This window comes from Lithobates pipiens, unplaced genomic scaffold (assembly GCF_037356315.1).
Source record: "Lithobates pipiens isolate NorthernLeopardFrog02 unplaced genomic scaffold, aLitPip1_a1.2 Scaffold_8, whole genome shotgun sequence".
In the NCBI taxonomy this organism is placed as follows: domain Eukaryota; kingdom Metazoa; phylum Chordata; class Amphibia; order Anura; family Ranidae; genus Lithobates; species Lithobates pipiens.
In genome coordinates, this window is record NW_027507903.1 from 513,025,102 (window position 1) to 513,132,243 (window position 107,142).

General features: G+C 45.3%; 2 protein-coding genes and 1 pseudogene across 2 annotated transcripts; 1 reads left to right on the forward strand and 2 right to left on the reverse strand.

Moving 5' to 3' along the window:
- Positions 1-12,897: 12,897 nt before the first annotated feature.
- Positions 12,898-57,670, reverse strand: SAMM50 (SAMM50 sorting and assembly machinery component). The gene is made up of 15 exons (XM_077469388.1): positions 57,506-57,670; positions 50,455-50,565; positions 40,887-40,988; positions 40,082-40,169; positions 38,845-38,951; positions 38,525-38,655; positions 26,876-26,963; positions 22,770-22,898; positions 19,537-19,608; positions 18,049-18,135; positions 15,487-15,557; positions 15,331-15,398; positions 15,054-15,200; positions 13,722-13,863; positions 12,898-13,103 (listed from the first exon to the last, which is right to left on the reverse strand). The coding sequence occupies exons 1-15, from the start codon at positions 57,524-57,526 to the stop codon at positions 13,058-13,060; spliced, it is 1,410 nt and encodes a 469-aa protein (XP_077325514.1). The 5' UTR covers positions 57,527-57,670; the 3' UTR covers positions 12,898-13,057.
- A 6,792-nt stretch (positions 57,671-64,462) lies between these two features.
- On the reverse strand, positions 64,463-100,807 carry LOC143960617 (patatin-like phospholipase domain-containing protein 2). Its single transcript, XM_077469387.1, has 9 exons — positions 100,542-100,807; positions 82,276-82,508; positions 78,146-78,211; positions 75,646-75,855; positions 74,547-74,607; positions 71,560-71,772; positions 70,125-70,257; positions 68,968-69,069; positions 64,463-67,597 (listed from the first exon to the last, which is right to left on the reverse strand). Exons 1-9 carry the CDS (start codon positions 100,726-100,728, stop codon positions 67,324-67,326), a joined length of 1,479 nt encoding a protein of 492 aa, XP_077325513.1. The 5' UTR covers positions 100,729-100,807; the 3' UTR covers positions 64,463-67,323.
- LOC143964602 (U2 spliceosomal RNA) lies at positions 87,652-87,733 on the forward strand (annotated as a pseudogene).
- Positions 100,808-107,142: the final 6,335 nt, after the last annotated feature.

Genomic DNA, 107,142 nt, shown 5'->3' on the forward strand with positions numbered 1-107,142 from the left:
AGTGTAGGAGGTTGTTCCGCCACCACGGCTTCAAAATGCTACTACTGGTTGTGACACACCTCTCTCCTCCACCCCCTCCTCTTCTTCTTCCTCCATGGCCTCTTTCAGTGCTTTGTCCTTAGAACCAGCGGTGCTCCATAGGTGTTCAAGGGGCTAGGCAAGTACGCAGGCAAAAAGATGCCATGTCGTGCTTGCGCTGGTTTGTTTGGGGGACAGGGCACAATGGGGCAGATATTTTGTCAGCTCTGCAGGGGCAGGCCGAGAGGTGGTTGACACCACGCCAGCTTAAGCCAGGAATGGTGGTTTGCGACAATGGCACCAACCTCCTCTCCGCCCTCCGACAGGGACAACTGACCCATGTGCCCTGTGTGGCTCACGTCCTTAACCTGGTTGTGCAGCGGTTCTTGGGCAGGTACCCGGGCTTACAGGATGTCCTTAGGCAGGCCAGGAAAGTCTGTGTGGATTTCTGCAGATCATTTAATGCCAGTGCTCGGCTAGCTGAGCTCCAAAAGAAGTTGAACCTGCCCAAGAACCGCCTTATAGGTGGAACTCAACGTTGGCCATGCTGCAGCAGCTGCACACGCAGCAGAGGGCCATCAATGAGTACCTGTGTGACTACGGCACCAGGACAGGGTCAGGGGAGCTCGTTTTTTTTCACCACGTCAGTGGGGCATGATCAGGGATGCATGCACTGTCCTGTCACCATTTGAGGAGGCCAAGAGGATGGTAAGCAGTGACAGTGCATGCATCAGTGACACTGTACCTCTTGTCTACCTGTTGGAGCATACACTGCGTGGAATAATGGACAGGGCACCAGAGGCAGGAAGAGGAGGATTTCCTTGCCTCTCAAGGCCCCCTTTATCCAGTCAGTGTTCCTGCTGTCCAACTCATCACACAGGAGGAGGAGGCTTTTGTCAGCATGGAGGTGGAGCCTGGCACTCAGCAGCAGCAATCTTTTAGGGATGATTTACAGTCCCAAGAAACCCGTGGACTTCTACGTGGCTGGGAGGAGGTGGCTGCGGATCATGTTGTCCTTAGTGACTCAGAGGACTCCAGACCGAATGCCTCAGCTAACCTACGCTGCATGGCCTCCCTGATTCTGCAAAGCCTGCGGAAGGATCCTCGTATTCTTCAGATCAAGGAGAGGGACCATTACTGGCTGGCCACTCTCCTTGATCCACGGTACAAGGGTAAGGTTGTGGACCTTATCTTGCCGTCGCAGAGGATGAGACATCTTCGGGAGGCCTTGCAGAAAGGTCTGTGCAACGCGTTCCCAGAGACTCGGAGGTTACAAACTCCTGATCCTGGACAACGTGTTGCTGCGGCTTCGGTCAGTCACAGAAGGAGCGGTGGAGAAGGTGGCCGTCTGACCAATGCGTTCAGACAATTTTTTAGTCCGCAGCCCCAAGGTATGATCGGTTCCAGCAACCATCGCCAGCGTCTGATTTACATGGTGCAGAAATACCTAGGGGCAAGGTCAGACTTGGACACCTTTCCCACTGAAAATCCTCTGGCTTCCTGGGTCTTGAGGATGGATCACTGGCCAGAGCTTGCACGGTATGCAATTGAGCTACTGGCCTATCCTGCATCCAGCGTTCTTTTGGAACGCACCTTCATTGCTGCTGGAGGCTTTGTAACTGATCACAGGGTGCGCCTGTCCACTGACTCGGTTGATTGACTGACCTTCATAAAGATGAATCAGTCTTGGATCCCCACCAGCTACCAAGCACCTGAAGCTGATGTAACCAATTATTTTTTTTTGAAATGTCACATCCCTTCAAGACTGCCTATGCTGATGCTGAGTGACTGTTCTGTTATGTTGACTGACTATCCTCTTCCTCTTCAATGATCCTGCTGATAGCTTGGAAGAAAATGTTTGGTTCTGGGTGACGCCAACAGCCCAATTTTTCAGCTCCTGTTTAACAGGGGCGTGTAATTACAATTTTTGATGCAATGCTTTGCAGCAGGGCTCATTCCTGCACTCCAACTAGAGTATATGGCAGAGCTTGCAGTGTCGTGGCACCAGTGCCTAAGGCCCAATTTTTCAGCCCCTGTTTAACAGGCATGTAATACAATTTTTGGTGCAATGCTTTGCAGCAGGGCTCATTCCTGCACTCCGACTAGAGTATCTGGGAGAGGTTGCAGTATCATAGCACCAGTGCCTAATGTTCAATTTTTCAGCACCTGTTTAACCTCCCTGGTGGTATCCCCAAGCGTGACTCGGGTTTGTTTTTTTCTTGTATTATCGGTAACCCCGAGTCACACTCGGGGTAACATTGCAGAGCGGCGAGCGGAGATCTTACCTTCTCCTGGCGCTTCAGCTATGTTCTCCACTGTCCTCCGTGTCCTCCCCTGTGATCGCCGGCGAGATCACGGCATCCTGACTTCCTGGTTCCGTTCTCTGCGAGCAGCAGCGGCGCACGGGAGCAGAACTGGGCGGGAATTTCAAAAAGTGAACACAAACACATAAATAGAGGTGATACATTGTAATCTGAGAGGATTACACTGTATCATCTCTATCTGACTGATAAATGATACAGTGCCCCTTGCCTCCAATAAAATAAAATATAACATGGCATCAAAAAAGCGCCACTTCGCTACAAAATCGCCATTGGACCAGCTGAGTGACAGCGGTAGCGACACAGAGTTGCTCGCAGAAATTAGCGATAGCGAGTCGTGGGGAGATTTGTCGTCTGACACTGACACGGATCTGACAAGTGACAGCAGTGATGGTCCTGCACCTGACCTCAGCGATGTGCGCAATTGGTGCCCTATCGACTGCGATACAGACCAGGTAGCGCTGCCAAGATTCCCCTTCACTGGATCACCTGGGATGAAGGTAGATGTCAAACGTGACAATCCTCTGGCATACCTGCAATTATTTCTCACTGAGGATGTAATTGAAAAAATTGTCACAGAGACAAACCGCTACCAGGTACAGCAATCTGCTACGCTGCATGCCAGGTTTTCCCGTAACAGAAAGTGGGAACCAGTGACCAAAGAGGACATCTGACAGTTCCTGGGACTCATTATTCCTCAGGGGGTGGTGGGGAAACCGCTCCAGAAATGGTACTGGACCACCAATAAATTACTGGTCACTCCGTTTTTTGGCGCCGTGATGTCCGAATACCGTTTCTCCCTCATCATTTTTCCAACTTGCCGGAAAATGCTCCGATCGGACATACTCCGATCATGTGTAGAGAATTCCGATCGGACAAAGTGCCATGCATGCTCAGATCAAATTCCTACATCAAAGCTATTGACTACTAGCCTGAACGTAGTCCCATCGTAACGAAATTACGTCATCACGTTCTGAAAGATCGGATTTTCCGACAACTTTGTCCGACCGTGTGTATGCAACAGTTTCAAACAAGATCCGTCGGACAAAATCCGACGGATTTGGTTGTCGGAATCTCCGACCGTGTGTACAAGGGCTTACAGTGTTGTGGCAACACCAACACCTTAGGCCCCCATTTCTGCAGAGCATATAGAGCAGGCCCCTACTTTCTAACATCCAACTTACAAATGTCTCCTACTTTCAAACGGAAGGAGACAACAGGAAGCGAGATGAAAAAAGACGGACGGCCAAAAAAATTATACAGGGGTTATAACCCTTCCCTATGTTTTTCAAAAAGCTTAAAAATAGATTTTTTGATTGGAGCTACACTTTAAAAATGTACCAGTTCAAAATTACAAACAGATTCTACTTAACACAACAAACCTACACAGTCCCTGTCTTGTTTGCACCGCCTGTATACTGCTGTTCTGAGTATATAGGGCCTGGGGGCCCCGCGCCTTTCCTTTTCTTAATTTAGGTACGGGGTTCCCCTTAATATCCATACAAGATCCAAAGGGGCTGGTAATGGGCAGGGGCGGCTACCCATGCCATTTTTTTCTCAATGATTTTCATCCGTATTGCCAGAACCAGACATGACATTAAAACTGCAAGCAGTTTTAAATTACTTTTTTTCTGTTAAATGTCATTTTGTGCAGAGACTGTTCTAAACATGGGAAAGACGTGTCACTTCACAGGCATAATATAGACACCCCCGGCACGATATTTAAAGGAATATTTAACTTTTTTTTTCCCACTTTAATCATCATTAAAATCAGTGCTCCCGAAAAAACGTTTGTTTTAAAAAAAAATTTGGCCATTGACCCATGTCCCCTGGGGCAGGAGACGGGTCCCCAAACCCTTTTTAGGACAATATCTTGCATATTAGCCATTAAAATTAGTACTTTTTATTTGGAACGTTCGAGTCCCATAGACTTCAATGGGGTTCTAAAGTTTGCACGAATTTTCGGTCCGTTCGAAAGTTCTGGTGCGAACCGAACTGGGAGGTGTTCGCTCATCCCTAATCCCGGCCAAGATGGCGCCTTACCTCAGCGCTCATCCAAAGAGAAATACAAGGAGGCGGCCCAGAGTCTCCTCTTCGGAGGAAAGGCTCCCAAAGACCAGCAGCCTTCTTCATCCATGCAGGAAGAAGCTACGGGGGGTCAGTCTGAGACGGATGATACGGTCCCGCTAGAGCAGGCATGTCCAAAGTCCGGCCCGCGGTTTTGAACGGCCCGCCTGGTAATCTAAACATATATATCTTTTGTGGCCCCCGACGATCTCCCAGCGCCGGGGCCACAAAAGAAGAGTCTGGCTGCATTGGAGATAGGAGGCTGTACGAGCGCTGTGCACACAGGAGTATTTCCTGTTTACACGGCAGCCTCTGTAATAGGAAGTCCCATCTCCGCCATTGGACGACTGTTCTGTCCATTAAAGAAGGCGGGACTTTCTCTTAAAGAGGCCGCTGTGAAAACAGGAGATTCTCCTGTTCTTTGTCGCTCGTTCAGCCCCCTCCATGTCCCCTCCAAGGCTGCACTGATGGCAATGGTAAGTACATTCCTGGCTAATAGTGAGTGAAATCCTGGCAATGGTGGCTGCATTCCTGGCAATAGTAAGTGAAATCCTGGCAATGGTGGCTGCATTCCTGGCAATAGTATGTGAAATCCTGGTAATGGTGGCTGCATTCCTGGCTAATAGTGAGTGAAATCCTGGCAATGGTGGCTGCATTCCTGGCAATAGTGAGTGAAATCCTGGCTAATGGTGGCTGCATTCCTGGCAATAGTAAGTGAAATCCTGGCTAATGGTGGCTGCATTCCTGGCAATAGTATGTGAAATCCTGGCAATGGTGGCTGCATTCCTGGCTAATAGTGAGTGAAATCCTGGCTAATGGTGGCTGCATTCCTGGCAATAGTATGTGAAATCCTGGCAATGGTGGCTGCATTTCTGGCAATAGTATGTGAAATCCTGGCTAATGGTGGCTGCATTCCTGGCAATAGTAAGTGAAATCCTGGCTAATGGTGGCTGCATTCCTGGCAATAGTATGTGAAATCCTGGCAATGGTGGCTGCATTCCTGGCAATAGTGAGTGAAATCCTGGCAATGGTGGCTGCATTCCTGGCAATAGTAAGTGAAATCCTGGCAATGGTGGCTGCATTCCTGGCAATAGTAAGTGAAATCCTGGCAATGGTGGCTGCATTCCTGGCAATAGTAAGTGAAATCCTGGCTAATGGTGGCTGCATTCCTGGCAATAGTATGTGAAATCCTGGCAATGGTGGCTGCATTCCTGGCAATAGTGAGTGAAATCCTGGCAATGGTGGCTGCATTCCTGGCAATAGTATGTGAAATCCTGGCAATGGTGGCTGCATTTCTGGCAATAGTATGTGAAATCCTGGCTAATGGTGGCTGCATTCCTGGCAATAGTGAGTGAAATCCTGGCAATGGTGGCTGCATTCCTGGCAATAGTAAGTGAAATCCTGGCAATGGTGGCTGCTTTCCTGACAATAGTAAGTAAAATCCTGGCTAATGGTGGCTGCATTCCTGGCAATAGTATGTGAAATGCTGGCAATGGTGGCTGCATTCCTGGCAATAGTGAGTGAAATCCTGGCAATGGTGGCTGCATTCCTGGCAATAGTATGTGAAATCCTGGCTAATGGTGGCTGCATTCCTGGCAATAGTGAGTGAAATCCTGGCAATGGTGGCTGCATTCCTGGCAATAGTGAGTGAAATCCTGGCAATGGTGGCTGCATTTCTGGCAATAGTATGTGAAATCCTGGCTATGGTGGCTGCATTCCTGGCAATAGTGAGTGAAATCCTGGCAATGGTGAGTGCATTCCTGGCAATAGTAAGTGAAATCCTGGCAATGGTGGCTGCATTCCTGGCAATAGTATGTGAAATCCTGGCAATGGTGGCTGCATTCCTGGCAATAGTGAGTGAAATCCTGGCAATGGTGGCTGCATTCCTGGCAATAGTATGTGAAATCCTGGCAATGGTGGCTGCATTCCTGGCTAATAGTGAGTGAAATCCTGGCAATGGTGGCTGCATTCCTGGCAATAGTGAGTGAAATCCTGGCTAATGGTGGCTGTATTCCTGGCAATAGTGAGTGAAATCCTGGCAATGGTGGCTGCATTCCTGGCAATAGTGAGTGAAATCCTGGCTAATGGTGGCTGCATTCCTGGCTAATAGTGGCTGCATTCCTGGCTAATGGTGGCTGCATTCCTGGCTAATAGTGAGTGAAATCCTGGCAATGGTGGCTGCATTCCTGGCTAATGGTGGCTGAAATCCTGGCTAATGGTGGCTGCATTCCTGGCTAATGGTGGGTGCATTCCTGGCAATGGTGGGAGCGCAGATGGGCACTGACCCTTATTTTGCTTCAGAGTTTTTTATATAAAATTGTAAGTTTTTTTTTCCTGAAACTTCCCTCTTATTCGCCAATAAATACGGTATATCCAAATAACACACCCGAGCTCATCTTTTCAACACACACAGCCACAAAGGCAAGAGAATTCTTGTTGGGCCGTGTATTAGTGTTCGAACGAACACACTTAGACCGATTTTTAATGGTTCAAAGAATGTCAGGCAAAATGGTCGGCCCTCGTGCATGTTCACTTCATCAAATCTGGCCCTCTTTGAAAAAAGTTTGGACACCCCTGCGCTAGAGGATGCCGGCGGATTATCCCCAGACTGGAACAGGGTGGGTACGCCTAGGGACATATTCACAAGGCCCCAATGCACCTCCCGAACGCCTGATAATGCAGAGCCCACTCTTAGCCTTTGTACACACGTTCAGAGATTCTGACAACCAAATCCGTCGGATTTTGTCCGAAACTGTTGCATACACATGGTCGGACAAAGTTGTCGGAAAATCCGACGTGATTACGTTATTTCGTTACGACGGGACTACGTTCACGCTAGTAGCCAATAGCTTTGGTGTAGGAATTTGATCTGAGCATGCGTGACACTTTGTCCGATCGGAATTCTCTACACATGATCGGAGTATGTCCTATCAGAGCATTTTGTCTGAAAATTTTACCGGCAAGTTGAAAAAGTTGGTCCATCGGATACTCCGACGGAAACAGTCCGATGCAGACCACACACAGTTGGAATATCCGACAAAACGGTCCGATCGGACACATTCCGTCGGAATCTCCCGACTGTGTGTACAAGGGCTAAGAGCCATCTTCTCTGCGGTGACTGCCTGCAATATGTCCATCTCCATACTGGCAAATGAGGTTAAGGCTGAGATTTCATTTGTGCGGCAAGACATGCAAAAACTGAGGGAATGCATGGCAGCCATAGAAGGCAGAATAAGTGCAGTCGAGGATGACATAGCCCCCACGCAAAGGGATTGGGTGGAGGGGGACATACACCATTTGCTAAAGTGCTTGGCGAGCTCGGACTGACGGGTGTGTGTCGCTGTAGACATCCAGAATTTAAAAAAATTCTCCTGTTACTGGGCTTCACATGGAGGACTGTCCAGGATAGACATGGGACTGGACAATGATGCAATGCTGCAACTTATCACAGACTCAGATTATACAGATATGTTTCTGACAATTCCTGGTTTTGGGTATCCATCACACTGCCAGACATGATTAAGAATCCAGGTTGGAAGCTTAACCCTTTGTGGCTCTCCCTGTTTCTGGAGCCAGACCCAATACAGGACATGCTTACATTTTTTATGCAGGATAATGTTAATACTGCCAAGCTCGGTGCTGTGTGGGATGCGGAAAAGGCCTTTATGAGAGGGCAATTTATAAAATTATTTAATGATTTAACTTAATGAATTCCATGAAAAATTTACTGCTCGGTGCAAGTTACCTTTATCAGTAGTTGGGAGAGTAAATCTCATCAAAATGGTATGGGCACCACAATTGTTATACGTGTTTAACAACTCCCCAGTTTGGATCCCTCAGCAATGGTTCGACAGAATTGAGTCCCAATGTAGGGAATTAATATGGCACAAGAAGAAGGCTTGAATCAGGCTATCTACACTACAATACAACAGAGATGGGGGGGGGGGGCTGGTGGTTCCACACCTCAGAGCCTATTACCTAGTGTCCCAGCTACAACAGCTGGAAGGCTGGGGAATGATAGATCTGGCGGACCCGATACGAAGACTGTTATGCCGCGTACTCGCGATCGGACTGTCCAGCGGACCAGAGTCCGCCGGACAATCTGCCCGTGTGTGGGCTTCAGCTGACTTTTTCTTTCCAAAAGTTCAGCGGACTTAGACCCACCGGGCTGTGTGCTCGGATAAGGGTCTGCTATGGACTTCGGGGGGGCCCCCACAACGTTTTTTTGGCGTAGGGGTTCCCCTTTAAATCTATACCAGGTGACGGGCCAGTGAGGTGTCAATCTCGCCGATGGAGGCGGCGACATTGACTTCCTTCACTAGTTCCGTTTACCTGGAGCCACGGTCAAAATGAACGGACTTTTTTCCGTGTGGGCAAGTCCGTTCATTTCAAAAGTCCGGCAGACTAGCACACGGAAAGAAAAAGTCAGCCGGAGCCCACACACGGGCGGATTGTCCAGCGGACTCTGGTCTGCCAGACAGTCCGATCATGTGTACGCGGCATAACAGTCTTCGTATAGGGTCTGCCAGATCTATCATTCCCCAGCCTCCCAGCTGTTGTAACTGGGACGCTAGGTAATAGGCTCTGGGGTGTGGAAACGCCCGCCAGCCAGCTCCCCCCCCCCCCCTCATCTTTGTTGTATTGTAGTGTAGATAGTCTGATCCTAGCCTTCTTGCGCCATATTAATTCCCTAAATTGGGACTCAATTCTGTCGAACCATCGCCGAGGGATCCAAACTGGGGAGTTGTTAAACACGTATAACAATTGTTTAATAAGAGGGCCCAGGATACCGGCCCCCCCACCCTATGTGAATGAGTATGGGGTACATTGTACCCCTACACCTGGTGAAAAAAGCATACATAAAAAAAACACAACACAAGTTTTTAAAATAATTTATTAGACATCTCCAGTGGTCTTCTTCCGTCTTGGGGGGGGTCTTCTCGCCGGACTCCTCGGCTAGCTTTTACTAGCAGAGGAGCCCGGCTTTCTTCTTCGTCGTCGCCGTCCGGGGGTCTTCTTCCGACTTCGGGGTCTTGTCCTGCTCTTCGGTTCTTCTGCCGGGCCTCCGCTATCTTATAGCTCTTTTACTAGCCTCCGTCTCCTTCTTGATGTTGACACAACGCTCTCTCTGGCCGCAATGGCAAGGACGCATTGTGTGGCGACTTACATAGGGACAAGGTCACCGGGTGATGTCAGATGGTGACCCCGCCCCCTTATGATGTCACAGTCCCAGCATCCTCCGGGAGTGTCACATGAAGAAGACCGGGCCAACGCTAGTAAAAGAGCTATAAGAAAATATTGGAGGCCCAGCAGAAGACCCGAAGAGCGGGACAAGACCCCCGAAGTCAGAAGAAGACCCCCGGACTGCAGCATCGACCAAGAAGAAAGCCGGGCTTCTCCACTAGTAAAAGAGCTAGCAGAAGATAGCGGAGGAGTCCGGCAAGAAGACCCCCCCACCCCCCAAGACGGAAGAAGACCACCGGAGCTGTCTAATAAATTATTTTAAAAACTTGTTTTTTTTATTTACACTTTTTCACCAGGTGAATGGGTAGGGGTACAATGTACCCCATACTCATTCACATAGGGTGGGGGCCGGTATCTGGGGGCCCCCTTATTAAAGGGGGCTCCCGGATTCCGATAAGCCCCCCGCCCGCAGACCCGGACAACCAACAGCCAGGGTTGTCGGGAAGAGGCCCCTGTCCTCAACATGGGGACAAGGTGCTTTGGGGTGGGGGGCCGGAGGGCCCCCTCCCCAAAGCACGCCCCATGTTGAGGGCACGTGGCCTGGTACGGCTCAGAAGGGGGGGCACCCGCTCGTCCCCACCCCCTTTCCTGACCGGCCAGGCTGTGTGCTCAGATAAGGGTCTGCTATAGACTTTGGGGGGGACCCCCACACCGTTTTTTTGTCGTAGGGCTTCCCCTTTAAATCCATACCAGGCGACGGGGCTAGCGAGGTGTAAATCTCGCTGATGGAGGCGGCGACATTGACTTCTCTCCGTGTGTGGGCAAGTCCGTTCATTTCAAAGGTCCGGCGGACTGCCGCCATAGTCCGGCGGGTTGTCCGCCGGACCTAGCCTGCCGTTAGTCTGGTCGTGTGTGGGCAGATCCGCTCGTTCGGAAAAAGTCCGGCGGACCTCCGCTGCAAAGTCCAGCGGTTTGTCCGATCATGTGTACATGGCACTAGACATACCAGGTGAGAGCGCATCCGCTCTTACATGGTTAGAGGCGGGGTACATGCATTTAGACCCTGGGACCCCCACCGTGAAGCTGTTAAACACATTGTGGTCATCTGCTAGAAAGATGTCGGGAGTAAGGGGCTTTTTGACCCACACACCCCTGTGGTGTAATAGACAATACAGAGAAATACTGAAACTCAGAGGATTCAGAAAGTGGGAAGAGGCAGGTATAAGATATCTCTCAGCTGTACAACGGCCCCACTTTCAAATCATTTATGGAGATTCAGGGAGAGTTTGGGATTCCACACACCAATTTTTACAAATATTTACAGTTAAGTCATGCCATACAAACAGGCAAAAACTATTAAGCTCCAGCAGACTAACCATATCATTTGTATCTTCTGAGATCTTCCTAAGACTTTAATTTAAAAATGACCACCCAATAAAAAGAAAATAATGAGTTGTCAGCGTAAGTCATGGTCATGCTCTTGTGAATTCCTACATTCCTGGGATGTTCTGTTCCATCAAATTACAGCAAATATTCTAAAGCTGAAGTTTAGCCACTCAACCTTCAGAAGGTTTTACCAACTTAATGACCAGACCATTTTTTTTTTTGCTATTCAGCACTGTGCCATCAGGGATTTTTTTTTATGCTGTTAATGCTTATACAATGACAATCACTGTATAAGCAATAGTTTAAGCAGTCATGGTTAACATTTATGAACATGCTTATGGTTGTGATCGACTACAGCTAATCACATCGTACAGGTAGCCAGGCCAATCACAGAATACAACCATACGCAAGCTGTTAATGAATGAAAGTTTGTTTAGATTGTTCCCATGTGTGGATTGATTAAAAGCACTGAAATCTAAAGACTGAAAGGAGAGGGCCAAGGGCAGTCAGGCTCTGAAATTGTTAGATCAGGGGGTAGGGCAACCAGTAGCCCTCAAGCTGTTGTGGAACTACATTTCCCATGATGCATTGCAATGCTGGCAGTTACAATTACTCTCAGAGGCTTGATGAGACTTGTAGTTCTGAAACAGCTGGAGTGCCCCAGGATACCTATCCCAGCACTAGATGAAGCTGGATATCCTCCAGCCAGGAAATGAGGCAAGCGCCATGGGCATAGCATAAGGGGTCTCAGGGGTCATAATCGAAACCCTGCCCCTAGCTCCAGGGGCCCTGTGCAGCCTCCCTCTCATATCCTCCACAAAGTCCAGCTCCGATCTGCCCTAGGGCCCCACAGCGACGCTCCAGTGCTGGGCTACCGCTTTGCTTTCCACAATCCACACCCCTTCCTTCTCATTGGCTGGCTAGAAGATATGAGCCGTTTCCTGAATGTAAAGGAGCACAAGTTGACAACAGCCCAGGATGGGGAAGTGTCTGTGCTGCGTGCTAGCAACATGGAACGGTAACCGAGCTTAGCGAGGCAAGAGGAGAAGAGTGCCGTCCTGTAGCCACGACCGGACCACTGTCACTGGTGAGGTAAGACACAGCTCAGTGTCTCCTAACCTCAAGCCGGGATTCTCTGTACTCCCCCCACCTGGGGATGTCTACTTACCCCAGTTCCCTGCCCTTTCCCCAACACCTGCCATCACTGACAGAGAAACCTTCAGAAATTGCTAAAACAAATCCCCTAAGTTGGTTGTGTCCACCCCCCCCCCCCCCCCCCCAAGCCCCCTGACCACCCCACCCACCCTGGATGCTATGCCTAGCTGCTGAGCTCCTTTCCCAGTACAGCCCCAATCAGCCCCGTATCTGCCTACTGCAACTACACTGCCGTTCCAACCAGAGAATTTCACAGGTCAGAACAGCAACATAAAAGCCAGATGCACCCTAAGAAGACTAACAGACTGTGTGTAAAGGAATGCGATTTCAGCTGCATGTGTGTGTGTGGGGGTTGATATATACAGTGCTGGGGTGGGAAAAGAACTCTGCCAAGTAACCTGCCAAATGTGATCCCTGTTTCCCGATTCTGTAGTGGTGATCCCTGTCCTTTGATGTAAGGGAGGAACTCTGGGGACTCAAAACTCTTAAGCCACTTTGAGTATCTTGGTGTGTGGTGGGTGTATCTGCACGCACAGTGGAACCGGTGGGTGGTAGTGGGCAGGGGCCCAGGTCAACTTTTGCACCAGGGCCCACAAGCTTCAAGCTACAACTCTGGCAGGCCGCTATCTGACTTGCTGCAGCTTCTGATACACATTGTAAAATAGCTCACTGTGTGCAGTGAATTCAGAGTAAGCAATTTCAGTATAGGAGAGGAGCTGTACAATTGAGCAAGACTATATGTAGAAACGACAAGACAAAAAAAAAATCACTTTTTTATTTTATTAGTACAGCTATCTGCATAAACGTGTGGGTAAAACATTGTACACAAACAGAATTTAAGAATTTTAAGAAAAACAGAACGGTGTTTTTTTAAATAGTGCAGATATTTCCATCTGAAGTGCTTTTGTATTAGATCCCGCCAACAGTTAAAGGAAGCGAATGCCGGCTCCAAACTGGACTCCATCACATATCCTAAAGCAAAAAAAATGCAAACATTTACCACACTAAAAAGGAAATAATAATAATAATAATAATTTTATATATATATATATATATAATTACACACACACACACACTGTATGTGCAGTAGATATGTGCATTCATTTATCCAAATTTCAAGGATTTAACGAATGCGCAGAATCCGAAATAAAAAAAAAATAAAAAAAGACGGGGGCTCAGACCGTTCCCCTGTGCTCACAGGAAGTGAGGTAATCTCACCAGAACAGAGCAAGCAAAAACCATTGAGAGGCTCCAACCCTTCCCCATCTCTATGGAAAATTAAGCTTTGGCTCTGGGCCTGTCATTGTCAACCTTGCTTCATTCACTACTTAGTGAGTTGCCGACCTGGGCCAGGCCCCCTTTACTAACTGCATACTTGTCTTGAGCCAGCGATTGAGTAAGAGGTGAATGGACGGGAAGGATGACTGCCCCACAGCTTGCTTAAAGTGATCGTAAAGGTTCGGTCACTGCCAGAAGTCTTTTCACCTTAATGCATAATCCTTGGCATTTCACTGAGCTATTTTTCAGAGAAAACAATATAGAACAAATACCAGAAGCCATATCCTAATCCAACACCATGTGAACACAGACCTGTCTCCGTTTTGGACACCCATAGGGATGCAGTAATTCAGTTCCAGTCTTGCAATGTTTCCCAGCCGAAGCACAATGCCTGCACCATAAGACCAGCGGATACACTCAGCCAGCCTGCGGATGTGAGCTCTTGGACCTTCACCTGAGCATGGAGGATGAGAACACACAATGCATTAGAACGATGCCATCCTCTGGAGGAAGATATCTAAAAGTTTTTTAAAAGTTGTTGAAACTCTTAGCTTGTACCACAGCCTAGGGGAGTCCAAGTACAATATTCCCAGTGCACACATTCCTGAAGTTAGTTGTAAATGGGTGCTGCAGTGACAAACTGAAAACTGAAGACATTCAAGGCAAGAAGTATGGCACTAGCACACCAAGGATCTCCAGAGAGGTCCCAAAGCTTTATTCAGGGATCACATCACGGTTACAATAGTGACAGTTTGTGTTAAATGCTTGATGAAGGAGTCCTGCAAGGCTCAGAAATGTTGCCATTGTAGCCATGATGTGATTCTGAATAAAACTTTGGACCCATTCTGAAGATCCTTGGTGTGCTGGTGACATACTTCTTGCCTTGATTTTCTAGGAGAGGGAGTTCAACATTTTTACTATTCTAAAGCCGGCCATAGACTGTTGGAATCTTGTCCGGTTCAGCAGAAACAGGCAGAGATTTAAACCATGTATGGATAAGCTGAATGTACCAATGTTGAGCGACTGAACAACTTGGGTACTACCAGCCTGCTGAATATATATGCAATTATTGCAAGCGGCTATTATAGCCACTAGCAATAAAGCAATCACTCTCATACCATAGCTGGGTGGGAGGCACTGTCAGTATTGATAGGTGAAATTTGCTCCGTCTATGGTCAGCCTAACAATGAAGAACCCTTTCTGTAATCCAAGGTTAAACCTCGTTTCTTCCAACTTCTAACCATGGCTGCATGTCCTCTTCGGGCCCCTTAACAGATTAGTACAGCTTTTGAAGCCACATTTGCTATATTTGTACTTTGTCATCATATTACCCTCCAAACGCCTGACCGTCAGAGTAAACAGAGTGAATCTATGTAATTAATCTTCACAGTGGAGGTCCTTCACCCTTCTTATCAATTTTATAGCCTTTCACTGAACTCTAATTCAACAATGTCTTCCAAGTACAAGCAGCCAGGTGATCTAGCAAGTGATATCTTGTTGATCAAGGACAGATTGGGGGAGGGGGGGGGGTTCTTAAACAAAATGTGCAGTTACTCTTTAATGTAATCAAATAACTAAATGTAGCTCAAATCGGTTTTGGTCACAATGCCACCTACTGTCCAATGATCTATTCTATATACATACCATAATTCAGGTTGCAGAGGTTTCCAGCGTTAAGGAAGAAGTGGGTCCTAAAAAGATCCCCAAAACCACCACGTCCGGGACGGAAAGGTAGTGGGGTGTAAAGGTGAACACCACCAGCCCAGTATGCTTCACCACCTAGGTAGTCACCTGTAAAGACAGTGAATTGATAAAATGCGATCATTAGACAAAACAAACAAGGTTAAGTTAAGCCATACAGCTTATTGAAGGGACACCCCCTCATAGTTAATATTTACTGCCCCTTTAAAAATGTGCTTACCTTCACTCTGAGGTCCAATACTGTACATGCTAAATCCACGCACGCTTGTTGGTCCTCCCAAATAAAATCTTTTAAGCACAAAAAGAAAAAAAAAATCAAATCAATAACATTTTTAATTGTTATGGCTAATCAAGGAGTATTATCTGTTGAACTCACCGATCTGCAATGCTGGATGGTTTATCTCCTAATGGAACCAACATTCCCCCCCACAGGGAAGTAGAAAGGACCTGTTAAAAAAAAAAAAAAAACACACAATTGTGGTTCACTTATGTAAAGTGTATTACTGAAATAAAATATGACAGTAGAATTATACAGGGTATAGTGATAAGGGACTAAAGCAGGGGTGTCAAAGTATCGACCTGCGGACTGGTTACAAATGGCCCACAGGCAGGGCCAACCCTGGGTGGGTGCACGGGGTGCACCGTGCAGTGACTGGGAGCTCTCCCTCTCCCCATCTCCTGTGTCCTCTCTCCCTTATGCTGCTGCAGCCCAGACTGCACAGGAGAGCAGAGAGAGGGAACAGAACGGGAGGATCCGCCCTTCATCCCGCCCATCTAGGCACTGATGATAGACCAGAGCCGTGCTCCCTCAGAGGCTGTGCCCGGCCCAGGATCCAGGGTCCTGCTGCCCACCTCAGGGCAGGAGATCGTTGCGTTCTCGGTATGCCTTGCCACTAGGCCTGTGTTGAAGCCAGGACCTGACAGGAGGAGAGGACTTGGGAGGCAGAAGATCAGGCCACCAGCTGACTGGCAGAAGGAGGAGAGGTAAGTGAGCCATCACACCGAAGCTGAGCAAAATCCTTAGTGGGGTGACACTGGGGTTAAAATTTGTGAAGAGGGGGGGGTTATTTGTGGAATGCAGGGGTTGTTTGTGGAGTGTAGGGGGTAATGCTGGGGGTTAATAATGCATCCGCTGACACCAGTGCTGAGGGTTAATTGTGCATCCACTGACACCAATGCTGTTTTTGAAGTTTGAGATATGAAAACTTGAATTGTGTCCATCAGGTAATTTGAGTTTGAGACCCCATGGACTAAAAGAATGAGCCTCTTAACTGGATCAATAAGTAGCACACTAAAGTCTTCTCAGATGAGGAGGTGGTAGAGTTTTCAGTAAGGCCTAGTTTATATGCTTGAGGCCACTCAAGGCTGGGTAATCACTGGACAAAAAATACCTTGGAAAATTCAGATGGGTTTGTAGTCAGTTAATATTAAAATATCGATTCCAGAAGTAGGAGAGGATTGATTTGTACGATTTAACTGAATAAAACACAAAGTTGCTCATACAGTTGAAAACAAGAGACAAAAAACACTCCAACGCAGACTGGCTACTTGGTTGAAAGGATTACTCTAAATACAAAACACTTTCCACTCAGAACTTTACCTTTAACTAGTGTTTTGGAATCTATGCCAATTAGTTTTAGCTGAACAATTTATCAGGAACTGATAATGAAGGAATTTCCCATAAGTCTTTTTTGCAACAACTTGTCTGAAACACTACTGTGACATAAAGTAGGGCTTTGGAAGCAATTATGGGGCCGGAATCATGCCTATCATTCTGTTTTGCCCCACTGGATTTTGAGTACTGCTCTTTTCACCCCAACGATGACTAGGGGGGGGGGGGGGGGGGGGGAGTACAACTGGGGGAATCCATAGTGGAGAAGGATCTGGGGGTTTGGTAGATCATAAGCTTTATAATAGAATGCCAAGCTGCGGTTTTCAAAGCAAGCAAAGTCCTTTCTTGTATTAAGAGAGGTATGGACTCCAGAGAGAGGTATTAACTTGCCCCTGTACAAATCATTAGTAAGACATCATCTGGAATATGCAGTTGAGTTTTGGGCACTAGTTCTCAAAAAGGATAAAATCAGGGAACTGGAGAAGGCGCAGAGAAGGGCAACCAAACTGATAAGAGGAATGGAGGAAGTCAGCTATGAGGAAAGATAAGAGAGAATAAATTCAGTTGCTCTAAAGAGGAGATTAAGGGGGATATGATCACCATGTACAAATACATAAGTGGTCCATATCCTGAACTTGGGGTGGAGTTATTCACTTTACGATCATCACAGGAGGGCACTCTTTACCTCTAGAAGAAAAACTATTTCCTCTCCAAATACAGAAAGGTTTCTTCACAGTAAGAGCTGTGAAAATGTGGAATAGACTCCCTCCAGAGGTGGTTCTGGCCAGCTCAGCAGATTGCTTTAAAAAAGGCCTGGATTCTTTCCAAAATGTACACAATATAACTGGGTACTGACATTTATAGGTAAAGTTGATCCAGGGAAAATCTGATTGCCTCTCGGGGGATCAGGAAGGAATTTTTTTCACCTGCTGTAGCAAATTGGATCATGCTTTGCTGTTTTTTTTCGCCTTCCTCTGAATCAACTGTTGGTATAGGATTGTGCATATAGGATTGTATGTTTTTTTGTTTTTAATCGGTTGATCTAGATGGACTTGTGTCTTTTCTACCTGACTACCCAACTATGTAAGATATTGTATTATTGCTTGCAAGACCTATTGTACTGAAGCAATAATTTCCATATCTTGTATTAGGTTAACAAACCTGAGACCACTGTATGTAAATTGAATACCTAATACTAGTTCTAAATACACAGCTGGCCCTGGGGCCAAATGAGTGATCTTCATGGTCCTGCATGACAAATAAACCCCTTGTATTTTGGATCCGATTTTTATCGAGGGTTTTTATTGATCTATAAAGTGAACTTACAGAGTCCCACGAGAGCCGTTTGTTCAGCTGCAGTTCAAAGTCTTCCTTTAAGAAGCTGACATCTCCTCCTGTGTACCCGGCTAGCTCCTGTGAGACACAAACATCAGGATGACTGGGAATACAGACATCTCAGAAGAGCAATACAAAGCCATCAGTCAAAAGTAAACAATTTTGTACACCTTTAGCATATGTGTAATGAACACATTTATTTTAATTGGGAGCAGCTGGGGTCAACAATCTTACACCGTAGCACCTGGGTTCTAGGCTCACTGGGAATAATGTCTGTGTGTTTATGTCCTTCTTAGTTTTTGGTGGGTTTCCTTAACCTGGAGGAGAGGGGAGAGAGAGCAAGCAATACCGTTCTCCTCCAAGAGAAATTCAAGGAACTGCACATGCCTCTTAGGCCCCTTTCATACTAGTGGACCGATGGGGTCCCCCTGTCAGTTTTTCAGGTGGACCTTCCAGTCTCCTCTATGGAGTGGCAGGTGTAAACAGACATGTGCCCGTTTACACCTGCCGACATCTGATCTTCTAAAAATAGATGGATGGGGACCTCCCCTTCTGTCTGGCGGATCGGATGGCAGGCAGTCATAGAGGAGAGCAGGCTGTGTTTGTTTCCACTCTGCATAAGCGGATAGGACACGCACCAGCCATCTGCATGCTCAGTGGGGATCAGCAGACAGATGCTCACTGAGCAGGCAGACAGCAACAGAGCCTGCCCTGCGTGGAAGGGGCCTTAGGGCAGTGGTCATCAACTCTGTCCTCAGGGCCCACTAACAGGCCAGGTTTTATGCATTACCTTGGGGAGATGCAGACTAGAATACTGCAATCACTGAGCAGAAAATGATATCACCTGCAATATATTTCAGTTATCTTGAAAACCTGGCCTGTTAGTGGGCCCCGATGACAGGGTTAATGACCACTGCCTTAGGGTCAAGTCAGGATTGCAGAGGGCACAGTACTTGGGTACAGGCATGCACTATAAGGTCAAAGGTTTGTGGACACTGGACCACCACACCTTTACTATATGGCCAAAAGTATATAGACACTCCTCCAAACTGTCAAGTTTAGGCGTTTGCAGCAAAGGGTACTTCTAATGTTAAATCATACAAGACATTTTAATCAATTGTGCACTTCCAACCTTGTGATAACCATTTGGGGAAGGGACTTTCCCTGTGGATTGATCAGTTATAGTTGGAGGAACTAAACTGGAATGTCAATTATTAGCAAGGTCTACTCATCCAACCTCAAAATTGGGCACAAACTCCCACAGACACACCAGAAGAGTGAGGCCATAATAGTAACAAAGGGGGCAACTGCTCTATATTAATGCACATGGGTTTGAGACAAGATGTCCAACAAGCCTTTATCAATGTGATAGTCAGGTGCACAGTATAGCAAAGTCCACCCCACAGGGTTCTTGGGGAGATATCTGTCTTTAGCCAGCCTGTCAGTTACTTCTACACTTTACTGATTTACAGAGATTACCTGATTGATCTTCAGTAAGGCACCTTTTTTAGGCAGGATTGTAGAGTTGCGGCTATCAATCACCATTGTATGCTGAAATGAAGCATTACATGTTAAACATTATTAAAAATATAGTTCACAGCAAAGTACATCATTCTCACCGGTATGCAACCAACTATGAAACATCAGAAACTATTTCGATTAGTGCTACAGGTGAAATTTTGAGTAGCTAAATTGCACTACTAAAATGTCATAAGATACAGTATATCTCCTCCAATGTAAAACAATACTTTTAAAAGCTGAACTCTGGGATAAACAAATACTGTTTAAATATGAGAGGCATGTGTATTCTTCCTTGAATCTTGGTGTGCTTTGTGATCTTTTTCTAGATACGTGCAGTAATCCAGAGTGAAACGTTCCCCTTACGTAGGAGCTTCCTGTAATAAAGACCGATCACTGCTGCCCTCTCCTTGTGCAGGGGGATTGGTCTTAGAGTGACCCTACTGTAGTGTTCTGCAGGCAGCCTGTAGTGGGTGGAGCCCACTGAGGCCCTCCCATAGCCCTGCTCTCTGCACAAGCCAGATATATAGCACTGTGATGGCATTTCTACTTTTACCAGGTAATAGCTGGGTTTCCAAAGTTCAGCTTTAAATCAGTAGATTCTCAGGCTGTATATTTCTAAAGATGCACAAATCACAATCCCTTTACCTAGTGTATCATCACAGCGCTCAAATTACCTAAATTCTACACCTTAGCTGCCACTTACCAAGAGAATATCATATATATAGGTGCATACAAACTAATTCTGAAACTTCAATCAACTAATTGGTTGCACATAGCGCTATTACCAGTGTTGCCTTTCAGTAAACACTACCTCACCTCCTAAGTGATCCTATCTGGATCAAAATGTGCTATAGATTACAAACAAAAAAACACATAAATTACACAGATCACTATCACTAAGTGAATACTTAAATTTGCATCTAAATTATACACACAGTGACTGATATAAATAAAAAATGCGAATATAGTCCATCCACCAAAAAATATTGATAATAGTAATAGTAGATTTCCAGATTACAAAAGTCCTTCTATAAGTGCGTGAACAAATCTCCAGTGTCCAAATCACTTTTTACAAGCAACTCCTTCACCACACCATCCGTGCTTGTGATCCCCCCTTCGTGAAAAACACTCACCGACTGATAAGCCTTACACTCTCGTGTCAGGCCAAAAGAGCTTTCAAAAACCTCCCAAGAGATGGTTCAGACACCAGCACATCCGATTGGATATTCTCCACTTGAGCACTTCAATGCATATATATATACATACCTCAAAGAGAAATCAAAGAGGGAGCCCCCAATAGTGTAATACTGCAATCACTTTTTAATGTTAAAAATCTCACTCTTTATGCACTCACATGAACACAAAACGGTTAAATCACTTCAAAAGGGTAAAAAGACTCGCTTCACATTTCCACTTCACAACGCTACTCTGAATACGTCGGGGCATTGGTGGTCACAGCGGACTTATTAAGTAAGGTGCTGGATCGCTTTCTCTCACCCCTCCTCGTGCATCCCGCCTGGTCGCACACAGCAGGTCCGTTCGAAAAGGGCGCCTTTAAGCTTAATGATTCAGTCCTCTCAGTCCAAGACCTCCTTCCCAGCTCCGTGTATGTCAGCTCAGTGTTCACCAGATAGCCCATGATTAAGTCTGATATGACGAAACAAGTCGGGGGCGTGGCTATCTGGTGAACACTGAGCTGGGAAGGAGGTCTTGGACTGAGAGGACTGAATCATTAAGCTTAAAGGCGCCCTTTTCGAACGGACCTGCTGTGTGGGACCAGGCGGGACGCACGAGGAGGGGTGAGAGAAAGCGATCCAGCACCTTACTTAATAAGTCCGCTGTGACCACCAATGCCCGACGTATTCAGAGTAGCGTTGTGAAGTGGAAATGTGAAGCGAGTCTTTTTACCCTTTTGAAGTGATTTAACCGTTTTGTGTTCATGTGAGTGCATAAAGAGTGAGATTTTTAACATTAAAAAGTGATTGCAGTATTACACTATTGGGGGCTCCCTCTTTGAGGTATATATATATATATATATATATATATATATATATATATATATATATATATATACACATTGAAGTGCTCAAGTGGAGAATATCCAATCGGATGTGCTGGTGTCTGAACCACCTCTTGGGAGGTTTTTGAAAGCTCTTTTGGCCTGACACGAGAGTGTAAGGCTTATCAGTCGGTGAGTGTTTTCGCGAAGGGGGGGGATCACAAGCACGGATGGTGTGGTGAAGGAGTTACTTGTAAAAAGTGATTTGGACACTGGAGATTTGTTCACGCACTTATAGAAGGACTTTTGTAATCTGGAAATCTACTATTACTATTATTAATATTTTTTGGTGGATGGACCAGATTCTCAGGCTGGCCATACATTAAAAAAGTTTTCTTTAGCTTTACCAAAACCATATAATATTGAAGGTCAAAACGAAACACTTTCAAATTGTAGGCAAATCAGGCATGCCCTTGCACTACATAGTTGAAGGTAAATTTATTGAATAAGAAAATTGTATAATGTATTGCCAGCCTAGAAGAGCAACTGCTCAGTTTTCTTCAATCCTACAATGCTGCAGGTTAAAGTATATGGAAACCGCAACAATGAACTACTCTTATTTGCTCCAATTTTGTCTATCGAATATACTTCTGAAAATGTGTTGGTATATCTGTTCAGCAAAGTCAACAAAATACCATTTGATCCTGCCAGAAATCCTGTGATCTGATAACAATCAGCAGAGGCAGAGAATACAGGAAGATATCAGTTAGAACCATGGAATACCTCTTCTCATCTCTAGAACAGAAGGATGTTCTGTAGTTCACAGAATCGTTCTCTGTTCTAACAGAGGGAGCAATGTCACTCCAAGCCAGGTAAAATAAAGAAAGAAAAAAAAAAACCCAACCTGAAAAAAACAAATGCATCTGAGGGCTGGTAAGCTGCAATATATTACGCTTTTGTTCTTGGGGTTAGATGTACTTTAACGTTGCAGAAATTTATCAGTTCATCTACTCTCTTCTCTTCCACAGAACTAAATAGGAGCAGGAAATTAGTCACTGAGCAGTTGCTCATTTAGGAGATGCTTGGATGAATTCCCCCGTTCAGAAATACCCTAGAACACGCATTCTGTCCACTAGTAGAACTTGAAGTTGCACACAGCAGATCTATCACTTTCAGGAAAAGTGCGGCTTACTGCTAGAGAAGATTTCAGCGAGTGTCCACTCTCCTCTCGAATGGCAAATGATGCTGTTCGGGCCAAGCAACCAAGTTCTCTCCAAACGCCCTCCCACTTCAAGGTGTGACTGGTCTTCCAGATTGGGAACTGTTATTAGAGAAAACAAGACAATACCATCAGACACTCAAAATGATGACAGATGAAGGTTTAACATAACCAATTAAAGAGAATCAGTCAAGATGGAGCTCTGCAGGGGCACGATATGACCAGCCCAGGTGAAAGGCTTAAAATAAATAAATGTACACTGTATAATTCATTGAATATGGCACTATTTGTTTTTAAAGACCCATTAAAAGTGGAGCAAACCATGCTTACCAGAAGGTAGAGTTTTTCAGAAGTAACAAAAAAAAAAAAAAAAAAAAAAAAAAGAAGAAGAAGAAGGAGAAGATGTCTTTCACTGCACTGTGCATGCCCAATGCAATGTACAGCTTCGGTCTATTCTCGGCATGCGGAGAAATGAGTTGGGTGCCACAGACAACCCAGCTCCTGCACGCATGCCATCGGTGAGCAACCAAATGGCCAAAGAGGATTGCCGGTGGCCTTAAAGAATTGGCAGTGGGGAAAGCTGGGCAGGAGATGCAGTGGTGACAGGATCCTGAACCAGTCTGTCATTGATGGATGACAGCACAGAAGGAGGTAAGCAAATGCCATAATCTGCAAGTATGCTGTGCATACTTGCAAACAAGCCAAAAGATTATCCCCCACCAATGAGTTTAAGAAAAGATCTTTGTTTTTGATTCACTGCCTAATGAGCTCCTGATCCAGCATAAGTATGCAGATCAGATGTCCAGTCCAATAAAGCATTCTTGTTGCTTCTAGAAAAACCATGGGCTGGTCAATGTTGATGGGGGAAATCCCTCCTGCCAAGCCATAGTGTTCACCCGGCAGAGGGGCGGGGAAACCCGTCCCCAGCAGGAGAACATAGTGATTATTGCTAGGAGTCTATACCAGCTACTAGCAATAATTGCATGTAAAGGCTGGTTGTACTCAAAGTTTATCTATGGATCACGATTTGAATCTTGGCTGGTTACTGTTGAACTGGGCAAGATTCAAACAGTCTATGGCCAGTCTTAGCTGGTAAAACAGGCAGAAAAACATATATTTGGGTTATGTATAGGAATCAGTAATTCACCTACTTAAAGAACCATCTTAAAAACACTTCCCCAACGAGGATTTGTCTTCAACAGCTTAGGAAATTTTTACCCAAGATTAAAGTGGTTCTAAAGGCAGAACGTATTTTATCTTAAATTCTATGCAGCAAGATAAAAAAAAAGCCTGTGTGCAGCAGCAGCGCCCCCCCCCCCCCCATACTTACCTGAGCCCCATCTTAATCCAGCAATGTTGCAAGAGAGCCTTGGCTATCTGGGAATCTCCCTCCAGATTGGCAGCGCCATTGGCTCCCGCTGCTGCTCCATGCCTGAATGGACACACTGAGCAGCAGCTTGGCTCAGGTGCCCCCATAGCAAGCCATTTGCTGTGGGGCCACTCGGCAGGAGGGAGGGGCCAGAAGCACTGGCAAAGGGACCTGAAAAGAGGAGGATCTGGGCCGCTCTGTGCAAAACCATTGCAAGTAAGTATAAGATTTTTTTTTTTTTTTTTTTTTTAAATAACTAAACGACTTTAATATCACTTTAAGTAAAAGTTGATTGCCGCTTTGCGCCATGTTACCAAATTCTCTGGACAACTCAGTTTACATTGAAGCGGTGTTCCTGATGCCTCCAAACCAGACACCCACCACTCCATAATACCACGTACAGGGCTAGTTTTTTTTCCCACAGACCCATAAGTCCGCATGAACAGACATATTTCTCTGTAAATTAATAACTGCCCCATCATTCCAAAAAACCCACAATCTTCCTTTTACTGCACTCAGATTAAAGGACTTTTTAGGAGAATTGAACATTCCCTCTTCATAAGCACCAACAGAAGACAGGTTCCTAAATTTTGGAAACAGACAGACTACAATAATTATGCCCTGAACAGTGAATTCTGTGCCAAAAAAGTCACACAACAGGCTAAGGACCAGTCATTTGTATTGCCTGCAGTCTTTCCCCATTAGTGACTTCCGTGCAGTGTTTGCACCATGGTTTTGTGTGGAGGTGTCCTGAGTATGAGGCTTTGCTTTCTCATATCAGAGCTCTCTCATGACTCATGAGGAGTCATAATCTGACTGCAGTAGTAGAGTTACAGAATGTACAGACTCACAGGAAATAAATTAAGCAGATACAGGGTGATGCTTGTCTGCAAGTCCTCCGTAAGGTTCAGCTCAGATAAGTTCAGATAAGAGTTCAAACCGGCTTGTGCTATCCCAACAGGAATTTTTGAAAGCCAATCATAGGTGGCGGAGGTATCCTAACCCCGCAGCCTCATGTATATGAAGGGTATACATATGTCTGGCTTTGGGGCAGGGAATGCCTATGCTGTCTATACTTGGTCGCCAGTTTTGTCAGCTACCTGCCAGGATAGCTCAGAGAGGTTCAGATTCATGCCCAAACACCCCTGAGATCATCCTTGGTGCTCAGATACACCTTGCCCTTCAGCAAAGGGTACAATGAGTGGCACAATAATGACATCACAAAATCTTACTCCAAATCTCATCTTACTAGAAGTCACAGGCACAGTGCGTTACATGATCTCATACTGCCAATACACGGCTATGGAGGTCCAGGGCACAGGGGTGCCATGAAACAAGAAGTATTTTGTTTCTGATGTTGCCTAGGATAGCAAACCTTAACTTTTTGAATCCAGACCAATGTTAAAGCTGCAATTCAATCTGCCTATATGTTGCTTTCCTTAGCAACCCCTTCCACCCAGTCAACAACATTCCAAATACATTTTTGAATAAAAATGCAGTTCAGGCAGATTATGGCTGGTTGCAAGGGCAAGCAGAGTGCTGCACACAGCTTCCTGAAAACATCACGGCACCCTGCTTCAGTACCGCTCTCCACAGCACTCACTCAAGCAGTGAGCTGGCTCTTGGGGGGAGTTATACAAATATCAAAATGCCTTGTTGAGTGAATGTCAGTGTGGAGGAGTGGCCCATAGGTAATGCCCACATGTAATGCTGCACCTCCATGATGAATAACCAAAATCCAAGGAAAAAAAAGAAGAGGCAGGCTAGGAAAGCATTAAAATGATACTGGACGCCCTCCAGCCAGAAAATGGGGCGTGCACCAACTTGCTGCAGCCTCTAATGCACATTGTGAGAAGCTCACAGTGTGCACTGAAGTCAGGAGTAAGCAGATTTAGTACAGGAAAGGATCCTATACAAAATGTGGAAGACTGAAGGAAAGGCTGGAGGACTTGTTCATACCACAAACGTATATAAACACACTTTGCTATGTGTTTATACTTGTGCTGCATTTTGTAATCATTCTATTCCAATTACTTGATTGGCGCCCTGCAGGGCAGCACACCCAAAATGCAGCAAGCAGGATTTTTTCCCCAACAAGATAGAGCTTATTGGCAGAAACAATTCCAATTAAAATAATGTATTGTGCACAGTCTATTAATATTGCCAACACTGTAAAGGTCTGACAACACAGCCAGTGAAGACAAGCCCAATCCGTTCTATGGAATCAGAGGAATTTACTTTCTGTGGAGGAGACAAGACCTTAGTTTTATTCCTAGGTGGAAGGTGAACCCATCAATCTTTTCAATTCTGATCCTATTGATCGGCTTTCTAAGACACTTTTTTTCTTCAGAATTGCTGCAACTTTCTTTGGAATAGCCAAACATTGTTATAGAGGCCAGAAATAAGCGAAGGGGTTCGTCAAAAACTGCTATGCCCCAAGCAATTCATTCTGTCCATTTGTAAAGTATGAATAGGTTTACTTACTTTGCAAAGGATAGTGCAATTTTGATTTGCAAACCATATTCTAATCTTATGAAGTCAAAAAATAAATAAATATCACAATAAGGATGTGCCTGTGAAAAATTTGAATTGTCATCCTGTAACAAATCAGCTTATCTACATATATTGCGCACCATAAACTGTGTGTCTTTCACTTCTGTAGTTGGGAAATTAGCCAAAATAAATAAATAGATATTCAAAATTTCCATACATTAAACTCTGTAGATACGCCGCGATCTGTCTCTCGCAGGGAACTCCATGGAAACTGTCCGGTTACCTTATATAAGTTGAGGCAGAAACTGTACAAGAAGAAAGATAAAATCAAATTGGTCCTGCAAGCTATGCTTTAGATTTCTAGATGTATTCTAAATAAAAAAAAATAAACAAAAATGTAAGACCTTTATTACACATTATCAATCCAATGCAACAAAAATGAGCAAAAAATGTCAATAACCCAGAACAACCAATCAAGAAAATACTGCTAATGCTGTTCTGCAAAGACTCACTGCTCTGCAGTCCAATGCCAGTCTTCCTCTAGGTTCAATGACATCCAGCATCATTCAACCCACTTCCTGTGAGCCCAGGGCACCAAGGCCCCACCCTCTAGGGATTTGACATCAAGCCACCCTGGACTGGATGGTGCTGGTCTCTGAACTGTTCCATAACCAGTCCACTGATGAAGGAAAAATGTGACCTGTGACCTTGTGTGACTGAACCGATGAACCATAGGACTTAATAGAAGAGGATGAGTGGTCAAAGGGGAGGGGCAACCTGGAGTTGAACTTAAAGTGTTAATAAACCCACAACAGTAAAATTATTGCTGTACTCGCTGTGGAACCTAAGGGGTTAATCCCTAATCCCTGTAAAAAGGATGTTTGATCCTGTCTTCTCTGATCCTCCCCTTCTTCCACACTTCCCAATCCACCTCCTGATGGAACAGAGGCTAGGGGACAAGCTGTGCATGCTCAGTTTGGGGTGTATTGCTAGGAGGGTTTTTTTTTTTTTCCTTGGGAGGGTGCATGTGATCAGCACAGGGCCAACCAGAGCTGCCCAGACAGAGGGTCAGGGGTCCTGCAGCCTTATAGGACAGTCAGAATAGAATGAAAATTCCTCCTACAAGCGTTAACCAGACACCGATAGAAGTCACAAGACTACTCTAACTGGTGATATAAAAAAAAAAAAAAAAAAAGAATTTTTAAAACAGCTTACCTGTAAAATCCTTTTCTTTGATGTACATCAGGGGACACAGAGCCGTGGTACTTACTATATGGGTTATATCGGCATATCAGGTGCTGGACACTGGCACGTGGACTTCCCCCCATATAACCCCTCCCACTACTGGGAGAAGAAGGAGAAGGAGCTCTGTGTCCCCTGATGCACATCAAAGAAAAGGATTTAAAAATCCTATTTTCTTTTCTTACATCAGGGGACACAAAGCCGTAGTACTTACTACATGGGATGTCCCATAGCAATGACAACTGAAGGGGGGGGGGGAACAGAACAAAAAAGAAAGTCAAAGGACTCACACTGCAGCCTGCAGCACCCAAAGGCAGAATCCTCCTGACCCTTAACATCGATTTGATAAAATTTGGTAAATGTATGAACTGAAGACCATGTCGCGATGTTACAGATCTGAGCCGCAGAGACCTGATGATGCACCGCCCAGGAGGTACTAATCGCCCTGGTAGAGTGTGCCTTAATATGAAAAGGAGGAATATTCCTCTTTAAACCATAAGCTTGCACAATAACTTGACGAATCCACTTGGCGAATCCACTTGGCAATAGTGGATCTAGATGCTGCCTGTCCTCTTTGGACCATCTGGCAGAATAAACAAAATATCTGTCTTATGAACCTGAGCAGTCGCCCTTAAATACACTCTGACCGCCCTTACTACATTCAGGGAACGTAGCAACCTCTCTTCCCTAGATTGAGGCTCTGAGAAGAATGAAGGAAGAACAATATCTTGGTTTAAGTGAAACCCTGTCACTACCTTTGGCAGGAATTCAGGATGAGGGCATAAAACCACCTTATCCATAATCAGTTATGGCTCCCTACAAGAAAGCGCCGCTAGTTCAGAAACTCTTCTGGCAGAAGAAATGGCAACCAGAAATACTATCTTTCTGGTCAACAGAACCAAGGGAATCTTCCGTAAAGGTTCAAAAGGCTGTCTGTCTATGTAAAAGGAGGAGGGAGGAGGGAAGAGGGGAGGAGGCTAAAGGACGCTGAAAGAACACTGACAAGGCCGAGATCTGGCCCTTGATGGTATTCAAGGCCAGATTCATCTCTAATCCCATCTGTAGGAATTCCCTATAACAACATTTCCTGGGGTGCCAACCCCTGGAACCGCACCAGGCAACATATGCCTCCAGACTCTATAGTAGATGATCCTGGAAGCTGGCTTCCTGGCATTAATAAAAAGGTAGATATGACTGAAGGAGATAACCCACAACCCCTTAGGATGTGGGTCTCAATAGCCAGACTGTCAAATTTTGTGTCTGTAAGGTAGGATGGAATACCGGACCCTGCGAAAGAAGATCCGGCCGTAATGGTAGAGTCCAGGGAACTCCTACTGCCATCCTTATGATCTCGGCGAACCACGGCCTTCTGGGCCACGAGAATCGCCTCCCTCTGATCCTGTGAAGAAGACGCGGAAGTAGCAGAACTGGAGGAAATGCATAGATCAGAGAAAACTGATCCCATGGGAAGACTAATGCATCTGTTCCGCAAGCTAATGGATCCCTTGTCCTTGATGCAAAGTTGTCGACTTTGTTGTTGAATCTGGATGCACAGGTCCACGTCTGGAGTACCCCATCTCTGACATATTGCAAGAAAGATGTCGGGGTGAAGAGACCCCTCTCCTGGACACAGTTGTTGGTGGCTCAAGTAGTCTGCCTGCCAATTCTCTATCCCAGGAATGAACACTGCCGATGGGCAGAACACAACGTTCCTTGCCTAAGACAAAACGTGATTCACCTCTCTCTGGGCTGCACGACTCTTCATGCCCCCCTGGTGATTGATGTAAGCCACAGCTGTGGCGTTGTTGGACTGAACCCTGACAGGACAGCCCTTTAGTCTGTCCGTCCAGGCTCTTAAGGCCAGATGGATTGCCAGAATCTCTAAAATATTGATAGGCAAGGTCCTTTCCAACCTGGACCACCTTCCCTGTACAGAATCCTCTTCCAGGACCACTCCCCAGCCTGAAAGACTGGCATCTGTGTTTACTACCTTCCAGGTGTAAGGCAGAAATGTCCTCTCCTTTTGAAGGTTGCTGGACATCAGCCACCAATTTAGGCTCCGACGTACTTCGGGAGCAAGCTGAATCGGAAAAATCGAAGGCCTGAACCCTTTTGTTCCAGGCTGACAGGATTGCGCTTTGTAGCAATCCTGAATGAAACTGTGCGTAAGGGACAGCCTCGAAGGAGGCCACCATTTTCCACAATAATCTCATGCACAACCGAATTGAAGGCTTTTTCTTTGCCTTGATGAGGTGAATTAGTTCTACAATGGAACTGATTGTTCTTGGAGATAGAAATACCTTTCCCTGCCTGGTATCTATGATTAGTCCCAGGTACTGTACTCTCCTTGAAGGCCTCAAGGATGACTTTTCAAGGTTGAGAACCCAGCCTAGAGATTCTAGGTAGTTTACCGGTTGTCACCAGACCGTGGTCTAACCTGGAAACCGAATGATCTATTAAGAGTAGGTCGTCCAAATAGGCTAGGACCATTATGCCCTGAGCCCTTAACCTGGCTAAAGCATGAGCCAGAATCTTTGCGAATACTCGAGGAGCTGTGGCTAGACCAAATGGCAGGGCCACAAACTGAAAGTGATGATTTTCTACTTCGAAGCATAGAAACCTCTGGTGAACGGGAAATATTGGCACATGAAGATAGGCATCCTTGATATCGATGGAAGACAAAAATTCTCCTCATGGCTACTACAGACCGAATCGATTCCATACGGAAGGATTGGATGCACAAGTGCTGATTTAGAATTCCGAGATCTAAAAACTGGAGTTAGTACTTACCGGTAACTCCTTTTCCGGTGGTCTTCCAGGACAGCCCTTGAGAGATGGAGCTCCTCCCATCGACACAGGAAACACATTGCCACAGTTCAAAAGGCGGTCCCTCAGGTCCCTGGTCAGTCATTCACCAAGAACCGAAGGATGGAACTGAAAAACATATAAACCATAACAGGTAATAACATTAGTACATCACTATAATCAAATAAAGGGTGGGATCGTGCTGTCCTGGAAGACCACCGGAAAAGGAGTTACCGGTAAGTACTAACTCCAGTTTTCCCAAGTGTTCTTCCAGGACAGCCCTTGAGAGGATCCCCAAGTACTTACCAGATTAGGGGGGGACCACGGCCTGGAGGACTTTCCTCCCAAAGGCCTGATCCTGACTAGACATTAAGTCCAGTCGGTAATGCCTTGTAAAGGTGGAAAAGCTTGACCATGTGGCTGCTTTACATACCTGCTCCGGGGTGGCACCAGCTCTTTCTGCCCAGGATGCAGACAACGCTCTTGTGGAGTGAGCTTTAACACCCTCAGGAGGATCTCTATTCAAGGCCTTATACCCCTCTGCTATAGCTAGCCTAATCCATCTAGCTATGGTTACTTTTGAAGCTTTCTGTCCCCTACGCTGTCCGGAAAAAAGGACAAAAAGGGAGTCTGAGATTCTGAATGGATTTGTTATTTTAAGATATTCTAGAATACACCTCCTCACATCCAATAAATGAAAACGTTCCTCTTTCTCATTTGCTGCATTTTGACAAAAAGAAGGGAGGACAATATCTTGGGACCTATGGAAGCTAGATGCTACCTTTGGTAAGAACCCAGGGTCTGTCTTTAGTATGACTCTGTCTTCTAGGATCTGTAGGAATGGTTCCCTGATGGAAAGGGCTTGGATTTCACTGACCCTACAGGCTGAAGTGATTGCCACCAGGAGAACTGTCTTAAATGTAATAAGCCTTAGGGAGGCCTCTGAGATAGGCTCAAAGGGTGACCCCAAGAAAGCTTTTAGTACAACTGCTAAATCTCAGGATGGGACTTTGGTGATTCTGACTGGCTTACGTCTAGCGACTGCCTTACAGAATCTAGCGACAAAAGGATTTTCCTGTAAGCGTTCATCTAAGTACACACTTAAGGCAGCTATCTGTACCTTAATAGTACTTAGGGTTAAACCCTTGTTTACACCTTCCTGTAAAAACTGTAGAATATTAGCCGTATTTATGTCACGGCTATTCAGCCAGCTATTACATTTTTTCCAGACTTTTTTGTAAATAGCCCTCGTGACTGGTTTGCGACTCTGTAGTAAGGTCGCAATTACCTCATCTGACAGGCCCTTACTCCTTAAGATTTCCTCTTCAGTAACCACGCTGAAAGCTTCAGTGTGGCGACCTGTGGATGGTAAAGAGGTCCCTGTGACAGAAGGTCCTGTCTGTAGGGAAGTCTCAGAGGCGGACAATCTGTCAATTGTAGCAACGTTGTGAACCACGGTCTCCTGGGCCAAAAAGGTGCTACTAGAATCAAACAGGTTTTCTCCTTGAGGAATCTTGCTAGGACCCTCGGAATGAGATGAAGAGGGGGAAATGCATACGCCAGACTGAAAGTCCATGGAGTTTGCAAGGCATCTACCGCCAGGGGCTGATCTCCTGGGTTTAGCGAGAAAAAATTGGGAACCTTTGCATTCTTTTTGCTCGCAAAAAGGTCTACCTCTGGTTCTCCCCAGTGAGTTGTTATGAGATTGAATGCCTCTGGGTGTAAGGACCATTCTTGGTTCGAAATCTTTTGTCGACTCAAGAAGTCCGCCTTGTTGTTCAGCTCCCCTTACAGGTGAACTGCAGAAATGGATTCCAGATTGGCTTCTGCCCACTGGAGAATGCGTCTGGCTACCAACATCAAACGAGGACTTCTGGTACCTCCTTGTTTGTTTATGTATGCTACAGCCGTCGTATTGTCTGAACGGACTTGTAGATGGTGACCCTGTATTGTGGGGTGAAAAGCTAGAACAGCTCTCAGGATTGCTGTTAGCTCTTTCCAATTGGAAGAAAAACATTTCTCCTCCGGGGTCCACTTGTCCTGGACCCAGCTTGAGCCGAGGTGGGCTCCCCAGCCCCAACTGCTCGCATCCGTTGTTAGTGTTGAAGTGATAGGAAGGACCCAATGAACCCCTTTGTTTAGGTTCTCCCTGTCCTTCCACCACCAGAGGGAGCGTTTTATCTTTGAGGGGATCGATACCTCCTCCTCCAGATCTCTGCCTTTTAATTGTTCTAACAGAAAACCCTGAAGGTCTCTTTGGTGGAACCTGGCCCATTGTACGGCTGGAATGGCTGCTGTCATAAGACCTAAGACCGACATTACTTCCCTCACCGTACATTTGGGGCTGCATTGAAGAAAAGATATTCTCTGCCACAGATTCAAAATCTTTTCTTCCGGCAGTATAATTTTCTGATCTACAGACTTGATCCAGTAACCCAGATACAGGATCTCCTGTGTTGAGGTTGTCTTGGATTTCTCCTGACTGACAATCCACCCTAATCGACTCAGGCTGAGTTGAGTCAATTCCAGATCCTGAGAAAGACGACTCTCCGAGTGTGCTGTTAGGAGCAGATCGTCTAGATAGGGGATAATTGAGACTGATTGAAACCTCAGTGGAACTAAAGCCTCTCCAAGAACCTTGGTAAAGATTCTTGGGGAGGATGATAGACCGAAGGGAAGTGCTCTGCACTGAAAGTGGTAAACCTTTGTGTCTATCTGCACTGCCATCCGAAGGAATTTCTGGCATTCCTCCCTTATTGGAATATGCAGATAAGCGTCCCTTAGATCCAGGGTTGCCATAAATATCTCTTTCTGCAGGAGATTCTTTATGGAATAAATGGACTCCATCCGAAATCTCTTGTAACGGATGGAGCGATTCAGTGGTCGGAGGTTCATAATTAGTCTGAATCTGCCTGACGGCTTTCTTACCACAAAAATGTGCGAGTAAAAACCGTCTCCTTGAGGGACTGGTGTCAATACCTCTTGATCCACCATTTCCCATATCAGTAAAGGTAAGGCCCTGGCCTTTTCTGAGTGACTTGGAAGCTTTGTCACCAGAAACTTGGAAGGAGGGTTGCTGTGAAATTCCAGCGCATGACCCCTTTTTATTATATTTAAGACAAACTCGTTCGAGGTTGTCTTTTCCCATTGTGGAAGAAATTTGCTTAATCTTCCTCCCACAGGAACCCTGACGCCACTGGGGTTTGGGATCCTGATTGGGGCGGCTAAACAGTATGCCCCCTTTTCCTTTATGTCCCGACCAATGTTTTTTGGGGGTTGAACTCTTCTCTGATTTAGAGGGTTCCTTAAAGGGACGAAAAATTTTTCTTTGAAAATTTCTTTTTTGCGGGAAAGGTTTTCTTTTTATCCGCCGTCCTTTCTAAGGCGGAGTCTAATTCAGGCCCGAAGACTAAGTCTCCTGTAAAAGGGACGCTGCACAGGCGGGTTTTAGACGCCGTGTCTCCCCCCCAGGTTTTCATCCATACTGACCTCCTTGCTGCCACTGAAAGTGCTGCAGACTTAGCCGTAAATTTTACGGAGTCCGTGGAGGCGTCAGAGATGAAACTGGTGGCCTTAAAAAGCATAGGGAAGGATTTCAGAAGCTCCCCCCTAGGAGTGCCTGCCTTTAAATGTTCTTGTAGTTGCGATAACCAGAACTCCAGGTTTCTAGCTACACAGGAAGTGGCTAGAGCTGGTTTTAAGCCTGCCATAGAGGCATCCCAGGCCCTCTTTAAGACAATGTCTGTTCTCCTGTCCATGGGATCTTTCAGGTGGCCCATATCCTCAAAGGCCAGATCAGCCTGCTTTGAGATTTTGGACAGAGGGGCGTCTAGTTTAGGATTTTTATTCCAGACCGCCTCTGGGCTCTCATTAAAAGGGAACCTTCTCTTAAGGGATTTAGGAAAGAAAACCTTTTTATCTGGTTCAGACCACTCCTTAAGGACAAGGTCAGAAAGCACCTTATGTATAGGGAAAACCCTTGCTTTCTTTTTCCCCAGAGCCTCATACATTTGATCATGTCTGGATAACTGAGTTTCTTCCTCCTCAATTTCCAGTGTATCATAGATAGCCCCCATTAGCTCATCTACTTCCTCGAGAGATAATCTATATTTTGAGGCTTTAGATGCTGCTTGATCCTCTTCCTGACCCGAGTCAGTGTCAGAGGATTCGGGGCTAATCAACGTGGGGCTAGGCTCCCTGACCATACGGGGCAACCCTGAGCTGGGTGTTGTAAGGCATGGTGAGGAGGAGATTATAGTTGTTTTACTCGTGGAGGCAGCTGCAGCTGATCCCACGTCAGTGATTAACTCCCGGAGGGACTTAAAGGTCGACGCCATTTCCTCTTTAAAGGAGCCCAAAAATTTTGCTAAAGGGGAATCTGCCTCAGATTTAAGCAAGCTTGCAATGCATTGCTTGCATAGGGCTTTGTTAGAGCCAGAGGACAACCTATTCCCACAATTAGGGCACTTTTTGCGGCCTGTCTTGTCTTCCCTTGGTATCTCTTTAGCCTGAAAATAAGAAGACAAAAGGATTTCTTAGCGTCAGCACCATGTCCCTCTTAGAATCACCACTAACAAACAAACAATCTCACTGTGAGTAAACCGCCACCGTGGGGCACTACAGGGCCCAGCCTACAAACACCACCGCTCCACCAGAGTAATAGCATGCCCAGCAGCCTACCTGGGATTGGCTGGTGCCTGTCTCCGCCGGAGTATCCTGGGGAATAGCCTCCATGGTCCCCCTCTGACGCTCTGGATCCCGCCGCTAATCCGGTATAGCTGGACGCTGGTCGGGCTTCACAGGCACAGCGCTGGCTCTCCCTCTCCTCCTTGTACCCTTAGAGACCCGGAACCGGAAGTCTCGGCACGCAGTGATGACGCGGTTCCGCCGGAAGTGACGCTCGGCGTCTCCGACCCCACCGCAACAAGGAGCAGAGATGGAAGGTTCCACTCACCGCTCCTGGGGGAAACCGGCGCCATTCTGCCCCTGGCCACCTCGGCACTGGAAGGAGGAGGGTAACGGGTCTGCTCCGAATCAGCTGGACGGTACCCGAGCCACAAAAAAAAGGTATGGACCCAATACTGCAGCCAAAAAACAGGACCCGGTCCCTTATGGCTAACAGGTTCTCAGGCAGCCCCTGAGAGGGGCCTCCAGGTTCCTGGCAACATGTTCCTCCGACGGAGGAAACACAAATGACTGACCAGGGACCTGAGGGACCGCCTTTTGAACTGTGGCAATGTGTTTCCTGTGTCGATGGGAGGAGCTCCATCTCTCAAGGGCTGTCCTGGAAGAACACTTGGGAAATAGGTCTTACTTCCCAGTTTGGTTTAGGGACCATGAAGACGTTTGAATAAAAACCTGTGCCCTGTTCCTCTAAGGGAACCTCTGATATCACTGCTTTGGCTAGCAGATGGTCCAGTGCTAGAAGGAGAGCCGCCTTCTTGTCTGGGTCCTTGGGATCCCCTAACCTTAGAAACCGGGGAGACAGCAAAACTCAGAATTCTAGTCTGTAACCTATAGACACCGCAGAAGCCACCCATTTGTCCTGACATTGCTCCTGCCAGATCTTTGAAAAATGTAGGAGCCTTCCCCCCACCCGAGCGAGCAGGGGCGCCCCTTCATAAGGAGGCTTTAGTACTCTGCTTGGTGGGCTTCCTTCCCCAAGATCTTTTCTGACCTTGGTGCTGTCCCTGGGGTTTACGCCTTGAACCTGACGGCTGAGGCCGCCTAGAGGTTGATGTCATAGATACAGGAGAAGAGGCTCGCTTAAAAGAGAAACGTCTAAATTTCTTCTTTACTGGCAACAGAGTGCTTTTGCTATTGGAAATTTTTTGTAAGTATTTATCCAAATCTTCTCCGAATAGCCATTCATCCTGAAAAGGGAAACTGGCTAGGAGCTTCTTACACGGTGCTTTGGCTGACCAACTCTTAAGCCAAAGAACTCTGCGAGAATGCACTAGTCCCAACATTAGACATGAAATCTGAATGGACGCATCTCTCATAGCATCTACTGTGAAACAAAGTGCATCTGCTAAATCAGCATACTGGTGAACCTGTTCAACAGGTAAAAATTTAAGCATCTCCTCGAATTGCTCCTTAGTGGCCTGGGCTACACCCATTGCAGCCAAAACCAGCTGCACTGCTGAACCAGCTAAAGCCATCTGGTTCTTATAAAGGTGCTCCAGCTTCTTATCTGCTGAGTCCTTTCACATGAGAAGCCTGCGCTGCAGGTAGCAAAAAGATTGACCGAACCAACCCAGTGAGAGCGTGCACAAGCAAGCTCTCTTGCGGTGATACTCCTGAGTGACATACTCAGGGGCTGAAGCGTCTTGAGCGACTGCAACAACAGCTTCCCCCGACGGCTCAATCTGACCGGCCACAACACTCTCTGAAGAGGAAGACATTTTTTGGACAGGGTCTTAGTTTGTTGTGACCCCCTAGAACCCTTAGAGGAGTTCCTGCCCCCCCCCCCCCTGCCACTCATAGCTTACAGTACAAAGCAGAGGCACTACCAGCAAAAGAATGTAACACTTGCTAGGCTATAGTACACTATAATAACTGCTATTAGTCCTAGCAATACAGTACAACGTTGTCAATCAAAAGGGAGATGCCTGTGTCACTAAACCTGACCAGCAACCACTCTGCTCTGTCCCTCCACTGCCAGACTGCAGCACTGCCTGTGTAACTTAAAACACTTCCTCCACGTGTGGCCGGCATCTGACGCCGTTTAACCACGCCCCCCGCACAAACCGCCCCGCCCCTATCATGGCGGCGGCGGGGGTGGGGGGGGGGGGGGGTGTAGGACTAAAACGGCTGCGATTTGCCCCAAAAACAAACTTTTTTTTCCTAATGGGGGGAAAAAAAAAAAAAAAAAAAAAGAAGAGGCAGCGGGCTGGCATTAAAAGCAACAAAAAAATAAATAAAAAATAAATAAAAATCGCCACTCTGGGGGCCCAGGAAGTGATCAGACCCCCCTTCATACCTGAGCTGGCTTGAGGAGAGTGGAGCTTCTGCCAATTCCAGCGTCAGAATGGCCAGTGCTCAATACAGCCTCCAGTGGTGACACAGACATGACATGACATGACAAAAAAAAATACATGGAAGGAGAGATTCCTTGCAGAAAATATCCCCTACCTTTCCTCGCTGCAGGGCTTATCAGAAATAAAAACCCAATCTTCGCCCTTCTCGGTAGGCTTCCGAGACCTTGAAAGGAAACCTTCAGGAACAGGGGTACACTCAGGTAATCCGCAATCCTGGACCTGCGAGAAGACCCTGCCAGTTAACTTTTATTTGCCTTACAACCAAAAAGTACTGGATCCCAGTGCCCAGCTTAAAAGCATTCGCAAGCAAAACCTTGTGTCTTCGGATGACAAGGCCCGGGTACCGCTCATTTAGTCCATTACGGAGAGACATCAGAACGGATCTGGTCAGGATGGCTGGCTCGCATCAAAGTATTACTGCCCGTGGAGCTCAAAACACACATCCTTACTCGTGCCCAACACCTTAGACACTGGCGAAAAAAACTGAGGACTCCCAGTAGTGGGAGGGGTTATATGGGGGAAGTTCACGCCTTAAAAGGGACGTGCCAGTGTCCAGCACCTGATAAGCCGATATAACCCATGTAGTAAGTATATGGCTCTGTGTCCCCTGATGCAAGAAAATAAAAAGGCATTTGGCATTTTATATTTACAAAAATGATTGCATTTCCATGTTCTGTGTACTATGGGAGATATAGTGAATACAAGGTCCTGGGTTTAGTAACAATTTCAATTATCAGCTAAAATCCATTTGTTGCGAAAATTAGATTTTAAATATTTACTTCCTCTCAAAGTTTCCAATTTGAGGTTTGAAGAATGATAAGCCATAGGAGGTCTCTTTGGTTCCATAAGAGAACTGGAAAGTCATTTTCTCTGCCCGACCAAAGAGATTGGGAAATTTCAGTCCCAGAACCTACAAGAGAATAAAAGACATATAATCCATCTCTAAGTACGGTATATAAATTGTGAACCAATTTAGAGAACTTTGTGAAACTTGATTTTTACGTTTAAATTGTCTACACCGACTACATATGTTTGCTAGAGTGTGAGGAACATTTTCTGAAGTCCTCAAACACAGCTGTCATTTAGGCACTGTCCCTACCATGCTGCCTTCATTGTTGCCAACCATCGTATTATAACTTCCAGTTAACCTCCGCAGCTCTGTGACCTCAAAGGTGACGTCCAAGCCATTTGGAAGGGAATCTTCACCTGGGAAACGTGAAAAATCTGTATTAAATTTGCTAAAAAGTTATAGTGCATGATAGCAAAAAATAAAAATTACTGACACACTTGCAGGGTGGGTGTGTGAAAATTATAATATATAATTTGGTCTCTTAAATCAGACAGAATAACTTGAGTTCTCTACCCAACCTGCTCTGACATCACTGGCAACCAGTGGAAGTCACGTTTTGTTAGCGTGCATCCCACAAATTTTGGTAATGGGAACAAGCAGTCCTGAGATGGGCAAGTGTTAAAAAAAAAAAAAAAAACACATACCACCACACACAACTTAAAGTGGTTCTAAAGGCAGAAGGATTTTATTCATGAAGGTAAAAAAACACCTTCTGCATGCACCCCACAATGCCTTTAATACTAGCTGAGCTCAAATGAGATCCAGTGATGTCCACAAGAGCCACTGCCAGCTCTCCCAGCTCTCTGACTCCTCATTGGCTGAGACACAGCAGCAGGAGCCATTAAGATGTGACCTCAAAAAAATAAAATAATCACTGGGAGATAATAAGAGTGAGCCAGTCAGCCAATACCTTACTGCACAAAGCTCCCAACCACTAGAAGATTGCTGGCAATAGGAGAGAGTAGGATCGTGATCAGTAATGCGGATGCTTATTTAACAGCCAGTCGGGAGGGAAGACTTGCATATCTGCATTCCAATAGTTTGCCTGGTGTTCAGATTTAGAATGGAACTGCATTTCTTCTCCCAATAATAACACAACAGTATTTTTTCCTTCTAGAGACACTACTGATGTTGGAGCATTTCTTCCTTTGCAACTGTTACCTTCATATTTTTACTGTGGTGCAGTAAATGCACCGCTTTTAAACATGCGTGTGTCTCCCCTGCATGTGCCATTATAAGCCCCACCCCCTGCCCTGCTTGGCAGTGCCTGGGGCAATTTTTTTTGTTTTGCTTTTGATTCAGGCCTCTGCTGTGACATGCTAAAGAGAATGTGTGACCACATATTTTTATTTAAATTACTCCAAAAGCTTGCGATAGTTTTTAGGGCTAAAAAAAAAAAACTATGTTTTTTGGAAAGAACTTTCTCTGAACTAGAACTAAAATTATGTGGTCAGTTTAGTTTTTAAGGGCTAAGGGATGTTCTTACCTTCACAGGTATCAATCAAAACTTCCACTTGTCGAAATATCCCCAAACGAAGGAGCTTCTCTCGGGCTTCGTGGGATTTCCTCATTACCTGGAAATTAAAATATATTATTCTCTATATTTTAGAGGATAATAAAAAATAAAAAAATGAGTCTATCTCTGGACTTAGGGCTCCCTGTGAGCCTAAATATGAAGAGTATGCATAATACAAGCGGTGCATATGGCACATCACACAATTGCTGCTATAAAGCATGCCGAAAGAGCTGCATTAGAGCTGAACATTATGGTATTCATTTAAATAAAACTTAGATGTAGTTCATCCAAAAATGTTTTCTACTTGCTGAACAGGAATCAGTTTTTTGCTCCCGATATACTCCATGACCAAAGTGCTATTTCTTTTCAACAGTTGCTGGTTACAGAGTATGACTGTGGCAAATGTGTGCATTGCATACTATGCATAGACTCAGATTCTATTTAACCATACCCAATATTCAGCACTATGTAGCCATGTCCACTGTTTGCTCTTCATTAAAGTCTAAAGTTGGAAGGTATGACTTTGTTGTAATTACACCGATGTTGGGGTTATTAATGCAATCACAGACACCAATGTTTGGGGGTTAATAATGCTGCCACTGACACCAATGCTTGGGGACTATTAATGCAGTCACTGACAATCACAGTTTTGCCTTTGCATACACTTACATTTTTTCTCTGCTTATTTAACAATGAAATACCCAACCAAAATTTAACTGCAGTGAACGGAGCTCACCAAAAAGTTAAAAAATAAATAAAAAAGAGCCACACATACATCAATAAGGTTCCTTGCTTTAAAAACATCACTAATTTCAGGCATGATAAGGTCATCTTTTGTCCTTCCGATACCTTCAAAGTGCACACGCTGCACCACAACCTGAAAAAAAAAAAAAAAAAAGGGAGGACAATACGTTATGAATGGTGGAACCAACATTTGGAATGTACAGGACCGAGAGAATAAAAAGACAGTCGATTTTAGAAGTACCAGAATAGTTGTGCAAATGTTTATCAAAACCCCTTTAGCCTGACACTCAGTAAACAAACAAATAAATGCTCAGGACAGGGCACTTGTGCTCAGTCACAAAAAAGGAGACCTAACAGACACACGACTGTTTACTATGTCATCCATTATGAATGAAAACAGAGTGCAATGTACTGAAGATTTCTGAGTACAATCAAGCGGTCAGTGGAACCAACCACAGTGCTTAAAGGTGTCCAGGCATCAGACATTCCTTAACCACTTAAGCACCGGACCATTTTTCAGCTAAAGGACCAAGCCCCTTTTTGCAATACGGCACTGCGTCGCTTTAACTGACAATTGCGCGGTCGTGCGACGTGGCTCCCAAACAAAATTGCTGTCCTTTTTTTTTTAGCACAAATAGAGCTTTCTTTTGGTGGTATTTGATCACATCTGCGGGTTTTATTTTTTGTGCTAGAAACAAAAAATGGAGCGACAATTTAGAAAAAAATGCAATATTTTTTACTTTTTGCTATAATAAATATCCCCCAAAAATAGATAAAAAAATAAAAATAAAAAATAAATGTCCCTTAGTTTAAGCCGATGCATATTCTTCTACATATTTTTGGTAAAAGAAAAAAAAAAAATAATAATTATATCGCAATAAGCAATTGACTGGTTTGCGCAAAATATATAGCGTTTACAAAATAGGGGATAGTTTTATGGCATTTTTTTTTTTTTTTTTTACAAGTAATGACTGCGATCAGCGATTTTTATTGTGACTGCGACATTATGGCGGACAATTTTGACACATTTTTGGGACCATTGGAATTAATACAGCAATCAGTGCAACTAAAAATGCACTGATTACTGTAAAAATGTCCCTGGCAATGAAGGGGTTAACCACTAGGGGGCAGTGTAGGGGTTAAGTGTGTGTTTTTTTTTTTTTTTAACTATAGGGGGGCGTGGCTTGGCATCTGACGTCACTGATCGTCTTTCCCTAGAACAGGGAAGAGACGATCAGTGACAGCCTCAGTAGGAAGCACGAGGAGAGGTTTGTTTACACTTACCTCTACTTGTTCTTCAGCTCCGTGACCCGATCGCGGGACACCGGCGGCGATCGGGTTTGCGGATCCTGCAGCCACGGAGCTCAGGACCAGGTTGCAAGTGCGTCGGCACGTTCGCGACCCATGGCTGGGCACTTAAAGGGAAGGTACGTGATTGTACCCAGCCGTGACATTCTGCCGACGTACATCGGCGTGAGGCGGTCCTTAAGCAGTTAAAATGCTCAGTTTGGTGTGTATTGCGAGAATTTTTTTTTTTTTTGGGGAGAGTGCATGTGATCAGCACTGTCAAGACAGAGGGCCCTACAGCCTCCTAGGACAGTCAGAAAAAAAATGTAAACTCCTACAAGCTTTAACCAAAGCACTGATACAAGTCACAAGACTGCTCTAGACTGCTGATGAGAAAAAGGTATTTAGCAGTTTACAGTGGGGAAAATACTTATTTGATCCCCTTCAGATTTTGTAAGTTTGCCCACTTACAAAGAAATGAATAGTCTATAATTTGTATCGTAGGTGTAGTTTAAATGATATCAAATCAAATTCCTACACCAAAGCTATTGGCTACTAGCATGAACGTAGTCCCGTCGTAACAAAATAACGTCATCACGTCGGATTTTCCAACAACTTTGTCCGACTGTGTGTATGCAACAGTTTCGGACAAAATCCGACGGATTTGGTTGTCGGAATCTCTGACCGTGTGTACAAGGGCTTAGACTTACCGGTGACTGTATTTCTAAGAGCCTTTCAGGACAACCCTGGAGAGAGCGCAGTTCCACCACTTTCTTCAAGAAACACCCACCAACCTTTAAATCCCTCCTCTTCCACCATGGCTTCAGTTATTGTGGTCTCTGACATACTGGAAAACAAGAGCACAGGAAACCACACACCATGATAGACACTTAAAACACTAAGTTATAAAAGCAGCGGTTGTCCTGAAAGGCTCTTAGTTAGAGACTTACTGGTGATGGTATTTCTAAGTTTTTCTCAAATTGCCTTTCAGGACAACCCTGGAGAGGATAGCCGAGAAACTTAGGGTGGGACTACTGCCTGCAGCACCTTCCTACCGAAGGCTTGATCTGCAGCTGACAGCAAGTCTAGCCTGTAGTACCAAAGAAAAGTGGAGTAGCTTGACCAGGTGGCCGCCTTGCAGATTTGGATCAGGCGTAGACTTGGCCCAGGAAACTGCAGTTGATCTAGTAGAGTGGGCCACAATCCCCAAAAGGTGGCATTTCTCCCTTGGCTTCCGAGATTGCCCATCTGAGCCACCTGCCTAGAGCGCTCTTAGAAGCTTTCTCCCCTTTACGAAAACCCATAAAAATCACAAACAGGGCATTGGACTTTCTAAATTCCCTGGTGACGGAGACATACTGAAGGAGGCATCTCCTCACATCCAGAGTATGGAAAGCTTCTTCACCCGCATTGGCCGGATTCAAAGAAACCATAGGCAGCACAATCTCCTGAGAACGGTGGAAGTTCGAGGCGACTTTGGGTAGGAACCCTGGGTCTGTCCGAAGAGCCACTCTAATCGAAAAAAACTTTGAGAAAAGGTTCCGAAACGGCCAAGGCCTGCAGCTCTTCTCTAATGGCTACCAAGAAGATTGTTTTGAGAACTAAACTTTTTAATGAAGACTCGTGCAAGGGTTCAAATATTGTCTTCGTGAGACCCTGTAAAACAATAGATAAGTCCCAACTGAGAAAAATATTGAGGGGCACTGGCCTATTCCGTGCCATGGCCCTAAAAAAAAAATCTTGAAATTAAAAGTTTCTTTTGACAAAGTCTTTTCCAAAAAAATAAAATAAAAAACTGAAAGAGCCGCTACCTGCGTCTTTAAGATTCTGGCTACTAGTCCTTTCTCCATTCCTTCCTATCTTCCTGAAAGCCCTTAGTCACACAATAGAAATTTAATTTTTTCAAGACCTTCAGGTAAAATGGCTCTCGTTACTTCCTTCCTACTGGAAAGTAAAGTCTTCATTACTCTTTCTGATAAGCCTTTGACCCTCAGGAGGTCTTCCTCAGAAGCCAAGCGGTTAGGTGCTGCCTGTCTACCTCGGGATGGACCACTGATCCTTGAGTTAGAATGTCCTTCCTGAATGGCAGTTTCCAGGGTGGTTCGGTTGCCAGATTTAGCAAGATTGAAAACCAAGGTCTTTAAAAAAAAAAAAAAAAAAAAAAAATTGTTTTTATTGAGTTTTCAGTGGTATACAAGTTGCCCACGCAGGGGCCAAACATTTCCCACACAGGGGCAAACCTCCAAATGTGGCAACCGGCCACATAAGGACACATTCTCATAATATAGTCTGTCTCCGATGCAGCAACGGGCCGCAATAGGGCAGATCAATACAAACACAACTTTAACTAGCTATACCCCAATGTGGGGTGAGGGTATTGTAGGAGTTTCTGTGCCAAGTATTATACGTACAGGATAAAATATCATAGGAACATTTGGGTAAACCTATCATCCCACTATGACCTTAATGAAGAATTATGGGGTAATCACTACATCAGTTGCCGTAGTGGTATCATCCAACCAGCAGGTCCACACCTTCTCAAATTTTTGTGGTCAACCCCTGCTCGAGTAGGTGGCCTTATAGAGGGGCAAACTAGCATTCACCAGGTTTTTCCAGAATTTGATAGAGGGGGGGGGAGACGATTGCTTCCACGTCATGGTGATGGCCTTGCGTGCATAGTACAATAACAAGGATATGAGTGTTTTCCTAGCTCTGAGGATCGACATTTGCTCCACTTGCCCCAGCAGACAATATTTAGGATCATAAGGGATACTAATCTTAGTAGTCCTGACTATCACCAGGAGAACATTCAATCGCTGGACAAGTCCAGAAAATGTGAATGAAGTCCCCTGCCCGATAGGAGCAGCGCCAGCACACCGAGGAATGCGTCGGCGACATCTAATGCAATCTGTGGGGCGTGTAGTGGGCCCTGTAAACAATTTTATATTGGACCAATTTGTCCCTGGCTGATACCAAAGGGGAGAATGGAAAATCCCAAAACTCTCTCCAGTCATCGTCATCCAACTCCGGTATGTCCCCCACCCATTTCCTGTGGAGGGAGGACAGCTCGGGGACGGCAGCAACCAGCAGGGACCCGTAAATCTGAGACATGGGTTTCTCCAGGTCTTTTACCCAAAGGATGGATTCAAGCTCAGAGTATTCTAGAACGACAGGTTGACCTAAAAATTGACATCTATATGCATGTGCTATTTGAAGATATCGAAAATGGGCCCATGCTGGCACATTAAATTTAGTGCGCAGTATATGAAAGGGAGCAAGTTCCCCGTTAGTGATAACACGTTCGAGAGTCAGTATTTTAGACTTGGCCCAGGCCTGTGGGTCTGGGATGGTACTGAACTGCGGGAGGTTAGGATTCAGCCACAGGGGGGTGTGAGAAGACCAGGAGTTCGGCAGGGGTGCCCTCAGTGCCTCCCCCACCCTCCACGCCCTTATAGTGGTGCGCATAGAAGGGGTGAGGCAGTGAGGAGTTTTTAGCCCCCTGAATATCAACCCCTTCAAGGCCTCCAGAGACCCCACTATAGCTGCCTCCAGGACCGTTGCAGCATTGGTCAGGTCCGGCCGCAACCACCAGTGGGCGGTTACGAGCTAAGTAGCTAAGAAATATTTGTGACAATCAGGAAGAGCCAACCCCCCCCATTACCCACAGGCCTGGTGAGAGTGGTGTATCTGAATCTAGAGGACTTGGGTCCCCAAATGAAGGAGAGGAAAAGTTGCTTCAGTGAGTTGAAGGTTTTGGTCAGCCATTGTGGGGAGTTCCTAAAAATGTACGCAAGTTTGGGGAGGATCTTCATTTTAAGAAGGTTAATGTGACATGAGGGAGAGGGGGGAAGATTGCCCCACGCCTTTAATTTGGACTTGATCCCTATCAGAACAGGTTCAAGATTGAGCCGGACAAAGTCCCTGCTCTCTCTTGAGATAATACCCAAGTAGGTAAACCTATCCACCCACTGAAGCGTGGTAGAGGATGGAGAGGTCCTGGCCCCCTCGTTCACCGGGAAGAGTTGAGACTTACGCCAAATCACCTTCAACCCGGTGAAAACAGAAGGCATCCATAATTCCGAGTGCGCCCCGCAAAGAGTCACCAGGATTGTTGAAAAAAAAAAAAAAAAAAAAAAAAAAGAAAAAAGAAGAAGAAAGAAGAAAGAAGAAAGAAGAAAGAAGAAAGAAGAAAGAAGAAAGAAGAAAGAAGAAAGAAGAAAGAAGAAAGAAGAAAGAAGAAAGAAGAAAGAAGAAAGAAGAAAGAAGAAAGAAGAAAGAAGAAAGAAGAAAGAAGAAGAAGAAGAAGATCATCTGCATAGAGAGCCACTCTCTCCTCCAGCCAGCCCACCTGAAGACCACAGACCTCGGCCGAACTCCTGAGAGCCTCAGCAATAGGGGGAACGAAGGAGACAGGGAGACAGTTTAATGCATGCCAGGGGACCGGTGTACAGTGTGCGTATCCAGGCAATAAACCGCAGTGGGAAACCCATTCTTCTAAGCACCTCCCACAGATACACCCATTCCACTGCATCAAATGCCTTTTCCATATCAAGGGTGGCAATAGTCCTAGTGCCTTGATTATCATGGGGGGCATGAATGTTGGAAAACAGTCTATGGATATTGATATCCGTGGACCTACCTGGCATAAATCCAGTTTGATCAGAATCAATCAGGGATTTGATTGCTTTAAGTCTAATGGCCAGTATTTTGGTCAATATTTTTAAATCACAATTAATGAGTGCTATTGGCCTGTAAGAGGCGCACTGCTTGGGGTCCTTATTAGGCTTTGGAATGAGAATATGGGCCTCTCTCATAGAGGGGGGGCAGGGAGCCCTGTTGAAGACATGCTCGATACATCTGAGCCAACCTGGGGGCAAGTAGTTCTATGTGGGCTCTATAATACTCTATGGGTAGTCCATCCGGCCCCGGGATCTACCCTGCCGGAAAAGACCCGATGGCCATCGTGACCTCCTCTGGTGTGATCTCAGAAACAAGGAGTTGTCGCTCCGCATCAGAGAGCCACCCCAGTGCCAGCGTGTCTAACAATGAGGTCATTGGTGTGGGGTCAAAGCATTCAGGGAGTGAGGAGACATACAGAGAGGTATAAAACCTGGTGAATGCAGATAAAATATCCTCCGGAGAGGTAACCAATGCCCCGTCTTCCGTGAGTATTTCAGGTATAACCGCTACAGGCCTGTCCTGCTGCGCCAGCATAGCTAGTAGTTTGCTATTCTTATCCCCATATTCAAAGTATTTCTGTCTGCTGTCTTGTAGACCCAGCCTGGTGGTGTTTGAGACATGGAGATGCAGTTCCCGCCTGAGCGACAAAAGGTGCTCGAAATTGGGGACAGTCGCCGAGGTGGAGTACTGATCTAGAGCATCCTCAACTCTGTGCTGCAAATCAGATAACCTGTCCCCAAGTTCTGCCCTGACTGCCGCCACGGCAGAAATTTACTGTCCCCTACCGTAGGCTTTGGAAGCATCCCACGTCATCTCCAGGGAGGCTGACCCCGCATTGCGCACCCAGTAGTCCTGCAAGGAGGGAGAAACTCTGTCGTGAACTGTTATGTTATTGATCCAATGGGGCTGTAGCCTCCAAAGGGCTTTACTCCTTGTCTTGGTGGTCCTAATAATTAATTTAAGGGGGTGGTGATCCGATAAACCTGAGGGAAGGTAGCTAGCCTCCTGGACATTAGCCAGGAGGAGGTCATTTGCAAATGCCAGATCAATGCGGGGGGATGTTTTGAACGTGGAGGAAAAACAGGAGTATGCTCTATCCTGGGGGTGAAGCCATCTCCACACCTCCTGGAAGTCTGTTGCCAGGGCCCACGTACCAAGATCAGGATTGAAAGTCGCTTGTGAGGAGAAACCAAGGTCTTTTTGGCCAAAAGGTGGGATTAGGATCATGTTGGTCCTTTCCTCTCTGAATTTCCTTAAGACCAACAGAATTAGAGGAAATGGGGGAAAGGCATAACACATTCGGAACTCCCATGGATGAGCTAGCACATCTATGCCTAAGGCTTGATCTTCTCGGTGAAGAGAAAAGAACCTGCGTGCTTTCGAGTTTTGCTTGCTGGCAAACAGGTCCACCTGGGGGAACCCCCACTTTTCAGAGATCATTAGAAAGATTTCCTGGTTCAGGGACCATTCTGACTCTGATAACCTCCTTCTGCTGAGTAGACGGGATTGAGGCTGTAAAAGTCCCAGCACCGCCATAGCTGACCAAACAGAGTGTACAGTTTGTTTGCATCGGTTTCACCGCCTCGCAAATCTTCTCCAATTTCGCCTGTGGTAAGAAAACCTTCTGAAGGACGGAATTGATCATGTACCCCAAAAATACCACCTCCTGGCTTGGGATTAGGTTTGACTTCTCCAAGTTGAGTAGCCATCCCAGCTCCCTGAGGTGCGTTTATGCCATCTGTAGATTTGCCAAAAGCTGTTCCCTGAAATCCGCAAAGAACAACAGATCATCTAGGTATGGGACCACGGAAATTCCCCTCAGCTTCAATGGCTCCAGGGCTTCTGCCATGATTTTCCTGAAAATCCTGGGGGAGAACGAAAGCCCAAAAGGTAAGGCCCTGAACTGTAGGTGCCAGATTGAAGTTCCCAGGTTGACTGCCAGACAAAAAGAACTCTGGGAGGCTTGGGCAATCGGGACGTGCAAGTATGCATCCGTCAAGTCTAAAGAAGGCCTTAAAGCAGTTCGGGGCCAACAACTTGGTTATTGAGTGGATTGTGTCCATTTGAAAGTGCTTGTATCGAATTGATCTGTTCAAAATTTTCAAATTTAGGATCAACCGGATATTTCCCTGAGGGTTTTTTCACCAGAAAGATGTGTGAATAAAACCCTTTGCCCTCCTGGGGCTTCGGGACCTGAACTACTACCTCCTGCTGGATCAGCTCCTGTAATAGGTTCATCATTGCGGAGGCCTTTTCTTGGTCCTTTGGGAGCGCCGTAACATAAAACCTGCTTGGAGGAGGATCTGAGAATTCTAGCCTGCAACCCTGAGCAATTATATTCCTCACAAACAGGCTTGTAGAAGGAAGGTTGCCAATCTCCCCCCTACTAGAACTCGATCGTCACTTGCTTTTGATAGGCTGTTCTGAGGAAGCCCAGGTCCACGGCCTCTTGCTGCCATCCCCACCCTTTCAGGACTGTTGAACAGCACATAAATTCTTTTTCACGGCCGGTTTCTTTTTGAGTCATTTTTAGTGCCGCTTTACTGTCGTTTTAGCCCCCGCTAGCGGCTGAAAAAAGGTTAAGACCGCCCACAAAGCCGCTTTCACACCGGAGTGAAAGGAGACGTTTTTTTCCAGGTGCTATTTTTAGAACTGTAGCGCCTGAAATACGCCTCAGTGTGAAAAGGGGCCTAAAAAGGTACAGGCCGATTTTGTCATTGAGGGGCCAATGAGGGGGGGCATGTATTGTAAAATCTTGGATGAGAACCTTCTTACCTAAGCCAGAACACTGAAGATGGGTCATGGATGGGTCTTCCAGCATGACCCAAAACACACAGCCAAGGCAACAAGGAAGTGGCTCAAAAAGAAGCACATTAATGTCATGGAGTGGCCTAGCCAATCTCAAGAGCTTAATACTATAGAAAATTAATGTAGGGAGCTTAAACTTCGAGTTGCCAAGCGACAGCCAAGAAACCTTAAGAATATAGAGAAGATCTGTAAAGAAGAGTGGACCGAAATCCCTCCTGAGATGTGTGCAAACCTGGTAACCAACTACAAGAAACATCTTACCTCAGGGTTTCTCCACCAAGAATGAAATCATGTTTTGCTTGAGGATCAAATACTTATTTTACCCACTCAACTGCAACTCAATTTATAATATTTGTATCAGGTTTTTGTTTTTTTTGGTTGATATTCTGTCTCTATCATTTAAAATACACCTATGCCAAAAATTATATAGACCCCTAATTTCTTTGTAAAGTGGGCAAACTTACAAAATCTGCAGAGGATGAAATAAATATTTTCTCCATTGTATATTTACTAAAATAATTTGCATTTCCATGTTCTGTGTACTGTAGGAGACCATATATAACTGAATGCATGGTCCCGGGTTTAATAACACTTTGGATCATAAAAAAAAAAAAAAAAATTAAAATATCTTTAAAAAGCTTCAGCTCTTTAACAGCACACACATCAGAGACAAATCCATTCTTTACAGGATGGCTGTATTCACAAATTTGTATTCTAATAACAGTTGCATTAAACAGTTTCTATTTCAGATGGTATTTTCCTTTCCTTTAATATCATAGTGCTTATTTAAAAAAAATATATATAATTTTTTTTCCTGTACTTACATCTTTATTTTCTAAAATTTCTTGCCTCTTTTGAGGCTCCACCTCTACCAGATCGCTGTCATCGCTAACATTTCCAAAATCTGGCCCATCCATTGGAAGGGGATCCAGGCTCTAAAGAGGAATTCATTAATTAGAACACTTGCAACAATGAAGGACTGGAAGAAATATGCATACACAACTGTTTATAATGAAGTTCATAAAAAAGGAAAACATGCAATCATATTAAGAGGTCTTTGAATATACCATTTACCGTATATACTCGAGTATAGGCCGACCCGAGTATAAGCCGAGGCCCCCAATTTACCCCCAAAAAACTGGGAAACCTATTGACTCGTGTATAAGCCGAGGGTGAGATATGCCTGTCCATCCCTGTGTGTGTGTCCATCCATCCATCCATCCCTGTGTGTGTGTCCATCCATCCATCCATCCCTGTGTGTGTGTGTGTGTCCATCCATCCATCCATCCCTGTGTGTGTGTGTGTGTCCATCCATCCATCCATCCCTGTGTGTGTGTCCGTCCATCCATCCATCCCTGTGTGTGTGTGTGTGTGTGTGTGTGTGTGTGTGTGTGTGAGGCCTTGTGTGTCCAGCCTACCTGTGTCCCCAGCCTCCGTCCGGTCCCGAGCCTCCGTCCGGTCCCGTCCGGTCCGGTCCCGTCCCGTCCCGAGACTCCGTCCGGTCCCGTCCCGTCCCGTCCCGAGACTCCGTCCGGTCCCGTCCCGTCCCGAGACTCCGTCCGGTCCCGTCCCGAGCCGAGCCGAGCCTCCGTCCGGTCCCGTCCCAGGATCACCGCTCTTCGTCGGCGCCCATTTTCCTGTTCAAATGCCGCGCCTCCCTGTCTGTGATAGGCGGAACACAATTTCCCAGCAGTCTGTGTTCCGCCTATCACGGCCATCCTTTCATCCTCGTCCGTAGTACGAGGATGAGCGGATGTCCGTGATAGGCGGAACACAGGCTGCTGGGAAATTCAGTGTTCCGCCTATCACAGGCGAAGGCGGAGCCGGAGGCGCGGCTTTTGAATCAGAATGGCCGCTGTCTGTCTGCTCGACACGCTGATCGAGCGGGCAGACAGCGATGACTCGAGTATAAGCCGAGGGGGGCACTTTCAGCCTCAAAAAAGAGGCTGAAAATCTCGGCTTATACTCGAGTATATACGGTACTCACTTAGCACATTGATACTTTGGTGAACACTGAAGCATTCACATCAGTCTGCCCTAGAGGAGCTCACAATCTGATGACCTTGAGTCACAGACATCCAGGGCTGTGTCACCCATGAGGCCAATTGAGGGAGGTGAGGACACTCAGTCCATGTTCAGTGCCTGGGCTGCACAGCATCTCAGATTGTTATGGTGCCACCTGTACAAGAACAAATGATGCAATGCTGTGCAGCTCAGCCACCTCAGGTGACATTCACCACTGGCACAGTTCTGCACACACCCAAAAGGTACAGTTTTAATAGAAGCCAGCTAACCAACCAAGAGGTTTTTTTTTGGGGGGGGGGGGGGAGCTGTTACAGGATATTGGAGTTCTAAGAGGAAACCCACACAAAAGAGGGCACAGAGGACAGAGGGGGGTTATTATAGCCCAACTTCAGGCAAAAAAAATAAAATAAAAAAAAAAAGAAGGATCTCTTGCAGTGGGAATGAGCCTGCACTGCAATGGATAATTGCTGGTCTAGGAGAACAACCAAAAAAGGATTTACTTAACTGATCCACCACTCCTCCTCACTGCTAGACTGGTCCCTGCAATCTCTTCTCCTCCATGCTCCAGCAATCTAGGATCCTGATGTCATCAAGACCAAAGCAAAGCACTGTCCACAGCACCACATTGGATGCATGGACGCTAAGCCTACGTTCACACCGCAGCTGAACTCGCACAATTTCAAACCCACTCAGTCCCACTTCAGGAGTGATTTGAGAGACATCTGTTGGTGCACAGATGTCTATTGGAAAAAAAAAAAAAAAAAAAAAAAAAAAAAAAAAAAAAAAAAAAAAAAAAAAAAAAAAAATCGCCCCCAAAGTCGCCAAAAAGTGCAGGAACAATTTTTGGGAATCCCTGCAGCACTGCAAAGTCGCACCGATTCGGACAGTGCTGCTGCCGGCAACAGGCTCCGATTTGGCATGAGATTTGACATATCAAATCGACCCAATGTGAATGTAGGCTAAGGGACAGTCCACCGTCCGAGCATGGGGGAGCACCATCAGCCGCTTTCTTTTCTCCCCTTGACAATCAATCACCAGATCATTTAAAATGTTCTTGAGTTGTGCTTTAACAAAGCTGCGGATCAATTAATGTGAAATTTGTGTGCAAAAACGTTAGCATAAATCTTTGGGTCGGTTTTGCCACCAAAGTGAGAGTTTTAGTTTTGCCCAATAGTGTGACTATCTGCCTCCTTTCTCTCTTGGGCCTCAAAAGTAAGCGGTTACTTAGTGATGAAAGCTAGCCTCAAATCTGTCAAAGAACTTAGAAAACGCTATGAAGAACCTACACCATAGGGGTCCTGGCTTCCCACAAACACTGGGAACGAGTGACCAGAACCGTCTCATTGTTTGCAGTTGCTAATGTGACACTTCTTTTAGTACAATGCAAGTTAGGGACAGATTGGTTTTTGGGATGCAATGTGTGTGATAAATTAGGCGCCATGAAAATGATCAGATCTGTGTTCAGCGCCCATGTGTTGCCAAAAATCAAAAAACACAGCACAAGGGGCATGTGCCCCCCCCCCCCCCCCCCGTGTTGATTATTTTTCTTTATTAATTAATTAGTACTCTGTCCTACACCCATCATGCCCTCCCCCTGCCGGATATTATTCCGGTACAGGGGAGTCCATACAACCAATGGGCTGTCACAGGCTCTAATCAAGAGTCTGACTATGCATTCCATTTCCGCCATTCATAGAATACATACTAAAGCTTTTATGAACAGAAAGTAATCCAAGGACGGACGACAGGCAACCGATTAATAGCCCTGCCCCCCTCCCACGACTCATAGATCGTGTTCAATTCATAGAAGCTATAGTACGGCTTCCAGGATGGAGGAGCTGCGTAGAAAAGAAGGGCATATTCGGGCAATTTTGATGAGTGCCTGTGACAGTCCACTAGTTGTATAAACCCCCACCACACTGAAAGATTATAGTGGTGTGGGCAGAATGAAGGAGAAATACTACTTACAGCAGAGGAATCAACACAAGGGACACTTCCTGTAAGTTATGTCCCTTGTGCTGATTTTCTTCTACGGTGTGTTTACCAAACTCAAATATGACCATTTTCATAGTCACATTAGCAACTGCAAACAATGAGACAATTCTGATAAATATTACCCAGAGTTTGTGGGAAACCAGGACCCCAATGTTGCAAGCCATAAGTGCTGCTGTATGCTGCAATCCCAGCATGTCCCATTTGATGCTCACACACACACAGCTGTACAATTTGCTGCATACAGCTAAGGAGTCCATCACACTGCTCTGTTCTGGTCCACAGAGTTTAGTGGTGTAAACAGTCCTGCATAGGAGCTGTCTTTTAAGCTGTATGCATGTAAACAGGAGTTCAGCATAGATGGACCCTACTGGCCATTGCTCAGTGCCGACCGGCAACTATAAATGCATTAAGAAAATAAAACCATCTGGAAACGCATCAAAAGTGCACCAGAATGTGCCAAAAACACGATAAAACTGGGAATGCAGAAACATAACAGGAACGGATATGCAGTGTGTTTGTGGTGTGAACCGGCCAGTATGACAGAATACAACTGTAAAAGTGATTATTGAATTATCATTTTCGAGCATGCGTGGAATTTTGTTTTTCAGGTGAATACTGTAGTGATTAAAATGAATATCCTTCGTTCTGGTATAATACGAGAAAAATGTTCATGTTTGTCCCTTCTGATAGCTTTGGGTGAACTGTCATGATCGGTTCTGGAAAGCTGTGTACTAATCATCCGATTATACCAAAAGCGGTATTCTTCGGGTGATTTTCTGATGGTGTGTACTTGGCATAGGATGGCAGCTTCCTTTGCTGAAAAGGACAGGAGGGTTTAGTTGCGCTGTAATCATGTTGCAGTGATGTATGTGCAGAATGACCTTGGCCTTCAATTGTTCAACACCAGCTGAGCTCATTCTAAAGCCTCATACACACGATCGGATTGTTGGCCAACAAAAACGGTGGACTTTTGTCCAAAGGGCGTTGGCCCAAACTTGTCTTGCATATACGCGGCACACAATTGTCGGCCAACAATTACAAAGGTAGTGCCGTACTACATGGTCTTTCAGCTCTTTAGCGCCGCCCTTTGGGCTCCTTCTGTCAATTTTGTGTTGGTTAAGGTTTGGCAAGTGTTGATTCTCGCTTCTCAGTTTGTCAGACATGTTGCAGAATCGGAGGAGATAACGTGTTATTTATTATTGGCCTTGGAGTTATTGCTTTGACATTATTATTTTTGTTGAATAATGATTTGATATGTTTTCTATATTTGTGGATGCATAGAATGCACTTTTTGGTTAAGTTCTATTGGCTGATAGCATGTCTAATTTTTTTTTTTTTTTTTTTTTTTTTTAAACGCACAATAAAAAAAAAAAAAAAAAAAAAAATGTGGAGAATAATACTTGGCTCTGTGTTTTACTTCAAATGACAGTTTGGGAGTAGGCAGTTACATTTTAAAAAAATACTATGTAAAATTTACAAGGAACACCAACATAGTTGTATCTTTGATCTTAACTAGAAAATGCATTTCCTGGAGAAAATGCATGGGAATGCTGAATAGCATCAAAACTGCCCCATCATATTCCTCTATTATAAATCAGTACATGGTGTGTCTGTGCTCTCCCCCACTGCCCATCACTGTGTATAAGAAGCTTTGGTAACCATGGAAACAAAACAGACAATAAAAGCCTGGCTGCCTTAAACTTAATGAAATTTTCACTAATCTTAAAAACAGCTTTTTCACAAAAACTGTAAAAGATATCAAACTGAAAAGATATAGCCAGATAGCTGAATATTTGTGAACATTTAAAGTTTGTTTGGTGTCTGTAGGTGAAAGTATGAAGGAGCTGAAACTTTTGGCAACAAGATTTTACGGATTTTAAGCATGCTCTCATTTACTTCAATGTTCAAAAAAAAAAAAAAAAAGTGTTAAAAAAGGTCAATATTTTAAAAAGTATAAATAGTAGAAAAAAAGTTGAAGGAGAGCACACATCAACTGAAAGAGCTGAACATTTTAAAAGTTGAATGGCTTTAATAGCTGAAAGTATGCAGAAGTTACACAGAGCCAAAAACACGCACGGAAAAATAAAATTAAAAAGATGATGATTAATAAATAAAAAAAATAAAAAAAAACAATAGTGGGACTGCTAAAGCATTCCCACTAATAACTATAGGATAACAGTGTTGTGGTAACTTGCAAAAAAAATAAAAATATATATAATATTATTCTTGATATCACTAGAAAAAAAATCCTTTGAAAAGTCATTTGCAATAACTCCATCAGTATCACCAGCAAAGCAGCTTCATTATTATCTCACTAAAGAAGAAGAGAATGTGCGCTGCATTTGGAGATTTCATAATTTGCCACGTCACAAATGTTAACGTGATTGTAAACCCTTACAACACACTTTGACCTACAGGTAAGCCTAGATTAAGGCTTACCTGTAGGTCCAAGAAATATCTCCTAAACCTACAAGGTTTAGGAGATATCTTCCAAAAAACAGGCACGCAGGCGCACCGAGCGCGGCACCGTCAGCGGCAAATATGCCGTGCGTGGCGGCTCCCGTGCGCATGACGTCATCGCGGCTTCGCCAAATGACAGCAACGGAGTGGCGAGACCCACCGAGAAGATGGATGCGCCGGACTACAGGGGACAGCGGTGACTTCGCTGGCTCCTGTGTCAGGTAAGTGACACATAATGGGCTACTATGCGATGCATAGTAGTCCATTATACTTTACCTTTGCAGGGAATGAAAGAGGAAGTTAACCCATTAGGGTTTAATTCTGCATTACAAACGCTAGTTTACAAGACCGAGCGCTTCTGGCTCGTCCTTGCTTTCGAGCATGCGTCTTACTACTTTGGACTTTTGTCTGACGGACTTGTGTACAAATCTGACAACAAACATTTGTTGGCGGCAAATTTGAGAACCTGCTATCCAACATTTCTCTGCAGAAAATCTGACAATTGTGTGATGGAGCGTACCCACGGTCGGATTTACCGTCAACAGCCTGTCATCGAACATTTCCCGCCAGAAAGTCAGATCGTTTGTAAGAAGCTTAAGTGTGTAATCGGTGGTGCCGCTGGCTGCACATGGTTGTCCTTTACATGTCAGCCCTGAGCAGCGACCAATCGGTTCCACATACACTGGATGCATGTAAACGTTGCAGAAATGTCACATGCACACAACTATATACACTGATCTCACTGCTATCAGATCCTGTGTAATATACACCAATGGGAATGAACCATGGAAGGTGATCATTTCAAGGAAAGAAAAAAACTGCTATTGGGTAGTCGCCTGTCAGCGCCTTCAAATATCTGCACTGCCCTTCGCCCTCTACGGCCAAACCTCGGGTCATTCCGCAGTGGCGGAGCTCCAGCAGCGGGGGGAGGGGAGGGGAGGGGGAAGTTGCCCGCCTCCTGCGCTGTGCGGGGGGAGCTCACCCTCACTACAAGGACTGGAGTTGTACCCAGAGGGAATATCATTGTAAGGATGCAGAGACTTCTCACTTCCTGTTGTGTCTCTGGGACAGGAAGTGCAGGAGAATCTGCCATAGGGGACAGCTGCCACCACCAAATAAAAAAAAAGGGGGGGGGGGTTGTGTCATGAGGAAAAACTGGAGGCTGCCATCTGTTTTTGGGAATGCTAATTGCCTGGCTGTCATGGGGTGTAGAAGGAGGGATCTAAGGAAGTCTAACACTCAGCGGGAGCATTTTCTTCAGGAGGCCAGCACTGTTTGTCAGACTGACATCCATCATCAATCATCCTGTGGAGGCCGCTCAGCCCACCTCTATGAACACACAATAAAGAGAGCAATCCCATTCCTCCCTAGAATGTGAGCAACCCATAGCCTCACCCGGGCGTGCACCGTCCCCATGTCTCCGGTGTGTCCCAGGCGCCGCTCCCCGCTCTGACCCCGACTGTCACCTCCACACAGCGGCCGGACACAGCGCTGTCACCGAGCACTGGAGGCCGCCATGACACCCCGACAGTCCCCGCCCACTACGCGCTCTCATTGGACAGAAGAGGCCAATGGCGTGTCGCTAAGGCTGACTGTGATCACGTGACAGCGCTGAGGGGCGGGAGCCGCGTGTCATGCGAGAGAGATAGTGAGATAGTGTTATTCCTGATACATTCACCACTTGTCTACCAGGGACTTTTACCCCCTTCCTGCCCAGGCCAATTCTCAGCTGTCAGCGCTGTCACACTTTGAATTGCGCAGTCATGTTACACTGTAACCATGGGGGTTATTTACTAAAGGAAAATCCACTTTGCACTGAAAGTGCACTTTTAAGTAAAGTCACTGTAGAGCTGAGGAGGGTCATGCAAGGAAAATAAAAAACAGCATTTTAGCTTGCACATGATTGGATGATAAAATCAGCAGAGCTTCCCCTCATTTCAGATCTACCCAGGGCTCGAGTCCTGCGGGAACGCGTGGGAACGGCGTCCCTGCACTTTTTTCACAGCAGGAACACCGTTCCCTTTGCAGGACTAGAGCCGCCCCTGCCAAATGAGATGCATGCAGAGTAGCGCAGGAAGCGCCTGTCTGTAATAGGTTCTCTCTCTTGTCACTCAGCGCTGTTCGCTCCCCGGCGGCCCCTCCTCTCTTCTCGTCTATCCCCATTGGCTTGTGACATCATCTGGGATAGACAAGAAGAGAGGAGGGGCCACCGGGGAGCAAGCAGTGCTGCGTGATATGAGAAAGAACTTACTACAGACAGGCACTTCCTGCACTACTCTCCATACTGGCAAGTAAGATCCCCTCATGTGCCCTGTAATGTGCCCCATAATGTGCCCTGATGTGCTATGTGCCTCATAATGTGCCCTGGTGTGCTATGTGCCCCATAATGTGTCCTGATGTGCTATGTGCCCTTATGCGCTATGTGCCCCATAATGTGCCCTATAATGCGCCATAATCTACTCCGATGTGCCCCGTGCCCTGATGTGCCATAATGTGCCCCATGCCCTGATGTGCTATGTGCCCCATAATGTGCCCTGAAGTGCCCCATGCCCTGATGTACTATGTGCCCCAAAATATGCCCTGACGTGCTATGTGCCCATAATGTGCCATGTGGCCCGATGTGCCCTGATGCGCTATGTGCCCCATAATGTGCCCTGATGTGCCATGTGCCCTAATGTGCCCCATGCCCTGATGGGCTATGTGCCCGAATGTGCCCCATGATGTGCCATAATGTGCCCTGGTGTGCTATGTGCCCCATAATGTGCCATAATGTACCCCGATGTGCCATGTGCCCTATGCCCTGATGTGCTATGTGCCCCAAAATATGCCCTGATGTGCTATGTGCCCTGAAGTGCCCCGTGCCCTGATGTACTGTGCCCCAAAATATGCCCTGATGTGCTATGTGCCCATAATGTGCCCCATGCCCTGATGTGCCATGTGGCCTGATGTGCCCCATGCCCTGATGTGCTATGTGCCCCATAATGTGCCCTAATGTGCCATGTGCCCTAATGTGCCCCATGCCCTAATGGGCTATGTGCCCCATAATGTGCCCGAATGTGCCCCATGATGTGTCCGAATGTGCCCCATGCCCTGATGTGCTATGTGCCCCATAATGTGCATCAATGTGCCATGTGCCCTGATGTGCCCCATGCCCTGAGGTGCCCCGTTGTCCAATTTTTTTTTTTGGTGGGGGAGTGGATCTTGGGTGGGAGTGCCCACACTTTTTTCGCCAGGACTTGACCCCTGGATCTACCCCTTAGATTTAGAGCGACTGCACTTCTAAGTGCACTTCCAGTGCAAAGTAGATTTTCCTTTCGTAAATAACCCCCACTGTTAAATTTTTATCATCTTCTTCACACAAATAGAGCTCTCTTTTGGTGGTATTTAACCACTTCAATTCCAGGCACCTTCCCGCCCAGGCCAATTTTCAGCGCTGTCGCACTTTGAATGACAATTGTGCGGTCATGCTACACTGTACCCAAACACATTTTTTATCATTTTGTTCCCACAAATAGAGCTTTCTTTTGGTGGTATTTGATCACCTCTGCAATTTTTATTTTTTGCGCAACAAATAAAAGACCGAAAAATTTGAAAAAAAAAAAAGTTTTTCTTTGTTTCTGTTAATTTTTTTTTGTAAGTTTTCTTCTTCAATGAAGGGAACTGATGAGGTGGCACTGGTATTGGGCACTAATGGGCACTCGTAGGCGGTACGTATGGGTGGCACAGATGGGATGGATGGGCACTGATGGGTGGCATTGCTGGGCATTAGTCATTGTATCTGTTACTTTATGGTGCCAGTCAGTGCCCATGTGTGGGCAAAGATTGGGCACATGTGGATGGCCATGGGGTACATACCTGGCCATCCACATGTTGCCCACTTCCCTGATGGTCCAGTGGGGGCATCTGGGGGGGGGCTGTACTGATGATCAGCGCAAACCCCCCCTGTCAGGAGAGCCACCGATCTCGCGTCTGTCAGACGCGAGTGAGGAAAAGCCGATCAACAGCTTTTTCTGTTTATATCGTGATCAGCTGTGATTGGACATGGCTGATCACGTGGTAAAGAGTCTCTATCGGAGGCTCTTTACTCACATCAGTGTAGCGGTGTGTCAGACAGACACACGGCTCCACCGATCGCCACGATGCGCGCACCCACGGGTGAACGGCAGCTGTTATCCTGAAGGACATCATATGATGCCCAGTCAGGATAACTGAACCACCACCCAGCCGTCATTTTGCTATAAGCCAGACAGGAAGTGGTTAATCACTGCTAGGATTTTTTATTTTTGCCCCAAAAAAAAAAAAAAAAAAGGCACTAAAAATGTTGAAAAAAAAAATAAAAAAAAAGGTTTTTCTTAGTTTCTGTCAGTAAATGTTGTAAAGAAGTAATTTTTCTCCTTAACTCGTGTGTTGATGTGGTGGCACTTATGGACACTGATTAAGTGGCATTACAATTTGCATTCATGTATGCCAAAATTCATTTTAGTGCATTTTTTTCCCCAAACAAAAATTCTTTATTTATTCAAGTAAGTATCCAACAAACCAATGCATGCAAAAATAGCAATTCCTAAAAATGTTTATGGAAAGAGAAAAAAGAAAGAAGTGACAAATATTTTTTTTTAATTCTACAAGGTCTCCTTTTAGGACATTTAAAAATGTTTGGGCATTTAGGTTGTTTTCTAGCCAAAACTTAAAAAAAAAAAAAAAAAAAAGTTAGTTACTGCGGCCCCAAAGTAGTTGACTGATATTCGTTAGAAGAGTCTGAAATAAAGAAGCATTACAAGACGAAGAGTTGTAACACGCTGCCAACAAACTGCACGATCTGATGGTACAATCTCCATTAGGTGTAACCACACCTACAGAATGTAGGGTGATGACCCCTCTGGTTGGAAATAGATGGAATGGATTCTTTAGGTAGACCTTTGTACTATTGCCATCTGGGGAACTCTGTAGGCTAGAAACCAGTTTTTTTTAGCACTGCCTGTGCCTCTTGCCTTTCAATTGAATGCACTCCTGGATAGTAAAACCTGTCAGGAGTTCTAATCCTTCCCCATCCTATCAAAAATTATTAGATAAAGTGAAGGAATGTTAAACCCCCTCCTGTTTTTTTTTTTTTTTTTTTCCCCATTTGCCGATACCTTATTGTAGCTCTTTCAATATATTTGAGCATGTTGGTCACTAGTTGTTCAGGAGAAAGTGCATTCAGCAAATAGTCACTGATAAAGAATTATCTGAGAACCGATGACCCATGAAAGACTTATGCCCTGTACACGGTCGTAAATTCCAACGGAAAAGGTCCGATCGGATTATATTGTCGGAAAATCCGATCGTGTGTGGGCTCAATCGCACTTTTCCGTCGGAAAAAATTTGAGAGCAGTATCTAAAATTTTCCCACAACAAAATCCGTTCAGACTTTTTACGATCGTTTGTAGAGAATTTCTATCGGACAAAATGCCACGCATGCTCAGATCAAATTACGAGACCAAAGCTATTGGCTACTAGCCTCAACGTTCGTAATGAACGAACGTCATCACGTTCCGAACGATCGGATTTTCCGAGAACTTTGTCCGACAGTGTGTATACAAACACCAGTTTAGGACAAAATCCGTATGAAAAAAATCCAACGGATTTTGTGGTCGGAATTTCTGACCGTGTGTACAAGGCATTAGGCTACTTTCACACTGGGGCGTTTTGGGCGATGTCATTAAAGCAGTGATATATTTAGTGGCCCTTTATTGTCGTTTTAGCTGCGCTATGTGGCCGTTAGCGAGCAGTTTTAACCCCTGCTAGCGGGTGAAAAAGGGTTAAAACCGCCCGCAAAGTGGGGTTGTAGCACTGCCCCATTGTTTTTCTATGGGAAGGGGAGCTTTAGGAGTGGTAAATTCACCGCTCCTACAGTGCTCCAAAGATGCGGCTTGCAGGACTTTTTTGACCGGCCTGCAAGCGCACCGCTCCAGCGTGAAAGCCCTCAGGGCTTTCACGCTGGAGAGACAGCAGCGGCTGCTTCAGGGCGCTTTGCAGGTGCTATTTTTAGCGCTGTAGTGCCTGCAAAGTGCCCCAGTGTGAAAAGGGCCTAAGTGCTCTGTTCCTACTTACTGGCTGTCGAGAGCAGGGTCCTTAAGATGATACAGTTTGAAGAGTTCATTAAAGAATTTGCAGATGCTAAGCGCAGGAAGAAAGACTTTGTACAGTGATAGTGATAAATTGTAATGCCCTATAGTACCTCCAGTCTGAGTAAACTTTTACCAGTATTGTGCATTATATTTAAAATGATCATATCCATGAAAAATACTGAGGATTTAAATCTCTTCCACCCTTCACATAGTTTCAGGTCTGACTCCTAATTAAAATGCCCATATATCCCAATTCTGGGTGTATTTAAATAATACAAATATATACAATATGTAATTACTGTCACCATTTCAAAGTAAACACCTTATAGTAGCGATTATCTGCTATTTGTACATTTTAGTTTTAACCCCATTACTAAACATCTTAGGCCTGGTAAACAACTACCGTATATACTCGAGTATAGGCCGACCCGAGTATAAGCCGAGGCCCCCAATTTACCCCCAAAAAACTGGGAAACCTATTGACTCGTGTATAAGCCGAGGGTGAGATATGCCTGTCCATCCCTGTGTGTGTGTCCATCCATCCATCCATCCCTGTGTGTGTGTCCATCCATCCATCCATCCCTGTGTGTGTGTCCATCCCTGTGTGTGTGTCCATCCATGTGTGTGTGTGTGTGTGTGTGTGTGTGTGTGTGTGTGTGTGTGTGTGTGTGTGTGTGTGTGTGTGTGTGTGTGTGTGTGTGGCCTTGTGTGTCCAGCCTACCTGTGTCCCCAGCCTCCGTCCGGTCCCGAGCCTCCGTCCGGTCCCGTCCTGTCCCGAGCCGAGCCTCCGTCCGGTCCGGTCCCGTCCCGTCCCGAGACTCCGTCCGGTCCCGTCCCGAGCCGAGCCGAGCCGAGCCTCCGTCCGGTCCCGTCCCAGGATCACCGCTCTTCGTCGGCGCCCATTTTCCTGTTCAAATGCCGCGCCTCCCTGTCTGTGATAGGCGGAACACAATTTCCCAGCAGTCTGTGTTCCGCCTATCACGGCCATCCTTTCATCCTCGTCCGTAGTACGAGGATGAGCGGATGTCCGTGATAGGCGGAACACAGGCTGCTGGGAAATTCAGTGTTCCGCCTATCACAGGCGAAGGCGGAGCCGGAGGCGCGGCTTTTGAATTAGAATAGAATGGCCGCTGTCTGTCTGCTCGACACGCTGATCGAGCAGGCAGACAGCGATGACTCGAGTATAAGCCGAGGGGGGCACTTTCAGCCTCAAAAAAGAGGCTGAAAATCTCGGCTTATACTCGAGTATATACGGTATGTGTTTTTGGTGCTTTTTTTGCAGAAACACACTACAGTTCATTTAACATTGTCTCCTATGGGACACATTCACATATATGCTTTAAACCACTGCATATTTGAAAAGGGTCCAGTACTCTTTTCAATGCAAAACGGTGCTTTTTTGGTTCAATAGACTTCAATGAAGAAGATGCAGAAAAGCATGTAGTGCGATTTTGCCACGATTTGCCCTTTTTTTTTTTTATCTGCTCAATAAACAATTGGCAAGCAAAAAAAAAAATAAAAGAAAAAAATGCATTTTTCAGCAAAATCACATTTGCAAAAATGCTAAATACACAGCAAAAAGCACTGCAGAAACAGATCAAAAGCAAACTGCACGGTGTGAACCGAGCCCAATGCTGGCCATACACGTATCGATTGTTGGACGAGAATATTCACACCAAAAATCTTTGTACATTTGCTGAATGAAAGAATTTTTGAAAATTTTACTTGCTTTTAGCATTACATTTTAAAGTTAAGGTAATTTCCAAATGAAAACCATAAACTGTCTGAAAATTCCTTTGACCAAGAAGTTTTCTATTCTGCGCCTTCGAATTTTCCCCATCACTGTGGTTGAAAAGGAACGTTGTTTTGGCCTCACTAACAATTAGAAAATCGAACAAACCACCTTAAAAAAAATTTTTTTAAAAAGCAGACATTGTTTTTGTATGGTCTGAACCAGGACTTAAGGTCTCATGGGGGATGAACAGACTGTCTTAAATGCAACAGAGCCCCAATTGGCTACAGGTTCATCCTCCTCTACTCCCCATGTGATTACTGCTGTGCAAATTATAGGAAGACAATAAGAACAAAATGTAAGTAAGCTCTACTTTATAAATAATGCCTACATAAGTAAATTCAATTTATTTTTTATATTAGAACTGTCTGGATTTCAGCTCTAAACTGTCAAACTGTCACTTATCACAAATCTAAAAGAAAAAAAAAAAAGACGAAAACACACAAACCATTATATTTCATTTATTTATTTATAGTCCCCATAGGCAGTTGAACATGTGCCCTATTTCTTCAAGACAATTTATACAAAACATAAACCAAGTAATGGCCCTGGAAAAGTGGCCACTGTTTTAAAATCGGCAGCTGTGCATTGTGAAAATATTTCTCCAACATTATTAAATATATATTTTTTTCTCTACACAGAATCAATGAGGTGTTCTGCAAGATATCTGGTAATATTTATACATACATTTTAAGTACACAGAACAGGGAGTCATCTTGTGCGCCAAGCAGATATCCAGCCTGTAAACCAGTCACAAGTAAACAACTTAGCAAGCCGCCAGGCCACACATTTTCTAAAATCCACGTGGCTTACAAAACGGCCACCCAGGTTAGGGTGATATGCATACCATGTAAGTGTGCAGCACCAGTCACAGCACATTCTTGTAAATAAAACAGAAGGTTGAATATTGCACAGTAAAAACAAAGGTGTAGCTGGGTGTCTACAGAACAAGAATACTGAAATACAGATCAGAATATTGGCAAGAAGAAGAACTCAAACAAAAATGGAAGCCTGATGGCCAAGGCCAGATTTCCACAGGCACTGAGGCTTCACTTCGATCAGAAGGCAAAGGGAATAAGCACAAGTCAATGGGGAGGTGTAAAGATGGCAGCCCAGTTCACACTGTTTGGAAAAGGCAGTGCCTCCGAGAGTCCGTGATTGTTTATGCAGCTCATGGTGAGAGAGCAGAAATAATGCACCAATATGGAATTCATCATATCATTATATATTCATACCCGTTAAAATCTTATGAATTGAAAAAAATTTGAGACATCACATGTAAACAGGAGGCTATCTGCAGGAGGAATGGAGAGTAATTTTTTTATTTTATTTTTTATTATAAAATGTAAAACAATCCAGTGCCTTGCTTTTTCTATTTTAAAGAAAATTCTATAAAAGAGATTGGTTCACTGCCCCACAGTGGAGATGGTCAAACCAGACTCACAACAGATCTCAATATCCACAACAATCTGCTTCTCCCTTTCCTGTATCCAGCGCAGTTTGGGAGACTAAGGTGCAATATTTAGGATATCCCCTTTAGTAGTAGCTCAGGTCCTGTTGCGGCCCTGTCAGAAATTGATCGAATACACTCATAAACACAGACCTGCTCATAGCAACCAACCAGCTTCTATCTTTCCAAGTAATTCAACAGAGAGACGTCAGCTTTAGTTTTGCCCATGTTTTCATAAATAGTTTTCATTTCTCTACCGCTTTCCTTGTTAAAACTACAGTATGTTCCATAATAGTTTGGCAGTTTTAGAAATGTAAAAACCTTACCCTAGTCTGCATTACTCAGACAGAACAAAATCAGCATTTCTGCAGAACTAGGTAGTATCACAGAATGCTTTGCAGCAGCTGGAGCATAAAAGCTGATCCTGTGCTTGCCAAGGTCAATTTAAACCTCCGTGGCAGCTTGAATTCTGCAGCTTTCCTATTACTTTCAGAAGCCAGGAGGTGAGAATTCTCCTTAGCATTCAGTTTGCTGCCTTCTCACAAGGTCTCCACGACCGTCACTCAATAATTCCTGAAGAAGGGGACCCTAGCATCTCAGAAATGTTGCATTGGTTGGCAGTAAAAAAACACTGGTGTTCTGGCAAAACTTGGGACTGTGCCATTTGTTGGCAGCGCCAGCCAATATTTCACCCTGAATCAATTTAGGTCTAAACGGCTGGAAGAGGTGTGCTGGGGCTTGTGGATATTTGGACTGAATTCTGTTGTGAAATATCTATAAGTGGAATGTGACCTGTCCATTGACTTTGTATGCAATAGTTGGACAGAACTGGGAAATACCTGAGATTCAGGATAGGAGCCATTGTAGAATTTCATTTGCAAGCAGCCAAGCAAACTAATCCTAGAGTTTGGGAGCAATTGGCCTTTAGAACACTGCAGAAGCACCAGCGGCATCTCGCTGTCTGTACGTGAACATTTGTTCAGTATGTCAAAGTGCTACATTGTTGGCTGAACTTAAAATATCTCATTAAATCACCAAGTTATTAAACTTCTTATATACAGGTGAGAGGTGACAAAGTGGATTCATACAAAACAAGACACTGAACTAAAAACAGTGTACTGGGTGCTGCTTTGATCCCAAGAAAGCATATACCATTTATGAAATCTTGTGCTTAGTAAGTACATTAAAAAATAAATAAAAAAATTAAGAAATGATCTCATACAGAAAAAGAAAGACACATCCATTGAATTAGAAAGGCTTAAAAGAATATAGATAGTTTAAGCATTTTTTAGACACCAAATCTCATAGCAAGGGACCATGGCCTGTCCAATTGATACCAGTTTCAGACATAAGTCATTGTTAAAAAGTTTCCACAGCATGGGAGGATCAGAAGACGCCTCAAGGAGAACTCCATCCACAATTAATTAATTTGGGGGCAGGGGGATTAGTAGGGCTATATAGTTTAAGGTTAAACTTTTATCTGGGACTTCGCTATAAGGATCCACCAATGAGCAGTTGCGTATGTGACACTTCATTTCCACATCACAACTACTTGCCACTTTCAGACTCAAGTGAGACTAAGATAAACCCTATGGAGGAAATTTACAGTGCGGCTCCCAGAGTAAATATTAACCCCTATACATTTCTACAATTTCTTTTGTAAAATTGATTTGTGTGGAGTTCTCTTTGAAGGCTTACTCTTTAGTGATGCAAATTTTCCAAGTGCCAGTTATAGAAAGGGATTTATAGTAGTGCTGTGTAGCTTGTTGGCTGCTGTAAAAAAAAAATTGTATCAAGTATGAAACTTTACATATCCTGAGAATTCAGCACCAAAAAGAAACTTATTACACAGTTCTAGATTCTACTGAAAAATCACTTTTGAAGAAGAGGAGCTCATGTCATCACCAGAGAGGGATAATTCTACTCCGGAGTCATCAGGGTCAAAAGAGGGGAGGCCAAGTTTCCTTGTGTACAAATCAGAATTCAGAGCATCCGAGCTCAGAGGGGAGGAAAAGTCAAACACCCAGCCCTCCAGGTCCATGGAGGAGTAGGTATTGGGATACAGATAGGCGGAGGCCTGCAGGAGTGGAGCTGGAAGGCTTAGGCACTTTCTCAAGGTGCTGTGAACTGGCGGTCTGTAGGGAAAAAAAAATAAAGTTAATTATATACAGTTAAAGGAAAAGAAAAAAAAAACCCACACCACGCAGCAGACACCAATGTTCCACTAATCTGAAAGTCAGGCAAACCACTAAATACACAGATCAAATACATATAAGAGAACTAGAACTTTGCCACACGGCACAGCTTTGGCTGGAGAACCAAATTTGCAATACCCAACCTTCCCTCCAGTAATGCAATATTCACAAGCTTCACCACCAGCAGAAATATCTTTGCATGGTCTTTTGGTCCTGGCATCTTAGGCCATCTTGACTGGCCCAGATGATTCAACTCCTGTCGTCTAGCACCATGGCATGCCAAGAATGTTCACCAAGCAAAAATTTGCAAACTAGCAGGTAGAAAGCTTTTACTGCAGAAAATAAAATTTCTTCTGCAACAAAAAGCCTGCCTGCTTACAAATTTCTTTAAGGCAAATGTCCAGTTTAAGTAAAATCTCCAGGTCTTCCGCTTCCCCCAGCCTGTGAAATTAAAAGTAGCAGCAGACTGACTAGCTCCTCTGCATCATTCTTGCTCTGTTCTCCTACCAACATGCTCCGGTTCGCACATGGGCATTACAGTATAAACGGATGGGCTACTCACATCTCTCAGTCTAAACTCAGCTATAAAAAAAAAAAAAAAATAAAAAAAAAAAAAAAAAAAAAGGACTACAAGTTGAAAGTAAGGTACTTGGGCTGGCCATCGAATATGCAATTTTCTTTCCTTGAGCCACAGGTTGAAGGAAAGAAAATTGTTTGGTTCCCCCATCACAGTCAGTCAATGTTGATGAGGGAATCCCCCTCACTGCCTCAAAATACAATGCTAACTGCCAGCGGTTATAGAATACAAAATTCAATAGGCTGGTTGTACTGAAGTCGTTCAATAGATTATATCAGCACAACAAGCCAGCTCATAGATTTCCTATGGTGGTACAGAACCAGATCTACAGTTCCCAATCATCGCAATTCACGCAGAGAATAGTACCAGCCCTGAACAAATTCTGTAACTACAGGAAGTGCAAAGCCAAGAGTAAAATTGTGAAATAGTAGTAAAAACACTGAGAGGGGAGACTCAGATATGTCTATGCTGCTGAAATGCCAGAGATGATGAAGGTTTGGGGGACTGACATGGGTTGTCTACAGAGGCTGGGAGTAGCCAGAAAAGCACGGTCTTAGGTTTACAGCTATAATCAGATCAGGGTAGCCACCCCAGCCACTTAGGGAAAGTCGACAAGAAACTGGGGCTTCCTACTCGAATGCCTGCCTCACCCCCCCATTTTATTTTTTTCTTCATCTTTGGCAGTCGGTTCTTAGGTGTAATCAGGTTCGTTTTAACAAATGGCCTCATTTACCTTGATGGGAGCAACCTTTTCCTTGCTTGGTGATACATGGAGCCTGCTACAGAGCGCATCCAGCGAACGTCATCTGGGATATCAGGGAACCAATCTACTAACCTAAATATAGAAAAGAAACAGAAAACAGTTAAATTACTTTGATGAGGGTACAACATTAATACACTGCAACTGATAACAGAAAAGTAGCATTTTTATGTGGTATTGCCAAGTGCCGGTTCACACAGGGGCGACTCAGATCCGACTTCAAGTCGCCCCAAGTCACCTCAGGTCGCACAACATGTAGAAATCAATGTAAGTGAATGAGAGCTGTCTTCATGCACACTACTGAAGTCGCTCCGACTTCAGAAAAGGTTCCTGTACTACTTCAATCCGACTTGTAGGCGACTGGTACCCATTGATTTCAATGGAGGTCGCATCCAAGTCGGATCTCCGTCTATACAGAGGCGACTCTCAGAGAATTATATGATGCCCTCTGCCAGGGGCTGTTCAGAACACGTCGTTCACTGCAGCTAGCAGAATATCTTGGTTCAGGAGAAAACGTCAGGCTTTTTGGGTGGACAAAGGAGAAGCAGCATACTGATGGGTTACATTTGCATAAAGATTAAAGCGGACCTTCACCCTAAAGGGCATGTTGTGCTGCCCTGCCTCAACCTCCTCCCCTCTTCTACAAGTGGAAGTTTTTTTTTTTTTATTTTTTTTTTTTAAGTGCTTTATTTGTGCTGAAAAGCAGCAATTCTCATCCAGGTGAGAACTTCCCAGCCTCCTACGCATGCATAGATGTGCCATAGTGCTTGGGTTCCAAGAGCCCTGTGGCACACGCAAAGCCTGGTACCGGGTATGTCCAAAGCCTTCTGCAGTTGTGCCAATGAGCTCTTCCAGGACCCAAAGGTCAGGCAGAGCTTGTGGGCACACCTGCGCACGCAAAAATCCGGGGGCCATCTGCTAGGCAGACTAAAGTTTCCCTTTATCTTCAAATGAAACCCTACTTCAATACATGAAACATGTCACACCTATGCGTATATTTAATTAAACGGACGCCAACAAGTATAACCTGACAATAACCCAAAATGGGCTGACATGAAAGTATGCAATTTAAGTTACATATAAGGCTCTCAGCTAAACGAAAAAACACAATCCATTTACCCAGTCCTTACCTCAGAGCTAAAGAATATGCAGATTCAACTGGCAGAGTACATGGCAGAGCCATATAAGAGGCCACTCTCACAGGCAGGAGACCCGTGATCTGGCTGTAGAGTCCTCCTTTCTCTTTACAGGCTTCCTGCAATGCTGAAACACATATTGGGAATACGTTTAGTGCTTCATTACACCAGGATGTACAGACACTTTTTCAAAGGATCCTATTCAAGCAGAATGAATGGTAAAATACAAGTCAGCACACCAAAAATGAAGGGTGCAGGTCATTCCTCAATGCCGAATGTTGGTGTAAACCTTTAAACGATAACATTTGTCCAATGTCCATACCTTTAAGTCCCTGTACAGAGCATTAGTAGGACCACACCTTAAACATACAGTTCAGTTTTAGGCACAAGTTTAAAAGATTGTTGCGGAACTGGAAAGAGTACAACTGAACTCATAGGGGCTTAGAGGACCTTGGATACAAGAAAAGATGAACCAAAACTGAATTTTCCCTTGAGAACAGGCGATTACTGTCCAACTTCAGGAGAAAAAAAACAAACACACACACACACACTGCAAGGGTTGCATTAACATGGGGTAAATACTTATACCTATTCCTTTCTCCAGAAGGGTCCTTCCAGCACATTGTCTGGTCCTCCGCAAATTGCTTTGCAAGCTGTAACCACCTCCGGTTGCACTCCAGCCTCCTTAGTAAATATAGGGTTAATGTCCTTGTGTTGTACGTGAGGATACCAAGGCTCCTCCAACAGGCCAGAGCTTTGGGAAGAGGAGGAGAGCGCCCAGAGCAGGGGTGTAAGGCATGTACTACAGCTTGCACTTTTACCCCTGGACAGAACAAGCATTTAACCCATGCCGTGCAGGGAGGGAAAGGAGGTTACAGCAAGTTAGTTCCTGCTGAATCAAGTAGATTTATTTAATTTTAAAGCAAAGGGTGGAATGTGTTTCTAAATGCATACAATATAACCAGCTATTGAGAAATAAAAAACTACAGAATGTTCATTCATGGAAAATGAACTGCTGTCAAGGATCAGGAAGAATTATTTCCCCCCTATGAAAACAAACTGGATGATGCTTTATATGGGGCTTGCCTTCCTTTGCATCAGGGGTTTTGTTGTATGCAAGGTTTTTGTTTGTTATGGTTGTTCTTTGGGTGAAGTTGGACATGTGTCTTCTCCGTGTAATTATATAATGGGGTTGAAAGACACCTCTGTGAAGGCCAAGTCATTAATTGGTAGAAGCTGGACACAAGTAAAATATACTGCTTCCACTCAAAGTAAACCAAATTGCAAATCGTCTGACACTAGGTTAGAGTCCTTGTAACTGGTATCTTGACTTGCTTTCTTAGTCTGGAAATAAGTCTGGTCACACATTCAAACCATTAATCCTAGGCACATCAGCATAGGCTACAGACAGCACTCCCACTCTAGCTACCTTTGCAGAGTCTAGGTGGTAGTTTTTCCATTATTCTTCTATCCAGATGCCAACTCTCCTGCTTCACTAGAGGACTCTTCTTTACTCCCATTTCTTCTGCTTTCTTTACATTGGAGGACATGGTGCATTCCGGACTGCTGCAGGAAGTGGAGGTAATGGGCTTCTCTTCCATTAAAGACAGATTTGGTATGGGTGATGGCACGTTTAGGAGATCTAAGGAGAGAAAAAAAATGATATAGATATATATATCTAGATATAGATATCTAGATATAGATATAGATATCTAGATATAGATAGAGATATATACATCTAGATATAGATATAGATAGAGATATATACATCTAGATATAGATATAGATAGAGATAGAGATATATACATCTAGATATAGATATAGATATAGATAGAGATAGATATATATACACACATCTAGATATAGAGATATATACATCTAGATATAGATAGAGATATATACATCTAGATATAGATAGAGATATATATACATCTAGATATAGATATATATATATATATATAGATAGATAGAGATAGAGATAGAGATAGATATATACATCTAGATAGAGATAGAGATAGATATATACATCTAGATAGAGATAGAGATAGATATATACATCTAGATAGAGATAGAGATAGATATATACATCTAGATAGAGATAGAGATAGATATATACATCTAGATAGAGATAGATATATACATCTAGATAGAGATAGAGATATATACATCTAGATAGAGATAGAGATATATACATCTAGATAGAGATAGAGATATATACATCTAGATAGAGATATATACATCTAGATAGAGATGAGATATATACATCTAGATATAGATAGAGATATATACATCTAGATATAGATAGAGATAGAGATATATACATCTAGATATAGATAGAGATAGAGATATATACATCTAGATATAGATAGAGATAGAGATATATACATCTAGATATAGATATAGATATAGATATATATACATCTAGATATAGATAGAGATATATACATCTAGATATAGATAGAGATATATATACATCTAGATATAGATATATATATATATATAGATAGAGATAGAGATAGATATATACATCTAGATAGAGATAGAGATAGATATATACATCTAGATAGAGATAGAGATAGATATATACATCTAGATAGAGATGAGATATATACATCTAGATAGAGATGAGATATATACATCTAGATAGAGATGAGATATATACATCTAGATATAGATAGAGATATATACATCTAGATATAGATAGAGATAGAGATATATACATCTAGATAGAGATATATACACATCTAGATAGAGATATATATATATATATATATCTAGATAGAGATAGAGATATATATATATCTAGATAGAGAGATAGAGATATATATATCTAGAGAGATAGAGAGATAGAGAGATATATTCTGGTCAAAAACTATCAGAAAATGTTAAATTGGTTAGAACGAACAATTGTTTTTCTAATGGGATTTTGCCACTGTTGCTATGCACAAGTTTTAATATCTACGGTCTGGTTTACAAAAAATAAAAAATTTAAACATTGGAGAAACTTGATCAAAAAGGAACCAGTCTGGTTCTATTTTATACATAAAATGAAACCTTTCATTTCCCCATTAAGTAACTAGAGCCCTTCACTTGAACAGAATGGATGATAAATAATGGCGGAATAAAAAAAAAAAAAAAAAATTAGGTTATAAGGCCCCAATAGGTTAGCAAGCTGCAGAAGTCCATGATCGATCAAGGAAAGTACTTGTTATAAAAGTAGTCTTCATTCTGATGAACATTTATGCGTGGTGTGCTTTTTGTCCTCTAGGTGGGGCTATTGCAATACCAGCCAACAGCATCACAGAAACTGGATACAATACACCAGAGTTTCTCACCCCACTGTAGTTGGTACTGATTTTGGCCATTTAAAGCGGTAGTAAACCCGTTTTTTTTTTTTTTTTTTTTTAAACCTGCAAAGCAAAAGGCATAATGAGCTAGTATGCACCGCATACTAGCTCATTATGAAATACTTACCTTAGAACGAGGCCCCGACATCTCGCCCGATCCACGCCGAGGAAGCCGACATGCTCCCTCGGCGTCTCTTCCGGGTATCGCGGCTCCGGCGCTGTGAGTGGCCGGAGCCGCGATATCGTCACTCCCGCGCATGCGCGCGGGAGATTTAAATCCGGCCGGACGAGCGCTGCCGGATTTTCGCGGAGAGAACCCCCTTGTGCGCATGCGCCGCTGCAGTCAGCGGCGCATACCGAGGGGAATATCTCCTAAACCGTACAGGTTTAGGAGATATTTTTTTTACCTACAGGTAAGCCTTATTATAGGCTTTCCTGTAGGTAAAAGTTAAAAAAGTGGGTTTACTTCCACTTTAACATTTCAAAATGAAAAATATGTACTCTTGTAGCGCTTTAAAAATTGCCATTTTACTGGCACTTCGTGCACATGTAAGCAGTTTTTGTGTTTTATGAAATAAGTCGATCCAATAGTCCAGGTTATTTTTACAATCCTTGTATTTTAGAGTTGGTTATCAGATGTATATTGAGGCAACCAATGTTCCTTAGTGCTGTTCAGTGGCAGCTGGTGCTCATTTTTGGGGGGTGCAAACAAACTGAAAAATACTGAAACAAACATCAAAACTGGATCTGCTGTTCAAATTAAACTAATCGGCTTCTTTCTTGCTTGTTCAGTTAAGCTTTGAAAATGGAAGCTAGAAGCCGATTGGTTGCCATGTACATGCATGGCTACCCCAGATTCTGACTGCTTCAATTTTGAGAAATCCCCCTTAATGTATTTTCCCTTTAAACTAGAAGCATGAAAAGCAGAGTTCTTGTCTGTAGTAGAAGTAAGGCAACCAAATCATAAACAAAAAAGGTGAGATCTTACAAGAGTAGAAACGTTCTAAAAGAAAATCAGAATGCACATTGTAGATTTATTTATTTATTTTTATTTTTTTCAAACACATACCGTTTTCTTCTAGGAATCGAAGTGCATCATTGTATCCCTGTTGACACATCTCTCCCAGAACCTGCGGAAACAACATTAGGACCATGAAATGCGATGACAAAAAAAGGATGACTGAAGGAAATGTGCTGCCATTGTATTAGCAGTCACTAAACAATGGAAATCAGAGTGAAGTTGTTTCTGCTGTCTTTTTAGTGCATATTGGTTGCTCCTAGTAACAGTCACCTCCATGTTTAGGAAATGAAGCTCCAGTGTCTATATCAGTGATGGTGAACCTTGGCACCCCAGATGTTTTGGAACTACATTTCCAATGATGCTCCTGCACTCTGTAGTGTAGCTGAGCATCATGGGAAGTGTAGTTCCAAAACATCTGGGGTGCCAAGGTTCGCCATCACTGGTCTATATGACCCAGACAAAGACATAACATGGGTAAGCTTTTTTGTACAACCACCATAAATTCCTTTAGATGCCAAGACAAGGGCCTGAAAGGGAAGACGCTGTAGGTTTCACCAAGGAGCCAAAAACAGACAGACCCTCTGGTCAATGTTTTTGGCACACAGAGTGAAGGGATTGATCACAGATGATTTTTTAGCACGCTGAAAATTCTCAGACTACTCAAAATGAGTTGCGCCATATCCCATACAAGGGCTACACTGGGTATAAATTGATAGACCACTACTAATATTGACCAGAAGCCCCCCACCATTGGAACTGTTAAAGAGAATCAGTAACCGTTTGTTATAAGAAGCCGCCACTACCACCCTCTCACTTTTTTGTGCTCCTCTGTTGCTTCGCCACGAGACCAATACTTTGGTATTATGCGGTGCGAGAGCTTACAAAGGGTTTCCTCGCCTACCCACGTGTTTGAGCCTGGTTATTGTCCATTCGGACAAGTATTGCATCCTGAAAGTGAGGGGAGGTAGCCACGTGATCCTCCATACCTGAAGTATCAAACATTTCTGAGAGCTCTGTAAGTTGAACACAAAAAGTTAGGGAGCATCACTGGGTATAGGGGTGTTCTGTTAAGAGAACCTGTCACTGACATGACAAAAAGTGATACATTCTTGTTATGCGACACAGGACAGAAAGGGAGGTCACTTACTTTGGGCTCTGGTGGAAAGAGTGCTCGTGTTAGCCGGTAGAGGTTCCCCAGGCTGAACTGGATGCTGGTGTTGGTGACTCTAAGCTCATGGAAGTTGGTGGAATTATCTCTGGGGCAGATATCGGACTCCCCTGAGAAAGGCGAGATTGTGATGGTGTTCTTAAGTTCATATTCAGGTAAGTTGTTACTAATGCCCCCATCTACATAACGCTGAAAAAAGAAAGAACATTCAGTTATACAATGAGAGCACATGTACCTCTAATGCCACTAGTGCTGCAAAGGCTTGAAAGTTCTCAATGCAAGCACCATTTACATTTAATTAGGCAGATTGAAATACTGCATATATAGATAGCTCTTGCCTTTTCTTGCAAGAAAAACAAAATCCATGGTTCCCTGCATAGATACAGTGAGTGAGGTCATCCAGGGGCAGTAAAGTATGTTACTGGCAGGATCACCAGGTGGAAACGAGCCTGAAAAACAAATGCAGCACCACATCTAAAGGCTGGCAATGTGCAATATCACAATTTTATTTTGGGGTTTAGATATATTTAATGCTATCAAGCCGCAAGGACAGCTGGCAATGCTGTAAATGTTAGTACTCATCAGTCCAAAGCAGGGGTCTCCAAACCTATTTTTACAAATATTGGGGGGGGGGGGGGGGCGGCACTAAAGTAGATTTAAAAAAATGATTGCATATAATGTAAATGAATGAATAAGTTACTTGGAGTTTTTATTGAAATCAGCATGATAAAATTCAAAACCGAGAAAGAAATTCAGTAAAACAAAGCAAACCAAGTGTGAGCCCATTAGAGTCCCCCTTTTATCAGGGTCCCCGTCAAAGTCTACCTTACATCAGAGTCCCTGATGAAAACACACACACACACACGGGGAGGAGGATGAGCAGAAATTCCAGTTTTAGGTGAAGTTCTGCTTTAAATGGTTAGTTTACATATCTTCCCTTAGGCCCCTTTCACACTGTGGCGGTGCGGGTGTCGGCGCTTTAGCTATTTTTAGCAGCGGTATGCAGCCGCTAATGGGGTGGTTTTAACCCCCGCTAGCGGCCGAAAAAGGGTTAAAGCCGCCCGCAAAGCACCGCTTTGCCGGCGGTATAGCCGCGCTGCCCCATGGATTTCAATGAATACGCCGCTCCTAAGATGCGGCTAGCAGGACTTTTTTCACCGTCCTGCCAGCGCACTGTTCAGTTAACTTACTTAACAAAAACGGATACAGAAGTAAATTTTTCCATCAGTTTTCATGTCCGCTGCCTTTTTTTTATTTTTATTTTTTTTAATAAAAGCGTGGGGTTCCCCCCCCCCAAACCCTGTGATGACAACAAGGGCAGGCTCTCTGGGTGATGTCATTGGATAGACACACCCCATGGCTATATTAACAGATGCCAGACAACGAGCACCACCACAACGGTGGAAGACAGCCACAGAACAGCAACTTTTTTTTTAGCGGGCTGGTTTTAGATTTTACTTTTCACTGCTTTTTTTGGTGAATGGGTAGGGGTACGATGTACCCAATACCCATTCACATAGGAGGGACCCCCTTGTTTAAGGGGGCTTCCAGATTCCGAAAAGCCGCCCACTCGCAGACCTGACAACCAACGGCCAGGGTTGTCGGGAAGAGGTCCTCGTCCCATCAGCAAGGTGCTTTGGGGCGGGGGACTGGTGTGGTTCAGAAGGGGGCTCTTGCTCGCCCCCTCCCTTACCTCTGACTCGTTGGGCTGCATGCTCGATAAGGGTCTGGTATGGAATGGATTTTGGGGGGACCCCACGCCATTTTTTTTTTTTTGGCGGGTTGAGGGTGTCCCCTCCAAATCCCTACTAAATCTGAAGGGCCTGGTCTTTTTTTTTTCTTGCGATTTCTTTTTACAGTCAGCAGGGAACCCCACTAACAGCTGATGACTCATTGGTTGGTAATGACACGGTGGCCATCTTCCCGACCCCCTCCTTAGCAACCAGCTACATACAGTCGGTTTAATGAGGGGGGGGGGGGGGGTTTAAAAATGGATGTCAGCAGATCGGATGTAAGCGGTTCGCCTGCTAAAATCAGTTTTTCCTTTGTTCCATTTTTAACGAAAGAAAAATATGGTTTTCTTGTGTCTTAAACGGAGCTTAGTGGAGACAAATGTCAGCAGGTTATCCACCAACGTCTGCTAGCCCACAGAGATACATGCAAGTCCATTATTCATCCGCCAACGGATGGAGGAAAAATGGACGTACAGAACAGAACGCCGATGTGAAAGGACCCTTACACAATATACTTCAGTTGTTTTCCCAGTCCATCTGCCTGTGGGAATACCATCAGGGTCCAAAGATCAGGTAAGGCTGTGTGATTCTCAGGGTCATTACTGTTTCCTGCCTTGTTAGCTTGGAGTGTAACAAATAGGTTTAGCATTTAAGAGTGCAGATAACCGATAATCCTCCTTTAGTTTTACAACACCCAGTTTAGTATTTAATCCTGCTTTTCCTATAAAACATCAGCAAACACTTACCACGCCTCTAAATGTAGGAGGAATAATCCCACAGTAAACTGGTACAAAGGCACTGCATATTAAAGCCTGTTGGAAAACAAAACAAAATTAGCTATGCAATAGGCTAATAGTTGATATATTATCCAGAAATATTTTAACATTTCATTTCCCAAAAGGCAAAACCACCATTTATGGGTAGAAGTGGTCTTTACAAGTAAGCCCCCAAAATAAAAAAAAAGTGACCAAAACATAATAGGATTTTCAGACTTGGGTATCACTCGTGCTGGACACGGTTTTTAAAGTCACAAAAGGCAAGATGTCCAGACTTCCAGCTTTCCCTTATTTACATCAGAAAGTGCCAGATTTAGTATGCAAGACTTATCGGTACAACCTTCTATAATAGCTGCATGGGCAGGGTCAGGTACTCTTTATGGAGAGATCTTGGGTCCATTAAACCCCTGATCTCTCCACTGTTCTCAAAAGCATCTGATCAAACCGAGATCGATTTGATCTGATGCTTGCCTAGCTGGTAGTGGCTAGTAAATGGCAAGCCAAAATTGAAAGTGACAACATCCTTGTAATTTCCAGCTTCATTCATTCTCCTCTGTCAACAGGCAGCTCATCAGTGTGCAGAGGTCCTGGGTTTCCCAATGGCACAGGAGAGCCCAGGAACAGCAGCAGTGGCCCTCTTCCACATCCTGTTAAAAGGATCAAAGCTGAAAGCCCATTGCTGGCTGTAAATCAATACCAGGATAATGGCTGCAGGTGCCTGTAGGGCTGGAAGTGGTTAAATAACAATTAGGTTTTTAACACTAGTGTGAGCGTTGTCTAAATTACCTCTCCCTTTCCTTTGCCAGTATTGGAGCAGCCATTCTCAACCAGGGTTCTGTGGAACCCTAGGATTCCACAAGCTGTGATTATTTGGCCTCCCACCTGCATAGTTCAGGAGCCAACACCACTTGGCAGGGGGAGCTGTAGGACACCAATGATCTTGTTAGCCTGCCCATAAGGGTGGCCTTTTGATCACCACTGTAAAGGTGCCATTCTTCCCAATGACCAATGGATTGTTTTTTTTTTTCAGAGATTCTTTAAAAAAAATTTTTTTTTTAAATAATTACTTTAAACAAACATCTCTATACTTACTAGCTCTGTGCCATACTCTTGTGCAAGTCGCTAGATTGGATCGGATCAGGCTCGGGTAAGAATAAGGGCACTTTCAAACTTTCAAACTGTTTTTCAGTTGCTTTTAACTTCCGCTAACGGCCAAAAAGTAATTAAAAGTGCCCGCAAAGCGCCACTGCCTATTGATTTCAATGGGCAGGGGTGCTTTAGGAGCGGTGTATACATTGCTCCTAAAGCACCTCAAACTTTTGACGTCCTGCCAGCGCACCACGCCAGTGTGAAAGCCCAAGGGCTTTCACATTGGAGTGGTAGGAGAGGACTGGGACTGCGAGCGGAGCCAAGCCAAATACACAGTACAGTCGGCTCAGTCTTTTTCGGTGGCGCTCGCTCGGTCTGTCTCGGCGGCGGGAAATTTAAACATGGGCAAGGCTGCAAACGGCGCTGGGCAAGCTGCAAATGACACTGATCATTCTGCAATGATGGACAAGGCTGCAGATGCACACTGATAAGGCTGCATTGACGGGCATTTAAATGTAAGGTTTTTTTTTCCTTAAACTTCCCTCCTAAAACTTTTTCCCTTAACCACTTCAGCTCCAGACCAATAAACACCTTAAGGACCAGAGGTCTTTTTGCAATTTCGCACTGCGCTGCTTTAACTGGTAATTGCGCGGTCATGCAATATTGCACCCAAACGAAATTTGCGTCCTTTTCTTCCCACAAATAGAGCTTTCTTTTGATGGTATTTGATTGCCTCTGCGATTTTTTTTTTTTTGCGATATAAATGGAAAAAGAGCGAAAATTTTGAAAAAAAAAAAGATATTTTCTTCTTTTTGTTATAAGAAAAATCGAATAAACTAAATTTTAGTCATACATTGAGGGCAAAATTTATTCAGCCACATGTCTTTAGTAAAAAAAATGTCAATAAGCGTATATTTTTTGGTTTGCGCAAAAGTTATAGCGTCTACAAACTAGAGTACATTTTCTGGAATTTACACAGCTTTTAATTTATGACTGCCGATCTCATTTCTTGAGGTGCTAAAATGGCAGGGCAGTACAAATCCCCCCCAAATGACCCCATTTTGGAAAGTAGACACCCCAAGGAAATTGCTGATGGGTATGTTGAGCCCATTGAATATTTATTTTTTTTGTCCTAAGGGATTGAATAATGACAAAAAAAAAAAAAAAAAATTTTTTTACAAAAAGTTGTCACTAAATGATTATATTGCTCACACATGCCATGGTTATATGTGGAATTGCACCCCAAAATATATTCCGCTACTTCTCCCGAGTATGGCGATACCACGTGTGTGGGACTTTTTGGGAGTCTAGTCGCGCACGGCACCCCGAAAACCAATCACCACCTTCAGGATTTCTAAGGGTGCAAATTTTTGATTTAACTCCTCACTACCTATCACAGTTTCGAAGGCCATAAAATGCCAAAATAGCACAAAACCCCCCAAAATGACCCCATTTTGGAAAGTAGACACCCCAAGCTATTTACTGAGAGGCATGTTGAGTCCATGGAATATTTTATATTTTGCCACAAGTTGTGGGAATATTACAAACTTTTTTTTTTTTGCACCAAGTTGTCACTAAATGATATATTGCTCACACATGCTATGGGCATATGTGAAATGACACCCCAAAATACATTCTGCTGCTTCTCCCGAGTACGGGGATACCACATGTGTGGGACTTTTTGGGAGTCTAGTCGCGCACGGCACCCCGAAAACCAATCACCACCTTCAGGATTTCTAAGGGTGCAAATTTTTGATTTAACTCCTCACTACCTATCACAGTTTCGAAGGCCATAAAATGCCAAAATAGCACAAAACCCCCCCAAATGACCCCATTTTGGAAAGTAGACACCCCAAGCTATTTACTGAGAGGCATGTTGAGTCCATGGAATATTTTATATTTTGCCAAAAGTTGCGGGAATATTACAAACTTTTTTTTTTTTTGCACAAAGTTGTCACTAAATGATATATTGCTCACACATGCTATGGGCAGAAGTCAAATTACACCCCAAAATAAATTCTGCTGCTTCTCCCGAGTACGGGGATACCACATGTGGGGGACTTTTTGGGAGCCTAGCCACGTACGGGACCCCGAAAACCAAGCACTGCCTTCCGGATTTGAATATAAAATGCTATAAAAAACAAACTAACCAGAGTCACCCGTAACACTTATACGGTGATCAGTGGTGAAAGGGTTAACTAGGGGCAATCAGGGGGTTCAAATTTTTATTAGGTAGTATATGGGGGTCCCTGGCGCTATATAAAAACCTGACGGGGGGGGGTTTGTGTGCCTGTGTGTACCTACATGTCAGTGTAGTGTTGGTGCACACTTACTTTTACTCTTCTCCTCGTAGTCCGGTCAAAAAGACCGCCCCGAGGAGAATGACATCACTTCCTCCTTCCTGTGTAAACAATACACAGGGGAGGAAGCTTCTCATTGGCCAGGAGCGATCCAGAGGGGGTGGCCGAAAACCAACGGCCATCCCCTCATCACGGAGCGCTCCTGGACCGAATCGGACCGCCGTAAACAGCGGGAGGGGGTCCGATCGGACCCCCCACCCGCTGGAAGGCAATCACGTAGATGTACGTGATTGTGCCTGCCTGTGCCATTGTGCTGACGTACAATGGCAATACGGCGGTCCTCAAGTGGTTAAAATGCCCTCCTAAACTTGGGGTGCGCGTTATACACCGGTGCGTTGTGATAAATACGGCAATTCTGAATTCATCAGAATAAAAGCATTTCCCAAGATTGATCTAAAAAGGAAGTGCCAAGGGTGCTTGTGACCAGGCATATAATGCAAGATCTTTCCCCAATCAATTGAATTTTTGCCTACATTTTTGGTCCATTTTAGGAACATACATTAAAAAAACAAAACCAGACATCTATGCTGAAAGGAGATCTTTTCTTGATTTCCTGTTCGCCATCTCGCTGGTGCTTGGTTTATAAAACCTGTACATCAGGGAAGTCATCTTGTGTCATTCAGTACTGTACACCACTGACATGCAGCTTACCTGAATAAGCTCCTCCTTTGAGCTGAACTCCGACACCAAGACGTTCTTTCCATCGGAGACGCGGGTGAGGGATACACACAGTTTTCCCGATGCCAGCTCATGTGCATTTTTAGGGAGATTTCTGTAGAGTCCGTCCTTTAGGATCTTGACCAGATTAAAGGAAGGGTGCAGCGGGCCCAGGTTTCTCTTTCTGGCTTCCTTGGCCACCTCCATTACCTCTGAACAACATTGAGCTGCAAATGAGAAAGCATGGAGAGCATCCTTAGAACTGCTGTATATTGTTATGTCAACTATAACCTCTTCAGAGGGAGCCCAGTCTTTTGGGCATTAGCCCCCATGAGGAAACAAATAGTTTAATATGAAGTTAATACGGAACATACAGACTGCATTCTCAGAGGGAAGCAGGGAAAAGCGACATTCTAAAACTTCAGGGTCACCAGCCTTGCACCCTTTTCCCTCCATGCCATTTACCCACCATTGGATCACCCCTGGAAAAAAAAAGAAAAAAAAAAAAAAAAAAGAAACCCCAAACACACCCTACACATAGCCCATTTCCCAAATGTCTTTAGTGTAGTGCAGTCATATCCTCTTCCCTCCTCTTACACCTGAGGTAGGAAGATTATAAATGTTGCAGAGAACGACACCATGTACCATGGAGCTGCAATTATAAGTCGGTTGGTGTTTTTTTTTTTGACCCAAGCTAGAGTTGGGCTCCAACAAATTGCATGCCTGCAAGCCATAGAAGAAGCCCAGTCAAACGATTTTAGGCTGGACTTCTCCTTTAAGCCTGATCCACCAGCTGTATATGCATACCTTGCCTTCACTGCCCTAGCACTCAGTTCAGTGTTGGGTAATGTTAAAATACCCAGTGTGTCAGGATATATAGGCAAATAGGCGGCAATGCATGTGCTCCGCTGAATGTGGTTACATGGGGGATAAGAGACCATCAACCTTTTGTCGGCTCCAAATGGAAATCCGACCTGAGCCACTAAGGGAGAAGGACAATAAAAGAAGCCTTGCTGTTTTGCCAATGTTCACTTAAAAAGGTAGCCATCTATACACAAAAAAATAAATAAAAATAAAAATCAGGTCAATGTTAAAAATCACTGAAGCCATGATGTCCACACAATAAAAGTCAACATCCTCCTTTCTACACAAGCTGGACACCCTTAAGAGGGTCATTTCTGGTGACTTGGACCGCATGTTTTAATTGCCTGCATCATTGCAGAATAATCCAGAAAGCAAACAGAAAGGCACGTTAGAGGGAACATTTTTCAACACCAGGACAGTGGGCAAAGGTATGATGATTAAAAAAATGTGCAATTTCAATTTTTAAAACAAACCATCGTGGCTACAGATCATAGTTTATCCTCACCTCTGTCATTCTCACTTTTGTTGGACAGATTTGCCCGCAATGATTGTGGAAGACTAATGGATTGCATTAGACTATGGCGTTACATCTACTGAATACACACATTTTAGCATTTAGAATTCAGTATTCAGTGTTTAATAACAGTGGTCTTTGAAGTTAAAATTTGATTACTCATTAAACCCAAAGCTTTTGCCCTTTTCTGAAGCAGGAATGGTGACCAAGGGAGGGGACTCATTTTACTTCTGCTACCATTAGAATTTTGCGGCATGCAAAATATTCTCAGAACATTCGTGAAAACGCATCATTATTCGTCCAGCCCAACTTTGTCATCTAAAGTGGTAAAATAATCAAGAGAGAATGATGACCTTGAGTGGACATGCTTCAGTCTTGGCAGAGCCGATTCATAATTGATGAAGGGACTTGGGCAATGCAGAACACAATGTGCCCATTAAAGCGTCATATCTTCTGGGGGCTGGGCTCTTACAGTAAATCATCATCTGTATTGTGGAATTTGTTTCTCATAATTGGATTTTAGCATTCACATGATGATTATATTTGACAAGCAAATTCCTAGAAAATGCCAGGACATACATTCACTTGAATGAACATGAAGATCTCCCGTTTATTCGAGTCTGTTAAATATTTCATATTTGTATAAAAAGAAAAAAAAAAAAAAAAAAAAAAAAAAAAAAACACCCCAGCTGTTTCAGGTCTATGTTAAGCCTGGGATTATAAAACAGGAAAAAAAAACAAAAAACACAAGCAATAACAGGCTTTGTATAGTATCCTAGCTGTCATTTTAAAGATTACACAAGTTTATTTCCTTATGTACACTGCCCTGGTCATTTTATATTATACTGTGTGTATTATATACACTCACCGGCCACTTTATTAGGTATACTTGTTCAATAGCTTGGCAACACAAATTGCCAATCAGCCAATCCCATGGCAGCAACTCAATGCATTTAGGCATCTACATGTGGTGAAGACAACTTTCTGAAGTTCAAACCGAGCATCAGAATGGGGATTTAAAGTGGTTGTAAACCCTCTGGGACCACTTTTACCTACAGGTAAGCCTAGATTAAGACTTACATGTAGGTGCAACAAATACCTCCTACACGGTTTAAGAGATATTTGCAAAAGACTGGCACCGGTTTCTACGGTGCATGCGCCGTAGACAGCGGCGCACTGAGCATGCCACTGCTAACGGCGATCGTGCCGTTAGTGGCGGCTCCCGTGCGCATGCGCGGGAGTGACGTCATTGCGGCTCACAGTGCCGGAGCTGCGATATCCAGAAGTCACTCGGGATAGATGGTGGCGGAGAAGAACGATGGTCGCTTCTGGGGCTTCCATCTCATGAATAACTTGCCTAATGAACTAGTATGCTATGCATACTAGCTTATTATGCCTTTGCCTTACAGGGTGTGTTTTTTTTCCTGCCTTTACTTTCTCTTTAAGTGACTATGAAGCAGGCATGGTTGTTGGTGCTAGACAGGCTAGTTAGAGCATTTCAAAAACTGCTCATCTACTGGGACTGTCACACAACCATCTCTAGGGATTACAAAGAATGGTCCGAAAAAGAAAATATCCAGTGAGTGGCAGTTGTGCAGATGAGAATGCTTTGTTGTCAGAGGAGAATGGGCAGACTGGTTTGAGATGATAGAAAGGGACCAGTAACTCAAATAACCACTCGTTACAACCAAGGTATGCAGAATACCATCTCTGAACGCACAACACATCCAACCTTGAAGTAGATGGGCTGCAGCAACAGAAGACCACACTGTGCCACTAATGTCATCTAAGAATAGGATACTGAGACTACAATTCGCACAGGCTCACCAAAATTGGACAACAGAAGATTGGAAAAACGTTGCCTGGTCTGAGGAGTCTCAATTTCAGCTGTGACATTCAGATGTTAGGGTCAGAATTTGGTGTAAACAAGAAAGCATGGATCCGACTTGCCTTGTATCAACAGTTCAGACTAGTGGTGGTGGTGTAATGGTGTGGGGGATAATTTATTAGCACACTTTGGGCCCCTTAGAACCAACTGAGCATTGTTTAAACACCACAACCTACCTGAGTATTGTGTACTCATCTTCTGATGGCTCCTTCCAGCACCATGTCACAAAGCTCAAATCACCTCACCATTGGTTTCTTGGATAGGACAATGGAGTTCACTGTACTCTAATGACCTCCACAGTCACCGGATCTCAACCCAATAGAGCGCCTTTGGCATGTGGTGGATTGGGAGATTCTCATGAATGTGCAGACAACAAATCTGCAACTGTGTGATGCTATCGTGTTAATATGGGCCAAAATCTAAGGAATGTTTCCAACACCTTGTTGAATTTATGCCACAAAGAATGGAGGCAGTTCTGAAGGCAAAAGGGGTCCAACCCGGTACTAGCAAGGTGTACCTAATAAAGTGGCTGGTGTGTATGCAATGTATGTATAATATATACACGTACATTACACACACTTAAAAGCAAGACATTATACAACATTACAGATAAAGCAGGAACAATCAACAAAATTATCTCTGCTAAACTACCAAACTTTGATTTCAAGAACTACTTTCACTCTATATGGTTTGCCCTCTGAGTCACATCAGATGCATTAACTAGTTTCTCAGAAGAATATCAGTGCGATTCCTCTAATCTCTCAGTACTTGCCGCCCTGAATGTATAAGGAAAAACAAAATAAAGCTACTGTTTCAGGTACACTATGCAAAAAAAAAAAAAAATATGGGTTTTAAATAATTGTCAGGGATGGGGTACAGTTGTATTGCAGAGCAGTCCCCCGCCAACACTGTCTGCCCGTCTTCTGCTGCATTTACCCCCTCAGCAAACTGTGTGCTACAGGGCAGCCAAAAAGGCATGTGCCTGACCTGGGCTGTGTGCATCCATAGACGCACACAGTGTGGCATGGCCACACCCACTGCTCCCTCCTCATAGGATTTGACCGACAGCAGCAAGAACCTATAGCACCTGCTGCTACCTGTGTGCCCTGAAAGAGTAAGAGGCGAGATGGCATCAACTGGGCACAGCACTCAGTCACCAATGTTAACTTTTGCCTGGCTATTTCAGTATATCAGTTACAAAGTACTGCTTTGTCTCCAGATTACATAAAAATAGAGATAAAGTCCATATAAACAAGATAGATTTATATCTTTAAACACGCTACTACTGAACTTTGTATTCTAGATCATAACTTGTACTTTACATGCTTTGTCCTTGGTGAGTCACGTTAGATTTGTTTCTCAGAAGATGATGTGATTTCTCAAAGCTCTCTACTCCTAGCCCTGAATTTACGTTGGAAAAAAAAAATAAAAAAATAAACCTTGCTATTGCTAACTGCTGAGACATCTTAACTTCTTATTAGGCACAAGTTCATGACCTATGCTAAACTTTCCAGGGAAACATGAGCAGCCCAGACCAAGAGAGCAGTCAGCTCGCACGATTCAGCCAATCAGAGCCTGGAAAACGCAATGGCACTGGGACTGCTGCAGAACCAGACAGCTCAGTTCTTTTGCCTGGAAACAGACCTGTCCTTTTTACACCTCTCGTCATAAATGCAAAATAAAAAATAAATAAATAAAACACACACACACACACACACACACACACCTACCTAGCAGGGAAATAAAAATAAAAACCACACATTGTTCACGTATGGCCCTTTTTCCCCACAGCATCAGGTCAAAAATTCCATTCATCCGTATGGACATGAGGGTACAAACTGACTTGTGTTCCCCTACCTGGCCGCCCATAGAGCAGGGTGGGTGGCTCGGTGTGTGCTCGCTGATTGGACATGGATGCGGCATCCGTCCGCTCTAAGCCAATCCCCTGCTGATCAGAACAGAGCCTGACGCGTTTCGGTCATCACTTTCGTCAGAACGTTGCTACGAGCTATCTACAGAGCCGGATTCTCTTCGTCTGTCCTCCCCGGGAACACCGCGGGAGCGGTGAGAGGTTAAAGGGTAATGCACGACTGACATAGTAGTGATCGCTTCTCGGCCTTTTGGCTAAGATCAAGTGTAGTATCTGTTCTTATCAGTTGCCAATAGGTGGCGCTTGTTTACCGTCCCTGCTCTACGGCGAGGTGGAGCAGGGGTGGCGGTTGCAATGCAAAGCCTGTTGGTGTAAAGGTGACCCGGACTGGTTTGTAGCCGGTTCGGGAAGCCTCCTGATGAGGGCGGAGAACCACTGGTCGGTGCCAGGGGAGGGGACCCTGGCAGACCGGCTTGGATTGTGGCAGCTTTAGCCCCAGTCAGTTTTTCGGGAGGGAACGCTTAGCTCTTCTGTTCCAGCAGAGGGGCGGCCTGTACCTTTCGAATATAATTAGGTAGGAGTGACGGGAGTGAGGGTTTGACCTGATGGCAAAGGGTCTCACTAAGCTCGCTGATCTCCATGCCTTTCTGGCTGTGGTGGGGGCTGTCGTGGTCTGGGCTGGGCTGTCGGGGATGCTTTTGTTGGAAAGCCCATGGTGATGTGCCCCTGGAGTGGCAGTCCAGGGGTGCCTTCTTTCACTGTGCGTCAGCACTTTGATTTAGGCACCTAGGTCACGTCACCATTACATGCTTTTTTTACACCTGCCTCTAGGGCCCGGCCTTTTGGCTAGGACCAGAGGAATTTTTGATTCCTGGCCGGAGGGCCGGCCATTGTATTGCACAATGGCCACTTTTCACTCTCCTCTTCACTATCCCTTCCTCACTTTTTATTTATTTTATTTGTGTGTGTTTGTCACTGTTTGTCACTTCACGTTTTGATTAGTAGGGTGTCGGTCCTCGGACCAATCCTGAACGTCTTGTGGGAGAGCGGACATAGGCCTTCTGGCTTGGTCCAATCTCCATGAGGGGGGGCCTACCTTCGGGGAAGCCCCCACAGTACCAAGTACCCAGGAGGTTCTGTATCGGCAGTCCTCCCGGGGAAAGGAGGTCTTCCGGTTTCGTCCGGGGACCACTTGTTGAGTCTGGTACCTCAGTCCCCGTCTGGAGCCTAACGCCCCGGGGGATCAGGGTATGGTCCTTCTTTTGGAGGACATCAGGCACCCGTCTGCACTTTTTAGTGTTTCACTCTTTATGTGTGTGCACTTTTTTTATGCACCGGGTGGAAGTTTTTTGGGTGTGTTTGCACGCCATGGGCTTTTTCAATAGAAAAAAAAGTAGTGATGTTACATGCCCTTATATTATGCAAACATTGCAAGTTTTTTTGTAAGATAATTTTAAACTAATAAATAATTGCTGTACTGGATTACGCTATTTGGAATTTTTTTATCTATTGCTTGCAATGAGCAAAATATAGATGAAGTGTCCAGTGCACAGCGATTATCCCTTTGATTGATAAGCGTGTTAATGCAGGGTCTGGTAAGTGGATTACCTACAGGGCTGTGGCACAAGTGGTGTGGTGATGGAGACTTGGGATTAGAGGTCGACCGATATATCGGCCGGCCGATATTTGCCGTTTTTTAAATAATCGGCATCGGCCGATTTTGCTGATAAAAAGCCGATTTAGAACTACAGCGGGACTTTGAAATGACTTCTGTATAGAAGACAGTGTGAGTTGCCTGAGTCATCATAGCAACACTTTCCTCCTCTCTGGGCAGACTGCCAAGAAAAGAACAGAAAGATACAATGTTTACACTTGAATGAATGAAGTCATCTCTGTGTGTAGAAGTTCCCAGTTTAACCATTTAAAGACTAAATCTTTTCTGACACTTGTTGCTTACAAGTAAAAATCCTGTATTTTCTGCCAGAAAATCACTTAGACCCCCCAAAAATTATATATTTTTTTTAGCAGAGATCCTAGGGAATAAAATAGCGGTTGTTGCAATATTTTATGTCACACGGCATTTGCACAGAGGTCTTTCAAATGCATTTTTTTGGGAAAAAAATACACTATTTAAAAATAAAATAAAAACAGTAAAGTTAGCCCATTTTTTTTTTTTCGGTCAAAAGTTTTGACTACCTGTTTTTATTTAATACATAGGTTTTTTTTTTTTTTTTTTAATCTAAATCATACATACAAGTAAACTGATTGGAGGTTTGTTTAATAAATGTTTAAATGTAAGAAATTTTCTGTATCACTTATGAAGACTGCTTTCACACTGGAGCGTTGATGTTAAAAACGCAAGTTTTAGCGGCTCTTCACCATCATTTTAGCGGTGCTATTTGGCTGCTAGTGGGGCACATATAACCCAGCTAGCGGCCGAGGAAGAGGTTAAATGCGCCCATGAAGCACCGCTGCCAAATCGCATTGCATGCGCTTCGGAAGTGGTGCCCATTCATATCAATGGACAGGAGTGGTGGAGGAGCGGTATACACCACTCCAAACATGCTGCTTGCAGGACTTTTTTTTAAGATCCTGCCAGTGCATCACCTCAGTGTGAAAGCACTCCGTCTTTCACACAGACTGCAGGGGAGCCATTTTGCAGGCACTTTACAGGCGCTATTTTTAGCCCAAAAGCGCCTGAAAAACGCCCCAATGGGAAAGGTGTGTTAGATCAAAGGGGGATTAAAAAAATAATAATAATAAATAAAAAAGGAAAAAAATAAATAAAATAAAATCGGCCTAACATATCGGCCCAAAAAAAAAAAAATCGGCATCATATATCGGCTATCGGCCGCCATGATTTCTAAATATCGGCATCGGCCAGAGAAAAACCCATATCGGTCGACCTCTACTTGGGATCGCTGCTAATATTTTCTTCCACGATCGTCTAGTTCAGTGATTCTCAACCAGGTATCCTCCAAAAGATTACTAGGGGTTTCTTCAGCACTGGGCAATTTCTGCCTCTCAGATAAGTTACCACTGACACCATTGATCTTTTTAGCTATCTGTAAGGAGGTCATTCTTCCCAATGATCACAAGTGTAAGGACCATTCTTCCCAGTGACCATCACACTAATGTATCATGAATTGTAGATTCCTAATTTTTAGCAGGGGTTCCCCGAGACTGGAGAACTATTTCAAGGGTTCCTCTGTGTTGAGAAGATTGAGAAAAGCTGTTCTAGTTCATACTCACCTGCCTTTTCTTAATGGACTTTCACTGAGTAAATCACCATTTGATACTTTGTTTAAGTGGACTCTTAAGCAATTTCATTGATATTTTTAGATATTTGCCATTTTTGCACTAGTGCTGCTAATTTTTTCACATTTTTTCTTTGACATATATTTGATGCATCTCGTTTTAGTATAGCAGCTGCTGACTATTTTTTTATCAATATTTTCTGTGTGCGCTGAGGGAGGGATACCGAACAGTGTTATTTTTTTATCTCTCGTTCTTTGACACTTGTCTTTGTACTCCTCACCTGGTTGCCATTAAACACGCTGGACACAACCTGAACCAATTATGTTATCTTGGTCTCATCAGACCACAGGACATGGTTCCAGTAATCCAAGCCCTTAGTCTGCTTGTCTTCAAACTGTTTGCGGGCTTTCTTGTGCATTATCTTTAGAAGAGACTTCCTTCTGGGAAGAGGGCCATGAAGACACATTTGATGCAGCATATGGTCTGAGCACCGACAGGCTGACCCCCCCACCCCTTCAACCTCTGCAGCAATGCTGGCAGCACTCATACCTCCATTCCAAACAGCATCACAGATGGCAATATATTATATTTATAGACGCTCAGTTTATTGCAAAAAAAAAAAAAAAAGTGAAATTCAAGATGTAGCCGAGTGTAGCAAGATGTCCGCTGATACTTCTGACTGCAGGTGTTCTGTCAGGTGAGAAAACCCAGTTGCGGTGGACGCATGCGCAGCTGGCGGAATGTCACTTCCTTTCCCTAATCTGACGGGATGCAGATTCTGACGCAACAAAGGCACTGCTTCACTGGTCACCATCAGGAGGCCACAGAAGAGCAGTGTAATGACATGCAGCCTACACACAGGAAGTGGCTGAAAAGGCTGCAGGAGATCTGCACTGAAAGCTCATGAATTATTCTGACTAGCTGGTTCAAAACATCAGCATATTTGTATTTCAGCATCCTCATGGGCCAAATACCAAACAGCTCAGCAAGAAAGGTTTTGTTTTTACCTCATGCTCCTAAAATCTACATTTTCCAATACTGAACTACACAGTCTATGTAAGTTTGTACAGCCACATGTCATGGCTGCATAGCACCTCATGTCAGGTCACCGTCCTCATCTCACTCAGCGTTCACAGCAACTACAGAGACATGGATGTCCTCACTTTACCAGGACAAACGGAGGATGGCCTGACCTGCTAAGGTCACTTTGGAAATCTTTAGAGAAGACAAACAACCGCATTATCATTACCAGTGTTATAGCAACCTATTAGCTGAGGGCAAAGTATACAAAACTCCTAACAGCTTCAGCTGCCATTTAGGTCACTGAACTTCCTGATCAGAAAATATTCTCAAAGACAAAAATTTCTAAACAAAAAGCCAGATAGTCCTTCAGACTTTTATGGGGGGAAACCAGACTCTGGATATTAAACAATGCCTCAGGCTTGGTGGTCAGGGGGAGAGATATAGTCCATAGATAGATTTTTTTTTATTATTATTATTTTTCAGTAAAAGGAGGAAGAAATAGTGGCCCAGGAGAAATGGTGCCCCATCATTGGCGTCAATAGCAAGAATAACACCCTATTGTTGGTGTCAGTGGGAGGAATAAGGCATCATTGTTGGTGTCAAAAGCTGGTAGAAAAAGCCAGCTCAAAAAAATATTCAATTTGGTGCGCAGTTACACGCATTGATGCAATTATGCGCTTATGCACATAAATTCGCATTCTATTGGCTAGAGCACTAGACACTGCTCTAAAATACGAATAAATCCCACAAGGTATATAGACACTTTGACTAATACAGAAATGTGTTTGGAGGCAAAAAATATAGGACTTTTACCATAGTAGAAGCACATCTATATTCTCTGACCATTTCCCAAGGCTAGTTTCACACTTGTGAAACTGCGGGCTGCATTTTGCATGGGCACGACAGTCTACTCGTTTAATTGAGCTGCTGTGCCTCTTGAAAAAACACAGGGGAAAAGGTCCCTGCTCCATTTTTTTTTTTTAAAGCGCTGTCTGCGCAAAAACTACAAGTGCGGTAGGGTTCCCAGTGAAGGAATGCGCGCTGAGGTTTCCAGTGAGTAGGGGTGCCATTAGGATTCTTGGCAGCCCCACACATCTACTATGCGGCAGCATGTTTTTATGGGTGGTGCGGTCCCGCAGTGGCAATCACGCACATAGGTGGGAACCTAGCCTCCAGGATGTTCACAGTCAGAGCTTTCCTTAGCATTATATATTCTATGTGAGGCATGGCGATATCTGTGATAGTAATGGAGACTAACTATACCCTGGGAGTTGAACATTGCTGGTCTGAAGTCTCCTCAGAACGAATGACCGTGAAAAATATATACACGTTACCATGTTGTATCAAGAATTACTACATTGTTGCAAGTAGAATGACATCTAGCTACTGTACAGATCTTCTAAACCAGCATTTAAAACATATTAAAATGCCTCTGTTCTATTAGGGCTCATTGGAACCAGCCCGTGCACACACCATGCCTTTGTGTAGTGATGGCATGATACATTGAGGAGTTTCCATCTCACCAGCTGCCCACCTTGAGCGAAAAATGGCAGCCGGAGGGGGAGGTACACATACTGTAGTTACGATGTTGTGTTTTGCGTCAAAACCGACACCACATGTGTGTAGCAGGCATTATCGCTGACAAATGCTTCCAATTTTAATGGACTGGCTAAACCGTAACCACATGCAATGCATGCAGCTGCAGCATTATGCTGCGGTCCTTCAAGGGATAAAACCAGAGTCCAGGAAGCAACATATCGCTACTGATCACCCGACAACTGCCTTCTGAAAAGTGATCCATCGCGAGCCTGAACTTTTGCCACAAAATGAAACTTCATTCACCTGCAGCAACAGATGGGGAGGTGCACTGTGCAAAAATGCAGACGGATTGTTATGCAGAGCACCAGAATTATATGGAGTAAACAAGTCAGATAGAAACAATTGTCTTCTACATAACCTTGGGTTGGGTAAGGTTATGTAGATCAGTGCAGCACAATAGATAAGGTGTAACTGACCTCTTAGGCCTGGTTCACACCTATGCATTTCTAGTGTTTTTTGCATTTAGCATATTTGCACTACAATCCATTTAACATGGTTTCCCATGGAACACATTCTGTAGTGCAAATCTGCAAAAAGCACCAAGAATGCATAGGTGTGAATGAGCTCACAGGCCGGTTTCACACTGGTACGACACAACAGTCGTACCACTTTGGATCCGACTTTGCCCTGCGACTTGAAGTCCGACATGCATCGACTTCAATGAACGGGGATCAGACTTTGATCCCCGACAATACCAGACATTGTCTGGAATGAATATTTAGGAGGAACTCCACCCACGCACAATGTAAAAAAATAAAAAATAAATAAAAAACCAGCATTGGTGCCACCCCAAAGAGCATACCAGGCCCTTCAGTCTGGTGTGGATTTTAAGGGGAACCCCCGAAGACAGTGTGGCGTCGCCCCCCCCCCCCCCCCCCCCCAAGATCCAGACCCTTATCTGAGCACATATGATGTCATCCTGAAGCCCCTCCTACTGACCCATGCCTTTTTTTTTTTTATCTGATGTGGAGTTCCCCTTCAAGACCCGCAGAGCACAAGTCGCATGCCAAAGTCGGATCAGTTAAGGCTTCATGTACACTGCTGCTGGTAAACAGACGTTTAGGAGCAGTTGGGCATTTTTTTTTTTTTTTTTTTAACTGCTCCGGAACTCTCCTCTACGTTATCTCAGTACAACACAGGGTCGTTTCTATTAGTTCCTAGGCACTTGAATTGAGGCTTTTGGAATGCAAAAAATGGGTTCAGAAGCCGAGTTTAAAAGGGGAGTTCCAGGCTTTTTATGTTTATTAAAAGTCAGCAGCTACAAAGACTGCAGCTGCTGACTTTTAACGGACACTTACCTGTCCCAGGGTCCAGCGATGCGGGGGAACAAAGCCCCACTGGTTCCCCCCCCCCCGCTCGGCGGCACCGGCATTCTAACTGTGGATACCCGGCTGTGGCTTCACAGCCAGGCACCCATTGCGCATGCGCGAGCAGCGCCGCATACCGTGTCCCAGGTAACTGACAGGAGGGATGGGGCAAAGCTGAGCCCTTCCTGTGCCAAGGAAAAGTGACCTCAAGAACCCAGGCACTGAAGAATGCAGACTATGAGAGACTGCCTAGCAACAGGAATTTAGAGGAGAGTTAAAAAAAAATAAAAATAAAAAAAAAAATCCAAATTTTTATTCATTTCTTTTTTTTTTTTAAGGGCTTTTGGTGAATTTTTTTTTTTTTTATGTGCAACACCACTTTAAGACCCCCATAGGAAAACATTGATTTTCACACATCGAGCTCCCAATGTCGGAGCCTTTGTCATACCAGTGAATGCATGTTGCAGTCTGCATATTCCAGGCGCATTTTGTGTTTTTTTCAATACACGTTTTTGATCCATTGATGTCTATGGAACCAAAAACAAGACAAAAAATCCCTGGTCCTTTGCATAAAATGCACACATGTGAACTACATCCATAGGAAACCATTTTAAATGAAGCACAGTGTGTTCCTGCAAAACTGAATGCATGCCTAGGTGTGAACCAGACCTTAGATGGGATTTGTCTGTATAAGGCGCACATAGTAAGATACATTATCAAACGTATAATTATTACAGATCATCAGTACTCCTAGGCTTTGTTTTTCTTAATACAGCACTGTCACCTTCTCTGTGCAGATTTACATAGATTATTTAAATGTGATCTTTGTTCAGTTTGCAGTCAGGAGGAGTCGTGTTAGTAAATAGGAAGACGGGAGGTATGCAATATCTGCAATAGAAACTGTCTGCCTGAACTGGAGTAACCCCGAGACCTTTGTTCCCTATAGATCGTGTCATTCTTATGGTAACAGCCCAGTGATGACCGGCTGACCAGCTGTAATCTCACACCAAGGGGGGGGGGGAGGGGGGGATACACACCCACAAGTCAGCTCACCGGCCACGTCCAATCACAGGTCAGCTCTGCAACAACACATTCTTTAAAAAAAAAAAGCTTCCAACCCCAAAGAATCCCAGCTTGCTGAATACATGGCGAACACAGCATTGCACCATGCTAGGGGGCCTCATCACTCACATTTCTGTACATTTGAATTTATATATATATATATATATATATATATATATATATATATATATATATATATATATTATATATATATATATATATATATATATACACACACACACACACACACATACATACATACACAGGTCGCGTCTGAGTCACGCTGCAAGTTGTGCCACCCCTGTGTGAACCGAGCCTCAGCGTTGTGATCAGCTATTGTCTATCACTTATCTGTACACAAGAGAAAGATAAATAAATAGAGCCAGTAGGGTTCAATATGGAGTCAAACATTCCCATAGACACTCCTAAACCTTGTAGACAGCCTTCCCAGAGGAGTTAAAGTGAAATTAAAGGTTCATTTTATTTATTTTAAATGACAAAACATACTTACCGCCAATGTGCAGCTTGATTTGCACAGAGTGGCCCCGATCCTGCTCTTCTGGAGTCCCACAGCAGCTCTCTCAGCTCCTCCCCACATCAGATACCCGCCTGGGGAGAAGCGCTCTCCCGGGGGGGAGGTTGCGTTGCAGGCGCCGCCCAGAGTCCAGTATTCGGCGTCCATGGACACCAAATACAGGACTTAGCCCTGCCTCCTGGCGGCCGCGTCACTGGATTTGATTGACGGCAGCAGGAGCCAATGGCTGTGCAGCTATCAATCTATCCAATCAACAGCCAAGAACCCCCTAGCAGAGAGACGGCACGTCCCTATGGGACATTTGAGGTAAGTAAAATGGGGGGGGGGGGGGGGAATCAATCATTGACAGGTGTTTTTTCACTTTAATGAATAGGATGCATTAAGGTGAAAAAAAAAAAAAAAAAAAAAAAAAAAAAAAAAAGTTTACCAGCCCTTTAAATCTGTTATAGCTGCAAAGGGTGGGCCAACTCAATATTGAACCCTACGGACTAAAACTGGGGTGTCATTAAAGTTCATGTGCGTGTAAAGGCAGGCGTCCCAATACTTTTGTAGAATACACACAGTCAACATGACTGCCCATACAAGTATGACTACATTTCCAGCATTATTATGCAGTGTATAACTCAAATTGCAAAATAGCCAAATCATCATAACAAAGGTGATCAAGCAGTAAACAGACAAGGAATCTGGTTGACAGACAACAAGCAGCCTGAGATGAGATCAGATCTAGACATGTCCGCCTCCTAATGTAAACATTACATTTCCTTTCGTAAAACCTAAACTTATTACATTGTATACACAACAATGGATGAGAACTGAAGTGTATAGAGCTCTCTTTGATGGAAGGTGGGTGATGGGTGACTCCATGTTTGATAGGGCAGTTCAATCCTTTACAGTTCAAAGCTGCTAAGGTTCCTGAAAAGACATTGGGCAACCAATCAGGATAGGACTTTATTCCCAGAGAAGGATTACATACAAATGAAAGCCGCTGGGAAGAGGACATGGGGGATTACATGGTCCCGATCCTTGTACTGTGACAGTATTCAGTTTGAAAAGAGCTTATGGGTGGGCACAGGCTATCCATCAGATATTACACTTGTCTACCGCCCCTCCTATTATTATGGGACACATCAATTGTTCCTTGGATTTCTGTGCTGATCTCATTACTATAAGACTGCAATGGATGAGGAGTCATTGTGGAGGACTGACTGTACTAGACTGACACCCCCAGGATACAGATAGGGCCCCCCTCACACATCTGTATGGCACCCCCCAGGATAAGGATAGGGGCGACCCCACACATCTGTATGGCACCCCAGGATACGGTTAGGGGCGACCCCACACATCTGTATGGCACCCCCAGGATACGGATAGGGGCAACCCCACACATCTGTATGGCACCCCCCAGGATAAGGATAGGGCCCCCCACACATCTGTATGGCACCCCCCAGGATAAGGATAGGGGCGACCCCACACATCTGTATGGCACCCCCAGGATACGGTTAGGGGCGACCCCACACATCTGTATGGCACCCCCAGGATACGGATAGGGGCAACCCCACACATCTGTATGGCACCCCCAGGATACGGATAGGGGCAACCCCACACATCTGTATGGCACCCCCAGGATACGGATAGGGCCCCCCCACACATCTGTATGGCACCCCCAGGTTACAGATAGGGGCCCCCCACACATCTGTATGGCACCCCCAGGATACAGATAGGGGCCCCCCACACATCTGTATGGCACCCCCAGAATAGATAGGGCCCCCACACATCTGTATGGCACCTCAGGATACAGATACGGGGCTCCCCCATACATCTGTATGGCACCTCAGAATACAGATACGGGCTCCCCCATACATCTGTAGGACACCTCAGGATAAAGACATTGTCCCCCCTTTATCTTCGAGGTGCCATACAGATTCAGGGACATTTCTGTATTCTGGAAGTGCCATACAGACATGGGGGGGCCCCCCCTTTATGGTACCACCAAGATACAGATCACCCCCCCCCCCCCAGTAGGGCACCTTCAGTAACAGGATAAGGGGCATCATCCTAGCACCTCTACTACAGGAGGGGGCACCAGTTGTATGGCACCCCTAGTATACAAGAGGGGGGAAACACTGCCTAAAGAGACTATGCTCTACTGGAGGGTTAGAATTAAAAAGGGGGGGGGGGGTGTACTGCCCATTACACAAAAGGGGTGGATGGCTGTTCATTAAACAAAACGGGGCACTGTCTCTAGCTGGATACCCTTTCCAACATGAGGGGGTACTCTCCATTACATAGTAAGGGGCACAGACTGTATGGGACGATTGAAAGCAGAGGCTCCAAGTTTTATATAGAAGGATGTACATTATTTAGGGTGGATGTGGTATACAGGTGGTACTGCCTGTATGTCAGATACAATATTGGGGGGGGGGAAAGGGGGGGGGAAAGACAGTCTGTATGTAAGATCCAGTAGGGGAGACACAGCCTGCATGAGCTAGTATGGGGGGCATTGCCTACATGTCAGCTAGTATTGAGGGGGCACTGTCTGTATGTCAGATCCATTATGGTGGGGGGGAGGCATTTGTCAGATCCAGTATGGGGGAGACAGCCTGCACGATCCAGTATTGGGGCTGGGCACTGTCTGTACGTCAGATCTAATATCTAGTATTGGGGGCGGCACCGTCTGCATGTCAGATCCAGTATTGGGGGCACCGTCTGCATGTCAGATCCAGTACTGGGGGGGGGGGGGCACTGTCTGCATGCCAGATCCAGTACTGGGGGGGGGGGCACTGTCTGCATGTCAGATCCAGTACTGGGGGGGGGGGCACTGTCTGCATGTCAGATCCAGTACTGGGGGGGGGGCACTGTCTGCATGTCAGATCCAGTACTGGGGGGGGGGGGGGGCACTGTCTGCATGTCAGATCCAGTACTGGGGGGGGGGCACTGTCTGCATGTCAGATCCAGTACTGGGGGGGGGGCACTGTCTGCATGTCAGATCCAGTACTGGGGGGGGGGGGGGGGCCACTGTCTGCATGTCAGATCCAGTACTGGGGGGGGGGGGGGGGCCACTGTCTGCATGTCAGATCCAGTACTGGGGGGGGGGGGGGGGGCCACTGTCTGCATGTCAGATCCAGTACTGGGGGGGGCCACTGTCTGCATGTCAGATCCAGTACTGGGGGGGGGGGGCACTGTCTGCATGTCAGATCCAGTACTGGGGGGGGGCACTGTCTGCATGTCAGATCCAGTACTGGGGGGGGGGGGGCACTGTCTGCATGTCAGATCCAGTACTGGGGGGGGGCACTGTCTGCATGTCAGATCCAGTACTGGGGGGGGGGGGGGCGCACTGCTGTATGTCAGATCCAGTACGGGGGGGGCACTGCCTGCATGTCAGATCCAGTACTGGGGGGGGGGGCACTGTCTGCATGTCAGATCCAGTACTGGGGGGGGGGGGCACTGTCTGCATGTCAGATCCAGTACTGGGGGGGGGGCACTGTCTGCATGTCAGATCCAGTACTGGGGGGGGGGGGGCACTGTCTGCATGTCAGATCCAGTACTGGGGGGGGGGGGGCACTGTCTGCATGTCAGATCCAGTACTGGGGGGGGGGGGCACTGTCTGCATGTCAGATCCAGTACTGGGGGGGGGGGCACTGTCTGCATGTCAGATCCAGTACTGGGGGGGGGGCACTGACTGCATGTCAGATCCAGTACGGGGGGGGGGCACTGACTGCATGTCAGATCCAGTACTGGGGGGGGGCACTGACTGCATGTCAGATCCAGTACTGGGGGGGGGGCACTGACTGCATGTCAGATCCAGTACTGGGGGGGCACTGACTGCATGTCAGATCCAGTACTGGGGGGGGGGGCACTGACTGCATGTCAAATCCAGTAGGGGGGGGGGGGCAGTCAGTCAAATCCAGTAGGGGGAGAGAGTAGAGCTAGTATGGGGGGGGGGGGGGGGGGGAGGGCAGCATTGCCTACATGTCAGCTCTAGTATGGGGGGGGGGCACTGCCTGTAGGCCAGAGCCAGTATTGGGGGGGGGGGGGGGGGGGTGGGCGACACTGTCTGCATGTCAGATCCAGTATTGGGGGGGGGGACTGTCTGCATGTGGGATCCTGTATGGGGGGACGGGACACTGTCGGTCAGATCCAGTATTGGGGGGTGACACAATGTCTACATGTGGGATCCTGTATGGGGGGGGGGGGGAACACTGTCGGTCAGATCCAGTATTGGGGAGACACAGCCTGCATGATCTAGTATTGGGGGGGGGGGGGACACACCAAGTCTGGCACCACCAGAAGCCGAACTTCTGAGCACCCAGCGGACCCTCTCCCTCCATAGGACTCACCCAGGCAGCACTGGCACACCAGGGCGGCAGCAGTCAGAGCCCCGGCGGACGCCCCATAGATCTTGGTGGCCTCGGTGATCAGGTAGGGCGCTCTCTCCTGCAGGCAGCTGGACACCCCGACATGGTAGACCCCGAGGAAGCCGCAGCCGGCGAAGGACAGGTTCCATCCCCGCTCCCGATCGAACATGGTGGCGATACACGACACACAGCCCCGATCACTGGGATGACATGCCAAGGAAGAACCGCCCGCTCCGATCGTTCAACGTTTAAAGGACTGGCCACAATGACAACCGAGACCCGCCCCCTGGGGGCGTTACATTGAGAGGCAGCAGCAAATCAGAGCACCGAAGAGGAGACCAGCCTCCTGCCCTGCGTGTAAGGATCCCCGGAGTGACGTCACCTAGCGCTGGTCTGGAAGGAGAGAATTAGGGGGGTGACGTCATGCAGGCTGGCGTTATAACACAGGGCGCTTATGCCACAGAATCAGACTTACCCAATAAAGATCAATCTGATTACATCACAGTGCTCAGTATTGGGATCATATTCTACTTCTCCCAAACATTTCTATTGATCTCCCATGTATTCCCAGTCACAGTGTGATCACAGAGCACCCCACATAGGAGCCGCTGGCGAGATGGGATCCCCCACCCTGCACACCCAATAGTCCACTACTTTTATGTGTTTTGTGTTTACTGGGGGGGGGGCTGGTAAAACTTGGATGGGAGATGGAGTATTATGAGATGCCCACTTGACGTCTATATACACGGGGTTTGGTGCCCCCACCATCCTTCAAACTCCAACCCCCTCCCCACCCCCAGACAGCAGCTCTGTCGGAAGGATGGGACTGGGACTCAAACAAAGAAAAAACATCCAGCATACAAGTGTGAACCACAATAAAGTGGGATAGATATCAAGAATAATTAGTACATGTACATTCCTGCAATAAATAATATGCATAAAACATACATTACATATAAAAAGTCAATACATTTTTGCGGTGATAAAAAAAGTGTGCAGATCCACTGTAAGTTGTTTGCACTGACTTCATTGTAACACCAAAACAGAGCTCATACCATCTGCTTGCCAAAAAAATGACTGAAAATGAAAATTATGATGTCATGTGTGCTTATCATCTGCTGGATATTTGCAGGCACTCAAAAAGCAACAATGCAGGTATGATGGCTTTCTCCCAACAGTGGCCTTTCACCACTCCATCCACTCCAGTACCAACCACAGGAAACCTTGTGTAGCGGCGGGCTCCTGAAGAGCATGCACTATTAGTTTTTCAAAATTAAACTTTGCCTAAACTGCAGTTTGGTTTGGGTTTGTCTAAATTTGACTTGTATCAGTCTGACTGGACTGTGAGATGTTCAGCCTTACCACAGGGGGCACTGTCTCTTGTGGCAGGCGTGGAACTATGGTCTGGTCAGGCGCTTAAGTTACTCTCTTTCAGAGCCAGGTCAGTGGGAGTGGCCCTCTCGCGGTGCCCTCTGGGAGAGGGTATTTAACCACTTGCCTACTGGGCACTTAAACACGCCTCCTGCCCAGAACAATTTTCAGCTTTCGGTGCTCTCACACTTTGAATGACAATTACTCAGTCATGCAACACTGTACCCAAATGAATTTTTTGTCTTTTTCCCACAAATAGAGCTTTCTTTTGATGGTATTTGATCACCTCTGGGGTTTTTTATTTTTTGCGCTATGAATGAAAAAAGACCGAAAATTTTGAAAAGAACGAATTTTTCTCAGTTTCTGTGATAAATTTTTCTTCATAAATTTTGGCCACAATTTATACTGCTACATATCTTTGGTAAAAATAACCCAAATTAGTGGATATTATTTGGTCTTTGTGAAAGTTATAGAGTCTACAAGCTGTGGTGCGAATCATACAAAATTGATCACATCTGATGTACTGGTGGCCTATCTCGCTTCTTGTGACCCGAACAAGTCAGGAAAGTACAAATACCCCCCAAATTACCCCTTTTTGGAAAGAAGACATTCCGAGGCATTTAGTAAGAGGCATAGTGAGGTTTTTGGTGTTGTAATTTTTTCGCACAATTCTTTGCAAAATGAAGATTTTTTTTGTTTATTTTTTTCCCCCACAAAATTGTCATTGTAATAGGTTATTTCTCTCACGTGGCATGTGTATACCACAAATATTGCCCCAAAATACATTCTGCTACTCCTCCTGAGTATTACAATACCACATGTGTGGGACTTTTCCACAGCCTAGCCACTTATAGATGGGCAACATGCAGGGAGCGCCATCACGTGTTCTAGGACCATAAATTACACATCTAACTTGACTACCTATCACACTTTTGAAGGCCCTGGAGCACCAGGACAATGACACGTGACACTGATGTGGCACGGATGGCAGATGGCACTGATACGTGGCACAGATGGCACATGACACTGATAGGTGGCACTGGGGACACATGGCACAGGGAACAGATGGCACTGATAGGTGGCACAGGTGGGCATGTGCACGTGTGTGTGTGTGTGCGTGCGCACTGTCACTGACGCTGCAGCGGTTCATCTCTCCCTCCTCACACGCTTGTCTCTGTGTGAGGAGGGGAGCCGGCGATGAGAGATGATCTCATAGGTTTACATATGAGATCACCGCTCATTGGACATGCCGATCGAGTGCTAAATGGCCGCTGTGCCATTTAGCACGTTAGCCATTTAGCACGATCTGTGATTGGCTGTGTCCGAGGGACACGGCCAAACACAGAACTTCCCCGATGCACACCCGCGGTGGCGCGCATTAGGGAAGTAAACAGGAGGACGTCCAGGGACGCCCTCCCGGTAGTTAGCGTCCGCTCTGTAGCTGTCTTTTGGCTATAGGGTGGGCTCGAAGTGGTTAAGATGCGGACGTCACGTGGTTCGGGTCCAGTATGGCGTGCTGATTACATGGTCCTGGTCCCCCTGACCAGCCCCCAGGAAGGCTATGGCCTGGGGTGCAGATCTACCCGACTTTAACGCCTCGGAGCTGTTTAGCCCAAGGCGGGGAAACTAGATGAGGATTCTGAGGTGGTTGGGTGCCGTCTCTGGTTCGGGAGAGACCCAGTGTTCTTCAAGCATTCCAAGGGAGGACTCTTTAGAAGAACACCACGCACGGGTTGGTTTTCTTAACAAGAGCCTGGAAGGGCTGAAGTTACAGAGAGAATCCGGTCTTATGGATATCGCCAAGCAGGCTGAAAGATCCAGGTATCCTACAAGTGTTCTACAGCTTGGTTTCCCTACGTGTTCTGCAACAACGTCTGTGACAAAGACTTTGTTCCTGAGTAAGCACCTTGTTGGCTGCTAAGCCTTGTGAGAGGGACTGTCCAACCTGAGTGTTCATCCAGCCGCGAATGGCTATTCTCTGGATGCAGTCAAAGTAAACAAGTTCTTTAATGTTTTTTGGACTTTGACATTGAGAGTACCTGAACTTCCTTTCCAACTCTCTGATCCTAAGTTAAAAGACTGTTCAATGGTTTGAGTTTTGCAAATAAAATCCATTCAAGTGGATCTATTGTCAGTCTCAAGTTACTGGGTCATCTACCACAGGACATCCCCTAGACATGCAACAAGGAGAGCGGAAGGTAACGGTAAGCCCAGAAATAACCAGCAGCTCCTTCGGGGGTTAGTGCTACACCTGTATATACAAAGAATAAAGCATTCTATAGTGCAGTGATGGCGAACCTTGGCACCCCAGATGTTTTAGAACTACATTTCCCATGATGCTCATGCACTCTGCAGTGTAGCTGAGCATCATGGGAAATGTAGTTCCAAAACATCTGGGGTGCCAAGGTTCGCCATCACTGCTATAGTGCATGACCAAGCCAAGTAAACAATTTGTCTCTTTATCCCAGTAAAGTTTGTTGTAAGTACATTACTTTAATAAAACAGCACAGTATGTCCTGGTCATGCACTATAGCATGCTTTATTCTTTGTATATACGGGGTTTCCTATGGTTGGTACTGGACTGGATGGAGTGGTGAAAGGCCAATTTTGGAAGAAAGACATCATACCTGCATTGTTGTTTTTTGAGTGAAGTGGCTGTAAATATAAGGCAGATGACAAGCACACATGACCTCATCATTTTAAGAGGACACATTTATTGGTAAGCAGATGGTGTGTGCTTCGTCTTGGTGATGTTACACTGAAGTCGGTGCAAAAAGCTTCCAGTGGATCTACACAAGTTTATCATGGCACAATTATATTGGTCTTTTTGTATGACATGTATTTACTGCACTAGCACTTTGGACGTACATATATTAATTATTCTCTATATCTATCACATTGCACTTTTACATGAAAAGTCCAATTGGATTTGCCTGTCTGTTTTACAGGCGGACCCAACTGGACCCTCTATTCCAGGGGTGTCCAAGCTTTTTTCAAAGAGGGCTAGATTTGATGAAGTGAACATGCTTGAGGGTGGTACTGTCTGTATGTCAGATACAGTATTTCGGGGGGGGGCATTGCCTACATGTCATGTAGTATTGAGTGGGCACTGTATGTGAGATCCAGTATGGTGGGGGGGGCGTTTGTCAGATCCAGTATGGGGGAGACAGCCTGCATGATCCAGCATTGGGGCTGGGCACTGTCTGCACATCAGATCTAGTACTGGGGGGGGGGGCACCGTCTGCATGCTGCCAGATCCAGTACTGGGGGGCCTCTGTCTGCATGTCAGATCCAGTACTGGGAGGGGGGGGGGGCACCATCTGCATGCTGCCAGATCCAGTACTGGAAAGGGGGGGCCCCCTCTGTCTGCATGTCAGATCCAGTACTGGGGGGGGCACCACCTGCATGCTGCCAGATCCAGTACTGGGGGGGCACTGTCTGCAAGTCAGATCAAGTACTGGGGGGGGGGGGGGGGCACTGTCTGCACGTCAGATCCAGTACTGGGGGGGGGGGGGCACTGTCTGCACGTCAGATCCAGTACTGGGGGGGGGGGCACTGTCTGCACGTCAGATCCAGTACTGGGGGGGGGGCACTGTCTGCACGTCAGATCCAGTACTGGGGAGGCGCACTATCTGCACGTCAGATCCAGTACTGGGGGTGGGGCACTATCTGCATGTCAGATCCAGTACGGGGGGGGGGGGGGGGGGTGGGGCACTATCTGCATGTCAGATCCAGTACGGGGGGGGCACTATCTGCATGTCAGATCCAGTACGGGGGGGGGGGGGGGGGTGGTGGGGCACTATCTGCATGTCAGATCCAGTACGGGGGGGGGGGGGCACTATCTGCATGTCAGATCCAGTACGGGGGGTGGGGCACTATCTGCATGTCAGATCCAGTACTGGGGGGGGGCACTATCTGCATGTCAGATCCAGTACTGGGGGGGGGGGCACTATCTGCATGTCAGATCCAGTACTGGGGGGGGGGGGGGCACTATCTGCATGTCAGATCCAGTACTGGGGGGGGGGGCACTATCTGCATGTCAGATCCAGTACTGGGGGGGGGGGGGCACTATCTGCATGTCAGATCCAGTACTGGGGGAGGGTGGGGCACTATCTGCATGTCAGATCCAGTACTGGGGGAGGGTGGGGCACTATCTGCATGTCAGATCCAGTACTGGGGGAGGGTGGGGCACTATCTGCATGTCAGATCCAGTACTGGGGGAGGGGGTGGGTGGGGCACTATCTGCATGTCAGATCCAGTATTGGGGGGGGCACTATCTGCATGTCAGATCCAGTACTGGGGGGGGGGCACTATCTGCATGTCAGATCCAGTACTGGGGGGGGGGGCACTATCTGCATGTCAGATCCAGTACTGGGGGGGGGCACTATCTGCATGTCAGATCCAATACTGGGGGGGGGGGGGGGCACTATCTGCATGTCAGATCCAGTACTGGGGGGGGGGCACTATCTGCATGTCAGATCGATCCAGTACGGGGGGGGGGGGGGCACTAGCTGCATGTCAGATCGATCCAGTACTGGGGGGGGGCACTAGCTGCATGTCAGATCCAATAGTGGGGGGGGCCACTAGCTGCATGTCAGATCCAGTACTGGGGGGGGCCCACTAGCTGCATGTCAGATCCAGTACTGGGGGGGGGGGCCACTAGCTGCATGTCAGATCCAGTACTGAGGGGGGGGCCCACTAGCTGCATGTCAGATCCAGTACTGAGGGGGGGCCACTAGCTGCATGTCAGATCCAGTACTGAGGGGGGACCACTAGCTGCATGTCAGATCCAGTACTGAGGGGGGGGGGCACTATCTGCATGTCAGATCCAGTACTGGGGGCGGGGGAGCACTGTCTGCATGTCAGATCCAGTACTGGGGGCGGGGGAGCACTGTCTGCATGTCAGATCCAGTACTGGGGGCGGGGGAGCACTGTCTGCATGTCAGATCCAGTACTGGGGGCGGGGGAGCACTGTCTGCATGTCAGATCCAGTACTGGGGGCGGGGGAGCACTGTCTGCATGTCAGATCCAGTACTGGGGGCGGGGGAGCACTGTCTGCATGTCAGATCCAGTACTGGGGGCGGGGGAGCACTGTCTGCATGTCAGATCCAGTACTGGGGGCGGGGGAGCACTGTCTGCATGTCAGATCCAGTACTGGGGGCGGGGGAGCACTGTCTGCATGTCAGATCCAGTACTGGGGGCGGGGGAGCAC

Coding starts and splice junctions, on each gene's coding strand:
- LOC143960617 (XM_077469387.1), bottom strand. CDS start 100,728: ATGTTCGATCGGGAGCGGGGATGGAACCTGTCCTTCGCCGGCTGCGGC. Junction 74,608..75,645: donor TCTTTCCACCAGAGCCCAAA/GTAAGTGACCTC, acceptor TTGTTTCCGCAG/GTTCTGGGAGAGATGTGTCA. Junction 67,598..68,967: donor AAAAGGTTGCTCCCATCAAG/GTAAATGAGGCC, acceptor TTTTCCCTACAG/ACCGCCAGTTCACAGCACCT.
- SAMM50 (XM_077469388.1), bottom strand. CDS start 57,526: ATGGGGACGGTGCACGCCCGG. Junction 50,566..57,505: donor TGGGGACGGTGCACGCCCGG/GTGAGGCTATGG, acceptor ATTCCTCTTTAG/AGCCTGGATCCCCTTCCAAT. Junction 19,609..22,769: donor CGCTGAAATCTTCTCTAGCA/GTAAGCCGCACT, acceptor GCTTCATTTCAG/CATACAATGGTGATTGATAG.